General features: G+C 45.3%; 2 protein-coding genes across 7 annotated transcripts in view; one reads left to right on the forward strand and one right to left on the reverse strand.

Annotated features, from left to right (window-relative positions):
- The first annotated feature begins 4,420 nt into the window (after positions 1-4,420).
- On the forward strand, positions 4,421-104,106 carry LARP1B (La ribonucleoprotein 1B). 6 transcript variants are annotated; one of them, XM_077279126.1, is made up of 19 exons: positions 4,421-5,464; positions 9,202-9,254; positions 9,619-9,678; positions 9,855-9,990; positions 31,530-31,664; positions 48,721-48,828; positions 48,934-49,093; positions 49,172-49,316; positions 65,698-65,863; positions 67,741-67,907; positions 85,956-86,309; positions 87,293-87,419; positions 87,912-88,042; positions 91,242-91,348; positions 96,173-96,333; positions 99,037-99,181; positions 102,504-102,613; positions 102,846-102,973; positions 103,160-104,106. In XM_077279126.1, the coding sequence occupies exons 1-19, from the start codon at positions 5,200-5,202 to the stop codon at positions 103,331-103,333; spliced, it is 2,832 nt and encodes a 943-aa protein (XP_077135241.1). In that variant the 5' UTR covers positions 4,421-5,199; the 3' UTR covers positions 103,334-104,106. The 6 variants fall into 6 exon arrangements, 5 of the variants coding, with proteins under 5 accessions (XP_077135241.1, XP_077135242.1, XP_077135238.1 ...); XM_077279127.1 differs by having other exon boundaries at positions 9,855-9,951; positions 87,906-88,042; XM_077279123.1 differs by having other exon boundaries at positions 87,906-88,042; positions 103,160-104,105.
- Positions 104,107-141,023: 36,917 nt separating this feature from the next.
- Positions 141,024-144,179, reverse strand: part of PGRMC2 (progesterone receptor membrane component 2) — a 19,855-nt gene continuing 16,699 nt past the window's right edge. Inside the window, exons 2-3 of the mRNA XM_077279131.1 lie at positions 143,308-143,463; positions 141,024-142,376 (exon numbers count right to left, since the gene is read on the reverse strand). Of these exons, the coding sequence (XP_077135246.1) occupies positions 142,279-142,376; positions 143,308-143,463 (254 nt within the window). The 3' untranslated portion in view covers positions 141,024-142,278. The remainder of the gene's footprint in view (positions 142,377-143,307; positions 143,464-144,179) is intronic.

The following is a 144,179-nucleotide window of genomic DNA, read 5'->3' on the forward strand; positions in this document are numbered from 1 at the left end:
TTACCCTGGTTACCTGGGGACTTCGGCATCGCTCCAGCGTCGTGATTGCAACGTGTGACCGCAGTCTACGACGCTGGAGCGATGATATACGACGCTGCGACGTCACGAATCGTGCCGTCGCAGCGATGAAAATTTCAATGTGTGACGGTACCTTAACTCTGGTGCGACCAGATATAGTGAGCCCCTGCGGATATATTTCCAGGAAAGACTCTCTTGCATAGGATTTGGAGGAGTCTGTCCTGCCGTGCCCATGGCCTGTGTGCATCTGGACTACAGAGCAAGGAAAGGACTGCAGAAAGTGGATGTATCAGATGCCATCCCTACCAATGTGTTGCTAGGCACGGACCTGGACAGGATAGTATCCACCTATTTCCCTGCCTTGCAATTGAGTGTCACGGAGAAGGTGGAAGCCAGTGACCCACCAGAGAGCCTGTGTGATGCACAGATGTGCAGGAATCTACTTATGTGGCAGCTGTGACCCACAGTCAAGCTGCTGCTAAGACTAAACCCCAAGGATTAGAGGATGAGTCTCAGAAAGAACTGCCAGAACAGGAGGGCCCTAGTATAGCCCAGGAGTCTCTCCACATGGCAAACTTACTGAGGTCCCCGATGGCCGACTTAGCATCTGACCAGGGTCTGGCATTCCCACTAGGCCGGACATACAGACTGATAGTAAAGCTTTCTGGAAACTAACAGATGCCAGTCTGGAGAATCTGAGATGCCTTGCAGACCAATTGTCATGTCGGATGCTGTTCACACTAGGGCGTCCTACAGACAGCGGTAATTCCACATACGTCCACTATACGCTCAGTGGCGTCGGCTAGACTTTATCCAGCTTGCTCAGGGTTAATCTAGCTGGTAATTTGGTTGAAGGCTGGGTCACGCCCATGGCCTTTAAATAGTCGTGCTGGAGTTTGGGCTTCGCCGATTATAGCTTGTGCTTTGTGCCTAGTGATTCCGGTCTGGAGTGGTGGTCTTGTTGTAGGAATATCGTATCTGGTGGCGTATAATCCTTTGTCATATTCCTCCTTCCTATTTGTATTTGTTTTGCCCTGTGCACATTATAGTGTATTCCTGTGTGTCTGCGGCGTGGTGCGTTTTTCAGTTTTCCCTGTCTGTGCTTTCTGTGGGGATTGGTGTGTGGTCTCTTCACTGGGTGGCGGGTGGTGGTCTCAGCTTAGGGCTGAAACAGGAGACAGGGTCAGGCTTGGCGGCCCAGACATGCACACCTTTAGTGTAACTTCTGGGAAAGGGACAGACAGGGTTTCCCTAGCCTGAGGGATATCGCAGGGGCCCGGGTAACCAGCCTTAGTCTACCCAGTACTCCCGTGACACCAATCCCCTGATGGGTTTGACAAGGAGAGACTATACTGTGAGGCTTCTCTGTTGCCGGGAGCGGTGGGTGCATGAGCCCAAGTAAGATATTAGCATACATACGGTCACATGCCGACTAGAAGTGCACAATCTTGCTCAATGCAAGTATAATGAGCAAGGACGGACATGTCTAGTCGTAATGTGGCTGGAAGTTTGCAAATCGCATTCTCGCACTTACATGACCACCCGCTCTCGACTGTTCACGCCCTGTGAGGATAGTCACATAGAATGACAGCAGACTTGTACCCCAAGGCCGGACAACCCCTTTAACATTGCAAAGGATAGGAGAAGCTTTGTCATTTATTTATCGATTGTGAAAAACACTAATAAACTGATGATTAAAAACGGGCACAAGAACCATACACCGATGACCTGATACAATTTTTTTCATGTATGTGTTTAAATACGGATGTGTAAATGAGGTCTTATTCTCACAGGCAGGATTACAATGAAACGTAACTCCTGTCCATAGATAACACAGGATCCACCATCTATAGTCCACGTGACTGCTAGAGAGCATGCATGCTATTATGGCCTCGTTAAGACATCAGGTTTTTTTCCATGTACATAATAAACCAAGTTACGGGGGCGTTTATCTGATTTTCACTGATGAGAATAAAATAACGTTTCTCCGTCTTCTATCAGTCAGAGAAAAACGGACAATGCACAGATGGCATCCGAGTGGGACCCCAATTTTTAACAGACCCATAGACTTTCATTGCAGGGTTTGATCCGACACTCAAATCTATATTGGACCAAACTGTGATGACTGATGAAAATCACTGATGGAACTCTGTCTATTTCTTCTCCTACACGAATTTCTGCATCACCCCAGAGACTATGGAGGCAGTGTGCTTCGCGGCTACTAGTACACAGCACATTGTGCTGAATAAAATCATGGTGTACACATTTTCTTTTTCACTCACTCTATTTTACAGATGCAGATTGGGAGCTCACATCAGCTGGCACTCCGATCTATGCTGGGAAAGTCACACATCAGATGAGCCCTACAAAGAACAACAACTAAGCCGGTCTTAGATTCTTGGTGAATGTCGCTTTGTGGCTGCTTTAGGTCCCAGGATCATTAGATGAGATGGTGAAACACCACACTATATGTGATGTCATGCAGCAAAAGTCGCCGTATAAGGCCACGTGCACACGTTCAGTATTTGGTCAGTATTGTACATCAGTATCTGTGAGTCAAACCCAGGAGTGGGTGATAAATGCAGAAGTGGTGACGTGTTCCTATTATACTTCTCCTCTGACGGTTCCTCTCCTGGTTTTGGCTACAACTACTGAGCGTGTGAATGTGGCCTGGGGCTCTGTTCACATGTCTAGTTGTCATCTGTTGGTAACGGATCCAATAATAACAAGAAAACATACCGAATCCAATAGGAATGGAAATCAAAGATTCCTTTCTTTGAACGGATCCGTCCCTCAGTTTACGTACAGACACTTTGGTTTCCATTTGCAGTCACTTTTACTAGGAGTGTCTCGGATCCCCCTGATTGTTCCAGGCATGTGCAGGGCTAAGGCTGGCTACTGTAACGGATGGCAGAACCGGTGACCGGCCATTAGACATACACGATGCATCAGCACAAACAGAAAAACGTGAGGTACTTAGCGGCTTTTGATGAAAAAGTGCAAAACCCACCCAACCACGGCAAGGTGACCTTTTATTATGCAGGTATAGCTCACAATTGTAACCTTGTGTATGTACTACAAAAAATGAGAACTAGGACCACCACACCTTTAGTAATTATTTTTTTTCTAGGTTTTTTTTGCAGACCAGCCATTAGTCTGTTTCCCATACCCTTCAATGTCAAAAAACGAAACAGCACAAAACACACAGTTTTTTGTTTCTTTTGCCTGGATAAAAAGTACAAACTTCTGGCTAAGAAATGGAAAGGAAGAAAACGGCAGCCGGTATAGCACATTCCCCATACAAATGAACGGGTCCTGCGCCGGGACTTTCATCTTATTACCCCCAGAAGGATCTAAGACTGCGTGTCCACGCTCAGGATGAAGCCCCGCCCCCTTTCTGGGACGCGATCATGCCGGATGTGTACTGTACACATCTGGGATCATCGCACCCCTCGCCATAGGGCCCTGTGATATTACCTGCGGGGACGCTGCGTCGCCGCAGGTAGCACGGACATGCTGCGATCTGAAAAGACGCGCAGCATGTCCGGAGTCGCAGGGCCGCCGCGTGCGGGTTTCCACGCATAGTGGACACGGGATTTCACAAAATCCCCTCCACTATGCTGGAACATCTGGACGCTGCGTGTTTGACGCTGCAGCGTCAATCACGCAGCGTTTACTTACCGTGGACACTCACCCTAAGACTGGTAATAACCGCAGCCTCACCCCAGCATTAACCATACACTTCTTTTGTGGGGGTTAAATGTCCCGAATTCTGCTTCCATAGGCCACGTGCCCAGCATCAGGAATAGCGGCTTGGACGCAGCGTAGCTTTGCTGTGTTCTAATCACAAAAGCTGCGTATTCTATTACTGATCGCTGCGGATTTCACACATCTAATGAATGGTTATAGGCGAACTATGTCCCCCATAGCTAGAATATGGGGGGCGTACACTAGCGACATGCTGCAGCCCATAAACCCGCACCGCGGCATCTCTATAAATCCCATCCACCGTGCTTGTAATGTAAATCGCTGCTGTTCCTGATCGTGGGCACGCAGCCCATCTAACCAATAAACGCACCATCTACACATGATCAAAGTCGCTTTTGATCCCATTATGCCCGGTCATGGCTCCCACAGGTCACAGCTGTGGTGAGGCTGACACAGCACCGCCAGCACAACCACTGACATCTGACAGCTGGGTGCTGACATTACAGGGCTCACTGCGCAGGCGCACCTAGGGATAGGCGGGGCACAGCAGCGTGCCCAGTGTGGAAGTAAATAAACGCCGCCGTGAGCGCGCTGCGCGTTCCGGGACGCCTGCGCTTATTTAGACGCCCGAGTGGTCAGTTTGCGCGAGTTCTGCGGGGAGTGGGGATAGCGGGTTACTGGTGCTTGGGGTGTGGGGGGGCTGAGCGCTGGCTGTGTGCACGGTGTAGGGGGGCTGAGCGCTGGCTGTGTGCACGGTGTAGGGGGGCTGAGCGCTGGCTGTGTGCACGGTGTAGGGGGGCTGAGCGCTGGCTGTGTGCACGGTGTAGGGGGGCTGAGCGCTGGCTGTGTGCACGGTGTAGGGGGGCTGAGCGCTGGCTGTGTGCACGGTGTAGGGGGGCTGAGCGCTGGCTGTGTGCACGGTGTAGGGGGCTGAGCGCTGGCTGTGTGCACGGTGTAGGGGGGCTGAGCGCTGGCTGTGTGCACGGTGTAGGGGGGCTGAGCGCTGGCTGTGTGCACGGTGTAGGGGGGCTGAGCGCTGGCTGTGTGCACGGTGTAGGGGGGCTGAGCGCTGGCTGTGTGCACGGTGTAGGGGGGCTGAGCGCTGGCTGTGTGCACGGTGTAGGGGGGCTGAGCGCTGGCTGTGTGCACGGTGTAGGGAGCGGTGGGGTGACCGTGTGCAGGGGGCGGCTGCAGCTTTCCTGTTTACGGTCCTGTCAGCTGTGAGCCGCTCCGGGCCCCTGTTGCCCGCACCCTGTGCCCCTGTTGCCCGCACCCTGTGCCCCTGTTGCCCGCACCCTGTGCCCGTCCCCTCTGCTGGGTGCTGTACATGCAGAGTGCTGGGACAGTGCAGAAACTTTCTGTCCCACAAGTGGTCTCTGTCCCGGGCGCCTCCGCCCCTCTTGTCATCCCTGCATGTATATGGCACAGGCAGTGCTGTAGCCTAGTATCCACCCCATACTGTGAGCCCTGAGGATGGCATCCCGCATGTCTAGCTGTGCCCCCCACGAGGATGGAGCCAATGGCTGCCCTCACCCTGTATCACCAGCCTTAACACCAGTGGAACAGGGCTATAACGAGCGCGCCCTACAGAAATCCTCCCTGCAGCCCCCTGGGCGTCACAGAAGGGACCAGACCAAGCCCAGCGAGGCCGCAATGCCCAGCACCAATCCCTGGACCAAGAAAGCAAACCCTGCCTCTGCAAACAGCGCCCTTGTGCTCGGTGGGCACGATCAGGCGGGTAAGACGTGTTTGTAAATCTGGCTGACCATGACCACCTCCATGTAGGCCTAAATGATCAGAATGTGGCCATTTAAACTTAACTTTGGTCAAAACAGACAATGGTTTGATAATTTGTCTGATGTGTACGGGGGCAGTAGTAACAATAAGTGGTAAATGCAGCGATCACACAGTAGAGCCAGGCAGGAGATCAGCCGTCATCTGACGGCCACAATTCAGTCTCATACACCCTGACACCTGGATGGGCAGGTCCTTTTCTTGCAGCGACTTGACTGCACAAGTGTCGCTCACTTTAGTCTATGGGTGTTGCTGAAGTAATTGAGGTAACGATTGGTTAGTGTGGTGAGGCGGCTGGGCCTTAGGGAGGACCTGTTACCGCAGAAGTGGCAGTGTTGGCTTTGATTTTATTCTAACTGCAACCCAGAGTACCTAAACTGTCTCCTCCCCTTTAAGGCTATGTTCACACGTTGCTCTTTTGCTGCATTTCCTTTTTCTTGCAGGCAAAACCTGCTCTCTGCGTCTTCATTTCCCATTGTTTCCTATGGGTGAAAAAAACCCCAAAAAACATAACGCTGCAAATATGTAGGAAAAAAACGCTGAATAAGTTGACATGTAGCAGTTTTCTGAATAAGTCAGGGGCAAAAAAACCCAATGTGTGTGCATCAGATTTCCAAAATGTCATAAACTTTGCTGGTACTGTAAAGCATAGATTAAAATTTGCACAAAAAATTTAACGTGAACATAGTCTTAATCTGCCATTTGGTTCCCGAGATATGATCCTTTCTATTTAGGCCATACACGTTAGCACAACCTCTTATCTGTACAACTGATTCAACGTTGCCTGTCTTGCCACACTCCCTGCCTGGCCAGGAAAGGATCACTCCCAAGATTTTATAACCTAAGCTTGTGTAATTGTTCTGAATGTAGCGTAAGTGCGATAATGTGCTCTCTGATCGCCATCTTCCCCTTTCCAGTGCTGCTCCAGTTCTCTATGGACCCTTGTGGCTTCTATTCTAACTTGCTGGATCATACTGAGCGAGAAGTCACTTACAATGTTAAGACTTATTCACGGTCAATTTTTCTTACATGTGAAAGAAAAATGCTGGTGTGTTTTGTATGTGTGTTTGTTTCCACCTTCTCATAACTGTCCAGTGAACTTTTTTTGTTTTTTACTTAAAGATTTGCATTGCAGATAATCCTACACTGTGATTAAAAATCACACATATCCACAATTTTCTGCAGGAAATCAGACTTGTGAATGACCCCATTCACTATTAGGGTATGTGCACATGTCACGGATTTGGCTGCGGATCCGCAGCAGTTTTCCATGCGGTATACGGTACCATGTAAACCTATGGAAAACCAAATCCGCAGTGCACCTGCTGTGGAAAATTCCGCGCAGAAACGCAGTGGTTTACTTTCCGCAGCATGTCAATTCTTTGTGCGGAATACGCAGCATTTTTACACCCATTCCATAATAGGAATCCGCAGGTGTAAAAACGCAGGTGAAATGTGCACAAAATCTGCAGGGAATTCGTAGGTAAAATGCAGGGCATTTTACCTGCGGATTTTGCAGAATCCGTGCAGAAAAATCTGCAATGGAATCTGCAACGAGTGCACTTACCCTTATAGGTACAAGTGCGATCTGTAAAAGTCACTAATGCTCATGCACAAAAGACTTGGGCCACATTCACACGCTCAGTATTTTACATTTACCATATATTTGTAAGCTAAAACCACGAGTGGAACACTCAGAGGAAAAGTATAATAGAAACATGTCACCACTTCTGTATTCTTCACCCACTCCTCCTGGTTTTGGCTTACAAATACTGATGCAAAATACTGAATGTGAACATAGCCTTAGGGTATGTTTCCACGGTCAGGAAACGCTGCTTGTTTGACGCTGCGCAGAGCTGCAGCGTCAAACAAGCAGCGTCCAGATGTTCCAGCATAGTGGAGGGGATTTTATGAAATCCCGTCTCCACTATGCGTGGAAACCCGCACGCGGCGGCCCTGCGACTCCGGACATGCTGCGCGTCTTTTCAGATCGCAGCATGTCCGTACACCTTGCGGGGACGCAGCGTCCCCGCAAGGCATATCACAGGGCCCTATGGGAGAGAGCGATCATCCCGGATGTGAAGAGTTAACACATCCGGCATGATCGCGTCCCAGAAAGGGGGCGGGGCTTAGCGCCGAGCGGCTTCGCCGCTGCGGCGATACCGCCGGCCATCCTGACCGTGGAAACATACCCTTACATGTTTGCAACCTTTCTGCCACTCCATGGACCTACATTGTAAAATTGTTTTACGATTTGTACGTAAACCCCCAGTGTGATCTGATGTGACCTAGAAGATGGAACCCAAGGAAGACGGCGATTGGTAAGTATATTAACAGACCTACACAAGTGTAGCTAACAAATTATTGGTAGTTCTTCAAATTCAGTTGATCAAAATAAAATTGATGTGCTCAGCTAACTTATTTTGCCAAAGCATAAAAAAAAAAATGTTCCCCTCCTCTCTGCAATAGTGTGCCTACAAAGTTTCTTGTTTTGTGGACTTGTAATTGCCCTTTTCATCTGTGCTGCCTGGAAAAAAGGACATGTCTCCATGGGTTTTGCATGGATAGGTGGTCTGCTAAAAACACAGACATGTGAACAGCACCAAAGATGTTGTATCCATGGAAGTATGAAGGGGGTCTTTGGTGTATGGCTAGGATTTTACGTCTCGTGTGTCTCCTGATGGGTGACATTAAGGCCACGTGCACACGATGCGGATTTGCTGCGGATCCGCAGTGGATTTTTCCGCACAGAAACGCTGCAGATCTGCACTGTGATTTACAGTACAATGTAAATCAATGGTTAAAAAAAGGTTGTGCGGAAAAATCAGTGCGGAATTGCTGCGGATTTAAATGAAGTGCATGCCACTTTTGTGCTGATCTGCAGCTTTTCTGCACCCCTCCATGATAGAAATCCGCAGTGGCAAAAACTGCATAAAATACACATCAATTCTGCGGCAAATCCGCATAAAAACCGCAGCAAATTCGCAGCTGCGGATTCTGCCAGGAGATGCAGATTTTGTGCAGAAAATTCTACACCACATTTCCTACGTGTGCACATAGCCTAAAGCCCATTGAGTGAACTTTGAAAGTGAGTTATTTATAACTTTCATGTGGCGAAGGAGTGTAACTTTGTAATATTAAAATGTCCTAGCTTATGTAATGACTGTGAAAGGCAAGTCTCGTCCCATGTTCCTACTATATTTGCTGTAGTTGCCGGTGAGTCACGCATTACTTTGGAAGAGGCAACACTGTCTATTTCTAATACCATGTTGATGTTCTGTTATAAAGTACAGTATGGTGGCTCAGTGGCTAGCACTGTTGCTTTGCAGCGCTGGGGTTCTGGGTTCAAATCTTACAAGGGACAACATCTGCAAGGAGTTTGTTCTTCACACATTTGTGTGGTTTTCGTTCAGTTACTGATGTTGCCTCCCAAAGACCTACTGATAAAGAAATAGACACTGAACCCCAATGGGGACAGTGTATGTATAGCGCTCTGGAATTAATGGCACATTAATGTAGTGTGTACACTCTACCATCGTGGGCGATAAAGCATATATCTACTGTGCATAAGGCTATAGATTCAACATAAATCATATTCATATTTAATAGAGGTGCTTGCTCCATGTCAACAATTAGATGTATGTATGTATGTCACCACAAGTGGTTTTCATTTCTTTTCAGGTTTGCAGTGTTCAGCAAGAATTGTCCAGGCTCGAAAATCTGCTTCTCAAAAGGTAACTTTATTTATTTTTTTTATTTTTTTTGTATTATCGTAACTTATAGTGAAAAATGTTCTAAAACAGAAAATCCCTTCCCTTTTTAAGTTGAAAACAAAAATGTTGAATACATGACAGCAATCTCGGACCAAAAATGGTGAGGTATGAACTGTTTAAAAAAAAAAAAATAAAAATTAAAATAAACAAAATGCAGGACTTCTAGGCAAAGTTGTTTCTTTGTTTGTTTGTTTTTTTATATATATTAAATCTGCAAGGACCAAAAATATGTATATGTATATTTTTTTTGGCCACTTCATTTTCTTAAAATGATCTGTATGTATGTACCGTAACTTTTTTTTTTTTTTTTTTCCCCTTCACGAAGGCTAGTGATTTCAGTGATCTCGCAAATTGGCCAACTCCAAGAGAGACTGCCAGTCCTGTGGTAAGTAACTTATGACCTGTTTAGTTTCTAACATCTCTGGTATGCTTCTTAAGAATAGGATGCACGAAGACCTCTGTAACCAAGTTCCTTTTAAAAGAATTTTACTTTAAAGACAATTACCATATGTTCCTGACCAGACTTGTCTTTGCTTTTACTAATTTCATTTTATGCTTTAGTACCAACACTCCTCCTTCATCCCGCAAAACATATCGCCTAATCAGGTGAAAGGTGATCACATAGAGGGGACTGATGGCGATGAAAGCAAAGAGAACTGTGAGTTGGACGTTCAGTCTCCTGTAACAAAGAAAAAAGGTACTCTTCATAATTCAAATATATTCTCCATTATTTTGCCCCTCTTTAGTATAATTTATGGGAATCTCAGTAGGATTAAAGGGAGCCTGTCACCAGATTGTTCACATGAGGTAAGGCCAGTACTTGTAAGCCCTCATATACAGCATTATAAGATCTATATTATAACGCTGGGAGCGTCACTCTGTCCGAAGCCTTTATAGACTGCGCAAGCGCCTGCACAGTCTGGACCCCACAGAGTGACGCATCCGGGGATGAGAATTGTGGCCTAGGAGATCGCGGTATGCGTAAGCACTGAACACATACCGCGATCTCTGACAGAGAAGCAGGGACGTGCCAGGAGGGTGAGTACGCGGTATTCCCCTGTCCCCGTTCCACCGCCGGGCTCTGTCTTCCGCGCGCTTTGGCTGTGACGCTCAGGTCAGAGGGCGCGATGACGTGTTTAGCGTGCCCTCTGACTGAACATTCACAGCCAGAAGACAGAGCGGTGCACGGCGGTGGAACGGGGACAGGTGAATTTCACAAGTGCCGGAGGCCTGAGCCAGCTGCGACTCCGGCACCTGACCACCATTTTTTTTTTTTTTTTTTTTTTTTTTTTAATCGCAGCATCTTATACAGTAGGGCAATCAACCTTTATGGCGCAGCATACGGGGCATATGGATGGGAGTAGCATATGACAGAATGGGGGCGCACAAAACGGGATGGGGGCTGCGCATGACCGGATGGGGGCACAGGATGGGAGCAGTAGGCAAAACACGTGAGCACTGCTACGGTGGTGCACAGGTAGGTTCCCAAACCATATACATGTGATATATAAAGAACCTGGCACTCAACTTGAATTTAAGGAATTTATTCTGTAGTACGATCAAAACGTTTCGGCCTGGTGTGGCCTTCGTCAGTTACGTACAGTAGAATGACTGAGTGTCCACTCAGTAGATCCGATGGTTTCTATAATTTATCTGTAGTCTGCTTTTTGTAACGAGCAGAAAGCACGTCTGAGTGCTGATGGTGTGCGGGTCTTGACGCGGTGTCCACCGCTGTCGGAGTGATGCCCGGACAGGATGGGAGCAGCACATGACAGGATGGGGGCGCAGGATGAGAGCAGCACATGACAAGATGCAGGCGCACAAAACAGGATGGGGGCTGCGCATGACAGGATGGGGGTGCAGGATGGGCGCAGCACATGGCAGGATGGGAGCAGCACATGACAGGATGGGGGTGCAGGAAAAGAGCAGCACATGACAGGATGGGGGCGCACAAACCGGGATGGGGGGCTGCGCATGACAGGAAGGGGGTGCAGGATGGGAGCAGCACATACAGGATGGAGACCATATACCAATATAAATTCTCGCCACCCGGGCGTAGAAAGGGTTCAATAGCTAGTGCTGTATATATTCCTGCAAGACAAGATAAAGACCTCTTATCATACTTCCTAAGGGGCAGTCTAGTCTGTGTTGCTGGTCTTGATCCGGCTCCTCCCCTCTTGTGATTTCTATTATCCTGCACTGCTTCATGTGGATGACTCCGTCCTATATCATCCACGGTGTCCAGCAGTGTGTTCCTGTGCAGGCATATTACACTCTGCCATGTCGAGGGCAGAGCAAAGTACTGCAGCGCGCATGCACAGGAAAAGGCGAAAGAGCGCTGGCACATTCACTTCACTACTTTGCTCTGCCCTCGACACTGCAGAGAATAGTATGCCTGCACTGGAACATGATGCTGGACACTGTGTGGATGACACAGGAGGAGTCATCCACACGAAGCAGTGCAGGATGATGGCGATTGCAAGAGGGGAGAAGCCGGCTCCAGACAAGCAATACAGACCGGACTGCCCCGTAGGAGAGTATAATAAAAGGTACATCTGTGCAATTCTGACAGGTGTCTGTGGGGCAACTAGTATTTTCAGTACATGACAATATACAAAATCTGATACTTGATGAGTGGGAGCTTGTGGAGAAGCACTTGGAGAATATCTGCAGAACTGAGAGAAGTTCTCACTAGAGGGGGGGGGGGAAATATCTAAATGCTGGTCTGAGATACCGAAATTGGATAGTCAAGTAGCGGAAGTGGCAAAAGGCAACCTTGCCATTTGAAGACTCCTCACAATGAACAGACCTGATGGATCGTAAAATGGACAGCCTGCTGGAAAAAATCCGCGGTGCTGTTGAACACAAATGTTGTATCCACCTGCATAGCAAGATCGATGTTCTGGTGGCTAAACCAGCTGGGAAAACGCCTCAGAATTGGCACGTCAAGAGAAGAACCATACCTCCTTGTTAACAGAAAAAACACTGGTTTATTATCTGACTCTTTTGCTGAATCTGTAAGAACAGCGTCCAGATCTTCAGTCCTATCGAATTCAACTAGATGTGCACTATGGCTAAAACTATGGAGAGGAGACATAGCTTCAAAAATTAAGTGCTACTCTATTCTCTTCAAAGGGGAATATGTTGGGGCCAGCCCTAAATGACTTATTAGAAAAAAACAGATAAAAAGAAAACTGTCAGAACTCAATAAGCGGTCCTTTTGTCCCACACTGAATCTGCCCCCTTCTTATAAAGGGAAAGGAAAAACACGATGTTGGAGCTATCCCAAGGGAGGTAGAGGCAGGAACATCTTGCTCTCCCTGGGACAACGTCAGGAAAGGCAATGACGTCCGCGTGGTGGGGGACGGATCTCAAGGTTCCTTTCCCAGTGGCAACTGCTCACCCAGAATCAATGGGTTCTGCAGTCTGTCCAAGACAGGATAGAGATCAAATTCTCCGTCAAACCTCCACAGACCTTGAAAATAAGCTCCCTGTCTCGAATCAGTTTTAGGCTACGTTCACACGGTGCGGTTTTTGGTGCGGATCCGCAGCGGAGTTGCAGCTGCGGATCCGCATCCTTTTTCCATGTAGGTTACAGTACAATGTAACCCAATGGAAAACAAAACCCGCTGTGCCGACGATCCTTTTTTTCCCCAGGAAAATCCGCGCGGATTTGCCTGTGGAAAAAAAGTACCATGTCTATTCTTTCTGCGGATTCCGCTGCGGGTTTCCAGCAGCACCAATAGGAAACTGCAGTTGGAAACCCGCAGTGGAATCCGCAGTAGAAAAAGGATCAAAAACCGTAGTGAAAAGCACTGCGGTTTTCACTGCGGATTTTCCAAAAAAAGGACCTGAAAAATCCGCAGTGAAAACAGGATCGTGTGAACGTAGCCTTAATGTCAGGGGTCCAAAAACTACTGGCCACAGGTGTAGTATCCCCAGTACTAGAAACAGATTGCAGAAGGGGCATTAGTCCTGTGTGTTCCTTGTACAAAAGCAAAATGGGATGCACAGGATAATAAAAAACCAAAAATTAAAAACCACCATTCCATTAATAGGCAACGGGATGACTTTGTGATGGCAACCATAGATTTTTGGGACTCTTATCACATCCCAATTCATTCAGCACATCGGAAATGCCTAAAGTTTGCAGTGGCTCAATTACTTCAGAATTTGGTATCCGTGATCAGTGCTACTACAGAGAAACATCCAGCTCACAGGACTCTGAGATTGAAGCTGCAGGAGGGTGAGCTGGTTCTCCCTTTGTTCTCTAATTTCCCATAAGTAGACTTTTTTTATTTATTTTTTTTGCTACCTGTCAGAATAAAAAAGCAGGCAAACTTTTCACTAGACTCGAACGATACTTGCATAGCACTAGATGGTTTCTCTTACTGCTGGGTCTTCAAACTGGCATAGGCCTTCCTTCCAATTCCTCTCCTGGTAAGAACATTTGCAGAAAATCAGAAGGGGCAAAACAAAGACCACTCTAGTGGCACCTCGCTGGCTGAGAAGAAGCTGGTGCCCTGAACGGTCTAAAAATAGCCCCCTGGTTCTTAAATCGACCAGCAACCTTCTCCACCAAGGGACGATTTGTCACCCAGATCCTCAAGTCTTTGAAGCATGCAGCCTGGCTCCTGAGTCATTCATCCTAAGAGCTAGAGTTCTCTCTTATTGTTCAATCGTCTTTATTGAATTTTCTCTGACGCCCATGACTGCACCACGGAGAGAGGGGATCTGCCCTCCAAGGACAGGAAACCTACAGATAAAAAGGCGGTACCACTCTCCCGCATCAGTTGGTTTCCTGTCTTTGATGGGAGACCTACAGCTTACCGACAGAAGACGTCGTTGGATCCGGGGCCAATTATTCTGACTCAGGCAGCGGGGGTCCCCCTGCCTCAGCTGGTGTGGTGACCCGAAGCGCCACCGCTGGGGCTAGTGGGCCTCTAGGGTGTGCGGGGGAGGTGGCATGGAGTCGCGGCTACCTCCTCGGGTAAGATGCTGCAGCAGCGATAATCATCCAGGGGGGTCCCTCTGTGGCTGCAAGGCGAGCAATGCCCTCCCTTCGAAGCGCCGGTATGCAAGCTGCAAAAAGCCGGGGCCTCCGGTATGCAGCATCCCGCACGTGCTATGCACGGTGCCATTTTGGTTTGACTGCCCGGGATTTGGCCGCGAATCCCACTGTACAGGCCATTGCGCATGCGCCGGCAAGCGGAGCGCTATTGCACGGGCACAGGCCTGAATTGGCGGCGGAAATTACCACCACATAAAGGGAAAGGTGCACAGGTTAGGTGCTTCTGTGGGTAACTGCGGCGGCACCAAGCAGCAGCAACAGCTGCAGCAGAGGCACCATGAGCGACCTGGGGGCATCACCCTTACCATAATCGCCACCAGCATCAACGCAGCAGCAAAAGCAGCGACAGCAGAAAGGATGCCAAGATACTACCGGTAAAGAACGCCAAAGGTCCCAGCATAGCAAGGAGTCCGGCAAAAAGACAGATGCAGAGCATCCCCAACCGGTATTTATGGGTCCGTGAGGTGGTAAGTGATCTTTGTGAAAGTCAGTGATAGTAAGGGCATATTTGTCTCTCTTACTTTAGGGGAAGAAAAGCTTAGGCAAATCCAAGCATAGAATTTGTGCCCTTTGTAGAGAAGACCTTCCAACTACCTGGGAGAAAAGACTTTATATCATGTGTATACAGCAGACAGTATCCGAAGGGCTTCCCGGGTTCGCAGCCGACCTCAAAACCCTGATAAAAATTCAGGTGGAAGACACCTTTAGATCCCTTAAAAGCGGAGGAAGACTAGGCACAGGTCTCCGTCTCCTGGGTCTAATATTACAGACAGTGATAATGTGGACTCAGATACGTCTAACTCCTCTTCTTCATCATCCTCTTCTTCCTCTGGGGGGTCATAGTTGTTTTCCTTTAGAGGACACAGATGGCCTCATTAAGGCGGTTAGAAGCACTATGGGGTTGGTAGACCCTCACCCAAAAAGATTGGTACAGGACATTATGTTCGGGGGTCTTGAACAAAAAAGAGGAGAGCATTTCCCCTTAATGACACCATATCCGCACTAATCAAAAAAGAGTGGAAAAAAACTAAGAAAGGCGTTACTGACACCTAAAAGGAAATACCCTTTTGAGGATGAATCTTGCTCCTTTTGGGAAAAAGCCCCTAAACTTGATGTCGCCATAGCTAAGGCATCAAAGAAATTCGCCCTCCCATTTGAGGACATGGGGGTCTTGAAAGATCCTATGGACAAAAAGGCGGACACCTTTCTAAAAAGTTCCTGGGAAGCAACTGGGGAGGTCTAAAGCTGGCAGTCGCCCGCCGCGTGTACCTCCCGTTCATTAATTATATGGTTAGACCAGCTGGCAGGCCAACTAAAAGGGAAATCATCCCGGGACTCCATACTAAACACCTTGCCGGTAATGAGGGGGGCGGCCACATTTTTGGCAGATGCTTCTGCCGATTCAATTAGATTAGCTGCTAGATCAGCAGTTTTCTCTAACGTGGCTAGGCGCACCCTCTGGCTTAAGTGCTGGCCAGGGGACTTACAGACAAAATCAAAATTGTGTACCATTCCCTGTGAGGGGGAATTCCTGTTTGGTCCCGCCTTAGATGACATCCTAGAGAAGGCGGGGGATAAAAAAATCTTTTCCCTCCCTGGTTTTCCCCTCTTATAGAAGGCCCTTTCGGAGCAAGAGGTTTTTCTGTAGAACGCCGGGGAAAAACCAAGAAAAATGGGAGGATAAGAGAAACAAAAATAAAGGATTCTTGTTTAATAAAAGTCCCAGCGACAACAAACCTTCCCAATGAAGGTTTGCCCCAGGTGGGTGGAAGATTGTCACTATTTCTCTCGGCCTGGGAGAAAATTACCCGCAGTCCATGGATCCTGGGCATAACAAAATCAGGTCTGAAACTGACATTTCTCAAAACCCTTCGCCCCTCCTTTATGATAACATCACCAAGGTCTTCAGTGGAAGAGCAATTGGCATTGGAAAACGAGGTCATTGGACTAGTGGACAAGGGGGTTCTTCTGGAAGTTCCCCCACAAGAAAGAGGGCAAGTCTACTATTCCCCTCTGTTCCTGAGGAAAAAAAAACGGACGGGTCATACAGGACTATCCTAAACTTGAAAAACCTAAACAAATACCTAGAGGTACAAGCATTCAAGATGGAAACAATAAAGACATCTATAAAAATGCGGTTTCCTCGGTGTTTCATGGTAGTCCTGGACCTGAAGGATGCCTACTATCCTGTCCCTATCCACAGAGATCACCAGAGGTTTCTCAGGATAGCGGTTCACATCAGGGGGGTGTTGCACCACTTTCAGTTTTCAGCCCTACCCTTCGGGCTAGCCATAGTTCCAAGAATATTCACAAAGCTAATCGTGGAGGTAATGGCTCATCTGAGAGAACAGGACACCCTGATCATGCCATACCTAGATGACCTTTTGGTAATGGGCTCCTCTCCCCAACACTGCAGCAAACAGCTAGAAGCAATAATGCGTTCTCTAGAGAAGCTGGGCTGGCTGATAAACTTAAAGTCCAGGTTGTTGCCTTCCCAGGTCCAGGAATATCTAGGTCTCACTCTAGACTCTGTAAAGGAGGAATGCCACCTTCCCGGGGAAAAAATACAAAAAATGACAGGGCTGGTGTCCAAGATACAAGCTCTCCCCTCCATAACTCTCCGCCAGGCTATGTCCCTCTTGGGATCCATGACTTCATGCATCCCTGCAGTCCAATGGGCTCAGCTCCATTCGAGAGACCTTCAATGGCAAATTTTGTCAGAGGAAGTCTCTCTAAGGGGGCATTTAGAAGGTCGGTTCAGGTTATCTCCACGCACAACTCGGTCACTAATCTGGTGGACATCGCAAAAAAATCTATCCCAGGGAGTCCGGTGGGTAACTCCAATTTCAAAAATCATAACCACAGATGCAAGCCCTAGTGGGTGGGGGGCTCATCTGAACGACCTATTAGCCCAAGGCACCTGGTCACCGTCTCTAGCAATAGAATCTTCCAATATGAAAACTTCTAGCGGTCAAGTTCGCTCTGCTGGAATTCTTGGGGGCCCTTCACTCTCTCACCATGTCAGAGTTATGTCAGACAACAGGGTAGTAGTAGCGTACCTGAATCACCAAGGGGGTACTTGCTCTCAAAAACTGATGGAAGTAAGAGTCAATATTTCACATAGCCGAAAACAACCTTCTATCCCTGACAAGTCTGCATATAAAGGGGGTGGACAACTACAGAGCAGACTTCGTCTAAAGCAAGGGGAATGGGAGCTAAATCGGGCAATATTCACCCAGATTACAGAAAAATGGGGGGTACCCAACATAGACATCTTTGCAAACAGCCTAAACAAAAAAGTAAACTTTTTGCTCCATAACCCCACTGGGGAATCCAGTGGCGTTGGATGCGTTCCTGATTCCATGGCTACATCAGCTGGCTTACGCGTTTCCCTCATTTGCTCTGATTCCGGCAGTGCTGAGGAAGATTCGGGAGGACGGGGCTCATGTGATCTTAATAGCCCCTTTCTGGCCGAAGAGGCCTTGGTTCTCTTGGATGATGAGAATGTCGATATCCAACCCGTGGGTACTTCCAGACCTCCCAAACCTACTCTCCCAGGGCCCAGTTCATCATCCACAAGTTACGAGCTTACACTTGACAGCCTGGCATTTGAGAGGAAGCTACTAGAAAGCAGAGGTTTCTCTCCAGGGCTGGTATCTACTCTTTTACAAAGTAGGAAACTGATTACAACAAAGCATTATGGAAAGATATGGAAAAAATTTCATCATCGGGCGCTAAAATAGGGGAAGAGGTCCCTCTTAAATCCATATTAGAATTTCTACAAAACAGGTTGGAGATCGGTCTAGCCACGAGTACCCTGAAAGTCCATGTGGCAGCATTGGGAGCCCTATTTAACTATGGTTTGGCAGGGAATCGGTGGGTTTCCAGATTCATCAGGGCAGCAGGTAGATCGAGACCACTTCCAGTAAAAGTTACCCCTCAATGGGATTTAAATTTGGTCCTTAAAGGCCTGACTAAACCTCCCTTCGAGCCCTTAGATATCCCATTGAAATTCCTATCCCTCAAAACATCCCTGCTCGTCGCCCTCACGTCTGCACGTAGAGATGGCGACATACAGGCTCTATCTGCTAACCCTCCTTACACACAGTTCTTGGAGGATAGGGTTGTTCTCAAAATAGACCCAGCATATCTCCCGAAGGTAGCATCCCGGTTTCATAGAACTCAAGAGATATCTCTCCCCTCCTTCTGTCCCAACCCTAAAAACAAGGAGGAAGAATCCTTACACACTAGATGTCAGGAGATGCCTCATGCATTACATAGAAGCCACCAGAGAGAGTAGGGAGGATGTCTTTTTGTGTGTTTTCAGGGTCCCCGGAAGGGGAAAAAAGCCTCCAAAGCCACTTTGGCGAGAGAGGCTGATGGCATCCGTGATCCATCATATTCATTAAGTGGAATGTCCATCCCGGGAGATGTCAAGGCTCGCTCAACGAGAGCAGTAGCAACTTCTTGGGCAGAGAAGGCTGGAGCTTCAATTGACCAGATATGTAGAGCTGCTACCTGGTCATCACCATCTACATTCTATAGGCACTGTAGATTGGACCTTATCTCCTCTTCAGACCTTACCTTCGGTAAAAGGGTTCTGGAAGCGGTGGTCCCTCCCTGAATGTACAATCTATGCAAATCTCTCCGTGGTGTCGTCATGGGCGTCAGAGAAAAATATAGTTCTTACCGATAACTGTATTTGTCTGAGCCCATGACGGCACCCGTACATTCCCTCCCTTCACTTATGGGTGTGCACACTAACATAGTGCCATATGCTATTTATATGATTAAGGGTACTGTCTCACAGTGGCACTTTTGTCGCTACGACGGTACGATCCGTGACGTTCCAGCGATATCCATACGATATCGCTGTGTCTGACACGCAGCAGCAATCAGGGACCCTGATGAGAATCGTACGTCGTAGCAGATCGTTTGGAACTTTATTTCGTCGCTGGATCTCCCGCTGTCATCGCTGGATCCGTGTGTGACACCGATCCAGCGATGCGTTCGCTTGTAACCAGGGTAAACATCGGGTTACTAAGCGCAGGGCCGTGCTTAGTAACCCGATGTTTACCCTGGTTACCATTGTAAATGTAAAAAAAAACAAACCGTACATACTCACATTCCGGTGTCCGTCAGGTCCCTAGCCGTCTGCTTCTCGTACTGACTGACTGCCGTCCGGAAAGTAAAAGCAGAGCACAGCGGTGATGTCACCGCTGTGCTCTGCTTTCACTTTACGGCCGGCAGTCAGTCAGTGCGGGAAGCAGACGGCTAGGGACCTGACGGACACCGAAATGTGAGTGTGTACGTTTTTTTTTTTGTTTTTTTTTACATTTACGATGGTAACCAGGGTAAACATCGGGTTACTAAGCGCGGCGCTGCGCTTAGTAACCCGATGTTTACCCTGGTTACCCGGGGACTTCAGCATCGTTGGTCGCTGGAGAGCTGTCTGTGTGACAGCTCTCCAGCGACCACACAACAACTTACCAACGATCACGGCCAGGTCGTATCTCTGGTCGTGATCGTTGGTAAATCGTTTTGTGTAACGGTACCCTAAGTCACGCGGTATCTCAATTAAGTTAAGTAATGTTAAAACTAATACGCTATTCCATAGTCTCCCATCGTTCTCTAGTAAACAACTGATGCGGGAGAGTGGTACCGCCTTTTTATCTGTAGGTTTCCTGTCCTTGGTGTGCAGATCCCCTCCGTGGTGCCGCCATGGGCTCAGAGAAATACCGTTATCGGTAAGAACTATATTTTTCTCACATAAGACATTTTACAATGAACATAAGAATCCTGGCCATGCAGGGCCCCCAACAAGGCACTTAAGCCAAGATATTGTCAAGACTATTTCAAAACAATACGCGTAACAGATGATATACGCGAATCGCTTTTTTTTTTTTTTTTTCTTTTTAAAACCTTTCCTCTTTCCCCCTCTTTAAGTCTCTAAGTTTTTCCTTTTCTAACTTTTACTGATTGTTGGTTCTAATGAGGCATGTGACTGATCTGTCTTAGAACTAACACACTACATCCTATGTTAATTGTGTTTAGAAATACCTTGCATGACAATAACAAGAGCCAGGTATTAACTTGACAATTTCCGTTAGGGCCAAAACACAAGATTGACCCAATAACTGTATATTATGAATGATTTTACGAAGAGATAAATGAATGGAAGGGAGAGAAGAAAAAAAAAAGGGGGAGGATAGCTTGTGCAGCTGATGTCACCTATTAATATTCTTGATCAGGTAAATGATTGTAAGTTTGGTGAATGCCTGAATAGGATCCAGGGCCGCCAGACTTGGATACATTTGTTGTGGTCTCCGGATGCTTCTGCGGATAATTCCTCCATGTAGCATGTTTGACAGCTCTTACTGCCAAGGGTTCTCTTATAAAGTGGTAAATACACTTCAAAAAAGCTGGAAGACAGTAACAAATTCAATTTATAACAAAATGTGTAAATCCTTCATATCCTGGTGTGCCTCAACACTCCCCCAGATCCCTTACATCCAAACATGGCTCAGATCTTGACTTTTTGCAGAGCGGACTGCAGAAGGGTCTAAAGACTAGCACACCATCGCTGTGTTAAGGTTTGATAGCCTCTCATTTCTCTCATTTACAACCCCGAGTTTCCAATCTTCCCCCAACCTGGGACCTGAATGTGGTTCTCAAAGGTCTCACAAAACCCCCCCATTTGAGCCTATACATGTTATAGACTTGGATAAATTGTCCTGGAAGACAGCCTTCCTGGTGACAATCATGACAGCAATGAGTGGATGAACTGCAGGCCCTGTCAACCAGAGAATCCTACTTAAGATCTCTAGACCGATAATTAATTTTACCTTGGATCTCTCTATTGAATTCCATACTCTGAAGATGGTAAAGGACATTTCTTCATACATCCAAAGATCAAAATCCTGAAGGAAGGACCAAAACCTCTTCATACAACACTATGGACAAAACAAAAGGGAAAGGGCTTCAAAAGGCACAATTGTGAATTGGATCAAAATGGCAACATGTTGAGCTTCTGAAAACCAAAAACTAGTACCTCTGAAAAGTTTATGGCACACTCCACCAGAGCTGTATCCGTCTCATGGGCTTAAAGGGCAAGCGCCTCCATTGAGCAGATCTGGAGAACTGCCACCTGGTCCTCAGTCAATAGCTTTTCAAAACATTACAGGCTAATGCTGAGCTGGCCTTTAGAAGGTAAGTTCTCCTTGCCATTGTCCCTCCAAAAAAACCAAAACACTTTGGTATTTCTCCTGTGGAGCGTAACTAGAGAAAATAGAATTCTATTTCTAGGAACCCTCCACAACTGCATGGGTAATCCCATGCTTTTGTTGTATCATTTGTTTAGTGTAGATAAATTTTGATGCATTCATACCAGTGTAGTCCTTTTTTATAAAAAAAAACAAACAAACAAAAAAAGCACACTGGAGACAGGAAGTAGGGGGGGCTATATTTGACCCTTGTTTCCGGTCCCTATTGGGACAGGGGAATATCTCTTGTGGCGCTGTCGTGGAGGGTTCCTAGAAATCTAATTACCGTAAGTTGAATTCTATTTTCTTGTCTTGCAGGTTGGATTGGGGGGTCTATTTACAGCGTATTAGAATGCAGTATGAGATCTTGCAGGTACTGGCCTTGCCTCATATGGGGAAAAACTGGTGACTGGTTCCCTTTACCCCTCCTTGGCCATCTATATGAGCACTTAGGTCATATGAAGCTGAATAAAATATGAGATTGCGATTTCAAGATGTCTTATTCCAGAGAAATCCATGTGTTTTTTTTTTTTTCTTGTATCTAATTTGTTTAGGACTATGGGCAGGACACTGATCTGCATGACAATTTACCCCCAGAGCTCCAGAGCTTATAAGGCAGTTATCAGTGTGGCGACTGCTCTCCTGATCTCGCTACAGAGCTGGGTGTGACTATACCTGTCACATCTGCAGGTTCTTCCCAGTGCTTCAGCTTCTATCTCGCAGCCAGCCAGTGTTTCAATGCTGTTGCAATGCATCAGAACTGTGCGCTGCAGCTGCAAACGTGTTTGAGACCAAGGTCACATCTACTGTTGAGTTTGTTACTTTGGCAATACGTTATTTTATTTAAAAATAAATTAAAATGTATGGAGGCAGATTTTTCAGGATTTTCTATGACTGGCCCATAGTCTGGTAAAGCCTAGTGACCAGACTAACTCCTACCCAACATTGGATGAACTGCTATGTTAGCGCTATATAAAAATAAAGATTATTATTATATCCAGTGTGACCATGTCGGGGTCGTAACGACAATATACCCTCATTCACCAGTCATTCCAAATTAATATGTGTGCAGGGCATCTGGTACCGGATAAGAATGAGTCAGACAGGTAGCTGGTTCAAACTCAGTTAATGCCCGTGCGTCCACACATGTCCGCAGCGGTCACACCAACTGGCTTTATTCTAAAATACACAATACTATATTGAGTGTTAGGGGAAGGCGTGCATTAGGCGGGGTTTAAGCTAGCATTCAGTCTTTCTGATTTGTTCTGACGTCTCCCGGTGAATCCTCCTTTTCTTCTCATTCCTTAGGTTTCGATTTCAGAAGAAATGAAACTTAACCCTTCGGACACTAGACTAAAGTAAAAATAAACACTGGCGGCCATCTTTAAATACAGTTACATTTGCAAGCAAATAGGAAAAACTTATTGTTTTACAGTATAAGATATAAAAGTACAAAAAGTATATAAGAAAGTATATTTTCACCTTGACAATCCCCCCTAAACACTAAGTTTTTCCCTTAAATTAAGATCCTTTGAGACTGTCCATGTGATGGGAAAAAGGGGAGGTGGATTTCTTCAGACACCTCAGAAACTCTCCCCTAGCGAGAGGCCTCCAGGCAGCTGAACCCTTCACTAACCTCACATGGAGTTCTCCCACTGTCCCTAAACTAAATCTCTTAGCATCATCTGAGAATGGGGGGGTTTTGTCTACTCTCTTGACTGAGGAAGGTGCCAGTTGGAGTTGCTTTGGCAATAACTTTTTTATACAAGGGAATAACACAACAGAGAATTATCGATCCAATTATAAGGAGGGCAATCAGTACCAGACAAGCTTATTGAAGGAATCCCTTGATCCCACCTAACCAACTGGAGAAGAAAGATGTGTCTGCTCCAGCATACATGACACGTCGTCTTATTGTCCTAATTTGTTCAACTTCTTAAGGAACCTTCAGGAGATCTTTTGGATCTACATTTCGCCATTCAGGTCTGGCTGTCTATATTTCGTCTCGTAAGTCTTTGGTCATACCGTCAATGAATGTATTTACCAATACTCCAACATCAAGTGGGTTTATGGGACTGTACTCCATGTCTTCCCATTTCAGCTGTAACCGTCCAAAGTATAGCTCTACACTCTCTCCTTTGTCACATCTGTAGAAGATCTTAATTTGCGTCCTAGCACGTCACCTGTTTTTGTGCTCACTAACTACCTAGGCCTGCCTAGGTGCACTTATACGTCCATCATATGATCATTATTTGTCTGTAAAATGAGAAAGGTTGGTTCTCAGGGTCAGCCAATTGTTTTTGCATAGCTAGCTAGTCAGAGGGCCCCCAGGGATAATACTCCTGTATCTGTCTTACCCTACCTGATGTGGTTGGTTTTCTGGTGGTGGGGAGTGACATCACATGCTGGTCTACAGCTACTTCCCAAAAGGATTACTGTCAGCCTACTCCCAAAAGTTAATGTCCCCACTATCCACCAACCACAATCCTGTGTCAGCTTCTTTGTCACTACATGTGATCTTGTCTGGACAGGATTCAGTGTAATTCTCTTAGGTCGGGTTGCAGCACGGGTCATACAAGCGTTAGGGCCCAAATCCTCAACTATACCCTAAAGGCATCACAGCTATAATTGACAAATCTTTGTTCTCTGTAATATATGTAATTTATCCATTCAACATTTTTATTAATCTGCACCTGTGGGATTATAGAAGCAAAGCCAGCATAAGTCTGGTTCTGGGCTTTAAACTGGTCAGGAACCCCCTTGGCCCTCCAATGGCATCAATATATACTAGTGGATCTTCATAACTCATGTGGAGCTGATCAAGGCTTCTCCTCTTTCTGGTAGGTTCATCAGGTATCTTTGGATCCCAAGGTAAAATCTTGAACTGGGTGGCTAGTTTAACAAGGGTGCATTGGCCTATCCAGGCATTAGGCAACCTAGGACGGAGCTTACCATCTCCACATAACCAATAAATGTCATACATATATTGTGTATGTTTAATTAGCAAGTCAGTATCTAAAGAACTGTTCTCTTTGCAGAAACCTGTCTCGAAGATCCCTACTGGTGTACCTGTGGTGTCGTGGGAATTATAGCAGGTGTAATTGTCAGCTAATACGGTTACTTCTCCTGGGACCTTTAGTTTGGGTTTCTCATGAATTAGTGGGACGTAATCTGGGCAATCAGTGGACTTCAGACCTTTCAACAGATTCATGACACAGGCAGTGGTGTTGTCATCAGGAAAAAGCAATGCATGTGTGTAGAGATGTGTATTCGCAGCAGCACAAGCAATATATCCCACTGAGATATTTTGGACTCTTACATTGTATCTCACCCATTCTAACCATAGGTTTTTCCTTGGGGCTGTTTGTGTTTCTATGGAGAAAACCTCTTGCCAACTGAGACCTGGAATGGGGATCACTTCATTAACTACATTTTGCAAACGCTCACCTGGGCCTGTTTTAGGTGTACTAGTAACAGGGGCCTTGATTGGTCTGGAGCTAATATCCTGGAGCTGTATATGGCCTAAATTCCCATAGTATCCACTACTAAATACATAATTATAATGCCTTCCCAGTACAAATGTCTGCAGATCAGCAGATTGGGGGCTTTCAAGATTTAGGAGGAGGGGGTGACAACTTTTACCCCATTTACAGCCCCTAAGTGGTTGCGGAAAGGCTGTTAGATGCATTCTCTCACGAAGACTCCTACCCGTCCCATCCTTGGGGAGCATGGCTTCGCTAGGTTTATATCCCCAATCATCTCCTGTATTCCAGGCAGCATCTGTCCAATAATAGCAATTATTGTTGTCATTTCTGGTAACACATATAAAACTGAATGATCCCCTCTACCACCCGTCCGGTCTCGGGGCACTTGACTACATTGCAGAAATCAAATCGCCAGATATTCACCGGGGCTGTCAGGTTTACCCAGAGAATAGTGATACCAGAATTCTTATCTACAATAGGGGCCGAAGAGGTAGGGGCAAGGATGGCCCCCAGTCCCAAGGTCAAAAACAACAGCAACATTTCCCTTCAGTCACTACTGTGACTAAACACTGGTTCGGTCTCTTTTACAGTGTGAAGCGTGGATCCAGGTGCTCTTTCCTTCAAGTTTTACTGCAGTGGGGGTAACCAGGATCACCGTGTGGGGTCCTTTAAATCTTGTCTGGACACAATCTCTGCGCACAAACTTTTTCACATACACCAGGTCTCCTGGCACAAAGGGATGGTGTCCAGGAACCTTGTCTGGGTCTGGAAGAGAACTGAAGACAGTTAAATGCACTTTGGCAAGGTGTCCATGTAAGGCCTGCACATAGTTAGTCAAGTCCTGGTACTTGAGCTGCAACTGTTGTGGAAAGAAACATTCAAGACTGGGGCTCCTGCCAAACAGAATCTCATACGGTGACAGTCCTGTCTTCCTGTTTGGGGTATATCTTACTGAAAACAAAGCTAGAGGAAGGCATTCTGTCCATGGTTTACCAGTCTCTGTCATTGCCTTCTGGATTTTAAGCTTAAAAGTTCCATTTAGTCTCTCCCCTCTTCCACTGCCCTGTGGATGGTATGGACTATGCAATGCTTGACTTACCCCCAGTGCTGCCGTTACCTCTGACATGATCTCTCCAGTAAAATGGGAACCCTGATCGCTTTCAATGACTTCAGGAACTCCATACCTGCATATGATCTCAGCCATCAGTTTCTTCACCGTTGTCTTAGCCGTAGCTTTGGCAACTGGGTAGGCTTCTGGCCAACCTGAAACTAAATCAATGCAGACCAACACATACTCATACGTCCCTACCCTGGGTAACCGAATAATCAATCTGCAGTCTCTGGAATTGGTTAAAGGGGCCGGGGAGTGTGTTTGGATGGGGTTTTCACTGTCCTACTCTGATTATGTGTGGCACATATCATGCAGCTCTGTACCTGCCTTTCTGCGCAGGTGGAAAACCCTGGGGGCAATCCATTGTCTCTGTAGGGTGTCACACATGGCCGTCTTCGAGTGGTGCACATTCTCGTGCAGAACCTGTGCCATCATTGGGTACAGTACCTGTGGTAGGCAGACCTTTTCACCCCTCCCCCATAGTCCAGTGACGGTATCAGAGCAAGCCCCTATCTTTTGCCACCTATTTTTCTCCTCCTTACTTGCCTGTTCTTGTAACCGGGCTAAGATGTCTTTCAACACAAGTGGAGATGGTGGGGTGTCTAGGTGATGTACTTTAGAGGCTACAGGAGTGCTTGCTGCTTTCTTGGCAGCCTGGTCTGCCAGTGCGTTACCCTTTGTCTGTCCATCAGTGCCTTTGGTATGTGCCTTTACCTTTATGATGCCTGCTTGGGTGGGAAGCTGTAGTACATTCATAAGTTGCTGGACTGCCTCAGCATGTTTAATGGGGTGGCCATTTGCTGTCAGGAAAGCCCTGGCTCTCCAGATAGGCCCATAATCGTGTGCAATGCCAAAAGCATACCTGGAATCAGTGTAGATATTTACAGTCTTACCTTCTGCTAGTTTGCACGCTTCTATGAGCACCTTGAGCTCTGCTTCTTGTGCAGACATATGAGCTGGCATTGACTCTGCCTTGATTACCTCATGTTCTGAGACCACAGCATATCTGGTACAGAAGCGTCCTTGGTCATCTTGGTGACGGGATCCATCTACAAAAAGCTCAAAATCAGCATTAGAATATGCACACTAGAGACCAGCCGTTTCCTGAGACATCAATTCCGGACAATCATGTGGTTTGGAAACCTGATCTTGTTCCTCTGGATCCATTCTAGAAAGAAAGAGTGTCCTTTTTCATGTCACCTACTCCTCCCCCCTTTGGATCCATAGGAACTAGGAGAAGAGTAGCGGGGTTCAGGACAGTGCACCTTTTCAAAGTCACATTAGTAGGCATGAGAATAGCACACTAAAGTTGCAGCTGTCCAGCCATGGACATGTGGCTAGATTGTACCTGATTAAGGATACTATATACATCGTGTGGGGTATGGACCATCAGTGGGTAATCCAAAACAATCTCTGAAGATTTGTGTAGCAACAGCTGGACAGACAACACAGCCCAAACACAGGAGGAACTTCCTCTTGCCACCGTATCCAGGCGGCCGCTGTAATAAGCGACAGGTCTCTGTTTGTCTCCATAAGCTGAGTCAGCACACCTGTAGCATGTCCTGCATAGGTGAGCTCTGTCTGCAAAGCAGTCTGCAATACTGTACGGCAGTGCTCGAGTGTCTTGTAATCATATACGGGGCCTGCAGTGTGTAACACTATATCACAGGGCAAATTCCCTCTTTGGGTGGACATAGCATCTCCTGGATGCAAGGGGCCATAAGTGGCAAGGTAGGCCTGACACTCTTGGGCTATGGCTGGGCCCCCCCCCTGTTGGCTATCTGTTGGGCCAAACCACCTCTGTGACAGGGTAGAATTAGCTGGGTTCACTATAGCTCCTACCTGGTGGGTAATTATGTCCCCATACCCTACTGAGAAAAGTACCTGGGATTCCTGAGGTGTGATGTAGTAACGTGAATGACAGGGAAACCAAACTTCAGATTCCTGGAAAGTCTGGCCTTGTAAGTGTGAAGGTTTCACGGGAAGAGGAGATGTAAGGGCCTTTCCGGGCTGGGGGGTCTGCCATTTACACCGATTAAAACAAGCTCTTGGTCTGAAAATTGACATAACGAGGCTTGGGATGGAGTAAGATTCCTATACAGGGTTAAAGGCGTATTGGAATGTGAGGCTGGACTTGCGTGTACGATGGGAGGGGGCAAAGGCTGAACTCTGTTACATGACCACTGATAACATAGCTGTGTCCTCGCAGCTGCAGTGGTGGGGGGCCAGATAGCGAGTAAGAAGCGCTGCTGATTTAACCCCTTTCCTTTCCTGCTGGGCTAAATTCTTTTGAAAACTCTTTACTATTTTCAATGCATCATCCGGAGTGGAAATCTCAATATCGGGTCTACTACAAAAAGGTATGAATGGGCTTTTTGTTACAGTGAAAATCCCAGATCTTTAAACACTACCATAAGACGCCCATAGAACTTCTCGGCAGTCCAGGATATATTGGTGCCTTGACTTTAAGGGGCACAGGGCTTACAGTTGGGAGTAGAGGCTTAATTTCCTGAGAAAAGACCATATCATCTAACAGGGAGCCCCCCCCCCCCTGTTTATCTTCAATTTGATATATATATATCAACCACTCAACTTGATGCAGGTAAATCTTTTACCAATCTTTCAATTACTTACAAGTTTTCCTCTTAAGACTAGGCACAGGTCTATTTCACTTTCAAATTTCCAGATTATAATATTTCTTTGTACTTCAAAACAATATTGTCGCTTTAAGCAAAACCCAAATCTACCAGCGCGTGATCTACACCAAGTAAACACAGAGAGACTCGAGCGCAGCTACGCGCGTGCGCCCCCTCCTCACCAGACACAGGAGATAAGGAAATCACAGCATTCCTCAGCGCACAAGGGAGAATACAAAAGCCCAGCTCTTTCCTCTGGCTCACAGCACCGATAAGGAAGAAAGAGGAGAAATGACAAACCAGTCGTGCAGCGATCCGCTCCCCCCTCCCCTCTCCTACACAGCACTGATATAAGCTCCGTTTCTTCTACACAGTCACAAATTGCAGCAGTTTTCAGACTTAATTTCTACAAAACTTTCCTATGATCCTCCGTGGTCTGGGCGGAGCCCCAAGGACGGCCCGTACGCACACACGCGGCAGGTTTCCACCCAGGTTGGATTCTGCACAACACAAACAGGACACACCCATGCTTCCAGAGACCTCGTCCCGCCGCCATTATAGGGCGGTGGCTGGGACTGCATTTTCATCACCAGTGGCACGGCGGCCATTTTACAATCTGTGGGATCACAGTTCAAAGGCATTTTATAACCAAACACGGGTTCTGCATTCTCTGATCCTCCCTCTCCATCAACCTATTTTCATCCTTCATTCTTCAAGCCTCTCGCAACTCGCAGATAAGCTTCTTGACTGCCTCTTGCCCTCCCGTGACTCTACTATCGTCTTGACTTCCACAGCATCCTCATCTAACTTGTGGGGCACGGACTTCTTCTGCTTTAAGAGACGCAGCATCTTTTCACAGAATACTATGGTCTTCTGCAGTAGACCACTGGCAGCAATGTCAACACTGGTGTTCTACAGTACGGAGCCTCACGTTCGACGTACTAGGAAAAGAGCCTCACGGTCAATGTTTCCTGTCTCTAACCTGAACACAGTGATTACAGACTATCCTGCCACGATATTCCAAACCGTTGGGAGGCAGCCTCCTAATGAGACCCCTCCACAAAAATATAGGTGGTCCCCTCTCGGAACGTCTTAGTTACCTATCAGCACAGGTGGTCCCCTCTCGGAACGTCTTAGTTACCTGTCAGCACAATATCACAGAGGCTGCGTCTCCTATCCCTTTCTCTAAGCTGCCCCACAATCTACAACTGGCTCAATTTATCACTCCACTTCACTACTAGACAATAGTCACGGGTAGGGTGGTTGAATGGAGTACAATGACCGGTGGAGGAGGTGTGGTGTACATGAGGATGCGCAGGATGCGACGTCTCTCAGTTGCTGGTTCAGAGCGTGGCACAGGATCGCGTTCGATCTCACCACTCGACCGGTCACTCCCCAGACCCAAGGAGACCACAGACAAACCAATAACGGCTGAGACACTAGCAAGTGTGACACATACAGTGTATATGATCGCCACTTACCGTGTTCGGAGGGTGATCAGTCCTCGAGGTCAGCCACTACGGGTATCATCCACAGACATCCAGGCATGGGTCCAGGGGGTCTCGGATCGCTGGCCACGCCCCACGTTGGTCGCGCCAAATTGTCGGGGTCGTAACGACAATATACCCTCATTCACCAGTCATTCCAAATTAATATGTGTGCAGGGCATCTGGTACCGGATAAGAATGAGTCAGACAGGTAGCTGGTTCAAACTCAGTTAATGCCCGTGCGTCCACACATGTCCGCAGCGGTCACACCAACTGGCTTTATTCTAAAATACACAATACTATATTGAGTGTTAGGGGAAGGCGTGCATTAGGCAGGGTTTAAGCTAGCATTTAGTCTTTCTGATTTGTTCTGACGTCTCCCGGTGAATCCTCCTTTTCTTCTCATTCCTTAGGTTTCGATTTCAGAAGAAATGAAACTTAACCCTTCGGACACTAGACTAAAGTAAAAATAAACACTGGCGGCCATCTTTAAATACAGTTACATTTGCAAGCAGATAGGAAAAACTTATTGTTTTACAGTATAAGATATAAAAGTACAAAAAGTATATAAGAAAGTATATTTTCACCTTGACAACCAGATCTGTCAAAACACCTCCAATTGGAAAGCAGCGTTCCTATGTACAGTTAGAGGTGGATGGGGCTGTGCGGTAACCTATTTATTCACCAGAGCTGTGCAATCAGGACGGCTGCACTAACAGGACCCTCTAATACTTGCATATTAGTAGTGCCAGAATAGTATGTCACTGACACTTTATGGTAAAATAAAGTGGGTAACTTCTTTTTAAGCTCTACACTATATTTAGTAACAAATGGCAGAGATGGAAGATCTGATCAGTAATTACTACATATTTTATTTAGCGGAGCTTTATTAATTCTGCAGTACCTGATCAATAGAGGTTACCATCTATCGATGACCTATGATTATGTGCTAAAGTGATTGCTTGAGACTGAGGATCCATCAGTAAAATGAGTATAGGACTTTCTTTATAGTTGCATTATTTGGACATGTTTGTGCATTGATATGTCTTGTTGGAACATACAAATACATCAGTGCATATAAACCTTGTCCAAAATCGCTCCAGTCGTTGCAAATATTTCTCATGTTTAGTGATAACATATAATCTAGATCTAATTGTTTTAACTTTCTTCCACTTTATCTTCAGTTGCGAAACAAAGATGGGTTCCTTTGTGCTTGGGGGACAAGAAAGCGGATATTGTGAAAACACGAAACGATCACTTGGTGTCACAGGTTCAACCTGAATCGAGCAAAAAACCAAAGCGAGGACATTATTCTCACGGTGAGCAAAGTATTCTTCCTTAAATGTTGGAGAGTCCAAGCTGCAGCTAGACTTCATGTATTGGGGAAGGCTGAAATCTGCTTTTGGCAAGCTGCAGCTGTATGCTCTTGTAATCAAAATAGAAAACTAAAAAAAAATATTAATTTGAGAAGATTTGTAATATCCCAGGGTTTAAGTTCTTTGCTTAACTGAGCATTCATGTGTTTTCAGTAGGAAGAGAGGAGGCCACTGGCGGCAGCTTATCTCCTCAGAATTTCAGACTGATCGTATTTCAGACTGATCGTTTTTCAAACAAACTACTTGATTCTTTTTTTTTTTTTTTTTTTTAAAGTGTAAACTATTCAGGCAGGAGTCGGGTCTCCCATATACATCAGTTGGTCAGTATTGCTGACATTACCAACATTCAGCCATTCCCTCTGGTATTAACCCTAAATGAAATGGACCATATTTCTAGACTGTATGTCTGATTTGACGAAAGCAAAACTTTAATACTTGGATACATTCTCCCCAACCCCACTGCATTTTTCTGTTGCGTTAAATGGTTATTCCCATCTCCTAAATCCTATCTTGATATGTAGTAGGTGTAATATTAGCAAATACCCACAAGTAGAAATGTAGTATAGCTTTCCTGATTTGCTGTCTTTCCTCATGTGCAGGCATTGCAGTATGTTTGGTTACGACCACTGATATGGGTTGGCTAGTGGTCATAATTAGTGATGAGTGAACTTGCTCGGGTAACATATTATCCAAGCGCTACAAGATACTGTTAACATGTTTGGGTCCCTGTGGCTGCAACTCTTGCGCCTGTTGGACAGCTACAACACGTGGGGATTGCCCAACAGGCAATCCTCGTCTAACAATACACATGCTGTTGCAGCCCTACCTGTGGTTTGCACTTCAAGGCCTGAATGTGATCGGACACTTGCAGTTGTGGTAATTTCCCTCACCCCCTTTTATATTTTTTATTTTCTCCTTCGCCTCATTGGGGGACACAGACCGTGGTGTATGCTGCTGCCACTAGGAGGCTGACACGAAGTGATACAAAGAAAGTGCTCTCCTCTCCTGCAGTATACACCCTCCTGCTGGCTCTCAGCTAACCAGTTCTTGCTTAGTGTCCGTAGGAGGCACACAGATGGGTCTGCTATTCAGACCCAAAGCTCTTTAATTTACTTTTCAACTTTTTTTTTCTCTTTACCTTTTTTTGATTTTTAATCTTTCCACGCACAAATGGGGCGACGGATCCTTTCAAGGTTCCGATCTCCCCGCACCATCAACAGATGAGCACATGGAATGTCGCCTCCACGTATCCTCTTCTGCAGCCAGGCCTAATGCCGCACAACTGGCCCTGTCCAGGATGCACAGAGGCACCCTCTTTTTGGCGTTCGAGCAGCCCCCACTGTACCACCACTGTTAGGCTATGTGCACACGTCCGGAATTGCCGTGGAAATTTCCGCAACTGTGCCGCGGGTAAAGCGCATGCAGAATTGGCATGCGTTTTCCCGCTAAACACTAACGTTTTGCAAGCGTAATAAGCTTGCAGAATGCTAGCGTTTTCCAAGCGATCTGTAGCATCGCTTGGAAAACTGATTGACAGGTTGGTCACACTTGTCAAACAGTGTTTGACAAGTGTGACCAACTTTTTACTATTGATGCTGCCTATGCAGCATCAATAGTAAAAAGATCTAATGTTTAAAAAGAATTAAAAAAAAATAAAAAAATAAATCGTGATATTCTCACCTTCCGGCGTCCCCGGCAATCTTCCCGCTCCTCGCGATGCTCCCGTTCCCAATAATGCCTAGCGGCAATGACCTCAGATGACGTAGCGATCTCGCGAGACCCACGTCGTCACAGGTCATTGCCGCAAAGCATCGCAAGGAGCTGGAATGCTGCGAGGGATGCCGGAAGGTTACAATATCACGATTTATTTTAATTTTTTTTTTTTTTAACAATTATATGGTTCCCTGGGCCTGGAGGTTAGACTCCTCTCCTCCACCCTGGGTACCAACCGCACATGATCCGCTTACTTCCCGCATGGTGGGCATAGCCACATGTGGAAAGTAAACGGATCAATGCATTCCTATGTGTGCGGAATTCCGCACAAGGAATAAACATGCTTCTTTTTTTTCCGGAATGCGATTCCGCCGAAAAAAAAAACCGTGAAAAATCCTGAATGTGTGCACATAGCCTTAAAGCGGGTGGCACAAGGAGGTGGACGGTTCCTCTCCACCTCCCTAACAAAGGGATAGTGGATTGAGGTTTACCTCCTTTTATCCCTGCACCGTCCACGCTGCAATACCTGACCTGCAGCAGAACAGTAGAGTGTGTGCGCTTTCCTCAGCGCTGAAATCCAGTCATCTGCGGCGGCTCCATGCTGGGATGCGCACCGATGGTGAGTGGATCCAGTCAGCAGTGGGCCTCTGCAGTGGGATATTCGTATGCTGTCGGGCAGCTTTAGCCATGGCTTCACTGTGGCCCACCTCCCTGAGGTAACGCTACAGCCGGCTGCAAAAATTTAGCCCCCGGTTTAGGCCACATCCTGGAAGCTGTGCCTGCACTATGGCGCGCTAAGGCGGCTCCGCCCACTTTTCTGACACTTCTCGCCTGGCACGGGAGCGCTCCCTTTTCTTGGCTACTCCAATGCCCTTCACTTCTACCCACTGGCTGCAGAAAATTTTAGGCCCCGGCTTGGGGCGTATTCATGGAAGTAACAAGGCTCCGCCCACATCACATTTGTGGCTCCGCCCCCCCGAATTGGCACCTTTCGCTCTCTGCGAGACTTTACACCTCCAACTCCCAGTGGCCACCTTGGTCCACCCGGCTCCCACAGGGGCGGACCAAGACCTAGACCTCAAACTTCTATCAAGCTTGACAAGGTCCTCCTTCTTTGGATGGAGTTCCTCCGCTCAGCCATTACTTCAACGGGAAAAGGTGGAGTTTCTGGCATCCATTGACATTCGGCATGCTTACCTTCACATTCCTATTTTTTTCCTCTTCAAAAATCCCTTCTCTTTTTTTCTATTTGCGAACAGCATTTTTAAGTCACGACTATGCCCTTCGGCCTTGCTACCGCACCCAGAGTGTTCACAAGGGTCATGTTCCTCTTGCACCCTATAGGGCAGGACGACCACGCCTATCTGGTCGACTTTATAGTCGCTCTTCCAGGACTGCGCTGAGTCGTCTATTTCACTTGCGATACCCTCTCTCACCTGGGCTGGCAGCTAACTTTAGATTAGTTTTCCTCATTTCCAGCCCTGCAGATATCCTTTTTTGAGGATGATCCTGGACACTTCCAGAAGGTTGGTAATTCTCCCCTGAGACAAGGCCGTGGCCCTTCAACAGGGAGCTCGCGCACTTGATCACTCATCCCCCCTCATTCCATTTGATTTGCTAGGAGGGTTCTGCGGGAAAAATGGTGACTGCATTGGAAGCCGTTTCCTTCGCTCCACTCGATTTCTGCAGATCAAGCAGGCTTTCAGAGGGTAGTCTGAGCTCTTCCTCCTGACCCCCCCCCCCCCATCCAGGGGAGATCCTTTCTGCCAGTTCAATGGTTGTTAGTGACTACCGATGCCAGTCTTCTTCTCCCGATTATTGTTCTGGGGATCCGAACGGTACGGCTAGTCCTACAGCAGTTCCACTGCCTTATGGCTGGTCACCCCATCTGAATTCAATCGGATACTGCCACGGCTGTGCCACACGTCAATCATCTAGCAGGTACCCACGGTCTGGTGCCATGGCCGAGGTACCTCACATTGTCTGTCTGATGGGCTGAGATCTAGCATTCAGTGATCTCGGCAGTACACATCCAAGGAGTAGAACTCTGGGCAGCAGTCTTTTTCAGCCGTCAGGGTCCCGCCTCAAGTGAGTGGGAACTTCACCCGGAAGTTTTCCATTAGATCTGCCTTTGTTGGAGCACTCCAGATGTAGATCGGATGGCGTCCAGACTGAACACCAATGTACTAAAGTTCATGGTTCGGCCTCGAGATCCAAAAGCCATCGCAGTGCAAGCTCTGGTTCTTCCGTGGTACCAGTTTCCATAACCCCTCTTCCATTACTTCCGAGAGCCTTTCGGAAGCAGGAAGGGTCCCAGTGATTCTGGGAGTTCCGCACTGACCACGTCAGGTTTTTTGTTTGAGGAGCTAGTACTTTTTCATCTCATTGTAAGAAAACTGCAAGTAGGGACTTTCTCGCAGGAAGTTTTGACATGTGGTACTTCCCTATCGCATACCGTTAGACCTTTGGGTCCTTAATGGTCCTGGGAGTCGTACAGTAGGAAATAATGAAAAAATGAGGGTGCACTATTATCAAATAATGTAAGTAGTAGGGTGCAAAACCTGGTCTAGGATAAAATACTACAAAAGGGGAAAAGAGAAACAGACTAGATGAGGGTATGCACACCCTCATAATAAAGTATCAAAAAAACCTTTTTCACCTAAAGCACAGAAATGCTAAAACCGTTTAAAATACAACCCAATAACAGTTTCCCCCCCCCTCAAGCAGTGTAGATAAATCTATACATGCAGCCCAAAACGCATGAATCGTGCACAATTGTACTAAAACCTGCCCATGACACATATGTAATGTGCCATAGTTTGAATAAATTAAACCATATCAGTCATTAATACAACAGAATAATAATCAGCAGTACAAATAAATACAAGCAATAATATAAAGAACTGTGTATCCAGTACTACCGATCAAACGCAAAGGAAAGGGCAGAGACAGGACTTTCCAAGATATAGAGCCTGCTGATTAAAACGGGGTCCTATATCAGGACGAACTATAAAGGCTTAAGTAGCCATGGGAACCCAAATAGTTACCACCAGGTCATCATGTAACCTAATAACCAGCTCTTGCTCAGGCACAAAGGGCCATAATTCAGTCGTAGTGGATGTGAAGTCCTGAACAGGAGGGAAAAGAGGGGTGGAGGATTGCGGCACAGGCAGTACAGTAGACTCCTTTTGTTCCGGACAGACTTTACTATCAGGAAAGGTAGCCCTTTTTTCTCTCGTCATCCTGACGAGTCTTCGGAGCTAGCCGCTCTGTTTTTTCAGACTTTTTTTTTTTTCCTTATTACCATCAAGGCAAGGTTGTCCTCAGGCCATCCCTGTCCCTTGTTACCAAGGTGGTATCGTATTCCCACTGTTACGAGGACATTGTTCTGCCCTCATCTCCTTCGGCACCAGTCCACAAAACTGAATGAGTTCCCCATACTCTGGACGAAGTGAGTGCTCTGAGAAGGTACGTATCGAGGATGGCGTCCTTCCGAAGGTTGGACACTTTATTTGGGCTTCCTGACAGTAAGAGGAAGGCTTGCTGACGGTTACAGGAAGGGTTTAGCCGTTTCATCGGCCAGGTTAGCCTGGTGGATTCGTTTCACCATCCAGGAGTCCTTCTGTGTTAATGTCAGATTATGTCCAACCCTGTCTATCGTGGTTTCTTGGGTTCTAGGCACCAAGCATCGGCAAAGCACGCCTGCAAGCTTGTGGTTCGTCCAGTCTGCATGCATTCTTGAAGCACTATAATTCCCAGACTTCCGCAGATGTGAGTCTGGACAGGCGGACTCTGCAGGCCGCGGTGGCGCACTTGTAAGTAGCGGTTACACAGGGCCTGATCTGATGTTGTCCCCACCCAGGGACTGCTTTGGGACATCCCACGGTCTGTGTCCCCAAATGAGGCGAAGGAGAAATAGGGTTTTTTGTGTACTCACTTTAAAATCATTTTCTCCGAGCCATTCATTGGGGGACACAGCTCCCACCCTGTTATTAGCTTGTGCTTGTTTTATGATTTGACATGTTATACTCTCATATGTTGTTGCTGATCTCCTACTGCTATTGCACTGAACTGATTCTTTGAGAGCCAGCAGGAGGGTATATACTGCAGAAGAGGAGCTATCTTTCTTTGTATCACTTAGTGTCAGCCTCCTAGTGGCAGCATACACCCATGGTCTGTCCCCCAATGAATGGCTCGGAGAAAAGGATTTTACGGTCAGCACGCAAAAATCCCATATTTTTTATTTATTGTTTTTGTAATTGCTGTTGTATTTATTTCACTCAGTGGTGCAGGTAAGGGCAGCCAGTCCTGGTGCAACTCTTATCCTGTTGCGAGCTCTACTTATTCCTTTGGCTGACATCCCTGAGCCAAAGTGCTGCTAATATAAGTGTGGCGTGTGTGGGAACTTGGTAATGAGATTGAGGCGCTTAGCAGTAAAGTACCCCTGTATAAACTGCGTCAATAATATTTAAGAGATGAGTAGAAAAAACAGCTCACCTGTTAGGCATGTGTTGTGGGGAAGCACAGATACAATGTAGTCATGATGTGAGGCAAATGGAACAAAGGAAAAAAGTTCCAGCTTCCAAAAATTCCAAATTTATTGTGAATAAAAAGCAAGATCCAGTAAAATAAAAATCACATAATTGTGAGTAACAGGCAACGCGTTTCGAACAGTAAATTGTTCTTTCTCAAAGCTACTCAGCATAGGTAACAGCACAATTATATCAGCCCCCCAAAAATGAGAATTCATAACCAGTCACATGATACATATAATGACTCAGTTTAAAAACACAAAGAAAAAATTACATAAAAAATATACAGCAAAGGAAAACAGCCGACACAGATTGCAAGCATATATAACCGTTAAACTTCAGTAATGAAACATAATCTTTTTGCTCATTTAGGCCTGTAGGATGACAGGTATTCAATCATTTAGACCTGCAGGAGACCAACACAATCTGTTCCAAAACACAGGTTCTTCAGAATCCGTGCATGGGGTGGTCTTTTCACTCAATTTTCTCTTACTGATACCTGACGTCTTGATCCTTCCTAGACACTTTAATTTTCACCCAATATGACCTTGAACTCAATATGGGGGAGTGGTGGGAGAAGCTAGGGGGTGTTGTGGGAGTTTAATTCTTACCAAACGCTATGTAGTCTCCACTGGAAAACTAAACTGATAGAACTCCAAATGTGCTTTGGAGTGCAGAGCAGCGGCATCATCTACTCTAGGTCCGTATTTGCCATTATTTATCTGCGGTTTCTATATTCTTGGCATATTGCTCTTCGAGGTTTCTTTCAGCACATAACTGATTTTAATGTTCTTTAGATTGTTGGTTGGTTTGTTTGTTTTTTGATACTTGCCTTATGTGGTCTTTACACTTCAATATGTGCCTACATAACCTATATACTGTATCTATATTTATGTAAGGCCTCTTTCACACTTCGTTTTTTGGCATCCGGCGCAATCCGTCGTTTTGGCAAAAAAAACGGATCATGCAAATGTGCCCGCAGAATCCATTTTTTTGCCATACACTTTCATTGACGACGGATTGTGACGAATGGGCACACGTCGCATCTGTCGTGCAACGGATGCGTCGTGATTTTGAGGCCCGTCATGACGAAAAAATGTTCACGGGAACGTTTTTTCATCCGTTGAATCCGCCATTTCCGACCGCACATGCGCTGCCAGAACTCCTCCCCCTCCTCCCCGGAGCTCATAATGGGCAGCGGATGCGTCTGAAAACTGCATCCGCTGCCCACGTTGTGCACAACGTCCGTGGGTATGTCGGGCCGACAGTTTGTGACGGCCCCGTACCAACGGAAATGTGAAAGAGGCCTAATACGTATTGTGAACTTCCTCCTTATCTTTGCTTGGCCCATTTATACATCTTTTTTTCCAAATATATGCTGCTCCTCTGTTCTATATTGTGTTAGTCTTATTTTTGTCTTGTGTATTTGTTTTTCTCCTTCGCCTCATTGGGGGACACAGACCGTGGTGTATGCTGCTGCTTCCACCAGGAGGCTGACACTAAGTGATACAAAGAAAGTTCTCTCCTCCCCTGCAGTATACACCCTCCTGCTGGCTCTCAGAGAACCAGGTCTTGCTTAGTGTCTGTAGGAGGCACACGGGTCTGTTTCAGACCCCAACGTTTTTATTATTTTTTACTTTTCTGTACATTTTTATTTTTTAATGAAGGGGGCGACGGATCCTTTCAAGGTTTCGATCTCCCCCCGAACCATCAACAGGCGAGTATACCTCCCCGTACCCTCTCCTGCGACGTGGGATGCCATGCCTGAGCTCAGTTCAGGGGCGAAGGTTCCTTCAGTCCCGATCTCCCCACACCAGCAACAGGCGACCACATGGAGTGTCGCCTCCATGTATCCTCTCCTGGAGCCAGGCCTAATGCCGGACAACTGGCCCTGTCCACCTGGTTTTACCCTCGGCTGTACAGAGGCCCCTCTCTATGGCGTCCGAGCAGCCCCCACTGTCCCACCACTGTGAAAGCGGATGGCACAAGGAGGCGGACGGTTCCTCTCCACCTCCCTAACAAACGGATGATGGATTGAGGCTTATCCCTGCACCGTCCACGCTGCACAGAACAGCGCTGAAACCCACATCCGCGGCGGCTCCATGCCGGGACGCGCACCGATGGTGAGTGGATCCATCTTCAGAGGGATATCCACATGCTGACAGGCAGCCTCAGCCACTTTCCTGTGGCCCACCTCTCTGAGGTAACGCTCTGGCCGGCTGCAAAAATTTAGCCCCTGGCTTCGGCCGATGTGTAGGCCGCATCCCGGAAGTCTCGCCTGAAACGCCCTGCTGGTGTCGCCCGCCTGCTACAGAAATTTAGGCCCCGGCTTGGGCCTATTCAACATCGTGTCCGTGGCTCCGCCCCCTGAGTTGGCGCTTCTCGCTCTCTGCGAGATTTTATCAACTCTGCAACTCACGGTGACCATCTTGGTCCACCCGGCCGGCTCACACTGGGGCAACGATTTTTAGCATTAAAGGGGCACATCCACTCTACATCACAATGACCGGTATTCCCTGGTCTTAAAGGTGCATGACCAGTATTCCCTGGTCTTAAAGGCACTCGGCCAGTATTCCCTGGTCTTAAAGGCGTATGACAAGTATTCCTTGGTCTCAAAGGCGCATGTCCATTATTCTCTGGTCTTAAAGGCGCATGCCCAGTATTCTCTGGTCTTAAAGGCGCATGCCCAGTATTCTCTGGTCTTAAAGGCGCATGCCCAGTATTCTCTGGTCTTAAAGGCGCATGCCCAGTATTCTCTGGTCTTAAAGGCGCATGTCCAGTATTGTCTGGTCTTAAAGGTGCATGTCCAGTATTCTCTAGTCTTAAAGGCGCATGTCCAGTATTGTCTGGTCTTAACCCCTTCACCCCCAAGGGTGGTTTGCACGTTAATGACCGGGCCAACTTTTACAATTCTGACCACTGTCCCTTTATGAGGTTATAACTCTGGAACGCTTCAACGGATCTTGGTGATTCTGACACTGTTTTCTCGTGACATATTGTACTTCATGATAGTGGTAAAATTTCTTTGATATTACCTGCGTTTATTTGCAAAAAAAATGGAAATTTGGCGAAAATTTTGAAAATTTAGCAATTTTCCAACTTTGAATTTTTATGCCCTTAAATCACAGAGATATGTCACACAAAATACTTAATAAGTAACATTTCCCACATGTCTACTTTACATCAGCACAATTTTGGAACCAAAATTTTTTTTTTGTTAGGGAGTTATAAGGGTTAAAAGTTGACCAGCAATTTCTCATTTTTACAACACCATTTTTTTTTAGGGACCACATCTCATTTGAAGTCATTTTGAGGGGTCTATATGATAGAAAATACTCAAGTGTGACACCATTCTAAAAACTGCACCCCTCAAGGTGCTCAAAACCATATTCAAGAAGTTTATTAACCCTTCTGGTGCTTCACAGGAATTTTTGGAATGTTTAAATAAAAATGAACATTTAACTTTTTTTCACAAAAAATTTACTTCAGCTCCAATTTGTTTTATTTTACCAAGGGTAACAGGAGAAAATGGACCCCAAAAGTTGTTGTACAATTTGTCCTGAGTACGCCGATACCCCATATGTGGGGGTAAACCACTGTTTGGGCGCATGACAGAGCTGGGAAGCGAAGGAGCGCCATTTGACTTTTCAATGCAAAATTGACTGGAATTGAGATGGGACGTCATGTTGCGTTTGGAGAGCCCCTGATGTGCGTAAACATTGAAACCCCCCACAATTGACACCATTTTGGAAAGTAGACCCCCTAAGGAACTTATCTAGATGTGTGGTGAGTGCTTTGACCCACCAAGGGCTTCACAGAAGTTTATAATGCAGAGCCGTAAAAATAAAACAAACATTTTTTCCCACAAAAATTATTTTTCAGCCCCCAGTTTTGTATTTTCCCGAGGGTAACAGGAGAAATTGGACCCCAAAAGTTGTTGTCCAATTTGTCCTGAGTGCGCTGATACCCCATATGTGGGGGGAACCACCGTTTGGATGCATGGGAGGGCTCGGAAGGGAAGGAGCGCCATTTGGAATGCAGACTTAGATGGAATGGTCTGCAGGCGTCACATTGCATTTGCAGAGCCCCTAATGTACCTAAACAGTAGAAGCCCCGCACAAGTGACCCCATTTTGGAAACTAGACCCCCCAAGGAACTTATCTAGATGTGTTGTAAGAACTTTGAACCCCCAAGTGTTTCACTACAGTTTATAACGCAGAGCCGTGAAAATAAAAAAACTTTTTTTTTCCCACAAAACTTATTTTTTGGTCCCCAGTTTTGTATTTTCCCAGGGGTAACAGGAGAAATTGGACCCAAAAGGTTGTTGTCCTATTTGTCCTGAGTACGCTGATACCCCATATGTTGGGGTAAACCCCTGTTTGGGCACACGGGAGAGCTCGGAAGGGAAGGAGCACTGTTTTACTTTTTCAACGCAGAATTGGCTGGAATTGAGATCGGATGTCATGTCGCGTTTGGAGAGCCCCTGATGTGCCGAAACAGTGGAAACCCCCAATTATAACTGAAAACCCTAATCCAAACACACCCCTAACCCTAATCCCAACAGTAACCCTAACCACACCTCTAACCCTGACACACCCCCTAACCCTAATCCCAACCCTATTCCCAACCGTAAATGTAATCTAAACCCTAACCGTAACTTTAGCCCCAACCCTAACTGTAGCCTTAACCCTAGCCCCAACCCTAGCCCTAACCCTAATGGGAAAATGGAAATAAATACATTTTTTTTATTTTTCCCTAACTAAGGGGGTGATGAAGGGGGGTTTGATTTACTTTTATAGCGAGTTTTTTAGCGGATTTTTATGATTGGCAGCCGTCACACACTGAAAGACGCTTTTTATTGCAAAAAAATATTTTTTGCGTTACCACATTTTGAGAGCTATAAATTTTCCATATTTTGGTCCACAGAGTCATGTGAGGTCTTGTTTTTTGCGGGACGAGTTGACGTTTTTATTGGTAACTTTTTGGGCACGTCACATTTTTTGATCGCTTTTTATTCCGATTTTTGTGAGGCAGAATGACCAAAAACCAGCTATTCATGAATTTCTTTTAGGAGAGGCGTTTATACTGTTCCGCGTTTGGTAAAATTGATATAGCAGTTTTATTCTTCGGGTCAGTACGATTACAGCGATACCTCATTTATATTATTTTTTTATGTTTTGGCGCTTTTATACGATAAAAACTATTTTATGGAAAAAATAATTATTTTTGCATCGCTTTATTCTCAGGACTGTAACTTTTTTATTTTTTTGCTGATCATGCTGTATTGCGGCTCGTTATTTGCGGGACAAGATGATGCTTTCAGCGGTACCATGGTTATTTATATCTGTCTTTTTGATCGCGTGTTATTCCACTTTTTGTTCGGCGGTATGATAATAAAGCGTTGTTTTTTGCCTCGTTTTTTTTTTTTTTCTTACGGTGTTTACTGAAGGGGTTAACTAGTGGGACAGTTTTATAGGTCGGGTCGTTACGGACGCGGCGATACTAAATATGTGTACTTTTATTGTTTTGTTTTTTTTATTTAGATAAAGAAATGTATTTATGGGAATAATATATATATTTTTTTTTTCATTATTTTGGAATATTTTTTTTATATTTTTTTAGACATTTGGAAAAAAATTTTTTTACTTTTTTACTTTGCCCCAGGGGGGGACAATACAGATCGGTGATCTGCCAGTTTGCATAGCACTCTGACAGATCACCGATCTGAGAGAAGTGCAGGCTGCTTCACAGTGCCTGCCCTGAGCAGGCTTCTGTGAAGCCACCTCCCTCCCTGCAGGACCCGGATCCGTGGCCATCTTGGATCCGGGTCTGGAGCAGGCAGGGAGGGAGGTAAGACCCTCGCAGCAACGCGATCACATCGTGTTGCTGCGGGGGGCTCAGGGAAGCCCGCAGGGAGCCCCCTCCCTGCGCGATGCTTCCCTGCACCGCCGGCACATCGCGATCATGTTTGATCGCGGTGTGCCGGGGGTTAATGTGCCGGGGGCGGTCCGTGACCTCTCCTGGCACATAGTGCCGGATGTCAGCTGCGATAGGCAGCTGACACCCGGCCGCGATCGGCCGTTCTCCCCCCGTGAGCGCCGCCGATCGCGCTGGACGTACTATCCCGTCGGTGGTCATACGGGCCCACCCCACCTCGACGGGATAGTACGTCCGATGTCGGGAAGGGGTTAAAGGCGCATGTCCAGTATTCTGTTCTTAAAGGCGCATGTCCAGTATTCTCTGTTCTTAAAGGCGCATGTCCAGTATTCTCTGTTCTTAAAGGCGCATGTCCAGTATTCCCTGGTCTTAAAGGCGAATGACCAGTGTTCCCTGATCTTAAAAGCTCATGACCAGTATTCCCTGGTCTTAAAGGCACTCGGCCAGTATTCCCTGGTCTTAAAGGCGTATGACAAGTATTCCTTGGTCTCAAAGGCGCATGTCCATTATTCTCTGGTCTTAAAGGCGCATGTCCAGTATTCTCTGGTCTTAAAGGCGCATGCCCAGTATTCTCTGGTCTTAAAGGCGCATGCCCAGTATTCTCTGGTCTTAAAGGCGCATGCCCAGTATTCTCTGGTCTTAAAGGCGCATGCCCAGTATTCTCTGGTCTTAAAGGCGCATGCCCAGTATTCTCTGGTCTTAAAGGCGCATGCCCAGTATTCTCTGGTCTTAAAGGCGCATGCCCAGTATTCTCTGGTCTTAAAGGCGCATATCCAGTATTCTCTGGTCTTAAAGGCGCATGTCCAGTGTTCCCTGATCTTAAAAGCTCATGACCAGTATTCCCTGGTCTTAAGGGCGCATGATCAATCCGAGGAGCCCTCCGCCGCCAACCCCAGCTTATCCTCTAGTTCCCCTCAGTGGACTTAGTCACTGACCGCAATCCATGGTTCTCTGACCAAGAGATTAAATCCCCTCGGGTACCCTCTGTGGCCCGGAGTGCTTGCAGGACTGATATACATGGTCCCTATCCTACATGGGAGCCGTCGGCTAGCAGGGGCCGCAAGTATTCTAGAAACGTACAGGCGTCTTGAAACATACAGGCATCTAGAAAACGGAAGTTTTCGTTTCCTGCTCCCTCACCAATGATTTGATAACAACAAGGCTCTGATTATATGATTGGATATTGCCTGAACTTGCCAGAGCTTCAGAGACGAGTAACCAATCTCGGTACATTGACGAAGACTCTGGTTCTGCACTAGACTACGCAGTGTCCCTCATAAGGAGTTCACTAGACAGAAGCCTCTACGTGGGATGCCATGCCTGGCCTGATTTTTAAGGGCGACGGGTCCTTTTAAAGGGCCCCGATCTCCCCACACCATCAACAGACGAGCACATGGAATGTCGCCTCCATGTTTCCTCTTCTGCATCCAGGCCTAACGCCAGACAACCTGTCCTGTCCTCCGGAAACCTGAACTCTGTGGATATACAGAGGCACCCTTTTTTGGCGTACGAGCACCCCCCTCTGCATCACCACTATTTAGCGGATGATGCAAGAAGGCGGACAATTCCTCTCCACTTCCCTGTTAAGAGGATGATGGATCGAGGGTTCCTAAGTTTTATTTCTGCACTGTCAAAAGAGAGCGGCGATGGCAAGAGACTATGACCTGCTGGATGCAGCCGCACATTCCGCCATGGGGTAGATTAACCGGGTCGAATCTCCTGTGGTATACCTACCAGTATCCCTACCTGATAGGTCATCAATTAAAAATACCACGGACTGTCAGATAGCAAATCTGGTTCGTCCCGTCTTGCGCCTTCGAGTTCAGCTCTCGATCTTCCCTAGCCGCCGCATGGATTGCTAGAGCAATGGTCTCCTGGCTGGAGACCTTATCTACCTTACACCAGTAACAACTGGCCAATCAAATCTTTTGAGCGGGAGACTGACAAAGGATTGTTTAAGGATTGTCCAGCACAGTCTAGACTGACCCTGGACCTCAAACTAACAACCTTTGACATGGTCCTCCTTCTTCGGATGGAGTTCCTCAGCTCAGTCCTTACTTCAACAGAACAAGGTGCAGTTTTTTTTTTTTTTTTTCGGCATCCATCGACACTCGGGATGCTTACCCTCTTTAAAAAATTCCTTCGCCTTTCCATCCGTGAACAGCATTTTCAAGTCACAACCTTGTCCTTCGGCCTTGCTTCCGCACCCAGTGTTCGCACAGGTCATGGCGGATGTCATGTTTTCTCTTGCACCCTAGAGGCGTGCTCGTCCTGCCCTGTTTGGTCGACTGTCTAGCCGCCCTTCCAGGACTACGCTGAGTCATCTATATCACTTGCGATACCCTCTCACCTGGACTGGCAGCTACACTTAAACAAATTCTCCTCATTTCCAGCCCAGCAGATATCCTTTTTGAGGATAATCCTGCACACTTCTAGAAGGCTGGTAATTCTCCCTCGAGACAAGGTCATGGCCCTTCAACAGGGATCTTGCGCAAGGAGAGTTCTGAGGGCTTGATTACTCTCCCCCTCATTTCATTCGATTTGCTAGGAGAGTTCTGAGGAAAAATGGTGACGACAATGGAAGCGGGTTCCTTCGCTCCGCTCTTTTTCAGCAAGTCAAAAAGACTTTCAGGCAATAGTCTCTGAGCTCCTTCTTCATCCAGGGCCTTTCTCCTGGTTCAATGGTTATTAGTAACTACCAATGCCAGTCTTCCTCTCCCTATCATTGCTCTGGAGATCCGAACGGTAGTCCTACAGCAGGTCCACTGCCTTCTGGCGGGTCACCCTATCCGAATTCAATTGGATAATGCCACGGCAGTGCCATACATCAATCATCTAGCAGGTACCCATGGCCAGGCGCCATGACTGAGATACCTCACATTCTATGATGGGCCGAGATCGATCATTCAGTGATCTCGGCAGTATATATCCCAGGAGTAGAACTCTGGACGGCAAACAAATTCAGCCATCAGGGTTCCGCCTCAAGTCAGTGGGAACTTCCCCCCGAGGTCCTCCATCAGATCTGCCTTCACTGGAGCTCTCCACTTGTAGGTCGGATGATGTCCAGACCGAATGCCAATGTACTCGTGTTCGTGGTTCGGCCTCGAGATCCAAGAGCCATCGCACTCCATGCTCTGGTTCTGCCGTGGTACCAGTTTCCATAACTCTCCTTCCACTACTTCTGAAAGCCTTTCGGAAGCAGAAAGGGGCCCCAGCGATCCTCCGAGATTCGCATTGACTACGTCAGTTTTTTTTTTTTTGTTTGCGGAGCTAGTATCATCCCGCCTTATCGCAGCAAAACTGCAATTAGGGACTTTCTCACAGGAAGTTTTCACACGTAGTTCTTCCCTATCGCATACCGTTAGGTCATTGGGACCTTAATGATCCTAGGAGTCTTACAGTAGACTTCTTTTCATCCGAGCAGACTTTACGATCAGGGAAAGTCGCCCTTTTTTTCTCTGCGATATCCTCACTATGACGAGTCTTTGGAGCTAGCTGTTCTGCTCTTTCAGGTTTTTTTCCCTTATTACCTTCAAGGCAAGGTTGTCCTCAGGCCATCCCCTTCACTTCTTACCAAGGTGGTAATGTATTACCACTGTTATGAGGGCATAGATCTTCCCTCATCTTTCGGCACCAGTCCACAAAATGGAACGAGTTCCCCATATTCTGGACGAAGTGAGTGCTCTGAGTAGGTACGTCTCGAGGACGGCGTCCTTCTGACCGTTGGACTCTTTATTTGGGCTTCCTGACGGTAGAGGAAGGCTTCCTGATGTTTTCAGGAAGGGTTTAGCCATTTCATCGGCCATGCTAACATGGTGAATCCGTTTCACCATCCAGGAGTCCTTCCATGCTAGATGTCAGCCTATCTCCCTGTCTGTCGAGGGTTCTAGGCACCAGGCGTCGGCAAGGCACGCCTGCAAGCTTGCGGATTCGTCCAGTCCGCATGCATTGTTGAAGCACTATAATTCCCACACTTCCACAGATGTGAGTCTGGGCAGGCGGACTCTGAAGGCCGCAGTGGCGCACTTGTAAGTAGCGGTTACACGGCCTGATCTGATGTTGTCCCCACCCAGGGACTGCTTTGGGACGTCCCATGGTCTGTGTCCCCCAATGAGGCGAAGGAGAAATAGGGATTTTTGTGTACTCACCGTAAAATCCTTTTCTCCGAGCCATTCATTGGGGGACACCGCTCCCTCCCTATTATTAGTTGTACTTGTTTTTATCATTTGATGTTATACTCTCATATATAATGTGACATGCTATACGCTTATATGTTGTTATTGATCTCCTACTGCTTTTGCACCGAACTGGTTAGCTGGGAGCCAGCAGGAGGGTGTATACTGCAGGGGAGGAGCTAACTTTCTTTGTATTACTTAGTGTCAGCCTCCTGGTGGCAGCAGCATACACCCATGGTCTGTGTCCCCCAATGAATGGCTCGGAGAAAAGGATTTTACGGTGAGTACACAAAAATCCCTATTTTTTTTGTTTTTTTTTATCAAATGTGTAACTTTATTGCTCTTTACAATTATGGATGCACCTATTTTGGTTGACATGTTTGTATTGTCCTTATGGACACAGTCATGCCTCCTTGACCTACTTTAGTAGAACTATTTTGGAATTCTATTTTGCTTAATATTTACAAGTAGGGACAAAACATTAAATTTCTAATTTTTGAGTACCAATTTAATGAAGGAGCACATCTTGTCCATAATATAACATGACTTAATATGAGATTACTCTTTTAATATGTTGTCGCTCGTATTGTATGATATATAGATGGTGCTTCTTTTTTACACTTCGATTTCTGTTTTATACAGGTTGTCAGCGAGAGCGAGAATGTGACCAGGTTTATGTCCTGAGCACCAGAAGGGAATCTAGCAGTATTAGGGATGGCTTTAGGGGCCGAGGAAGAGGACAAGAAAGGGGTAATGCGCAGTGCCTTTACCATGGGTTAGTACATCCATGGTTATGTACATTACACACGAACATCAAACATAAAATGATCTTCCTTTTAATTTTTTTCCATCAAGGTCACCATAGCATGCGTCACTTCAGCACCGGTTCTGTGCCTTTTGAGGTTCCGCTTTCTGAAAATATTACCAGCATGGTGTACTGTTATGATGACGGACTGGGGATGCAAGTATTTCAAGTTCGTGAACAGTTGCTGAAGGAATATCTTAAACGTCAAATGTAATTAACATTTTTAGAGTAAAGCATTGATAGATAAGGATTGGATTGAAATTTTAATCTCCATGCCTTACTTTTCAGTGAATACTACTTCAGTTCGGAGAACCTGGAGAAAGACTTCTATCTCAGAAGGAAGATGGATTCACAAGGATTTTTACCGCTTTCTCTGGTTGCAGGTTTTTATAGAGTGCAGACTTTGACTACAGATATCACTCTTATTTGTGAGGTATTGTCTTCGTCATTCATGAACACACAACCATTATTAATGTTCAATGTATGGTAAATGACGGTCATGTCAGTTTTTTGCCTTAGGCCGGAGTCACACTACCGTATAAAAAAAAAAAAAAAAAAAAAAAAAATGCGTTGTGTGCCATTCTCTGTCCTCTGATGTAATTGCACATCAGAAGACAGAGAAATGGGGGATCAGGGACCCTGTCATACTTGCCGGTGTCCCTGGGTCCTCCTGCATCCTCTCCTGACCGCCGGCTTCTTCGTCCGGTATGAAAATGGCGTTCGCATGTGCAGTGCGCCCGCCGTGATCGGCCGGCAGAGGAAGATTCTTCCTCTTGTTTCATTTTGGTCACTGATAGGATCTATCAGTGACCAAAATAAAAGGAGAGGGGGGGTTATTAATTTTTTTTTTTTTTTTTTTTTTTATCACCCCCTTAGTTAGGAAAAAATAATAAAATAAAGTATGTATTTCCATTTTCCAGTTAGGGTTACAGTTGGGCTAAAGTTAGGGTTAGGGTTGGGGCTAATGTTAGGGTTAGAGTTTGGGATTAGGGTTAAGGTTTGGGATTAGCGTTAAGGGTTAGTGGTGTATTGGGATTAGGGTTTGGATTAGGATTAGGAATGTGTTGGTTTTAGGGTTTTGATTAGGGTTATCGTTAGGGGTGTTTTGGGGTTAGGGTTGTGATTAGGATTATGGATCGGGTTGGGATTAGGGGTGTGTTGGGGTTAGGGTTGGAGTTAGAATTTTGTGCTCAAAAAGTCAAGTGGTGCTCCCTCCCTTCTGAGCTCTGCCGTGCGCCCAGTGGTTTACCCCCACATATGGGGCATCAGCATACTCGGGACAAACTGAATAACAACTTTTGGGGTCCAGTTTCTCCTCTTACCCTTGCGAAAAAAAAAAAAAAATTGGGTGCTAAAAATCATTTTTTGTGGAAAAAAAAAATGATTTTTTTTATTTTCACGGCTCTGTCAACTTCTGTGAAGCACTTGGGCGTTCAAAATGCTCACCACAAATCTAGATAAGTTCCTTGGGGGTTTAGTTTCCAATATGGGGTCACTTGTGGGGGGTTTCTACTGTTTAGGTACATCAGGGGCTCTGAAAATGCAACATGACACCCGCAGACCATTCCATCAGTCTGCATTTTAAAACGTCACTACTTCCCTTCCGAGCCCCGATGTGTGCCCAAACAGTGGTCCCCCCATACATTGGGTATTAGTGTACTCAGGACAAATTAAACAACAACTTTTAGGGTCCAATTGCTCCTGTTACCCTTGGGAAAATAAAAAATTGGGGGCTAAAAAAAATCATTTTTGTGGAAAACAAAATATATTTATTTTCACGACTCTGCATTATAAACTTCTGTGAAGCACTTGGGGGTTTAAAGTGCTCACCACACATCTAGATAGGTTCCTTAATGGGTCTAGTTTCCAAAATGGGGTCTCTACTGTTTAAGCACATCAGGGCTCTTCAAGCGCGACATGGCGTCCGATCTCAATTCCAGCCAATTCTGCATTGAAAAAGTCAAACGGGCTCCTTCTCTTCAAGCCCTGCCGTGCGCCCAAACAATGGTTTACCCAAACATATGGGGTATCGGCATATTCAGGAGAAATTGCTCAACAAATGTTGTGGTTCATTTTCTCTTTTTACACTTGTGAAAATAAAAAAAATTGGTTCTGAAGTAAAAGATTTGCAAAAAAAAGTTAAATGTTCATTTTTTTCCTTCCACATTGTTTTAGTTCCTGTGAAGCATGTAAAGGGTTAATAAACTTCTTGAACGTGGTTTTCCCCTGAGGGGTGTAGTTTTTTGGGTATTTTCTGTCATGTACACCCCTCAAAGTGACTTTAAATGTGAAATGGTCCCTTAAAAAAAAGTTTTGTAAATTTTGTTGTAAAAATGAGGAATCGCCGGTTAACTTTTAACCCTTATAACTTCCTAACAAAAAAATGTTTTTCCAAAATTGTGCTGATGTAAAGTAGACATGTGGGAAATGTTATTTATTAACTATTTTGTGACATATCTCTCTGATTTAAGGGCATAAAAATTCAAAGTTTGAAAATTGGAAAATTTTTAAAATTTTCACCATATTTCCGTTTTTTTTCATAATCGCAAGTAATATCGAAGAAATGTTACCACTAGCATGAAGTACAATATGTCACAAAAAAACAATCTCCGAATCAGCAGGATCCATTAAAGCGTTCCAGAGTTATAACCTCAAAGTGACAGTGATCAGAATTGTAAAAATTGGCTGTCACTAAGGGGTTAAACAAAAAAACAAACCCAAAACCTTTGAGACGATACAACTGCAGTTCATATATTTTGATCAATGCGCATTACAAAACGGATGCTAAGGTGTGTTTTTTTGTTTTTTTTAAATTTTTTTTTTCCCACCTCAACAGCATTTTAAAACCGTGATTGGGAGAAAGATAATGGCACTCATCCAAGCTGGAAAATTTCCGGTGTTTGGGGATAGCCAAGACCCTGGAGAATGCAATCTGGGCCGTTTTTTCTGTGATAATGTAAAAAAAGATATATTGTGCTTTTTAATTTAAAAAAAAAGGAAAAAAAGTATATATTTGGTATCTCCGCATCCGGAATGACCCAACCTATAACGGTCTCACTGGTTAACCCCTTCAGTGAATGCTGTAAAAAAAAAAAAAAGTAGTTTCTTTTTGGCCTCATCATACGCCGGACAAAGTGCAATAAAACACGATCAAAAAGACTAATGTAAGTAAAAATGGCGTCTCTGAAACAGTCAAGGCCTGCATAAAACAAGCCATCATAAGGCTTCATCAGCCAAAAAATAGTTAATCTTACCGGTAGTTCGGTTTCTAGGAACCTTCCACGACAGTCACCTTGGAGGATGTCTCCCCACCCTAATGGGGGACAGGAACACAGAGGTTAAATAACCCTCCCCTTCCTGCTAACGCCAGTGTTTTTTCTGGCCATAGTAGCGTGAATAGTTACCACTAAAGTGCAGGAATCATTCAGAGAAATATCAGATAGGGAGGGAAATTAGTGCTGTCGTAGAAGATTCCTAGAAACCGAATTACCGGTAAGATTAATTCTATTTTCTCTAGTCACCTTCCACGACAGTCACCTGACAGGTATGGTACATTAATTTCTTTAGGGAGGGACCACAGCATGTGGAACACGTCTGCCGAAGGTCAGATCCCTGTCGAAATTCAGCCTGTAATGTCTGGTGAAGGTATGAACAGAAGACCATGTGGCGGCTCTGCATATCTGTTCTGATGAGGTGTTTCTTCTTGCTGCCCATGACGTGGATACCGACCGGGTAGATTGGGCCTTCAGAGAGACTGGCGGAGGGAGATCTTTAGCTGAATATGCAAGGCAGATGGTTTGTTTTATCCAGCTTGCAATCGTGCTTTTAAGCCGCCTTCTTCCCTTTATTTTGTCCTGAGAATTGGATAAAAAGATTCTGGTCGACCCTCCAAGATTTGGACTGCTCCAGGTAATGGAGAACTACCCTGCGGACATCCAGGGTATGGAAGTTTTCTTCCTTCTCGTTGGAAGGGTTTGGACAAAATGAGGGCAAAACCACATCCTGACACCTATGAAAATCTGAAACGACCTTGGGCGTAAAGGCAGGGTCTAGACGTAGGATTATGCTCTCAGAATTTATGGATAGAAATGGTTCTTGAATTGACAAGGCCTGCATTTCTCCTACGCGCCTAGCTGTGGTAATAGCGACTAGGAACACCGTTTTAAGTGTTAGGGTTTTAAGGGGTAGAGAAGACAAGGGCTCAAAGGGTGGTTGAGTCAAACTATTGAGTACTAAATTTAGATCCCAAGGAGGGATCCGACTAGGGAGACTAGGACGTAGTCTACTAGCTGAAGTTATAAATTGGTTGACCCAGCGGTGGCCAGCTAGATCTTAGTCAAAAAAAGCAACTGAGGGCCGATACCTGAACTTTCAGAGTACTCGGGGAAAGTCCAAGATCTAAACCCTTCTGGAGGAAGTCCAGGATTTGAGAGATGTTGGGGTGGAAGGGATTTGGGACACTGGGAAGACACCAGGATGAGAATTTCTTCCATACTTTGCTATAGATGGCGTTAGTCACCGGTTTCCTACTCTTTTGGAGAGTTTGGATAACCCTATCTGAGAGACCTCTGGCTCTTAGAATGTTGGTTTCAGTAGCCAGGCAGCTAGATTCAATTTTTTGAGATCCAGATAAAGGAGGGGACCTTGGAAGAGGAGATCGGATCTTTGAGGAAGAAGAATGGGACCTTCCTTGGTCATTCCCCTCAAGGTGCTGTACCAGCTCCGTCCTGGCCACAATGGGGCGATCAGGATTGTTGTGACTCTGTCTGACCGGATTTTCTGCAGTGTCTTTGATAATATCGGAATTGGCGGAAAGGCATAAGCCAAGTTGAAGGTCCATGAATGAATGAGGGCATCCATTCCCAGAGCACCCTGCACAGGGCTGAGGGAGAAATATGTTTCTGACTTTGCGTTTTGGGAATTCGCAAACAAGTCTACCTCCGGGGTTCCCCATCTCGAGGTTAAGGATAGGAAAACCTCCTGATTCAGTCACCATTCTCCAGGATGCACGTCTTTCCTGCTGAGGAAGTCCGCTTTGGTGTTGTCTGAACCCTTCAGATGAACCGTGAAGATTGAAAGGAGGTGTTTCTCCGCCCAGAGAAATATCCGAGCTGCCACTAGTTTCAGACTGGTATACTTTGTGCCCCCCTGGTGACTAAGATAAGCCACAGTCGTCACGTTGTCGGAGTAGACACGAATATGATGGCCTTGGATTAGAGGTGAGGCAGCTAGCAGCGCTTCCTCCACTGCTTTTAGTTCCCTCAGATTGGAGGATCTGGAACTTATGTCTGTGGGCCATAGGCCCTGAAAATATGTTTGATCCACCACGGCACCCCAACCTCTTCGGCTGGCATCTGTGTGGAGCACTTTCAGAGGGAGCTGATCCCAGCTTACCCCTCGCCGAAGGTTCCGGCCTTTTAGCCACCACGACAGGGCTGTTTTCACATGTCCGTCCGGGAAGAGGGATTCTCCTGGACAGTGTTTTGATACCTCCGAGAATGTAGGAGAACGAGAGTCTGGAGGGTCCGAGTGTGTGCCTGTGCCCAGGATACTGCTTGAATGCACAAAGTTAGGGATCCTGGAATGGACATGGATTCCCTCAGAGATGGGGATCTTTGTTGCTTGAATCTTGAGATTCTTTGGCAAAGGTCGTGCTGACGGTCTTCGGGAAGGAAGGATATCCTTTCCTCTGAATCCAGGAGAATCCCCAGGAATTTCTTCCTCGTGGAAGGCTGTAGGTCCGACTTTAGGAGATTCGGGATTCAGCCCAGGGAATATCCAGAGTTTTTAATACGTCCTGATTCAGCTGCGACGTTGAAGGACCATGATAAGAAGATCATCTAGGTAAGGGACCAGGCAGATTCCCTGATTACGAAGGAAGATGACTGTTTCCCCCATGATTTTTGAGAATACTCTCGGGGCCGAGGATACTCCGAAGGGAAGGACGTTGAATTGGTAGTGAGAGATCTTGCGGTTGTGGGAGATTGCGAACCTGAGGAACTTCCTGTGATCCGGATGGATTGGAACGTGATAATAGGCGTCCCTCAGGTCTATCGTTCCCATCACCCAGTCTTGTCCAATTAGCGGGATTGCGGTTTTGACTGACTCCATCTTGAACCTCCGATTCTTGATGACCTGGTTCAAGGGTTTCAGATTTATGATCAGCCTGCATTTCCTGGAGGGTTTCCTTATGAGGAAAAGGCGAGAGTAATGCCCTCTGCCTAAATCCTGCTGGGGTACATGGGAGATCACTTTTTCTCTCTCAGAAGTTTCTGGATTTGAAGGAGAAAGGTGTCGAAGGTCTAGGGCTTGTTCCGGGGTAATTCTCAGGCAATGGGGGGGGCTCTCGAATTCCAATTTTAGTCCGAATTGTATCGTGTGAAGGATCCACTGGTTCGTGGATATGGACCGCCATTGGGTGAGAAACCGTGAGAGCCGGCCCCTGACAGAAGAGTCATTGTTTGGCCTGAATCTGTTGCTGATGAGGCACGAGGATATTCCTTCCTCTACCCCCTTTTGGGTAGCGCCAACAACCAGTTTTTCCTTTTCCCCTGAAATCCTTCTGAGAGGACTGGTCCCGGGGGGAACGAAAAAACCGTTTTATTGTAACTTTATGTTCAGGAAGTGATTTCTCCCTATCAGAAGCCTTATCCAGGATATCATCCAGTATTGCCCCGAACACATGGTGTCCCTGAAAGGGGATGGCGCAAAGTTTTGTCTTAGAGGTAATATCGCCTCCCCAAGATTTCAGCCAGAGAGCTCTCCTGGCTGAATTTGAGAGGACTAGGGACCGTGCGGCCACACGAACAGACTCTCCCGAAGCATCCGCTAAGAATCCCAAAGCCTTTTGTAGAAGGGGAAGGGAATCCAGGATTTCCTCTCTGGAAGTACCCTGGGAGAGATGATCCTTTAATTTGCGAAGCCAGAGAACCAGAGCCCTGGCGACACAAGTAGAAGCAATATTTGCTTTAAGAAGATTCGTAGAGGACTCCCAGGATTTCTTTGTGACTCTCAATCTTTCGATCCATTGGATCTTTTAATTGAGAAGTCCTCAAAAGGAGGGACGTTTTTTTGGTGACCTTAGAGACCTGAACGTCCACTTTGGGAACCTCCCAAATAGAATTATCACCCTCCAAGGGAAACCGGTTTTTAAAATCTGAAGGGACACTAAGGCCTTTATCTGGGGAAGCCCACTCTTGGAGAATGAGATTTTGAACATTCTCGTGTATAGGGAACCCTTCTTTAGGCTTGGGCCTTAGACCCCCAAACATTACGTCCTGTAAGGAATGTTTTTCCTCTACTTCCTCAACCCCCCATGGTGCTCCTTACTATGGAGACTAGCTCATCCATATCTTCAGAAGAAAAGTAGTATTTTTTTTTCCCATCATTTTTCCCACTCAGAAGAATGGACCTCACCAGAGTCAGAATCAATATTAACTGGGGCCATCTTCCTCTGTTTAGGGGGGGGGGAGGATGCGATACTTGAGGTTGGGAGAAGGCCGCCATGGAGGATTGTATCTCCTGTTTAATCAGGCTTTTTATGCTGTCCAGGAGAGAGGGCTGTTCAGCACGTATTATGTCATCTGTACAGGGTTAACATAGGGTCTTCTTATAGGCGGAGGGTAAACGGGAGCCACAAACACCACACTTGCAGCTAGGTTTATTCTTAGGGGCAGACACCTTTTCTCCCTAAAAGAGAGAGAGAGCGAGAGAGGTATACTAAGTAACCCTTCAAACATGTCTGAACAGTAAGGGGACCAGCCCAGCTACTCACGGCAGGAGGGTGAACGCTGGGATCTGCAGATGCAGCAGAGGGTTTGTTGCCGTCCATGGTCAGCTGTATACAGACAGGGGGACAGCGCTTACCTGGAGGCCCAGACCAGGATATATAGGTACCGTGGTCTCCCATTGATATCATGTGCTCTTCCCCCTTCGGTCCATTGCAGAGCCCCGGGCCGCGAACCGGAAGTACAATGACGTCACATCTGGCCGCGCGAACCCGGAACTCCACACAGACGCTGGAGAGGGAGTAAGCCGGGGAGCTCGGCGAGGACCCCGGCAGCACTTCACTGCCCCGCTTTGCCCCAGACAGAGGCGCGGGAAGGAGGGCCTGAATCCACCACCAGGATGGAGACGGAGCGCAGCACATGGAGGAGGAGAGGATCACCGCCCGACCTCGGCTGCCCGGCGGTAAGAGATTTCAGGATTCCAGGTGCTCCGTTCACCGGCCACGACAGCATTGGAAGGACCTGTTCATGCCCCACTGGGGGACAGGAAAAACGCTGGAGTTAGCAGGAAGGGGAGGGTTATTTAACCTCTGTGTTCCTGTCCCCCCATTAGGGCGGGGAGACATCCTCCAAGGTGACTAGAGAAAATAAGTTATAGCTGTCAGAATAAAGCGATGCAAAAATAATTTTTGCTATAATTTGTGTAAAAGCAGCAAAACGTTAAAATGTAAATGTGGTATCACTAATCGTACTGACCGGATAAATAAAGCTGCCTTATCAATTTTACCACATAGAACGATATAAAAAGAAAACCCAAAACCATTCCTGAATTGCTTTTTTTTTTTTTTTCTTTTATTCTCCATTCTGCCTCCCAAAAATCTGAATAGAATGCAATTAAAAAATGTAATGTGCCCAAAAAAGGTATCTATAAGAACATCAACTCATTCAGCAAAAAAGCTGTTGCATGACTGTTGGCTGACATATGGAAAAACTATAGCTGTCTAAATGTGGCAATGCAAAAACTAGTTATTGCAATAGAAAGCATCTTTTAGTGTGTGACAGCTGCCAAACATGAACTCTATATAAATCTGGTAGCTCTGTAATCGCACCAACCAAAAGAACAAAGCTGCCTAAGGACAATGAACTGCGTTGGAAAAAAAAAATGCTTCACATCGGCTTGCATTTATCCTGCACACTACATTAAGCGTTGACACCAGGGTTTCTATGTAAAGCTCTAAAATGCATGATTCAGACCAAACCCCCAGGGAAGACCCCCCTCCCCGATCTCTTTGAGGCAGATGGAGGCACTGTTGACGCCATAAGACCTGTGATCTTGCATGGCAGTGTCCATCTTTTTAGGAGAGCATAAAAGCGCGGCCGACCAGTTTTGTGCACTTCTGAAATGGACACTGGACAGAGGCTAGACTGAGTCCAGAGTACCTCTGCTGCCTCATTAGTAAATGGATCCCTCGGGGGGGGGTGATTCATCTGTCACTTCACTCGGATATTTAGATGAAAACCTCAAAGTGCGTGCCTGGCGTAGAGCGCCGGATAAATGTGATCCAAATTATGTAAAATGTTCCCAATAAAAGCTTCACTTTGGTCTGTTATTTGTCAAAGGAAGTATAGGGTGCTTCCAGGTTATTGGTAGCACAAAGGCTCTGTAAAAGCAAAATGGCTCCTCACTCCTCAAAAGAAATACTGCGCTCAAACATCCAAATTGCCCCCTCACTTCTGAGCCCCAGTGTGTCTAAACCACATTTATCGTCCACATGTTTGGCATTTCTGTAGTAGAGTGCCTGCGTAATTTACGGGTGATTGTCTACAGAAGCATGATCTGGTCACTACAATGACAGTTTGCAATTTTCACTCAGCAACATCCACTGCTGCCTGTTTCTGGAAAACTCATAGTCAAAATCGTCACTACATCTGTAGATAAGTTCCTAAAGGGTTATAATTTCCAAAATGGGGTCATTTGAGAGGGGATTCTGCTTTTATCACACTTAGGGGTTCAGTATATGGAGTCGGCAAACTAGTCTATGAAAATCTGCACCCCAGGATGTAAATGGCGGTGTCCAGAGTCTTGCTGTGTGGCGAAGCAGTACTGTACAGCCATATATAGGTATTTTTGCATTAATCAGAAAATGTGGTACAAATTTTGGTGCCAAATAGTTACCCATATCCTAGTATGAAAATCTAACATTTGGTGCTAACACAGAATCTTGGTGGTAAAAATTAGAAATGTTTTTCTTCACTGACCAATGGTATAGAATTCTGTGACACACCTGTGGTGTCAATATGATCACTGCAGTCCTAGATGAATTCAATGAGAGGCGTAGTTTGTAAAATGGGATCAGTAATGGGGGGGGGGGAGGGTAATGCTGTTCCGGCACTTCAGGGACTATGCCAATGTGACATGGCACCCTCAAACCATTACAGCAAAATCTGCACTGTAATATGGCACTCCTTCCCTTCTGAGCTGTACACTGTGCCTCAAAAGTAGTTTTCAACCTCGTGTGAGGTATCTGTGTACTTGGGAGAAAATTTTCTCCAGTTACCCTTGTACCCTTGTGAAAATGCAAGATTTGGGGCTAAAAACTTTCACATTAAAAAAAAAAATATATATATGTTTTTCCATTACGTCCCTCAGGACAGCACAATGGAGGATGTCCTTCCTTTGACCTATAGCGGGACAGGATCATAGAGAGGTTAAAAGGACCCTCCCACCTCCACCCTCCAGTGTTTTTCCTGTCCCTACAGGGGACGGTTGTATGAGAGGTTGCTCCTAGAGCGAAGATAGCCTGTGGATTCTCTCACCCCTGTCAAGTGGACCGTGGCCGACTCCTCTTTGAGAGGTTCCTCAGCCAACAGTCAGCCTGTGCAATGGGCTCAGGGGGATCGTGCGGCTGGTCCAATCCTTCCCCCTGTCAAGTAGCCCAGGGTGGAAACTCCCCGGTGGGGAGTCCCTCAGCCCCAGAGACCAGTCGAGCGGACGGGCTCCTGGGTAGAGCCGCTTCCTCCCGGTGGGGGGCTCTCGGCTCGGACGCCAACCGGCAAAACACCTCTATGTCCGAAGGTCGTGTGGTGGAGAAGGCCGTGGCGCTTACAGTGATGGAGCGCCGGCACATAGGTTTGGCGTGCGTTCCACGATGGAACACGGAAGGGGGCACAGGAGAAGAGTAATGGGGACGCCGCTTCCTTCCACGGTAGGCTTTCGGCGTTACCAGCTCCCCCTGTCTTCTAGCAGGTATGGAGCCAGCACAGGTGAGTGCATGGCTTAAATGTTGCATTGATGGCCTGGGCCTCTGGGCTGACTCTAGTCTCATGCCTTTGTGTCAAAGCTGTACCTGGAACCCATTTGCAGCTAGGCCTTGGACCTCTAGGCTATGGTAGGGCCATATGTCCAGGCTACATCTCATGACTGGACTTCAGTTAGTTGCAGGTTTTGTCTGCACAGAGCCTTATGATTGGGCTTCAGAGTGATTTTTTTTTTTTTTTTTTTTTGGAAGCATGCTTTCCATTTTTTGGTTCAATAAACAAGTGTTTCACTTTTCTTTGCAACTTAACTACTCCGTCCGTAGGAGGACACAAGGTGTTAATTCACCACATTGTCTCCCTGAAGACTGCCCTCAAGCTGCGGCTCATTAATTAGCTCCTTCGGGTGGAGTCAGTCTGACAAATGAGAGGTACTGTTCAGAGTGGAGATTTATCTGGACCTCTGATAGATTGCTCTTTTGCTTAAAAGTGTAGGCCTGGTCTCTTGTTTAGCACCTTCAAGCATGGCCTAGTCTTTCTGTGCATCATATCAAGTGCCTCCGTGCATAATACTGCTTTTATGCATCATATGGAGGGTCTCTGTGCATGATACTGAATCATAGTACATCTATGCAACATATTGAGTGCCTCTGGGTTATCATACGGCATCATATTGCTTTATAGTTCCTATATGCATCATAGCGCTTCATAGTTACTTCGTGTATCATATTGCATCATATTGCTTCATGGTTCCTTTATGCATCAGAGTGCTTCATATTGCCTTTCTGCATCATATATTGCATCTCTGTTCCTATATGCATCATAGTGCTCATATTGCCTTTGTGTATCATATTGCTTCATGGTTCCTATATGCATCATAACGCTTCATATTGCCTCTGTGCATTAGATTACAGCATATTGCTTCATGGTTCCTATACACATAGCGCTTCATAACGCCTTTGTGCATTATATTACAGCATATTGCTTCATGGTTCCTATACGCATTATAGTGCTTCATATTGCCTCTGTGCATTATATTACAGCATATTGCTTCATGGTTCCTATACGCATCATAGCGCTTCATATTGCCTCTGTGCATTAGATTACAGCATATTGCTTCATGGTTCCTATACGCATCATAGCCCTTCATATTGCCTCTGTGCATTAGATTACAGCATATTGCTTCATGGTTCCTATACGCATCATAGCGCTTCATATTGCCTTTGTGCATTATATTACAGCATATTGCTTCATGGTTCCTATACGCATCATAGCGCTTCATATTGCCTTTGTGCATTATATTACAGCATATTGCTTCATGGTTCCTATACGCATCATAGCACTGCATATTGCCTTTGTGCATTATATTACAGCATATTGCTTCATGGTTCCTATACGCATCATAGAGCTTCATATTACCTTTGAGCATTATATTACAGCATATTGCTTCATGGTTCCTATACGCATCATAGCTCTTCATATTGCCTTTGTGCATTAGGTTACAGCATATTTCTTCATGGTTCCTATACGCATCATAGCGCTTCATATTGCCTTTGTGCATTAGATTACAGCATATTGCTTCATGGTTACTATACTCATCATAGCTCTTCATATTACCTTTGTGCATTATATTACAGTATATTGCTTCATGGTTCCTATACGCATCATAGCGCTTCATATTGCCTTTGTGCATTAGATTACAGCATATTGCTTCATGTTTCCTATACGCATCATAGCGCTTCATAGTGACTTTGTGTATTATATTACAGCATATTGCTTCATTGTTCCTATATGCACCATAGTGCTTCATATTGCCTTTGTGCATTATATTACAGCATATTACTTCTTTGTTCCTATATGCACCATTGTGCTTTATAGTTACTTCATGCATCATATTGCTTCATAGTTCCTATATGCATTATAGTGCTTCATTGTTCCTATATGCACCATAGCGCTTCATAGTTACTTCATGCATCATACTGCTTCATTATTCCTATATGCATCGTATTGCTTCATTGTTCGTGTATGCATCATAGTGCTTCAGATTGCCTTTGTGCATCATATTTCTTCATAGTTGCTATATGCATTATAGCGCTTCATAGTGACTTTGCATCATATTGCATCGTATTGAATCAGATTACTTAATAGTGCCTTTGGACATCATATTGCATTATATTGCTTCATAGTTCCTATATGCATCATTTTGCATCATAAGGTTTCGGTGCCCTGTGCCTCAGGGGGTATCATTAGTGTGTCAGGCTTGGTGCTTTTTTCGCCTCTGGCGGTGAACCACTGGGTTAGACCTTCTGCCTTGTGCCTTGTGTGGCTGCACATTGTATCATCGGCCTACCACTTCACATTTTGTCTTGGGCTGCATCTGGATATGGAGTCCTTGTGTTTTTGGACCCAGATCCAGCTTCTGTTACTTCATTCTTTACAACAGGGCTTAGTCAAGCAAACAGATATGCTTGAATTGTCTTAGTAGAATTTGCATTTCTTCTGTTTGGAACAGATCTGTCAGGTAGATTCTACCTTGAGTGCTAAAGGCAAGTCTATTACATAATTAGCTTTAAAAGATGACATATGTCATTTTGGTACATCCTATAATCCTATAAAAGGACATACTACTGTCCTGGGAATGGGAAAAATCCCACGAGTTGAAAGGAAGGATTCCTTCCTCCTTGGAATGATTTGCCCTAAAATATTAGGACCATCTACAATTTGCATAGTTTTGGGCACTCCCTCAAAACACATTTGTTCAGAGCGGCCTATCACGTTCCCTAATCAGTCATTTTGTGTGTGTGTAGCCCATTCACTATCTCCATCTATCCCCCACCCCCTAAAGATGGCTGTGCCATCATTGTTATACAACATTAATACAGTACACACTTGTACATTGTATCTTCCCCGCCTCATTGTAGATTGAACTCTCACGAGCAGGGTCGTTTTATTTTGCTTTAATTATTATATGGTGGTTACTTATGACTGTTGCGTTTGAAACTGTCAAGCTGTAAAGCTCTGCGGAATATGTTGACTTTATATAAAGTTTATTGTTGTTGTTATTATTGATCCTTCCCAAACTCTACATTCGGCATTCAGACAGATTCTTGTCCCATAAGTCTGTTGCGCTTTGTTTACCAGGGACATCAGCACTGCCTTCTGTACCTTGTGGTGAAGTAGAAGTACTGTCGTGTGGCAGAGGATCTCATACTCGCGGCTCTTACAGCAGTCACGGCTCCTAAGATAAATGAAACTGGATCCAGGGCTCTTACTGTTAAGACCCCATAGTCTCACTGCCTTACAGTAGATAATCTCCCTCCGTAATGGGGAAGAAACCTACCTTTTCTCTAGCCATGGAATATGGTTACTCCCACAATGGCAGTCTGGGTGTATAAAGATCCCTGAGAAGATTGCCTCTTGGGATATGTATGTGCGTATATGCGTATATGGACAAATAGTCGACATACTTATAATGTCTGGACTAATGACTCGTATAAATGCAGTTTCGAATAATTTCAAGTGTCGGAAGATTTTTAATAGCACCACCACCTTCATCGATTCAGAGTCCAGACTCCCTTTGTCTAACATCAAGGAAAACAGGAGTGATGATCCACGTTTCTCTTTCAGCGCTTCTAATAGAAGCCCAGCATTGGTAATGGCAGGAGATATTACCTGCCGGATGGTGTATCCCTTAGTTTCAATAATATCCAACCCTTACTTGGGATTAGCCATCTAAGGATTTTAGAATAGACGTGATCTCCTGGATGAGTAATGTGTGTACATCCCAATGCTCTGCCACTATCCATGTACTAACTGTTATTGGTTTGATCTTTCCGCAGTCCAGGGCCTCTGTCCTGCAGGTCTCCTTCTAGTACGGTAAGTTGGTCGGTAACCAAGACTTAACCTGAGCCCAGAAGGACCGATGAAGGAACAGTCCTGGGTTATAAGCACATGCAGCTTATTATTGGTTGGTACAGTCCTCATTGTGTGGTGGCTGTGACTTTCACTATATTTTGCTGGGCATTAAGGTTTTCTAACCCTATTCTGGGGCTGCGATGTCTATAAGTATCTATCACAATAAATAACTTGCTGTGGTTCATTATTGGTATTGGAGTACAATGGGTGAACTTCCCTCTCTGTTTCTGATGCTTATTTCGTTTACCACATTCATACTGAAATTGGCCATTATAGATGTATACCAGGCACTCACTACGGTGATTTTCTTTGCGGATCTCTTTAGATATCTATGGTTTTCTGATCTTTCATATCATTTATACATCTAGTCTGGTTTTAGCCTGGGACTTTGATTCCTGGGCTTCTGTACCCACCCTGGGAGAGTTTCTTTGGTATTCTCCATTGTGCTGTCCTGAGGGACGTAATGGAAAAAGGGAATTAGACCTACCGGTAATTCGGTTTCCAGGTAGTCCCTCAGGACAGCACCCTTAGTTCCCTCCCTTATGTTTCTCTTTTTAGGCTTGTACGGGATTAATCTACCGGCAGATCGTTCGTCCTTTGAGTCACCATGGCTCAAAATTAAGATGAAGCCGTTAAATGGATTATAACACATGTGTTTGTAAGGGCATGTTTAGACCATTTATTTCCATCCTTCTGTGGTACTTTGAAAAAACACTGGAGGGTGGAGGTGGGAGGGTCCTTTTAACCTCTCTATGATCCTGTCCCGCTATAGGTCAAAGGAAGGACATCCTCCATTGTGCTGTCCTGAGGGACTACCTGGAAACCGAATTACCGGTAGGTCTAATTCCCTTTTTCCTTCCAAGGCAAAAAGTTAAACTTCTGTGATGCATCTGGGAGTTCAAGGTGCTTGCCACACATCTAGTGAAGTTCCTTTTGGGATCTAGTTTCCAAAATAAGGTGGTATAGTCAGACACAGCCATTACACAGTACATAGTAGGGGCACATTTATAATATTCTCTGCCCGGGAACATACAAGTATTTTTACGGACCATAAGACACACCTAGGTTTTTAAGGAGGAAAAAATGTGGTCATGACGCACTGTTATGGGGAACGGAAAGGGTGGATCTGCTGCTGACGCTGTTATAGGGGTAATGTCCTACAATTCTGTACTAATATCCCCCTTCTGGGTGGGGGTGAGGTGTATATATCATGCTGCACACATTAACAAAAAAAACTACTTGCCTTCTCTTCCTCGCAGCATGGTTTCCTGTGCTGATGTCACAGCTGTTTTCAGCTTGTAGCAGCTCTTAACGCCACTGTTATGCGCCCACACACCGAGGTCAGCTGCTGGAATAGTCAATCTTCCCCATGCCCGGGACTTTGGGAGTGGAGAGCAGTGAATATTCATTCTATTTAATAGCGGGCACATATGATCGCCCAGCAGCTACAGGAGCCAGTGGCTGCAGCGGACACCTGTGCTCTCTATTAAAGATGAATGAATGTTCACTGTTCCACATGCCTGTAGTCCTCCCACCTCTCAGCGCTGGCTTCAGTGCATAGAGGTGGGAGGGACTATTGGCATGAGGAGCAGTGAACATTCATTTTCTTTAACAGCAGGCACAGGTGCTGGCTGCCGGCTCCTGTCTCCTATGACCTGCTGCTCTCCCCTAACCACCCTCTCCCAATCTACAGCCACACTATAAGGTACATCCGGACTATAAGGACCAAAATGTTGGAGGAAAAAAGTCTTATAGTCTGAAAAATACTATGTATATTATAACTTTACACTTGAAAGACTGCTTGGGCCCATGGCTTATTTCCTGAAATCGCAGACCTGCATAAGAGATAAATTGTAATCTGAATATCTTTTACAAACCACTTTCTGACGAAGCTTGGCTCTTATTCATTTCTTTCAGGCATTGAAGAACAGTACAAAAGTGGAGGTACGAAACCAAAGAATAAGGTGTAAAGTGGATCCAGAAAAGTGGCCAATTCCTGCTACGCCACCTAAACAAACTGATTTTTCTAGACTGGTCAACTGTTCTGAATTTATACCTGTACAGTTGCAGGCACATCACTCTGGTATGCATTAGTGGTTAAAGTTATGGAAGAAAAACACTATTATAAATTAGGATGTCTTCAACATTGATCCTGGAGGCTATAGGAAGAACAGTGATTTCTTATTGTACCCTACGATGTCCTAAACAATACACTGGACAGGGCTGCAGGCTTCATGCTTCTCTTGAGCCTTTACATTGACTTGTATTGTAAAGTCTAGAGTGTTTTCAGAGCTGCATAAGGCTACTTTCACACTAGCGTTTTTTGTATTCCGTCGCAATCCGTCGTTTTGGGTAAAAAACGAATCCTGCAAATGTGCCCACAGGATGCGTTTTTTGCCCATAGACTTGTATTGGCGACGGATCGTGACATATGACCATACGTTGCGTCCGTCATGCACTGGATGCGTCGGTATTTGGCGGACCGTCGGCACGAAAAAACATTCATGCGCGGCCAGAACTCTGCCCCCTCCTCCCCGGCACTTTACAATGGGCAGCGGATGCGTTGAAAAACTGCATCCGCTGTCCACGTTGTGCCAAAATTTCACAACGTGCGTTGGTACGGCGCGCCTTCATTTAGCGACGGACCCGTACCGACGCAAGTGTGAAAGAGGCCTAAGCCTGAAGAATTCATGGGTCACTGCATTAACCCTTTTTGTCTTTGTTCATTTGTTCAGGGTCTTGAGTAGATATTAATGTTCTTCAGGCTTCCAAAGTATTTTCTTTATTTAAAAAACGAAAAGTTTGTTCTTTCTAAGCGAGAGAGAATGTGACCATATCCTTAGTTAAGAAGCACCTGGAACAGATGGCAGTTTTTTTTTTTTTTTTTCTGTGCACAATTAAAAATTGTGTCCAAAAGATGCTTTTTAATTGAAAAAGAGGCATATGGGAGCAGAAATGCTACAGTACATGTATTGCACATTATTTTAAATAGGTTGTCCAGGAATTTAGGATAGCTATTCAATATCGGATTGTTTGGGGTCTGTTCCCGGGCACCCCTCCATTCAGCAATTTTCACTTTGGGATCTACATTTTGTACAAAGTCAGACGTACAGCACTGTACACTGTAGTACCTTTTTTGTTAAAGGGAACCTGTCACCCCCAAAATTGATGATGAGCTAAGCCCACCAGCATCAGGGGCTTATCTACTGCATTCTGTAATGCTGTAGATAAGCCCCCGATGTGTCCTAAAAGATGAGAAAAAAAGGTTAGACTATACTCACCCAGGGGCGGTCCCGATCCGGTTCGATAGGAGGCACCGGACCGCGACGCCCATCTTCATCAGATGACGTCCTCTTCTTGTCTTCACGCTGCGGCTCCGGTGCAGGCGTATTTTGTCTGCCCTGTTCAGGGCAGAGCAAATTACTGCAGTGCACAGGCGCCGGGCCTCTCTGCCCTTTCCCGATGCCTGCACACTGCAGTACTTTGCTCTGCCCTCAACAGGGCAGACAAAATACGCCTGCACCGGAGCCGCAGCGTGAAGACAAGAGGACGTCATCGTAAGATGGGAGGCCCCGGAATGGACCGCGACGCCCATCGGATCGGACCGCCCGCCCAGGTGAATATAATCTAACCTTTTTTTCTCATCTTTTAGGATACATCGGGGGCTTATCTACAGCATTCCAGAATGCTGTAGATAAGCCCCTGATGCTGGTGGGCTCAATTAGCTCAGCTCCCATTTTGGGGGTGACAGGTTCCCTTTAAGCGCAGCTTATGCCACTTAGTTGAATAGAAGCTGAGATGCACACTGGTAGTGGTGGTGGATGTTGGACCCCACAAATCTAATATGTAAATTGATGGTCTGGCCTAGGCATAGGACATTAAGTAATGGACAGTCTTTAACTCCTCTATCTATATTTGCTAGATTATAAAAAGTTATTGCATGTGTTTAATTTCTAACAGGATCTGCTTCTAGTTCTCAAACAAAAGATAGCCCTTTATTTCAGAACAAAGAGCCAAGCAATTTACAAACTATGCCAAAAGGCTTGTCTGCAAGTTTACCAGAATTGGATTCTGAGCCATGGATTGAGGTGAAGAGAAGACAACGAACGTCTCCGCTAAAACCAAAGGTATGCTGCAAAGTAAATCCTGTTTGGGTGACATCATTGGGGTAAAACCTGGAAATACATATTGTGCTCTAAATATATTAAGGCTATGTTCACACGTTCAGGATTTCCATCCTTTTTTTTTCCTGACTGAAACTGCAGGTCTCTGCAGAAAACGCAGGTGCGTTTTTGGTGCGTTTTTGGTGCGTTTTTTAGTGCGTTTTTTAGTGCGTTTTTTGATGCAGTTTTGTCTGCAGATTGTCTGTGTTTGACAGAAATAAAGTTTACTGCAGTGGGGGGGGGGGAAAAAAAAAAATGATGTCATTTCCTTGTCCAACCCTTTTCTTCTTCCATCCCCCATTTTGGAACTTAACACACCAAAATGAGTGGACGTGTTTGTAATGACAGCGCTCTGCAGAGTGCTGAGAGTAGGCCAGATGACAGCCCGCGGATCCAGCTCCGCACACCACACCGGATTGCGATCCTGGGGTTGATTCTTCTAATCTTGAATCGTCATAAACGTCAGGTAAGCAGATGTCTGTTTGTTTTATATATTGGGTTATGGGTACATGTCCACGTTCTGGAAACGCTGTGTGTTTGGCGCTGCGTGGGGCCGCAGCGCCAAACATGCAGCGTCCAGATGTAACAGCATAGTGGAGGGGATTTCATGAAATCACGTGTCCACTGTGTCTCATGCGTCAGCCCTGCGACTCTGGACATGCTGCGCGTCTTTTATGATCACAGCATGTCCGTGTTCCTTGCTGAGAAGCTGCGGCTCCGCAAGGAATAAAACAGGGCCCTATGCGTGGGGTGCGATGATGCCGGATTTGTACAATGAACACATCTGGCATCATTGCGTCCCAGAAGGGGGTGGGCCTTCCTGAATGTGGACACGTACCCTTACATAATCCACATTGTTTTCCAGGCATGTTTGATATATTTTTCATTGTTGTGTTTACAAAATATATTTTTATTTTTTTATTTTAGAGGCTGCGGCGGCAGAGAAGACGTGCGCATAAACGAATGTGGGTGCACCCGCTTGTAGCAGACCGAACGGAGAAGGGGCACTTTTATGTGCTGTACAATGATTTGAGGAGGTAAGTAGAAATATATTGAATGACTAATTTACATTTTTTTGCTAGCAATACTTTTGAAGTAACCCTTTTTTGTGTTTCTTTTTAATTTTTCAGATATCCTGAAAAATGTATCTCTTTTTGTCGGCTACCAATTACGGCCTTCGACAGACTGCTTACCATCCTGGCACCCCATTTAAAACGGCAAGACACGGTGATGAGGAAGTCCATCTCTGCTGAGGAAAGGCTGCTCATCACCTTGCGGTAAGTAACAATTTTTCAGGGGGGAATGTAGTTAGGTCTCTATTCTACACGTCTCTGTGTCCAGTATGTGTGATTAAACCCACCCAGTCCTCCTGTTGGACGGGGGGCACACATACACACACACACGTGAGATACGGCCGAGTGTTGCATGGTAATCCCCGGCCCTGCCGCCTGCACTCTGGAGCGGAGTGTGCACCCACATACCAATACATGGAGCCGCACGCTCCACAACGGAGTGCATGCAGCAGGTCCGGGGATTACCATGCAACACTCGGTCATATCTCGCATGCGTGTGTGCACAAGTCCCATCAGGCTTTCTATTTAAATTTTTTACACCCTTTGTGTTGTGCTGGGTGTTAATGCCATCATTATTGAATGGTGCTGGATGCATATTATAGCGGCTTTAACTTGTGACATGTTGTAATTACCTTTTTGTGTGACATTTCTAATTTTCTTTTTTGTTTCTTTGCAGATTTTTGGCCACAGGAGAGAGCTATACATCCCTGCACCTCCAATTTAGGGTTGGTAAATCTACCATCTCTAACATTGTGAGGTGCACATGTACCGTGATCTGGCAGAAGTTGCAGCCTATAGTGATGCCTTCCCCAACCGAGGAGACTTGGCTGCAGGTTGCAGCAGGCTTTCAGTCTGTGGCCAATTTCCCAAACTGCATAGGTGCAGTCGATGGTAAACATGTAAGGGTTCAGCAGCCCCCACGATCAGGATCACGCTTCTTTAATTATAAGAAGTATTTTTCAGTGGTCCTGATGGCGGTGGCTGATGCCCATTACAAATTTGTTGCCATTGATGTTGGTGCCTATGGTAGTACTGGGGATTCTCGGGTGTTGCGAACGTCACAGATTGGGATGCAAATTCTTCGAGATGGCGGCACGCTCCCAGCCCCAAGACCTTTGCCGGGTTCCACACATCCAGTGCCCTTTGTGATGGTATCGGATGAGGCGTTTCCCTTAACGACAACCCTGCTGCGCCCATACCCACGAAGGGGACTGGATGCCCGACGGAGGATTTTTAATTATCGGCTGAGTCGTGCACGCAGATATGTGGAATGCACCTTTGGGATCATGACTAGTCAGTGGAGGATCTTTCACACTGCCATTCAGTTGGACACAGACACCGTTGATGCTGTGATAAAGGCTTGCTGTGTACTCCACAACTATGCTCGTGAGTACAACACTGACGTAGATGTGGAGTACCAGCAGGCAGTGTTTAATCCAGTGGTCAACGGGGGTCTGGGCAGGCCGTCCAACTCGGGTGTGCGTGTGAGAGAATCCTTCACTGACTACTTCATGAGTCCAGAAGGTGCCGTGCACTGGCAATACTCCTGTGCTGGTGTTGAGCAGCCTGACCAGCAGAGAAGGATGCATTTACACTGACCCTCCACAAAAAAGTTGCCGACATCGCTGCAGTTTTGAAAACATCCCGCAAAATGATAAACGACATCAATCAACACAACATGTATTAAAAAAAAATATTTTTTTCATGTTACCCGAAAAATTTTAAAAAAATTGGTTGTAATATAAATAAAAAATCTATTTTGGTTTAATTTGGTTTGTTTTTTTATGTCAAAAATATGGTTGTTTTTTTCAGAAATTAACAGCAGAATGAGGTATACAATTGTTAACACATCAAACCATAAACCACTAATCGATAGCCCATAAACACAGGACAGTGGCCTTGTTCCCATTGTCTAAAAAGAGAATTTTTTGTGTGAAATAACATTTATTTTAGAAAACAAAAATTATTGTTAATTTGTACAAAACATTTTTCAATTTGAAAAAAAAAATAATTTAACAGCCCCTTTCAAATACAACAGTCAATTTGAGCTACAAACAAAAGCACAACTTTGTGCAACTGAAAACTTTTGCCCACGTTCAATTAAGAAATGTATATTCTTGAGAATAGAGGTAATTTGTTCCCTCATTTAGATTCGGTGCTCCCCCCAGATGCTGCAAACTGCCTCTATCTCCTTGGCTGTGGGCCAAATACTGGGGTCTTGTAGTTGTTTCAGGTGTTCGGTGTCGGGGCCTGAAAAGTCCCAATACCCCCATCAGTACTTCATTATAGGGAGAAATCGGAGCAGGGTCCTCCAGAGCAGTGAGGGACATCTGCACCATAGACATGAAAAGAGATTGTCTATCCGGTGGCAGGGAGCGTGTTTTTCTGGCTACTGTTTGGGCAAAGGAGTCACAATGGTCATCGGTACTTGTTTTTTTTAATAAATCTAATGTGTCCGACGCAATTTGGACCGTTTGGTCATCTTGGTTCTTCTTGGTTTTTTTTTTTTTCTTCTCTGCTGCCACCGGATAGACAGCTCTCTTCTCCACTCTCACAGCTTCTGCGGAATCAGATGCTTCAGCAGCTGCTGAAGTAGATGTTGACGCAGCAGCTGCTGAAGTGGATGCTGATTCAGCAGAAGCTGTGGGAGTGGATGGAGAGATGGTCCCTCCCACTCCCGAGGAACTGCCTGCTTCATCTGTGTCGCTGTCCTCCAAATCAGCTACCGACATGTTTCCTTCCGTCCTGTTGGTTTAAAAATAAATACAATAGTGTCATCTCATAATCTATAGCACGACCAAGTAATGTTACACAAATGCTTGTAATATGTCAAAGTAACCACTAATAAATGAACATTTCAGTGCCACGTATAAGTGCCACGTATCACGTATTTAAGTGCCACGTATTTAAGTACCACGTATAAGTGCCACGTATTTAAGTGCCACGTGCCACGTATTTAAGTACCACGTATAAGTGCCACGTATTTAAGTGCCACGTATAAGTGCCACGTATTTAAGTGCCACGTGCCACGTATTTAAGTGCCACGTGCCACGTATAAGTGCCACGTGCCACGTATTTAAGTGCCACGTATTTAAGTGCCACGTATTTAAGTGCCACGTATAAGTGCCATGTGCCACGTATCACGTATAAGTGACACGTATCACGTATAAGTGACACGTATCACGTATTTAAGTGCCACGTATCACGTACAAGTGCCACGTGCCACGTATTTAAGTGCCACGTATCCCGTATTTAAGTGCCACGTCTTTCATTTGCACGTATTTTTCCTATTGTAAGGTGGCATTAATCCCGGTTAATAATGGAGAGGCGTTAATAAGACGCCTATCCATTATTAATCCTATTAAAGGGTTAAATGGCGGAAAAAATTGGCGTGGGCTCCCGCGCAATTTTCTCCGCCAGAATGGTAAAGCCAGTGACTGAGGGCAGATATTAATAGCCAGAAGAGGGTCCATGGTTATTGGCCCCCCCTGGCTACAAACATCTGCCCCCAGCCACCCCAGAAAAGGCACATCTGGAAGATGCGCCTATTCTGGCACTTGGCCACTCTCTTCCCACTCCCGTGTAGCGGTGGGATATGGGGTAATGAGGGGTTAATGCCACCTTGCTATTGTAAGGTGGCATTAAGCCCGGTTAATAATGGAGAGGCGTCAATAAGACGCCTATCCATTATTAATCCAATGAAAGGGTTAAAAAAAAAAACACAAACACTAGAAAAAAAATATTTTAATGAAATAAAGACACCCACTTTTTGACCATATTTTATTGTACGCTCAATCCGTCCTGAAGACCCTCGACCTGAAAAAGACGCAAAATAAAAAAACAAATTCATACTCCCTGGCCCTGTCCGCAGAAATCCATCGAGGGTCCCACGAAGATCTTCCATGGAGAACAGACACATCCAGAGATATGTCTGCTCTCCACGGCTGCAGCAACACACTGACAGGAGCCATAGTTCCTGTCGGTGTGTCACTGCGCATGCGCGAGCGAGTTAACCGGCGGTCATTGACCCCGGCTCTCTCGCTTAACGGCAGTGCTGCGTGGGAAAGTTCAACGCAGCTGTACTGCCGTTAACCGAGACGCCGGAGCCATTGAGCTCCGGGACAGTACGCGATACACTGCTAGGAGCTTCGCTCCTGGCAGTGTATCGCCGGAGAGCAGCCGATCGGCGTGGGACACTCGTTTTATGGATTCTGCGGACAGGGAGTATGGATTTGATTTTTTATTTTGTGATTTTTTCCTGGAGGATCGAGGGCTTCGCCTACAAGTGTGCTGTTGGTGAGTATATACTCTGTGTTATGTGTTGTATGTACTGTACTGTGTGTCATGTTTGTGTATTGTGTGTTTGTGTTTGGTGTGAACTTTAGTATTGTGCTAAGTCGCCGGACACAGGGACAACTCTCCCATCCTAAATACCGGATGGGAGTAGTAGTCCGATACGGCGACTTAGCACAATAGAGGCATATCGTCGCATGGGGACGGACACACAGACTTACCAAATCAATCAGACGCCCGACATCGATCCCCATGCGACGGTATGCCTCCATGATGACAGTCTCTTCGTGACACAGTCGGGACCACACACGCCGCCCACGGACTTCCGCCCACGCACTTCCGCCCGCTCCCCCGCACTTCCTGCAGCAGCGGTTCTGCACATCAAACCGCAGTAAAACACGCAGATATATTTTTGATCTGCGTGTTTTACTGCGATTTTGACCTCACAATGGAGGTCTATGGGTGCAGAACCGCTGCGGTTCAGGAAGAAGAATTGACATGCTCCTTCTTTTTTCCGGGAGCTATTCAGCACGGCTTTTTTTTTAAATTTCCGGACCATGTGCACAGTGTGTCCTGTTTTCCATAGGGTACAGTGTACTGTACCCTGCATGGAAAACAGCTGCGGAACCGCAGCGACAAAACCGCCGCGGTTCCGCGGTAAAAAACGCACTGTGTGAACATGGCCTTAAACTACATGTATGGAACAGTGAACTCCAAATGCTATCTAGAGGCATTTACTTGCCATGTTATTGGTAAAAAGTACAAACCAGTAAAAGATCATGGTAAATTTTGTTAACCTGTTTAGTGAGAGATTGCAACCTCGAAGTCTGAGCTTCTTTAGTTAACGGAATAGGCTGAAATTTAGGTTGTCAAAGCAAACTTGCCTATTTGCAGATTCCTAAAATGACCTTGTATAGTAAATCCTAAGGATGGAGTTCATTTATGGTTCATTTAAGAATACAAAGTAGGTGTACACTTGTCATTCATGGATCAGGATTTTTACAGTGATAACCCATCGTACAGCTAGGTCATCAATATCTGATAGTTGGAGTGCTGTGTAAGACCCTCCCCAATCAGCTGTTACCAGCCCCAGCAGTGGCCATGAGTAAACCATGTACAGAGCCGTAACAGTGTGGCTCCAAAAACTTTAGTGGCTGCTTCCAGGATCTGCATGTTGTCTCAGATATCCCCTTTTAATTGTGCCTGCATATTTTTTTTTACACTGGCATTACTTTTCTTAACCCGTTAACGACTGCCAAAACACCTTTTTAACGGCGGCAGTTAAGGGTACCTCAGTGCCGCCTTTTAATAGCGCTGAAAAATAAGGGTATAGTGGAAAATCTCGGGTCTCTGGAAAATCTCAGGTCTCTGCTACTGGGGTAGCCGAGTCCCCAGAGATCATGATTTGGGTCTTTTACCATCCCCAGTTTTGTTATCGCTGTTATTCACCGAATAATGGCGATCGCAAAAAAAGTCTGATTTCCCATTCATTTCTCTCTCCTCTATGATCTAGCATACCAGAGGAGGGAGAAATTAGGTCAGAGCCCCCCCTGGTACCTCCAGCTCTGTTCCCTGGCCCTCAGCGTCTTCTTCCTGGAAGAAAATGGCGGGCGCATGCTCAGTGCGCCCGCTGAGATCTGCCAGCCGGTACCCGGCAACAATAGTTTTTTGTTTTTTTTTCCCTCCTATTGGTTCATTTTGATCACTATGATATACCCTATCAGTGATCAAAATAAAATAAATAGTAAATCAAACCCCCCCTTTGTCACCCCCTTAGTTTAAAGTAGTAAAATATATACAGTACAGACCAAAAGTTTGGACACACCGTCTCATTTAAAGTTTTTTCTGTATTTTCATGACTATGAAAATTGTTAATTCACACTGAAGGCATCAAAACTTTGAATTAACACATGTGGAATTATATACTTAACAAAAAAGTGTGAAGAACCTAGAATATAAAACATATTTTCAGTTGTTTCAAAGTAGCCACCTTTTGATTTGATGACTGCTTTGCACACTCTTGGTATTTTCTTGATGAGCTTCAAGAGGTAGTCACCGGAAATGGTCTTCCAACAATCTTGAAGGAGTTCCCAGAGATGCTTAGCACTTGTTGGCCCTTTTGCCTTCACTCTGCGGTCCAGCTCACCCCAAACCATCTCGATTGGGTTCAGGTCCGGTGACTGGAGGCCAGGTCACCTGGCGTAGCACCCCATCACTCTTCTTCTTGGTCAAGTAGCCCTTACACAGCCTGGAGGTGTGTTTGGGGTCATTGTCCTGTTGAAAAATAAATGATGGTCCAACTAAACGCAAACCGGATGGAATAGCATGGCACTGCAAGATGCTGTGGTAGCCATGCTGGTTCAGTATGCCTTCAATTTTGAATAAATCCCCAACAGTGTCGCCAGCAAAGCACACCCACACCATCACTCCTCCTACTCCTCCATGCTTCACGGTGGGAACCAGGCATGTAGAGTCCATCTGTTCACCTTTTCTGCGTCGCACAAAGACACGGTGGTCGGAACCAAAGATCTCAAATTTGGACTCCTCAGACCAAAGCACAGATTTCCACTGGTCTAATGTCCATTCCTTGTGTTCTTTAGCCCAAACAAGTCTCTTCTGCTTGTTGCCTGTCCTTAGCAGTGGTTTCCTAGCAGCTATTTTACCATGAAGGCCTGCTGCACAAAGTCTCCTCTTAACAGTTGTTGTAGAGATGTGTCTGCTGCTAGAACTCTGTGTGGCATTGACCTGGTCTCTAATCTGAGCTGCTGTTAACCTGAGGTTTTTGAGGCTGGTGACTCGGATAAACTTATCCTCAGAAGCAGAGGTGACTCTTGGTCTTTCTTTCCTGGGGCGGTCCTCATGTGAGCCAGTTTCTTTGTAGCGCTTGATGGTTTTTGCCACTGCACTTTGGGACACTTTCAAAGTTTTCCCAATTTTTCGGACTGAGTGACCTTCATTTTTTAAAGTAATGATGGCCACTCGTTTTTCTTTACTTAGCTGCTTTTTTCTTGCCATAATACAAATTATAGCAGTCTATTCAGTAGGACTATCAGCTGTGTATCCACCAGACTTCTGCACAACACAACTGATGGTCCCAACACCATTTATAAGGCAAGAAATCCCACTTATTAAACCTGACAGGGCACACCTGTGAATTGAAAACCATTCCCGGTGACTACCTCTTGAAGCTCATCAAGAGAATGCCAAGAGTGTGCAAAGCAGTCATCAAAGCAAAAGGTGGCTAATTTGAAGAACCTAGAATATAAGACATATTTTCAGTTGTTTCACACTTTAAGTATATAATTCCACATGTGTTAATTCATAGTTTTGATGCCTTCAGTGTGAATTTACAATTTTCATAGTCATGAAAATACAGAAAAATCTTTAAATGAGGTGTGTCCAAACTTTTGGTCTGTAGTGTGTGTGTATGTATGTATGTATGTATGTATATATTGTGTTGTTTCCCATTCTTTGCAGTTGGGGTTGGAATTGGGGAGGTTTTCATTGCTTTGGTACATCAGGGGGTCTCCAAATGCCGCATGGCGCCCGTCATTGATTCCAGGCAATTTTGTATTCAAAAAGTCACTGTGCTCCCTCCCTTCTGAGCCCTGCCATGCGCTCAAACAGTGACTTTTCCCATCATACTCCCCCATATCGGCCTACTCTGGAGAAAATGCCCAACAAATTTTGTGGTCCATTTTCTCCCGTTACCCTTGTGAAAATAAAAGTTTGGGTCTAAAGTAAATTTTTTGTGAAAAAGTAAAATGTTAGTTTTTTTCTTGAAACATTGATTTAGTTCTCATGAAGCACCTGAAGGGTTAATAAACTTCTTGAATGTGGTTTTGAGCACCTTGAGCAGTGCTACTTTTGGGTATTTTCTGATATATTGACCCCCCCATAAAAACTCGCTTCAAATATGAGGTGGTCCCTTAAAAAAAATAAATTAAATAAATAAAAAAAATTTGTAAGGGTATGGTCCCACGGTCAGGATAGGCTCAATATTTGCTCGGTATTTGATGCAGGTGAAATCTGCATCTGAGGTCACCGGCAGGTCACCTGCGTCTTTGATGCATTTTTCATTGCATGCATTTTGTCACTTGAAATAAAGCTAATTGAAAGTTGGCTTCTGGGAAGGAAAGAAAAAAAGTGATTTCCTGTTTGCAGATATATTAGGGTATGTTCCCACTGTCAATCGCTGCAGGTTGGACGCTGCATACATCCGCAGCGTCCAACCCACTGCGGCCAGATGTTACAGCATAGTGGATGGGATTTCAAAAAATCCCATACCCACTATGCATGCACTGATGCCCGGGTCTCACCCGCAGAGATGGTCATGCGGCTTGTCTTTCCAGAATGCAGCATGTCCATTTATTTAGTGGAGACTCTCAGTCTCCGCAGCGTAAATTACCCATAGACTTTCATTAGACGCGGTAAAACTGCATCATCTTCCTAATCACAGCTGCATTCCTGCGCATTACTACACATGTCAACTAATTTACATAGTGGTGAATCTTGTGACACAGCCGGAAGTACATGACACCGGAAGTGGAGGAAAGCACAGAGAGGTCCCCTCCTTTTTAATAAATAATAATTTATAAAAAATGGCGTGGGGGTCCCCCCTATATATGTTAACCAGCCAGAGTAAAACCGACTACTGGGGCTGGTATTTCAGGCTGGTAAGGATCCAATATCCATGAACCTTATCAGCCTGATAATACCAGGCTGCAGCAGTCTGCTTACCTTGGATGGCTGGCAAAAATAGTGGGATCCCCTCTAAAAAAAAAAAAAAAAAAAAAAAAACAGCGTGGGGTCCCCCTATTTTTGTTAACTAGCCAAGGAAAAAGCAGACAGCTGTGGCCTGGTATTCTCAGTCTGGTGAGGGCCTTGGATTTTGGCCCTCACCAGCCTAAAAATAGCAGCCTGCAGCCACCCCACAATTGGCACATTCAAAGATGTGGCACTTTATCCAACTCTTCCCACTTGCCCTGTAGGGGTAGCAAGTAGCAAGTGGGGTTGATGTCACCTTTTTATTGTCCTGTGTCATCAAGCCCACAGCTTGGTAATAGAGAAGCATCTATAAGGCACCTATCCATTACTAATCCTATAGTTACATGGTAAAAAGACACAGCCAGAATAAAGTCATTTAATTGAAATAATGAGACTCCTTTAATATTCTTAATTAAACCATACTTACTGCATCGCCCATTCCACCGAAGCCCTCGATCTCTTGTAAAAGAAATAAAAAAGCAACAGTATACCATACCTGTCTGCCGAGAAGATGCTCCATAGTGTCCCATGACGAGTCCAGCTCTGCTACATCTGGATGTCAGGCTGAACGGTGGCATTATGCCACCATCCAGCCTGACATCCAGACACAGCGGAGTTTATAGATGACCACCAGAGTAGTGTCTCCGGCGGTCACCTGCACTACAGTTCTCACGATCAGCTGACCTTGAGAACTTGGCAAGTGACCGGAGATAACCCCGGCGGTCACGTGCACTGCAGTTCTTGCTGTCAGCTGAGCTCATCACGAGAACTGCTGTGGATGCAAAGTTTTGGCTGTGGCACAAGGTAAGACATTATTTAAATTAGTTCATATGCATAGTAAGCGGCATTCCCAGACTTAATACACATGTGACTATAAAGATAATGCGGTTTTACCGCATCAAATGATGGTGAATGGGAAATTTACGCTGCGGAGACTGAGTCTCCGCATCGTAAATAGACATCCTGTGGACTGGAAAGATGCGCCGCATGTCAGTTTACGCAGGGATGCCGGAGGCATCTCTGAACGCATAGTGGAGATAGGATTTCTTGAAATGCCATCCCTATGCTGTAACATCTGGCTGCTACGGGTTGGATGCTGCGGATGTGCAGCATTTACTGACCGTGGAAACCTACCCTAAATTACTCTGTCGCCTCATTGGGGGACACAGGACCATGGGTGTTATGCTGCTGTCCACTAGGAGGCGACACTATGCATAATCTGAAAAAGATTAACTGTGGCTCCTCCTGTGCAGTATACACCCCTGGACGGCATCAGCCTTCTCCAGTTTTTGCTTAGTGTCGCAAAGGAGGCACACCTAAAGATTTTTACTACGTTTTACTCCGTTTCCCGTTTTCCGACGGGATTACAGATGAAGAAAAGAGGGTCTCCTGTGAGACCCCCGGCATGGCTCCTTCCTCGGCCCCCTATTATGGGGTGCCCAGTTGAAGTTGAGATGGCTATTCCCCATGCTGCTCCTTCCCCAACCTCTCGGGTGTTGGTTCGAAGTCGAGACCCCCCTCCTTCCCCAATTCCTTTTGGTTTCTGGGTTGAGGTCGAGGCGAGGATAAAGGCCCCTGAAGGTGTGTGACAAAGCACCCTCCCTATCCCCCTCTGGGGGTATTAGGTTGAGACACCTCAGGTAAGGCCTGTACAGGCAGCATCCTACAGCTCCCAGCAATGGGCCAGCACACTGCGCCTGCATCCAGGGACCCCAGCCCAGCTGCGGGCTCCTGTTGGGGCCGGGGGGAGTGCAGGCAGGCATGGCACATACAGACACAGGGTTCCCTGCGTCCCTGTCTCTGCGGCAGCACCAGCTCTATACTGCCTCAGGGGGACCCCAGCCGGGCTCCCCCTTCCGCTTATAGCCCCACCGCCATCCTGCCTTCAAATCCGGAGGGGTCCGGTTCAGATCCGACCCCCTCCCGGACTTTCGCGCCGGCCTGGAGCCCTTCTGGGCCTCAGGCATCTAATTTAGGCCCCGGCTTCGGCCTAGCTGAAGCAGCAGCCTCCTCTCCGCCCCCCGGCCCGCCCCCCGGATGACAAATATGACACTCTACAGTGTCATACAAGGGGCGGATCGAGACAGAAAGGGCGGGTTTTTTATAGCCTTGCCGCCTTTTTCCAGCTCTCCGCCCCCTTCTCCTCCTCTCTCTTCTGTCTCTGCAGCCATTTTCGGCTGCAGATTAACCCTGCATCTCCCGGTCCTTCAGGACCAGGCAGCCAGTCTCCGGGGGGCACAGGACTGTGGATTTTCGGCGCTGGACCTAGGGGTACACTGGTGGGGTAAGATCACAGCTGGGTTATCTTTACTCAGCTGTGAATCCATATTACCTATAAGGCTCCCCTGTAGGTTCTCTACCCCTGTAAGGTCCATCTGCTGGCAGCACTTCTGCACTCTGTGCACTATGCCGGGCTCAAGGTCTAAGAGAACCAGGCAGAACTGCTATTATGCATTCTGCACAGCCTGCGGGACCGCTCTCCCCAGTAGTAGCACGTACCCGCATTGTCAGAACTGTATACAAACTACTGTGTCACAGCCTCAAGAAGCCCCTGCCAATGCCTCGGTGTCTAATGCCACGCCGGAATGGGCTACTCAGTTTTCGCAATCTATGACGCAGTCTATAGATAACCTAACTTCCACATTGCTTCAGGCTCTGCAGGGTCATGCCCCGGCTATGACCGTTACCCAACAACGGGAGAGCTTGACTCAGGAACAAGATGACCCTGGCACATCCACGTCTAGGTCAGGACGCAAGCGGATCCATAGATCAAGTCCATCTGCGTCATCCCATAGCACACGGTCATCCCCCTCTAGGGAGAGACACCGTTGCTCCAGGTCATCTAGACCGTCCCATTCCAGGGACAGACAATGCAGATCTCCGCAATCCCCAACCAGAGAAGGCCTCCTCCCCAGCTCACCTAGCAGGGGACGCCTCAGTGATACACAGGATTCGGAAGGCATCTGCGACTCTGACTCAGACAGAGAAACTGAGGGGTCCCTGATCCCAATCCCTCCTAGCAATACAGCGCTAGTTGAGGACATAATATCGTCCATCCATCGGGTGCTGGACATTTCTGATCCGCCACCAGAGGCCCCAGAACATCAGATTTCCTTTGAAGGACCTCTGAAGCCGCCTAAGGTTTTTTCTAACCACCCAGAGTTTAAGGCGATCCTTAAAAAACAGCTCTCACAGCCTGAGAAAAAATTCGCTAATCGCAAATATCTGGAGGCGAGGTACCCCTTCCCACAGAAGGACACCAAGGAATGGACAGATCCACCTGAAGTGGATCCCCCAGTCTCCAGGCTAGCAGCACAGACCCTCCTTTCACTGCCAGATAGCTCAACCCTAAGGGACGCAGCAGACCGGCAGGTAGAACGCATGGCTCGTTCAATTTTCGAGGCAGCAGGGGCATCCCTGGCTCCCGCGTTCGCCTCAGTTTGGGCTGCCAAGGCCATCCTGGCCTGGGCAAAGAATTTACAAGCCTTCCAAGCATCCGCTCCTGAACTGTCGGACCAAGCGGTTCAAATTGCTGTTGTAGCAGATTACATGCTCCATGCAGCTCTGGATTCAGCAAGGGGAGTCGAGGGGATAGCATCAAACGCCATCACGATTCGGCGTATCCTCTGGCTGCGGGAATGGAAAGCGGACGCAGCCTCAAAGAAGTCCCTCACGCACCTCCCCTACCTCAGTGGGAGACTTTTCGGTGAACAGTTGGACACTATGATATCCAACGCCACAGGGGGTAAGAGTACTTCTCTTCCCCAACTGAAACCTAAACGCACTTACAAGAAGCGTAACCAAACTCGATTCCGATCCTTTCGGAATTCCTCCGGCTGGTCCGTCTCGCGTCCAGTACAAAATCGTAACCGTTCCCCACGCAGGGACAACTCACGATCGACGCAAAGGTCGGACAAGACCTGGCAGTCAAAAGCAGGCCAGTCTAAGCCCAGAGGAGGAAAATCTCAGACCTTCTCCTCCTCATGACTCACGGACTCCGGAAGACACCACACCAGTAGGCGGCCGACTTTTGCTCTTTCATCAAGTCTGGCTGCCTATTACAGAAGACAAGTGGGTCACGGAACTAGTGTCTTCCGGATACAAAATAGACTTCACCTCCAACCCACCGGACCGGTTCTTCCTCTCTGTCCCCCCAAAACCGCCAGCCAAGGCTCGAGCCTATCACCAAGCGGTCTCCTCGCTTTGTCAATCAGGAGTCATAGTACCGGTACCCACGACCGACCGCTTCCGAGGGTTCTACTCCAATCTGTTCGTAGTTCCCAAGAAAGGAGGCAGTGTACGGCCCATACTAGACCTAAAACAGCTCAACAACTATGTACGGGTCCGTCATTTCCGCATGGAGTCCCTTCGGTCCATCATTGCGTCCATGGAGAAGGGAGAATATCTCGCCTCCATAGACATACAAGACGCATACCTGCATATACCCATTGCACCTGCCCATCAGAGGTTTCTCAGGTTCGCAATAGGCCAGGACCACTACCAATTCGTGGCTCTCCCCTTTGGACTCGCCACGGCTCCCAGAGTGTTCACCAAGGTCATGGCAGCCACCATGGATGTCCTGCACTCCAGAGGCATAGTAGTCGTTCCATACCTGGACGATCTACTCATCAAGGCTCCCACCTTCAAGGACTGCGAGCTCAGCGTCTCAATCACAACCGATACTCTCAGTCGCATGGGCTGGTTAATCAACCTACAAAAGTCATCACCAACCCCGAGTCAGTCCCTGACCTTCCTGGGAATGTTATTCAACACCTCCAGGGGTCTAGTGCTCCTTCCCAAGGACAAGGCACTGGCTCTCCGACTAGCAGTTCGCACCCTCCTCCGCAAACCCCCTCGATCTCTCCGGTTTGCCATGAGAGTTCTCGGCAAGATGGCAGCGGCAATAGAAGCTGTCCCATTTGCCCAGTTTCACCTCAGACCTCTCCAACTAGCCATTCTCAAGTCCTGGGACAGGAATCCCTTTTCTCTCGACAGGGAGTTCCAGCTAACGTCGTCAACCAGGAGGTCCCTGCACTGGTGGCTCAAGCCAACCTCGCTAGCAAAGGGGAAATCCTTTCTCTCTCAGGTCAATGGAAGGTCCTGACCACCGACGCGAGCCTGACGGGTTGGGGTGCGGTGCACCTACACCACAGGGCACAGGGCAAGTGGTCCCCAGCGGAAGCGACCATGCCCATCAACATCCTGGAAATTCGTGCCATCCTACTGGCATTGAGGGCCTTCCATCACTTACTGGCAGCCTCTCACATCAGGATACAGTCGGACAATGCCACGGCTGTGGCATATGTGAATCATCAAGGGGGGACCCGCAGTACCCTGGCGATGCGGGAAGTGTCACATATCCTCCGCTGGGCGGAGGACACAGGGTCGGTTCTTTCGGCGGTCCACATTCCGGGTGTGGAGAACTGGGAAGCAGACTTCCTCAGCCGACAAGGAATAGACTCGGGAGAGTGGTCTCTCCATCCCGAAATTTTTCAACAGATCTGTCTCCGCTGGGGGACCCCGGATGTGGACCTAATGGCATCCCATTTCAATGCCAAGGTCTCCAACTTCATTGCCAGAACACACGATCCGCGGTCGCTCGGAGCAGACGCTCTGGTTCAGGACTGGACCCAGTTCCAGCTTCTGTACATTTTTCCACCTCTCCCCCTGATATCCAGAGTGGTGAGGAAGATCAAACAAGAGGGAGTTCCAACCATCCTCATTGCACCAGACTGGCCCAGACGCACATGGTACGCCGACATCGTACAACTCACAGCAGACGCTCCTTGGCGTCTCCCCGACCGCCACGATCTTCTATCACAAGGGCCGTTCTACCACCAGAACTCAGGGGCTCTCAATTTGACGGCGTGGCCCTTGAGACCTGGGTTCTAACCCAGGCAGGGCTCTCGGCAGATGTCATTGGAACCATGATCAGAGCACGTACCTGGAAAGCTTTCTTTACCTGGTGCGAATCTCGTGGCCAGATCCCACTCCCTTATTCCATACCCAAAGTACTTGGTTTTCTCCAATCGGGTCTGGAGGCCAGGCTGTCCTTGGGCTCGCTTAAGAGCCAGGTGTCAGCCCTCTCAGTGCTTTTCCAAAGGCGCATTGCTACCAAGCCGCAAGTAAGGACTTTCCTTCAGGGGGTTTCCCGATTGGTTCCCCCCTACAGACGACCACTAGAAACGTGGGACCTCAACCTGGTCCTGACAGCATTGCAGGAACCACCCTTCAAACCTCTTAAGGAGGTCCCGCTCCGCCTTCTTTCCCAGAAGGTGGTTTTCCTGGTGGCAATCACCTCGCTACGCAGGGTGTCTGAACTGACAGCACTCTCCTGCAGACGGCCTTTCCTGGCATTTCACCAGGACAAGGTAGTTCTTCGTACGGTCCCATCCTTCCTCCCAAAGGTTGTGTCCGACTTCCACCTCAATGAGGAAATTTCACTACCATCCCTTTGTCCGGTTCCGGTTCATAGAGTGGAGAAGGCTCTGCATACGCTTGACCTTGTCAGGGCTTTGCGTATATACGTGTCTAGGACTGCGTCCTTCCGGAGGTCTGATTCCCTTTTCCTCCTTCCGGAAGGCGGCCACAAGGGTATGCCAGCTTCCAAAGCTACTCTTGCCAGGTGGATCAAATCCACCATACAAGAGGCGTATCGCCTTAAGAATTCTCCTCTTCCAGCCGGTATTACGGCACACTCTACACGGGCGGTAGGGGCCTCCTGGGCCATTCGGCACCAGGCTTCGGCACAACAAGTGTGTAAGGCGGCCACTTGGACTAGCTTACACACGTTTACTAAACACTACAGGGTTCATACCCAGTCCTCAGCGGACGCGAGCCTGGGTAGACGTGTCCTGCAGGCGGCGGTGCCCTAAGTGTACGGGCCTGTCTGCACAATATTCGTCCATTGCTTCCCACCCAGGGACTGCTTTAGGACGTCCCATGGTCCTGTGTCCCCCAATGAGGCGACAGAGTAAAGGAGATTTTTGTGTACTCACCGTAAAATCTCTTTCTCTTAGCCTCTAATTGGGGGACACAGCTCCCACCCTGTTGCCCTTTCCGGGCTGTTGTAACTGTTGAGTTCTCATATTGTTTCTTGAGCTCGTACATAGTTGCCTTCTTACAGGCATAATTATGTTATTCATGTTATGTTCCTCCTACTGCTTTTGCACAAAACTGGAGAAGGCTGATGCCGTCCAGGGGTGTATACTGCACAGGAGGAGCCACAGTTAATCTTTTTCAGATTATGCATAGTGTCGCCTCCTAGTGGACAGCAGCATAACACCCATGGTCCTGTGTCCCCCAATTAGAGGCTAAGAGAAAGAGATTTTACGGTGAGTACACAAAAATCTCCTTTTTGTTTGGCAAAATGAGAAATCGCTGGTCAACTTTTAAGCATTCTAACCTAACAAAAATAAGTTTCCAAAAATGTGCTAATCTAAACTTGCCATATGGGAAATGTTATTTATTAACTATCTTGTGTGACACCACTCTGATTTAAGGGTACAAAAATTAAAAGTTTGAAAATTGCAAAATTTTCAAAAGTTTTGTCAAATATCCGTTTTTTTTCATAAATAAACGCAAGTCATATCATATAAATTTTACCACTAACATGAAGTACAATGTGTCATGAAAAAATGTTCTCAGAATCACTGGGACCCTTTGAAGCGTTCCAGGTTTATAATCTCCTAAAGTGACAGTGGTCAGAATTTTAAAAATTGGCTTGGTCATTAAGGGGTTAATAGTTGAATAATTGCACACTGCTGTGTTCTTTAGGTTTTTACGCTTTTTTTCTTATTACAGTAATTTATAAATTTTTCTTGTGAAGCAATGTTCAGTAGTAGACATTTTTAGTCGGGTTTTCTACTGTTGTATGCAGGTGGAATGTTCTCAAGGACCAACCAAACCTCAAGCTACTGAAGTTGATCAAGTGGAACTTGACTTTGTGTTTGACGAAGACATGGAGCCTCCACAGGGTCGCAAGAACAACTTCACAGATTGGTCTGATGACTCTGACTTTGAAATTGGTGACCAAGACGTTAATAAAATCCTCATTGTAACACAGACCCCTCCTTGTGTCAAAAAACACCCTGGAGGAGATCGCACTGGAAATCATTTGTCTCGAGCCAAGATAACCTCTGAACTAGCCAAGGTTATAAATGATGGTCTATATTACTATGAACAGGATTTATGGACGATAGATGATGGACAAAGTGATAATCTAATAAAAAAGGTATTGAACAGGATTGTTTATCGTAAGGAACAAAGCATGTGAAAGCTGAACCACTCAATAACCGTGTATCTCCCAGTACATGAATTATACAGTCTCTGCAATTATAATGTGGCAGCAGTGATGTGATTTACATGGGACTTCTCCCCTGAATTTCCCTTGCTAGAACAACTTTTTGCCCAGTTGCTAAACAGTAGCTGAATGGATTCCCCAAGAAGACGTACACTTAAGTAAATCACAACACTGCTGCCATTATACCCTATGAATGCAGGGTTACACGTGTGTCTGAGTGTTTATATCCTCCTGCAGGCCATGCACATTAGATCACTGTCAGCTAAACATCGTTAGACTGACTGTCTCTCCCATACTTAAGAGTATGGCCAAGCAAGTGCTTTTGTGTTCTGAGCCATTGACAGATATGTCTAATAGGGGCTTATCTCTAGGAGACTATATGATCAAAAGTATACAATTGGACATAACCAAACTATCGGTTGTCATGGGCCCCCATAAACTGTCGGCCTAACTTGTGGTGGGTTCACTAACACTAGACTAATGTGTGGTTATATGGGGGCCTTAACACTATGTAGCAGCACTGCAAAAGTCATATACAGGAATCTTTACTATTCCTACATGTGTAAAATGTGAGGTACGATGCATACATATATTGGTTTGATCAGTACACTGGCTCATTTGACAACGAGGCTAACTCATGGGCCCCTAACGACTCGCTGTTCTTTGTGCCTACGCCTCGTATGAACTAGGGAATGGTAGGATCCAGCTATACTTTGGATCAATGGTTCGGCCTTATATGTGGCCACATCCTCCAATGCACACTACAGAATTTGGCCAGGACTACCTATAATAGTCAATACACAGCTGCAGGTATGCTGTGGCTGTAATGCAAACGAATATATGCAAACCCTACAAAATGCAACATCTTATTGCAACTTGTACATCTAATTTTCTTGTAATTTTTCAAAATTCAGCAGGAAATGGAGCATTTCAGGAAACTTAATTTCATCAGTAAAGAAGAATTTAAAAGTCTTGCTCCAGAAATCCAGATGGATCCAGATGTTTTTCATTCTCCACTGAATATACCTATTTTCCCAGAAGGTAATAGCCTTGGTTATTTTTAATCTGTATATTTGTTTTTCAAAATGTGTTCTTCTCTGGAAGTAAGCTATACAGAAACAGACTGCGCTTGCTCTGCCTTGGTCCTATGATGGTGGTCACATGTCCATACATGACTGTTGCCATACATTAATAATGTATCCTCATCAGAAGGCCAAGCCAGACTTTCAGTCTATTAAGAAAAAACAAACACTATAGGTGGTTATTGGTTGAAAGCAGAGATCTTGAGAAAATGAAAATCAATACATAAACTGTTGAAAAGCGCCTTTTTGATGAAGCTTGATGTAAAGTTTTGGCATTCTGCACCAAAGCAGAATACCATTCTGCACCTTAATGTTGTTCAGGCTTAACACTAATAATAGTTAACCAGTGGCAACAGTTTTTGCTTTCTTTACAATTCGTATCTTTTGAAGAGTTTATGGATATCTGGCATATGTAATTTGATCAAATAGCAGTGTACTTTTCTAGCTACAGCTGGTCTAGAATCCCCAGGGTCCCTCCCTGCTACAAGACCGAAGACCCCACGTACACCACATCTTCAAGATCCCACTAAAACTCCAAGGTTTTATCCTGTTGTGAAAGATGTTAAATCTATTGATGACCAGGTAAAACAGCCAAAAGCATTTGTGTAGTTTTTGTTTTTTTTGGTTCTCCCACCCCATTATACTACTGTTCCATGAAACGCATGAACTTTTCATGTACCATACTTCTATTACAGCACACTTCTATGGTAGACTTTGACTTGTAAAGCTTGTGTTGCCTATATGAATGTAGCAGTCAGAATTGTGATTAATTTTTTTATTTTTTTTTATTTTTTTTTACGTATGCTAGCTCGCCAGACATATGCTAGCAAAGTAATTCGGTTCAGCAAAGATCAGTTGGGTTGAATACCTCATGAACCTTCATTGTGTGGTGCTGTGATGTGGATTAGTCTTCTGACTTCCGGTCACTTGCAGGATGACTTTACCTCCTTTCAAATCACTCCTTGCAACTCTGATCTATCTACTTGCCCAGTTCAATCTTCCCTGTTCCTCTGTAAATCCCCACATGCAATTGCGGATGAGTCTATGCACTAAATTTTGTTGCAGTGCCCCCCCAAAAAAATCTCCCATTCCAGTCTGCTTATTTGAATGTTGTGTGCAGAATCTCCAGTGTAGTTCCAATAGAAGAGGCTTCAGCCTATCTCTTCCACTAGCTGTTCAAGAGCTGACTGGGAGAAACCTATTAAAAGCTGTAGCCAGGGAAATGGCATGAAGGTGCATAATATGGCATACACTGAAACCAGTGAATAAGAACTGCTGCCCTCTAAAGCTATCATTGCTGTTTGGTTGGATCAATTAAAATGTTTAAGACTCAGCCCTATTTCAAAAGCATCTTGTAAAATGTATTCTTCATTTGATGAACCATTTCAGAAGGGAAGGCAAAATTTAAAAGCCAGATAACCTATTGCAAATCATGTAAAACCAATGTATAGCGCATACATGAGTGCTAGGTTTCGGCTTTAAAGGGATTCCTATCAGCACAAAATGACTGTTCAAAAGCAAGCAGAGGCACTCTATGCATCCCTGGTGTGGCCAACCTGTTCGGTGCACCTTCCAACCTACCGTATATACTCAGAGTCGGACAGGAGCACTTTGGGCCCACCAGAGAAAATCATTCTTGGGGCCCACTATGTAGCTACATTCAAATAAATACAAGACCACCAATTGTGCTGTAAAACACGCTAATATCAGGGTATAATATAAGGTAGTACACGTCTTAATTATATAGCAGGGTTGGGGTAGCCCCCTCAAAGAAAATAAAGTAGCCCCCTCATAGGGTACAATGTATCCCCCTCGCAGACCCCTATAGAATATAATGTAGCCCCCCATAGAATATAATGCAACCAGCCTCAGAGTATAATGCAGCCCCCATAGGGTATAATGTAGCCCCCTTAGAGTATAGTGCAACCCCCTCATAAGGTATAATGCAGCCCCTTTATGGAATATAATGTAGCCCCCTCATAGGGTATCACGCTGCCCCCTCTCATAGGGTATCATGCAGCTCACCCTCATAGGGCATCATGCAGCTCGCTCACCCTCATAGGGCATCATGCAGCTCACTCCCCCCATAGGGCATCATGCAGCCCACACCCCCTCCTTGCCCCATAGGGCATCATGCAGCTCACACCCCCTCCTTGCCCCATAGGGCATCATGCAGCTCACCCTTCCCATAGGGCATCATGCAGCTCACCCTTCCCATAGGGCATCATGCAGCTCACCCTTCCCTTCCCATAGGGCATCATGCAGCTCACACCCCCTCCTTGCCCCATAGGGCATCGTCCAGCTCACACCCCCATACAACCAGCCAGGACTCAATAATAAAAAAACACACATCACAATACTCACCCCTCCTCCTCGCTCCCACGCTGACTGCAGCAGCGGCTCTGCTCCGATGTCAGGAGCTGCGCTGCTGTCGGCCTCACACGCGCACCTGCTGTGATGAAGTGACGTCATCGCGCACCTGCTGTGTCAGCGGCGAGGGGAATCATGGGAGAGGGAGCGTCATCTGACGCTCTCTCCCCATTAACGAGCGCTGGGGGGTGGCATTGGCGCCGGGACCCCTGGCTTACAGCCCCATAGCGGCAATATGCGGCAAACACTGCCAGCTATTATAGTGAAATGAATTCACTCCTCTCCATGCCCATGGGGGCGTGGGGAAGCGTGAATATTCATTTCACTTTATCAGCGGGGACAGGCTTGGGCTTCCGGTCACCAGCTGCTTCTCCGCTGGTACTGGGGGCCCCATAGCAGCTGCGTGGTGTGCGCTATTAGCGGCACCCCACTTGCTGGGGGCCCCTGGAGCAGCGGGGGCCCCAGGCACTGCTGGCACTGTATGCCAGCAGGTGTCAGGGCCTGGGCCCACCGGAGAATCCTCCGGTTCTCCGGTGGGCCAGTCCGACCCTGTATATGCTCGTGTATAAGCAGAGTTTTTCAGAGCATTTGTTATGCTGATAAAGCCCCTCTTTGGCTTATACTAGAATGAGGGTCACACTAGATGGAGGCGGAGCAGCGGGTCACAGTAGGCAGGAGCCAGCTGCTAAAGAGAAATGAATATTCACTGCGCTGGCAGTGGATATTTCTTTAATGGGCACAGTAGTCGCAGCAGCCAGGCAATCATGTGTGCCCACTACTTAAGGGAATATTCACTGCCCTACACTCCCATTGGCTTGGAGGGCAGTGAATATTCATTCTCTTTAGTAGCGGGCACACGTGATAACCTGACAGCTGCAGTAAGCCGATGGCTGCGACTACTGTACCGCTAAAGATCAACGAATACTCGCTGCTTTCCACTCCTATAACTCCCGCATGGAGAACAGTGAGTATTCTGGCAGCTGTCCTCTGCTTGTAGGCAGCGCATAATGTCACTGCCATGCTCTGCTTACAAGCATAAATCAGCTGCCATTGGAAGAGGACACTGCAAGGGAGTCCAGGGAAGGAAAGCAGGATGGAGATAGATAGATAGATAGATAGATATATATGTGGGCAATGTATACCAGGCTTATACTTGAGAAAAAAGTTTTCCCAATTTTTGTGGTAAAATTAGATGCCTCCTCTTATATCAGTATTATACCGTACTTGTTTTGTCACCTCTACTTTGAAAACTCTGGCTTTGCAGGGGTCACTGGAAGGTGGAGGAAAATGGGTGGAAAGGTGCTCTGAACTGCTCAGCCACATGAAAAGTGCAACAGTGATTTTGGGTGACTCCTTAAGGTAGATCGGCCATGTGATTTGCTGCTTTGCTTCTTTTTTTTTTTTCCTGTAGACTCCAAGAAAAAGGAAGACTCGTTATAGTTCAAATCCACCTCTTGAATCTCATGTTGGTTGGGTAATGGATTCTAGAGAACACAAACAAACAACCTCATCTGTCAGGTAAATTGTTACTTGATTCATTAGATTTTATATGTATTTTTCTTTAGTATATTTTAGATTTTTTGACAGAATATCTGTCACCTTTTTCAGAACATTCAGTCAGGTGGTGGCTACTGCTGGAGAAGTATAGTTCCATGATGTCCTTTCAGATGAATAGCTATTCTTATAATACATGGATTTCTCATTGTACTTTAGTGGCTCTGTCTCTGTCCAGAACAAGGCTATGCCCATCTATCATGTCTGTTTATGCTAATGTGACATACAGAAAAAGCCCATTTAAATTTTGCCATTCAAAAATGAGTACATTGGTAAACTTCCATTTTATGCATTTCTTTGACAAATTTGTCATGGGACACTTTTACTTTCTACATTGATATGGGGATTAATTTGCAGCAAAACATCAATGTGACGCACAGTTCTTTCCCAGAGCTATAAAATTATTACGGTCTCCACTTAGAAGTTAAAAACTGAGCTACAATTTAAACCTACAAGCCAAATGTGACTCTATAAAAGAGTATGCATTGAAAGACTTGGTAAAGTTTCTGAGGCATGGTTTCACAACTGTGGAACATTGATTCAGAATTACAATCTGGAGGAGTACTTTCATGAATACATCAGCAGAACCACAGTCAGTACATTAATACATCATCAGAACACTTTTGAGTATTTGAGAAGGGTTTGGAGAGTTGCTGCTCCAAAAAGTGTCAACACATCCAAACTTACACTGAGTTTTTGTAGCAGAAACTGTTCCAAATCCTCCTCATAATCTCAAAACTAAGTTTTCAGGATTTTTCACTTAACATGAAGCATGTTCTAGATTGCTACATGAACCAGGACCATGGTCGGTACATGAATGCAGTGCCAGAGCAACTGTGATTACAGGAATAAAAAGCCGGGAAGAGTACAGTAATCAATTTCAGTTTTGGGTCCGCTCCATCTACAATGGCTTCCAAAACGTATTGCCCCCTCTTTGGCTTTTTACCTATTCCGTTACTTATTTACACGTAGGTTGTAATGTAGTTTTGTATTCCAGTTTGTGTGTGTGTGAGATGCATTAGCACTAAATAGTCTAAGTTGGAGTCAAGTGAGAAAAATATAGGCATAGATATATGGAATCAAATGGCTAAAATTTGGCATATGCTATGAAGCCCCTAAAATTTTCTGGTGCAAGCAATTACCTTCATAAATCATATGCTTATTGAAAGGAAGTCACCCTGTGTGTAATATCAGTGTCACATGGTCTGTGGCCTTTCAGAAAAGGTGTGTGTGTATATACGGACAGGCTGAAACACCATTAACAAAGAGGCACCACTAACCAAACACCATGAAGATCAGGGACAAAAAATTATTAAAAAAATGAAAAAATCCAAATCTCTGATCCTCCAGAGGACCATCAAGTCCATTATCCATTGTAAAGAACACGGTACCACAACAAACCTGCCAAGAGAGGACAGCCCACCAAAACTCTCAGCCTGAGCAAGTAGGGCATTACAAGAGAAGTAGCACAGAGACCAAAGATAACCCTGAAGGAGCTGCAGAGTTTCCAAACACAGACTGGAGTATCTGTCCATATGACCACAAGAAGCCGTACTCTCCATAGAGGTAGCCTTTTATAGAAGAAGGCGCAGAAAACCTTTTCACACAAATTTGTAAGGCTCATTTTGATTTTGCCAAAAAAACAAGTAGGAGACTCCCAAAATCTATGGAGGAAGGTGTAGTCGCCAGACAAGACCAAAATTGTACCGTCAGGAGAGACGTCCTGGAAAGTACAATCAGGAGGTCATCCTTCATATCCTTGATAGGGACAGGAACACATAAGAGGTTAAAAGGATCCCTTCATTACATCCATCAAAGATCCATACCTAAGAAGAATCCTAGATGACTGCATAATCTTAAGGCTAGATCCAGCCTTCTTATCAAACGTGGTAACCACCTTCCACATGATCAGAGTCTTGACCATTTTTTATAGTTTTGGCAGAAGGAGGTCAAGAGCTTGCATTTCATTCTTTAGATGTCAGGATAGTCCTCCAATACCTGGAAACCATGAAGGAATGGCAAATGGATCACAATCTTTTCTTACAATTTGCGGGGAAAAAGATGTCAAAAGCAATGTTGGCAGGATGGGGTTAGGTCAGTGATCAGCCTAACCTATTCAGCAAAAGGAAGATCTCCGGACAGCATCAGAGCCCATTCTACTAGAACAGTAGCCACATCATGGGCAGATTGACCAGGGGCCTCGGTGGGCCAGATCTGCAGAGCTGCAACATGGACAAATTTTAACCTTTTGCAGACATTATAAACTGGACATTTTATCAGGCCAAAAGATGGCCTTCAGAAGGGTCCTCCAAGTAGTAGTCCCAACCTGAATATATCCTCTGGTATTCTCCTGATTGGTGTTTGTCATGAGGGACGTCCCTGAAAGTTGGCATTAGTCCTGCAGCTTCAGTGTTCCATGAGTCCATCATGACCACACCCATTAAGTTTCCTCCCTCTAAAATTCCTGTCTGTGAAGGTAATGTATGTAGAAGGAAACTGAATAATATAGTTGCATCCATCCCAATGTGGTACTCGGAAAAATACTTGCAGTTGGTGGAGGGAGGGGCATTTTAACCTTGTGTGTGTGCCTGTCCCGATCAAGGATATGAATGACTACCTCCTGATGGTGCTGTCATGATGGACTCTTGGACAACCTATTACGGGTAGGACTAATGCCTGATTTATGGCCACCAAGTTATAAGCTATGTCTGGCACCAAACCAATACAACTCATCACCCCAAGAACCCCATCCCCACTGTGAAACATGCTGCTGGCAGTATCATGTTGTGGGGATGTTTTATGCAGCAGGGATAGGGAAGATTGTCCGAAATGAGGGGAAGATGGATGTTGCGAAATACAAGGATATTCTTGAGCAAAACCTGTTTCAGTCAGTCAGTGATTTGAGACTGTGACGGAGGTTCACCTTCCAACAAGAAACTGACCCAAAGCATAATGCTAAAGCAACACTTGAGTAGTTTCAGGGGAAACATGTAAATGTTTTGGTGTGCCCTGGTCAAAACCCAGACTTTAATCCAATCCAACTGAGACTGTGTAGTCAGGCTTGATTTGATGTTTACCAGAGGAAACCATCTAAATTGAAGGAGCTGGAGCAGTTTTACCTTGAGGAATGGTCAAAAATCCCAGTGGCAAAATGTGGAAAGCTCAGACTTATCCAAAGTGACTTACAGCTGCAATTTCCACACAAGGAGGCTCTACAAAGTTCTGACGTTAGGGTGGTGAATAGTGATCAGCGAGTATACTCGTTGCTCAGGTTTTCCTGAGCACATTCGGGTGGTCTCCGAGTATTTTAGTGCTCGGAGATTTAGTTTTTGTCGAGGGAGCTGCATGATTTACGGGTGCTAGCCAGCCTGAGTATATGTGGGGGTTGCCTGTTAGGGAATTCCCACATGTATACAGGCTGTCCAGCAGCTATAAATCATGCAGCTGAGGCGACAAACTAAATCTCTGAGCACTCAGAAATACTCAGAGATCACCCAAGCGTGCTAGGGGAAAACCTGAGCAACGAGTATACTCTCTCATCACTAGTAGTGAATGGTTATGTGCACTGAAGTTTTCAGTTATTTTGTCCTATTTGTTAGGTTGTAGGAGGCATGTTCTTTACATGAACTGATGCAAACCCTCAAACAAATGAAATTTCAGGGCAAGGTGGCAAAACCTGCAGCTACCAGTATGTCCTTAACTGCAACAACTCCCAATATCTCCCTAGCATTGATAACAATAGTCACTGTGGACCATACAGGAACCATAGCTGCTGATTGGAATTGTTCCATGATGAGATTTCAAACCTAGTGGTCACCTCTGCAGACTTTTCTCTGTTCAGAAGCACTTTCATACACACTGCCCTTAACAGGGGTGGAGAACATTTTTTTTATTTATTTTTTTGCCAAGGACCATTTGGATATTTATACCATCCTTCGGAGCTGTAGAAATCGCACACTCGCTTTGCTCACAAAGTACGTTCTGACGCTGGTGTTAGAACGTAATTTTTTCATTGCACACGACTCTGCGTTCAGTAGTGCTCGCAGAACAAGGAACTTAAAGGACCGGTGGCTGTCAAAACAAAGCTGGCAGTCGAAGCACTGCAGTCCCTGAGGATCTAACTGGGGGCCGGATGAATGGTAATCTCTGGCTTTAAATGACCATTATGCTGCTGCACGTTGGGGTAGGGGCTGACAAGTTCTCCACAGCACTGCCCCTGCATTGGCACCAAAGTGTTCAACACATCTGAAAGAAACACTTGTTTTACAATAATTATTTGCTGTAGAACAGAAGTTCAAGGTGCAAATCCTGTCCATCTCCTCTAGTGATGGCACTTATTTATGGCTCACAGAACGGGCCCTGAACTTGGCTACATTTGTGAGGAGGTAAAATTTTGTTTTAATGTGGTCAGTTATTGCTCTCATTTCATTGTGTGCATGTGTGTGCATAGAGATGGGGAGTTGGTGTATGTATTATTTAAATCCACTGTACAGTTCCAGAGATGTGGGCAATTTTTACTAAATGCTAGTGTGAGGCTGCATTATTACCTCGTGAGCAACACAAGACATGACCCTTTGTAAAGACCATCAGAGATGGCACGAAATAGAAAAAAACATGGCCACCTTCCTTCAATCTGCCATATGGTTCCAGAAAAATGTTATACTTTAAAGGGGACTGTGGAAATGAGATGAGCAAAAACTGGATTCTATTGACCTGGTGAGACTTCATCTTTAAGATGTCAGGTTCTGTACTGGGAAGAGGATTTACTGGTGTCTAATTTCTTTCTAGCAGTTCCAACGCTTCACCCTCAGATGCGACCGTGCTTGTAAGCGGCTTTGGGAGCACGTCCCATGCTCTACCCAAGTTCCAGCACCCTTCTCATGAACTCTTAAAAGAGAATGGGTTTACGCAGCAAGTATACCATAAGTACTGGCGGAGATGCCTGAATGGTAAGCACTGACTAGTATTTGACTAAGTGACTGATAAACTGAGGTCTCCTCTCTAATAGATATTCATCCAGATCATTGCTTTATATATTTTTTCTTTTGTGAAAAATTTATTTGGGTAAGCAAATTTTACTAATGAGTGTAAATTGTCTTGCTAAGCAGAAGATATGCTCTTGTTCACTCTAGTATAGGTTGTGTAATCTTTAGAGGGGTCATCGGGACTATTTTTTTTTTTTTTTTCTTCTAGGCAGGTCTTTGCCAGCTCACAGTGGCTTCTCTTCCTCTCTGTTCTGTTGATGGGGCGTGACTACTGGTGTTATGCTGACTGACAGCAGGCAGTCTATGAACAGGACGCTGGCAGTCACGCTCCCTTGGCAAAGCAGCCCAGAAGAGGAAGCGCTGTGGCAGTGACAGAGTCGGTGACTGACAGAATAGGCAGGTAATTGTCGAATGCCGATCAGTTCTGGGCCCCATGAGAAAATAAAATGATCCCGGCTAACCCTTTTAAATGTTTTACCTTTTAAAGGGAACCTGCCACCACCCCCCCCCAGTCGTTTCAAACTAAAAGAGCCACCATGTGCAGCAGTAATGCTGCATTCTGACAAGGTGCCTCTTTTAGTTCTGGGTGCTGTAACTCGGACAAATTATAAAACTGATTATTTCTGCAAATACCTGGTCCTCAGTCATAGAGGCCGGCGTTTCCCCCCTGCTTCAGACAGCACACAGCTGTCACTCACATCTTCTTGGCGCCGCCTCCTCCTCCTCACCGCTGTTTTCAAAAGTAGCCGGCGCCTGTGCTCTTATCCCCTGCCTGGTGCAGGCGCAGTGAGCGCTGCCAGTCTTTCCTCATATGCAGTCTAGCTGACTGCGCCTGTGCGGCCGCCCTGCCTGTGATTCCCAGCCCCGCAATGTGAATAAATCATAAGTCACTGCGGGGCTGGGAATCACAAGCAGGGCGGCCGTGCAGGCACCGAGACTGCATATGAGGAAAGACGGGCAGCGCTCACTGCGCCTGCACCAGGCAGGGGATAAGAGCGCAGGCGCCGGCTACTTTTGAAAACAGCGGTGAGGAGGAGGCAGCGCCAAGAAGATGTGAGTGACAGCTGTCTGCTGTCTGAAGCAGGGGGGAAAGGCCTGCCTACTTGACTGAGGACCAGGTATTTCGGACAATTTATAAAACTGATTATTTCTCTAGTTACAGCACCCAGAGCTAAAAAAGCCACCTTGTCAGAATGCAGCATTACTGCTGCACAAGGTGGCTCTTTTAGTTTGAAACGACTGGGGGGGGGGTGTGACCGGTTCCCTTTAATCCTGAATAGATATATTAAATTACAACAAGCCATCTTCCAATTGGAGAATATTCCTAATAGAAGGCTCAATGTGATGTTGCTGTATTGCACTTTGTGTTTTTCCCCCTCCTATTGCTTGAAGTATTGGGAAGTGCAGTAAAGGTACCTTCACATTAAGCGACGCTGCAGCGATAGCGACAACGATGCCGATCGCTGCAGCGTCGCTGTTTGATCGCTGGAGAGCTGTCACACAGACCGCTCTCCAGCGACCAACGATGCCGAGGTCCCCGGGTAACCAGGGTAAACATCGGGTTGCTAAGCGCAGGGCCGCGCTTAGTAACCCGATGTTTACCCTGGTTACCAGCGTAAAATGTAAAAAAACCAAACAGTACATACTTACATTCGCGTCCCCCGGCGTCCGCTTCCTGCACTGACTGAGCACCGGCCCTAACAGCAGAGCGGTGACGTCACCGCTGTGCTGTACTTTCACTTTCACTTTACGGCGCTCAGTCAGTGTGGGAAGCGGACGCCGGGGGACGTGAAGGTGAGTATGTACTGTTTGTTTTTTTTACATTTTACACTGGTAACCAGGGTAAACATCGGGTTACTAAGCGCGGCCCTGCGCTTAGTAACCCGATGTTTACCCTGGTTACCAGTGTAAAACATCGCTGGTATCGTTGCTTTTGGTGTCAAAACAGGACGATACACGCCGGTCTGACGACCAAATAAAGTTCTGAACTTTGTTCAACGACCAGCGATATCACAGCAGGATCCTGATCGCTGCTGCCTGTCAAACTAAACGATATCGCTAGCCAGGACGCTGCAACGTCACGGATCGCTAGCGATATCGTTTAGTGTGACGGTACCTTAAGTGTTTTGGTGCACAGAATCGCTAAGGACACATCAGGTCAGTAATTGGCTGATGTCTTGTTCTTGCTGAGTGAATAGTTATGCAATATCCCTGACTGCAGCTTTATCAGTTCAGCACTCTGTCACCCTCTAGTGGACAATAGAAGGTATATACACTTCCTGCATTTTCTAATGCTTTATGCTCTGCACTGACTTATCAGTTGACAGAGCATACAAAACTGTGCCATTAGCCTTCATCAGCTCTACACAAACTGGTAATGATGAGGTATTTGTACAGAAGCCATAAGCTGTGCTGCACACATATAAAAGATTATTGTTCCGATAAGATTAACAGACCAATATACATAAATATTGTGCATCTCCAAGGAGAAATTATAAAGCTAAATTTGCACTGTGAAAAATGTTTAATTTGCCTAGTCTTTGGGCAGTTATGCTACAAATAAGCCTTCTTGCTCAACTGTTATTTGTTGAAGACAAATTATGCATCAGATTCCAAATAGTCATGTCCTTATCCAGGTCTAAAAGCTTATCTGCCTTTGCTTATCAGAAAGAAAAAGATTGGGAATTGGTCAGTCCCCGGAGATGAATACGCTATTCCGTTTTTGGTCTTTCTTTCTCCGAGATCACTTCAACAAAAAAATGTATGAGGAATTTAGACATCTTGCTGTGGAAGAAGCCAGAGAAAACTATAGGTAGGCAGAACGATCCTTTACTCTCAACAGGACCACCACTCTAAAACTTGGTCCTGTGATCACATGTTTGTTTGTAACTTGCGGTCCTTCCATAAGTAAGACCTTACACCTAAAGTTTATATACTAGGATGTCACTGCAAGTGTAACACCCAATGTGTTGTGTACATTTGATATTCATTTCCTAACATACAAACCTAACTAAAGCCCTAATATGGCTGGAGAACAACCTTTGTTGTGAAATGTATGTCCGACTATAGAGGTTTCTGAATGGATGAACTGCTAACTTTAATCTGGTGACTGGCAATATAGATTGAAGGTGTTGACTAATATTTATAAAACTCCTCAGACCCAGGGTGGAATAAATGCTCAACTTCCAGATCCACATAGCCTGTTCCCTGCCAATCTTCTTACCTCCTCACTTGACTGCTGCAGGTAGTCAGTGGCCACTGGTCAGCTATATCCTTGACATTCCATCTGGTTTCTTCGGACTTGGACAGCACCTGAGGGCTATAGCTGATAGTGGCCACTGATTGGCTTCAGATGTTAGTGTGTTCAAGAGCACTGGTGGTTCAGAACAGATCTTTATATTATTTATTTGTATAGCACCATTGATTCCATGGCGCTGTACATGAGAAGGGGTTACATACAAATTACAGATATCACTTACAGTAAGTAAACTAACAATTACAGACTGATACAGAGGGGCGAGGACCCTGCCCTTGAGGGCTTACATTCTGCAGGATTATGGGGAAGGAGACAGTAGGTTGGGGGTTGCAGGAGCTCCGGTGTTGGTGAGGCGGTAGCTTCGGTAGTGGTGAGGAGGCAGCAGGGTCAGTGCAGGCTGTAGGCTTGTTTAAAGAGGTGGGTTTTCAGGTTTCGTCTGAAGGATCCGAATGTGGTTGATGGTCGGATGTGTTGGGGCAAAGAGTTCCAGAGGATGGGAGATATTCTGGAGAAGTCTTGGAGGCGATTGGATGAGGAGCGGATAAGTGTGGAGGAGAGAAGGAGGTCTTTGGAGGACCAGAGATTATGGAGATACCGCACCAGGCCTGATTTTTAGTATAAAGATTAATAATCAACGACTCTTCTAATAGTCAATGTGCTCACCAATCGTACACAGAACAAATTGAGAGATCAGTAAAATATTTTTAAATTGTGTATTCATTAAAAATTGATGGTTTTCATCACTTTTTGCCCCTCTTTTAGGGACCGGAAATTCAGTAGTTCTCATTTACATAGACTTAGAAGAAAGGCTGCTTCCACTCTTTTGTCGCGATGTGACCTGAGCAGCTTGGCTGTCTTCATCTGGTGTTACCAGTTACACCCCTCTGGTCTTGCCCCTCAATATTGTCCTTCTCGTCAACTTCCAGACTCCCATCAGACTTCCTCTTTTCCCCAGCTGTAATATGTGATTGCAGCTCTCAATACTGGGAAGCTATTGCTCTCCCCATCATGCTGGTGTTGTCCTGAGCGCTATGTTATGTAATCACCTGACTGCAGCATTATGAAGTCAGGCACCATGTACAGGGTCAGGGACTGCAGCAGTGAAATGGGGATGCATATGGAAACCTTTATTACTGGGGTTGAGAATTCCGACAGGGAGGGCAGAGGGGATGGACCCAAAACACGAGTTGTTGCTGGCTGACAAGACAAGTCTACAAAAATCTGAAAACTGCAACATGCAACAGAAAACTTCACATGAACCCTAAAGAGGATGCAGGCAAGCTACTTTAGGTTATTTTTGTTTTTAATTTACTAGACAAACCCTTTAAATCCCCATCCCATTAATTTCAGTGTCAAATTAAATTGTATTTGTTTTTGCAAACAACATTTTAATTAACCTGGAATTCCTGAATTTTCCTACAACAGCATTCTGCTTGTTCGTTGCACAAATTAAGCCATGTCCCAACACCTTTTTTTCATTTTATTTTTATGGTTATTGGGTAAATAAAGGGGTAATATTTCTCTTTGCAGAGAGTGACATGTCAAGGTGAGGAGACTTTTAAACCTTGCAATGCTCCTCTGGAAAATATGCAAAGAGGGCTACAACTCTATAGCACCACCTGCTGGAAATGGCAATCCTAAAAGTCAATATCAACCCTCCAATGAGCCTTGTGACATGACTTGGGATAAAAGCTAAACCATAATTTCAATTTGCAGACATTGTGTTGCTGGGTACTGCCCTTCGTCGTTGTAAAGTGAGATCTGTTTTGGCTGGGTGAGAGGCATCTGACGGGGATCCAAGGGGTAACATTTCTCCTTGCAGAGTGACATGTCAAGGTGGGGAGACTTTTAAGCCTTGCTTGTTGAAGGGTCTATATTGACTTTTGGGAATGCTGCTTCCAATTAGGTGTCGGACCCTGCAGCATGCAGTGCACTTGGAGGGGGCAGGCAACACTACAGCCATGGCCCACTGGTTCTTGGGTTCAATCTACTAATTTGTATACAGATATGACTGCCATGATTGATCATTTCTAATTGCCCTGGTGACTTTGAGCCTAAAGGTACCTTCACACTGAACAACTTAACAACGATATCACTAGCGATCCGTGACGTTGCAGCGTCCTGGATAGCGATATCGTTGTGTTTGACACGCAGCAGCGATCAGGATCCTGCTGTGACATCGTTGGTCGGAGCTAGAAGGCCAGCACCTTATTTTGTCGCTGGATCTCCGCAGACATCGCTGAATCGGCGTCACACACACCAATCCAGCGATGTCTTCACTGGTAACCAGGGTAAACATCAGGTTACTAAGCGCAGGGCCGCGCTTAGTAACCCGATGTTTACCATGGTTACCAGTGTAAATGTAAAAAAAACAAACACTACATACTCACCTTCTGATGTCTGTCGTGTCCCCCGGCGTCCGCTTCCCTGCACTGTGTCAGCACCGGCTGGCCGTAAAGCAGAGCACAGCAGTGACGTCACCGCTCTGCTTTACGGCTGGCGCTTACAGTGCAGGGAAGCAGAACGCCGGGGGACGCGACAGACATCAGAATGTAAGTATGTAGTGTTTGGTTTTTTTTACATTTACACTGGTAACCAGGGTAAACATCGGGTTACTAAGCGCGGCCCTGCGCTTAGTAACCCGATGTTTACCCTGGTTACCCGGGGACCTCGGCATCGTTGGTCGCTGGAGAGCTGTCTGTGTGACAGCAATCCAGCGACCACACAGCGACGCTGCAGCTATCGGCATCGTTGTCTAGATCGCTGCAGCGTCGCTAAATGTGATGGTACCTTAAAGTGCTAGCATTTACCCACAACTTTTCTGAAAATAGATTGTGTTGAGCCCGTGATACAAATATCCTAAATCTTCTGCATACAGGTACGGTCTGGAATGCCTGTTCAGGTTTTATAGCTACGGACTGGAAAAGAAATTCAGACCAGATATATTCAAAGATTTTCAAGATGAGACTCTGAAAGACTATGAAACGGGTAATCTAAAATTTTATGTTGATCGATCTACTATGGGTTTGAGATTTCATCTTATGATGAACAAATCGTGTTTTAAATATATTAAAATCCAAACTTGATATATCCAGAAAATCTAAAGTGATGAACCATATTCTGGATTAATGGCCCATTGCTAAGGCATACCTTTTTATTCTGTAAGGCTTGTCCTGCACGTCTTGCATTAGTGACTCATAGTTGTCCTTCTTTTAATCAGGTCAGCTGTATGGGTTAGAGAAATTTTGGGCTTTCCTCAAATATGCTCAAGTTAAGAATATGTCTGTGAACCCAACGTTGCAGAACCATCTGAGCAAGTTCAAGAGACTGGAAGACTTCAGAATTGATGTTAGTGACTGAAAACCTTCTTATTGTGGGTGTATCCATTAGATGTTCAGCTGATAGACTTGATACCATAAAAATGTTGTGTCCAGAATTGACAATTACTGCTGCCCAGACAACTATTGTGTTTCAGATCTAGACGAACGGGTTTATCATGAATCTGCTTTCATTTGATTCTTCTATGTTTTACAGCCGCCAATCACTGAAGAATCTGGACTACACAGGCGTCCATCAAATTCTGGACATGAAGAGACAAGCCATCGCAGACAACGTGTAGGGCCTTCCAGAACAGGTGCTGTCACAAAGCACTCAGCTGCTGTGCATTCTCAGGGTCCTACAGATTACCGCCACAAAGCAAATGTTTAACAGCTGGGGCGAGGTCGTCAATCAAGAGAACAAATCTAGAAAAATAAACTTTGCACACTGTCCGATTTTAGAAGAAAAAAAAAAATCCAAGAATATTTTAGCTAGAGGTGCTTCAAACTTATGGGAGCTTGGTTGGCATGATTGGGGCAAGCAATGACATTTTAAGTGTGGTGTGATTGGTTTGCTGGCTGAGTGTTTTATACATGAGAAGGTACAATGGTTTCTGTGATTTGCGTTCTTTGTGCACACACAAGTCGCAGGATGCCTTCTGTTTCTAACAAGTGCTTAGGAATCTTTTAAAGAAGCCATACTAGTGCTGTCCTCACCATTTGGAGATATCCATATTGCATTACTTCACGTTCTGTACAGAAATGTTATGCATTATATGACCTCAAGCCATAACTTTTCATTTCTATCCTGTCATTACATTTGAAATCCAGGTGCTATGTTATAGGAACAAAATGCTGTATAAACTATTTCTATAGAATAAATGACTGTGGCAATACATTGGGAAGATGATGCGGATTTCAGCATAGTTTAAATAATGTAAATTACAGTATGGTCACATGAAAGCAATTAATGACCATGACAATGTTTTCTAAGTGAATTATTTCATGTGCAGTATATTTGATATTTTCAGTAATTAAAAATGGTGTAATTCGAGGGCTTTTTGTATGCAGACTGTACATGTGGTTCTTTTTGACTGGGATATTCCTTTGCTTTTTAAATAAATATCTTCTGATTTTACAACTTTAACTTTGTTTTATTTCTTTTTTTTTTTTTTTTTTTTATATAATACATCCTGCTCATGTGTGGCTTTTTTTATTATTGGTATACTCACTTCTCTATAAAGGGGACTTGGAGCTCTGTCATTCTAACCCTGTAAAGCCTAGTTCTCAGATTCTAGTGTTTTTTTGTTTTTTTTTTAAGTGGTTTGAATGAATACAGAGTTCTAACTTCCCGTGTGTGTTTTTTTTGTTTTTGTTTTGGTTTACTCATTTTCCTATGAAAGGAACTTGATGGAAGTTGGCTATACAGTACACCCAATAATGAAATCTTTTGCAGTAAGCTAAGCTCCAACTAGAGGTTTGTGTCATCGCTTTTATCAGTTTTATCAAGCCTATGTCTGGAATATGGAGTTGTGGACTAGAAAAACTGCTCAAAGCCTAGACTGGTACAACTAAGTAATGAATTCTCAGACTGTCGGGTCTCCTTTTTGGTAGAGCATTGAACAGCAAGGTGGATTGTTGCTGAGGGGAAAAAATAAATAAATCTTTAAATCTTCAGCTTAGCGAGTGTGAACGAGTTGAGTGTGACCTGAGCGTAAGTGTGACTTGTGATTCAGTGACGTTGGATTCAGAGTTTCCAAGGGAGGAATTGCTGAATTGCTGTCTGTATTATATTAATACTTTGTATTTATTTTTATTTAACGTTTCTGTGTGGTGCAATCCCCATTAGGAAATGTGCTCCACTATTGTTAATGCCATCCAGTGCACATCTTGCCACATGTATGCAATCCTTGATCAGCCGGTTGAGGGTGCATACTGCTGTGCGAGATGTGAGCACGTTGAGCATTTGGAAGCCCAGATTCTGAATCTAAATGTGCAACTGGCAACACTGAGATCCATAGACAATATGGAGAAGAGTCTTCTGCTCACTGAGCAGACGCTCAGTGGGATAGATGGGGGGATGGGTGGATGGAGCTGCAGGACAGTGAAGTAGGTAGCTGGGTGACATTCAGAAAGCGGGGTAGAGGGAAGAGTGCCAGGGAGGCTAGTCCTGATCTGGCACACCCCAATAAGTTTGCTAAGTTGGCAGATGAGGAGGGTGCCAGTACAGGGGTAGCACTGCTGCAGCCAGGCATGTCCTCTGAAAGCCGGAGGAGTGACTGCTACAGTAAGGAGGGAAATAGGAGAGCAGGGCAGGCCAGACAGGTGCTGGTAGTGGGGGACTTAATAATTATTAGGGGAACAGATAGGGCAATCTGTCACAAAGACAGGGATCGTCGAACGGTGTGCTGCCTACCTGGCGCTCGAGTCCGACACATCGCTGATCGGGTGGACAGATTACTGGGAGGGGCTGGTGAGGACCCAGTGGTCATGGTGCATATTGGCACATATGACAAAGTTAGAGGTAGGTGGAAGGTCCTTAAGGATGATTTCACGGAATTGGGCTGCAAGCTGAAATCAAGGACCTCCAACGTGGTATTTTCCGAAATACTGCCTGTACCATGTGCCACGCCAGAGAGGCAACGGGAGATTAGGGAGGTTAATAAGTGGCTCAAGAATTGGTGTAGGAAGGAGGGGTTTGGGTTCCTGCAGAACTGGGCCGACTTCTCAGTGGGCTACAGGCTCTACGCTAGGGACGGGCTGCACCTCAATAGGGAAGGTGCAGCTGTGCTGGGGGAGAAAATGGCTAGAAGGTTGGAGGAGTCTTGAATACCCTCCCCCCCCCCAATCCCTAGTTTAAATTTATAGGAGGGGAAGGTAGGGCAGATAGAGATCTGGGCACAAATAAGGAAGTGGGGGGTGGGGTTAGAACAGTTAATAATCTAAGAAAGAATAGAGGTACAGAGAGGAACATCAAGTGCATGTATACTAATGCCAGAAGCCTCGCCAACAAAATGGACGAATTAGAATTAACTTTGTTGGAGCATAATTATGACATGGTGGGGATATCTGAGGCATGGCTGGATGAGAGCCATGACTGGGCTGTTAACTTGCAGGGCTATAGCCTTTTCAGAAATGACCGTACAGATAAGCAAGGGGGAGGGATGTGTCTGTATGTAAAATCGTCCTTAAAACCCATCCGGCGTGATAATATAGGTGAATTTAATGAAAATGTAGAGTCCCTGTGGGTGGGAGATAAGGGGAGGGGGAAAAATAATAAATTACTGATAGGGGTTTGTTATAAATCTCCAAAAATAATGGAAGCAACGGAGAATATCCTCGTAAAGCAAATAGATGAAGCTGCGACTCAAGGAGAAGTCCTTATTAGGGGGGGATTTCAACTACCCTGCAATAGATTGGGGAACAGAAACCTGCAGTTCCAGCAAAGGTAATCGGTTTTTGACAACTATGAGAGACAATTACCTTTCACAACTGGTTCAGGACCCAACAAGAAGGGGGGCACTGCTAGACCTAATATTAACCAACAGGCCAGACCGCATATCAAATATAAGGGTTGGGGTCACTTGGGGAATAGTGATCACAAAATAATAAGTTTTTGTGTATCCTTTAATGAGATGGGTAGTAGAGGGGTGACAAGGACACTAAACTTCAGGAAGGAAAATTTCCAACGGATGAGAGAGGATCTTGGTGCAATTAACTGGGACGATATCCTGAGACATAAAAGTACACAAAGAAAATGGGAGACATTTATTAGCCTCCTGGATAGGACCTGTGCACAGTATATACCGTATGGGAATAAACATACTAGAAATAGGAGGAAACCAATATGGCTAAATAGAGCTGTAAGGGGCGCAATAAGTGACAAAAAGAAAGCATTTAGAGAATTAAAGGAAGTAGGTAGTGATGAGGCATTAAATAAATACAAAAAATTAAAAAAATTCTGTAAAAAGCAAATCAAGGCAGCAAAAATTGAGACAGAGAGACTCATTGCCAGAGGGAGTAAAAATAACCCCAAAATATTCTTGAACTACGTAAATAGTAAGAAACTAAAAAATGATAGTGTTGGCCCCCTTAAAAATAGTCTGGGGGAAATGGTGGATGAGGATGAGGAAAAAGCCAATATGCTAAATGACTTTTTTTCATCAGTATTTACACAAGAAAATCCCATGGCAGACAATATGATCAGTGATAACAAAAATTCCCCATTAAGTGTCACCTGCTTAACCCAGCAGGAAGTACGGCGGCGTCTAAAAATCACTAAGATTGACAAATCTCCGGGCCCGGATGGGATACACCCCTGAGTACTGCAGGAATTAAGTACAGTCATTGATAGACCATTATTTTTAATCTTTAAAGACTCCATAGTAACAGGGTCTGTACCACAGGACTGGCGTATAGCAAATGTGGTGCCAATATTCAAAAATGGGACAAAAACTGAACTCGGAAATTATAGGCCAGTAAGCCTTACCTCTACTGTGGGTAAAATCCTGGAGGGCATTCTAAGGGATGCTATACTGGAGTATCTGAAGAGGAATAACCTCATGACCCAGTATCAGCACGGTTTACTAGGGACCGTTCATGTCAGACTAATTTGATCAGCTTCTATGAAGAGGTAAGTTCCGGACTGGACCAAGGGAACCAAGTAGATGTAGTGTATATGGACTTTTCAAAAGCTTTTGATACGGTGCCACACAAAAGGTTGATACATAAAATGAGAATAATGGGGATAGGGGAAAATATGTGTAAGTGGGTTGAGAGCTGGCTCAGGAATAGGAAATAAAGGGTGGTTATTAATGGAGCACACTCGGACTGGGTCGCGGTTAGCAGTGGGGTACCACAGGGGTCAGTATTGGGCCCTCTTCTTTTTAACATTTATTAATGACCTTGTAGGGGGCATTCAGAGTAGAATTTCAATATTTGCAGATGACACTAAACTCTGCAGGGTAATCAATACAGAGGAGGACAATTTTATATTACAGGATGATTTAGGTAAACTAGAAGCTCGGGCTGATAAATGGCAAATGAGCTTTAATGGGGATAAATGTAAGGTCATGCACTTGGGTAGAAGTAATAAGATGTATAACTATGTGCTTAAGGCCGGAGACACACTGGTGCAAGATACGGCCGAGTCTCGCTGGTTAAAAGCAAGCTGTGGCGCCGGCACTCTGGAGCAGAGCGTGAGGCTCCATGTATTGCTATGCAGCTGCACGCTCCGCTCCGGAGTGCCGGTGCCACAGCTTGCTTTTAACCAGCGAGACTCGGCCGTATCTCGCACCAGTGTGTCTCCGGCCTAATTCTAAAACTCTGGGCAAAACCGTCAATGAAAAAGACCTGGGTGTATGGGTGGATGACAAACTCATATTCAGTGGCCAGTGTCAGGCAGCTGCTACAAAGGCAAATAAAATAATGGGATGTATTAAAAGAGGCATAGATGCTCAAGAGGAGAACATAATTTTACCTCTATACAAGTCACTAGTTCGACCACACTTAGAATACTGTGCACAGTTCTGGTCTCCGGTATATAAGAAAGACATAGCTGAACTAGAGCGGGTGCAGAGAAGAGCGACCAAGGTTATTAGAGGACTTGGGGGTCTGCAATACCAAGATAGGTTATTACACTTGGGGCTATTTAGTTTGGAAAAACGAAGACTAAGGGGTGATCTTATGTTAATGTATAAATATATGAGGGGACAGTACAAAGACCTTTCTGATGATCTTTTTAATCATAGACCGGTGACAGGGACAAGGGGGCATCCTCTACGTCTGGAGGAAAGAAGGTTTAAGCATAATAACAGACGCGGATTCTTTACTGTAGGAGCAGTGAGACTATGGAACTCTCTGCCGTATGATGTTGTAATGAGTGATTCATTACTTAAATTTAAGAGGGGACTGGATGCCTTTCTTGAAAAGTATAACGTTACAGGGTATATACACTAGATTCCTTGATAAGGCGTTGATCCAGGGAACTAGTCTGACTGCCGTATGTGGAGTCGGGAAGGAATTTTTTTCCCCAATGTAGAGCTTACTCTTTGCCACGTGGGTTTTTTTGCCTTCCTCTGGATCAACATGTTAGGGCATGTTAGGTTAGGCTATGGGTTGAACTAGATGGACTTAAAGTCTTCCTTCAACCTTAATAACTATTACTATTACTAATGAATTGTGGTCAAAGGTAGACCTTTCTTTTGAAAGCTGTAGAATATAGCAGACCTCAAGTATCTGAGCAAAGCCAGCTGTTTATTTCACATTCTTCCTGGAGCTTTTACAGATGCATTTTATCTCACGGTCTTAAATGAATAAATGCAAAAATACAAAGTATTTCTTCACATTTTATACTCCTGCTTTATCTTGCATATGATAAGGAAATGCATTTCTGTGCTTTAACAGTATTTGTAAAAAAGACTAAAGTATAGTGTTTGGTTTGCTATTAAATGTGTAGAAACATGTGAGAGTGTGTGTGTGTATATGTGTGTGTGTGTATATATGTATATATATATGTATGTGTATATATTATAAATATATATAATTTTCTATGCAACTGCTTTTTTTCTTCTTTTTTTTTTTTTTTTTTTTTTTAAATGAGCACAAACCAGTTTTAGCTCCGGATTTATTTTTCAGAATACCATCCTGAATTTGACAAGCCATGAAGTTTTTCACCAGTGTTTAAAGTTGTGGAAATTCTGTATTGCGTAGCTTGTGGTGATGTCCTACAACATGCAGTTATGATATTGGATGTCTGAATACTGACCCATACCCTTTTATTTATAGCAGCTAGCACAAGACTAAAAGCACAAAACATGTGATGCAGTGCTGACTTCTCTATTTCTTTATTTTCACACTTTTTTAATATTTTTTACTTTTCTAAGTTTAACTTTTACCCACATGCAAACATCTGCTTCCAAACCATAAATAGGTTATGGGTGGCAGTTGCCGGAAGTACTTCCTTGTGGAGCCGGTCATTTACTTGTAATGGCCGGGTCTTTTTACTGCACATCTTCCTCCTATTGATTTGTATAGAAGGCTGATATGCAGTACCCTGCCACTACATGTAGACAGCCAGCTCTGCAAGTGAGTACTTCCAGCTGGTGACCACCTTCACCGATAACAGCTGATTGGTGGGAGTTCAGGACCCCAACCTAAGGATAGGCCATCAATGTAAAAGTAGTGAACAACATCTTTAAAACCTTTGTCTACAATGTAATGTGACAGATCAACTTTCTCAAACAGCTTGAACCATTGGACTGGGAAGCCTAAAACCGCACCAAGGCTGGGTGCCCACGATCTGGATGTGGCAGCGCTTTTGACACAGTGCATGTTTGCTGCATCCAAAGCGCTGCCCTCTATTGAACGCAGGTGAATCCGCATGTTAATTGAACCGTGCGGATTTACCGCATTCAGTAGATTCGATTGGTCTCCACAAGATAAATTGACATGCTGCGGTCTGGAAAGACACGCCATATGTCAGTCTCCATGGGCATCTGTGGACATGGAATTTCTTAAATCCCATCCACTATGCTGTAACATTTGGCCGCTGCAGAAGTACGGAACGTCAAACCCGCAGAAACTCTGGATTGTGGCACATACCCGAAGTTGACAGACAAAAATTTGCACCAAAATTTTGGTGTCTCATCTGAAATAGTCCTTTTTTAATTTGCACTTTAGACACAGTGGGGCAGCTTACAATGTGCTGGGTGGCATCTAGTGTTTTAACAGGGTTTTTGTTACAAGAAACTACCATGGGGAAAATTTGCATTTGCACGGAAAATCTGCAACAGTTATTGTAAAATGATTTGAATTTTGTAGTACATTTTTAGCCTTAACTTATAGCTTCAAGCTTGACCTATGACTTTGCCTTTACCATGTGCAGACGATTCTCTCGGACCAAATTATCTGTAAGGCTTCATTGAAAGGTGTGGGGGTTTTGTTTTTTGTTTTTTTTAACCTTTTGCCAGCACCCCCTTATTTTAAACACGTGTAATATAATCTGTATAATTCTTGCAATGGATCACCTGTAGTGATGAGCGAGTATACTTGTTGCTCAGGTTTTCCCGAGCACGCTCGGGTGATCTACGAGTATTTGTTAGTGTTTGGAGATTACGTTTTCATCGCCTCAGCTGAATGATTTACAGCTATTAGCCAGGCTGAGTACATGTGGGGGTTGCTAGGGAATCCTCACATGTAATCAAGCTGGCTAGTAGCTGTAAATCATTCAGCTGCGGTGATGAAAACTTAATCTCCGAACACTAACAAATACTCGGAGATCACCCGTGCATGCTCAGGAAAACCTGAGCAACGAGTATACTCGCTCATCACTAATCACCTGGTCCAGATGAAGTAGTCACTTTTGATTCTTTAATCTGATTGGGTTTTCATTGTAGTTCTGAATGCTCAGCCTTTTTAGGAGTCAATTTGTATTCAGTCTACAAACTCTCTGCCCACCTACTTAATTGAAAAGTTCTCTTCACTCTTTCCTGCAGGGCTGTGGAGTCTGTATAAAATAAACACTCCTAAAATATATAATTGTGTTCAGCCGTACAATGCAGGATGTGCTGTAAATGTTTTCATAACAATTTGGGAAAGTTCCGAAATGTCATAAATATCTTCTGTTACTGATCTAAGAATCTCTGCTTTTAGTTGAGATGAATCTGTGCTTCACTTTATGCACATGCTCAGTAGTGAGCAGTGCTGCTTTCCTTACCTACTATAGAAACGACATGCTCAGTAGCAGCCACAGTTTTCATAGTACTAAAGTATGACGAGTCCTGCCTTCTATCAAAATCTTCTGAATTTAATAAATGTTCCTAACTCCCATCTGCTGCAGGAACAAAATTCAGATCTTCAGAAAGGTGTTGACTGTCAATTTACAGTGCGGGGGGTGGGAAGGAGATGGAACTCTATTGGTGAAGCACAGGTATGTGGAACCACCCTTTTGTCACTGTAGTGACCTTAGATTGGGTGGGTGTTTTCCAGTAATGGATCCATCGGTGTGATTGATAAACAGACACTAAAAATTGTAACCAGATTTAACGGGATACTGTTATGTCATTTTTGCCTACCACGGTGGCTCAGTGATAAGCACTGCAGCCTTGCAGCGCTGGGGTCCAGGATTCAATTCCCTCCAAGGACAACATCTTCCTGGAGTTCGTATGTTCTCCCTGTGTTTGCATGGGTTTCCTCCGGGTACTCAGGTTTCCACCCACATTCCAAAGACATCCTGATAAGGATTCCATATTGACACTCTCCCCATTGGGGCTCACAATGTGTGTAAAGCGCTGTGGAATTAATGGTGCTATATAAGTGAGTAAAATACCCTACAAACAAATATCCTAAAAGAGCTGCACAAGCCCTGTTTCAGGATACTAACTTTTATTCATGTATGTTGCCCCATTGTGTTGCTGTAAGCCCCTGAAACTGTCACATGCTGGCAAGTCAAGCCTATATTAATATGCCAAATTAATATTCACCCCTTTGCATCAGCGTCACTGACTGTGTACAGTCAGTGCCATATTACTTGCTCGAGGATCGCATCACAATCCTCAGACTGGGCATTGGCTCTCCTGAACTTGGCATAACCGCATGTATGCCTATGTAGCTGTCACACTCGGGTCAGGAGAGCAGACAGCCAGTTCAAGGATTGTGATGCAATCTGCGGGCATACGGCTGTCTGAATCACTGACGTCGGCACGGGAGGGTGGGTGGGATAATGTGCGGGGGAGAGGTAAATATTAGTTTGGTAATAACATATGCTTGACTTTCCAGAGCATGACAATACATTTTTAGGGGTTTACAGCAATACAATAGGGCAATGTCTATAAATAAAGGCTACATATCCTGAAAGGGCTGCTCAAGCCCTATTTCAGAATGTGATTAAAAGGTCATATTGCCCTATTCTGCCAGATTACCTTTTTAAATGTGACATGATTTTGTGCACAGCAAAGATCTGCAGCATCATTTGATTTTCATACACATTTTCACAAAACATGAGTCTAGTGTTTGAAAACTATATGTTTGTGTTGTAAAGTCCTGCAAATCGGGAAAATTCTGGACCTCTTCAATCCACTTATGATCAAAAGCAGAAGCTCATCAGTCCCTCTACCAGTCTCGTTTACAAGCTCCTAATTATGATGTTCCTTGGCTGTGCCATAGTTGTGGCCTCAGTGGTCAAATGCTGTACAACTCAACTGTTGTATGTATCCACATTACATTTGTATACATGTAAACTAAAGCGCTGACTCACTAAGGCTGGTATTTTGAATGCCAGTCTTAATGAATTTGCTGCATCTTATTCCTGCACATCCCTCATTAAGAGGCATGCACCAATTAATGAAATCTGCGCATGGTACCAGTTTCATGCACCTCACTAGAAAATTTACTATAGTCATTCCTCCATAGCCACTTTTTATTCGGTCTCCCATGACAGCACCACGAGCGAGGGGATCCGCCCTTCAGGGACAGGAAACCTACAGATACAAAAGGGCGGCGCCTCTCCCATGCATCAGTTGGTTTCCTGTCCCTGATGGGTACCCCTTTTCTACTTGACATACCTGTGATGATTCAATGGATCCCAGGCATGGCCTGTCGGTTCAGGTAGATGGAGGGCCCTACCTCAGCCGGTGCGGGTTCCCTGGAAGCAACATGGTGGGTCCAGGGTGGATTGCAAGGCAGTGTGCGGGTAGATGGAGTGGTGTCCAGAGGATTACAGACTTCAGAGGGCCAGCGCTGGAAGACGGTAAGTATGCCCCTTTAGGTGCCATGCGGTCCCTGGCGTGCTGCTGGGACTGTGGTGTGTTGCCGGTGGCATCCAGGGGCTCAGCTGGTGACGTGTCCTGGGCAGGCAGTCGGCGTCTCGGTGATACAGCTGGGGTTGCCATGGTGATGCGTTGTGGGCGGAGTCTGGGGATGCGTCCATGCTGCTAGCTGGCTCAGATGGATAATGGTGCTGTGGTCATGTGTGCGGCAGAGCCGTTGGGGCTGAGGTCTGGGGCACCGGGGTCCAGGGCGATGACCGGTGACTCGGTTGGTAGCCTGCAGGAGACTGGAGACACTGGAGAAATCATGTCGTGCTGGGGGCGTGACAGTTCTGGGGGAGAAGGGGCGCCCAGGCCAGGATCTGCTGACCCAGATGTCCGGGGGGAGGTGTGCATAAAAGTGGATACTGCACAGGACCAGTGCTTCTGAGCCATTGTCACAATGGAAGTAAGTGAGCAGCACGGTCAGGTGAGAATGGCAGCTAGAGCAGCGGGCCTCTCTCGAACACAGCTCTGACAGCGTTATGGCTAAAGTCCTGACTGGGGATATTCAGGCCAGATCCAGACTTTGTTTCATTCCATGTGAAGGGGAGTACCTCTTTGGACCAGTCATGCATGAGCTTCAAGAGAAGGCAGGGGACGATTAAAAGGAATTCCCCAGCTTGTCGACCCCTTCCTACCGGCGTCACTTCAGTAGAAGAAGGCTCTCTCATAGGAAGCCTTCCAGGGACAGAGCCAAGTGGGATCAGAGGAAGAGAAGAGGTACGGCGTTCATGTTTGGAGGCTCATCACAAGAGGGTAAGAAACTGCCCCAATGACTGGCGGCCCCCATAGGGTGTAGACTGTCGGCCTACGATCCAGCCTGGTCACTGATTACCAATAGTGACTGGGTGCATAGCCTGATATAATCAGGGCTGAGATTGGAATTTTCTTCTATCCCACAGGACAAATTCATGGTAACTCCCTTCCCAGTTGTCCCCCTCAGAACATGCCGGCCTAGAGGCTGATGTCCTGGAGCTATGCCATAGGGAGGTCCTGGTGGAGGTTCAGGGGCCAGAGAGGGGGTAGAGGATTCTACCCCACTCACCCTCTATGATTCGGAAACCGGATGGCTCCTTCAGGACTATCATTAATTTTAGAGCTCCAAATGGGTTCTTGGTAGTGCGCCCCTTCGAGATGGAATTGATTGGTTCGACAATAAAACAAATTTTTGAAAACTTTTATGGCGGTGTTGGATCTAAAAGATGTGTACTACCACGTGCCTATTCACGCAGATCACCAGCAGAGTAGGAAGGTAATTATAACCAGGATCTACACCAGGACCTGGAGGAAATTTCTAGCTACCTCAGAATTTAGAGCCGGGGAGGGGGTGCCAATAGGTCAAATTCTGGAGTTCCTTCAAAAAGGTGTGGAGATGGGTCTTTCCATAAGTACCCTTAAGGTGCAAGTGTCAGCCTTGGGGGCCGTATTTAGCTGTGATATTGTGGGTAATTACTGGGTGGCCAGATTTATTAAAGCATCGAGCAGATCTAGGCCCATTCATAAAGAAAGGATTATGCCTTGGGACTTGATCTGGTTCTAACTGCTATGACTGAGTTCCCGTTTGAGCCCATTATCTCAGCTTTGGTGAAAGTGCTCTCCTTTATGGTAGCCTTCACGGTCGCTTTAACATCAGCGCAGAGGGTGAGAGATATCCAGGCTCTTTCCAGACTCCCTCCATATATGCAGTTCCTGTATGACAGGGTGGTGCTTAGGCCAGATCCAGCTTACTTGCCCAAGGTAGCCTCCAGATTCCACAGGTCGCAGGAGATAGTTCTCCCTTCTTTCCTCCCCAATCCTACTAACCAGAAAGAAACTCCCTACTTTAGACGTTAGGAGGTGCCTGCTAGAGTATCCATCGGTCACTAATCCTTGGAAGAAGGATAATGCCTTGTTTGTGGCCTAACGAGTACTTTTAGTGATGAGCGAGCATGCTCGGGTGGTCTGAGTATTTGTTACTGCTCGGAGATTTCGTTTTTGATGATGCAGCTGCATGATTTACGGCTGCTAGCCAACCTGAGTGCATGTGGGGGTTGCCTGGTTGCTAGGGAATCCCAACATGTATTCAAGCTGTCTAGCAGCCATAAATCATGCAGCTGCGTTGACAAAAACTAAATCTCCGAGCACTAACAAATACTCTGAGACAACCAGAGCAACGAGTGTACTCACTCATCACTAAGTACTTTAGCTAGGTGGATTAGGGAGGCTATTTCTTTAGCATATACATCGAGTGGCAGGCTAGCACCAGTGGGGCTAAGGGCGCATTCCACTCGAGCCATGGCAACCTCATGGGCGGAGAGATCTGAGGTCTCAATCAACCAGATATGTAAGGCAGCTACATGGTATTCTCCTTCCACCTTTTATAATCATTATAGATTGGATATGGATTCCTCCTCAGAACTCACCTTTGGTATAAGGGTGCTGCAGGCTGTGGTCCATCCCTAAGGAAATTCTTACCTCTCTGTAATTCTCGTGGTGCTGTCATTGGAGACCGAATAAAGAATTAGTTATTTACCGGTAACAGTATTTTTCGAGTCCATGACAGCACTCTTAGATTCCCTCTCTTCACGTGTGGGTGTGCACTTCTTGCTCTTATAAGTTTTCACGTGTGTGAAATTGTTCGGTGTTAGAATATTGTATATATTTCTGTCATTAACCATGAAGGTCCTCTCGAGCTCTGTAATCTGTAACTGATGTGTGGGAGAGGTGCCACCCTTTTGTATTTGTAGGTTTCCTGTCCCTGAAGGGTGGATCCCCTCTCTCGTGGTGCTGTCATGGACTCCGAAAAATACCATTATTGGTAAGAAACTAAGACTGGAGGATGTTACCCCTTTCCTAATAGAAACAGGAAATATTGAAGAGATTAAATAAACCCTCCCACATCCTCTCAGTGTTCTTTCCTGTCCCTACTAGGAATGAAGAGTTTGTCCATGGTGTGCTGTGCCAGCAACAGTCACCGGGGGGAATAGAGAACAAGCCAGGCAGCAGGGGACCGAGCAGGCTTATGTCTCCTCCCTAAGCGCTGCTCCTGTCTCTGTTCAGGACTCGGGACCCCCCTCCAGTCCTCACCTTCGGGCAAGGTCTGGGGTGATTCGTCAGCTGGAGGCCTCTCAGAGCTCTCCATCCTCCTCTCTCCGGCGTTGCTTTATCCAGGCAGCGTGTTGCACTGGAGCACGTGCATGAGAACTTCCAGGATCTGAGGCCAGCGGCAGGAAGTGATGTCACACGCCGGTTTCAGTACACTGGATGCAGGGATTCTTGCATTTCATGCTGGAACGCATTGAGGATTACAGCACAGATAGGTGTCGGGCTGCCCCCCACACCTCTACATTGAGGGGGAGGAGGTCCTATAATGAGAGAACAGGTGCTGAGGTCCGGTCGCCTACAGTGCCTTGCGAAAGTATTCGGCCCCCTGAAACTTTTCAACCTTTTCCCACATATCATGCTTCAAACATAAAGATATGTAAAGAGTGCATTGAAAAGGTCATCAGGGAAGAGCAACCTTCCTTAATGGAAGAAATTAAAGGCTTAATCCACCAGGAGATAAAAACCTTCCTGGCCGCCCTTTCCCAGTCCACACCCTCTCCTAGTGTACATCCAGAAGCTAAAAAGAGAAAGCTTAATCCGGAGGAGAAGGTGAATGATGACTCTCAGAATGAAACGTCAATCCCAGACGAACCTCTGGAAGAAGTTGAATTAACCCTGGACCCAGCGATCTCCCAACAGGAGAGATATTCTTTTTCCTCAGGGAATAAAGAGGAACTCCTTATTGCAGTAAAGAGGACCATGGAGGTTGAGAATGAGAAAACTGCCCAGACTGTGCAGTCAGAAATGTTTGGGGGTCTCCATTCTAGGAAGAAACAGGTGTTTCCCATTCATAAAAACATTCGGGACCTGGTGCTAGAGAAGTGGGAATCCCCAGAAAAGAGGCTGACCACTCCAGCAGAGATTGTAGGGAGATGTACCAAGTCAGCGGTCCCTCTTGCGTGTCTGGGTCGGAACTGTCGGGACTGTCACCAATACTCCAGGGGGAAGAGGTTCCTGACTGCCACAGTTCTGAACACCTGACTGGTGGGCACGGGTCTGACATAATTTGCGGTGTGAGCAGATAGACGTCACACTTGGCGGGGAACGAGCTTGTGTGTGGTGAGACGGTTGACTCCCTCTCGATGGACCCACGCCAGCGAGCTGTGCCTGTATTCCCGGCTAGCGATACTGCCGACACATACTACCCTCAGCCCACAGAGACATCCGCACCGGGTAGTGACCTGGATAGAGTGCGTACCTTGGCTCCACTCAACACCACGGAGGCACCACTTAATCCCATCCTTGCGGTGCCTGCTAAGGACCTGCCTGTGTCCGCTGGACTGTGCTTCTACTGCAGCCTTGTCTACTGAACTTTCTGCTTCCACTGTGCCACCAAACTTCATCTCTACCCCACCGTGTGCCCAGATCAGGAGATCACGTGCCAAAGGACCTGGAGGATTCATCATCGCAAGGAGACAGTAGTTTGCCCTTCTACGACACCAGATCGGAGACATCTTGTGCCGTCTGCAGCGCCGCCGAGGGATCTTCCAGCCACCTTCCTCCACCGCACAGAGACTGATAAGTTAACCTGTTATTATCTTCTGCATTTCACTTTCCCCATCCACAAGTTCACATCCCTTACCCCCCTGCTTCTATATCACTGATATAGAGAATCTGCTAACCCTTGCTCTGCCTCCTGTGTGTCACTGCATCCTACGCACCTGCTAGTATCCTACGCACCTGCTAGTATCCTACACTTGGTGTAGTCGGCAGGATGCTGTCTAATAGCATGCAGGCGGCAGACCAAGCAATTTGGGGTGGCCCCAAGACTAGCCTTTCCCTGGGGGCCATGCTGAGCAATTTGCCCAAATACATGGGGAGCAACACTATGCCTTAGAGGCATGATGAGAATGCACCCCTTGACCCCTGCGCTGGAGGCTGAGGTGGCCATTATGGCCAGGGATTCGGTAATGTTACGGACCCCACGAGACCGGGATACCTTTAACAAGGTGTTGCAGATCTTGGAGGAGACTCACGGAGACCCCACAGACATAGGGGAACTGAGAGCACGTCTTTTTAGTAGAATGTAGAGGCAGGGGGAGACCGTAACCCAATATATGAAATCATTGCAAGAGCTACACACTGCAATTATCAGAAAAGACGGCAAGGGAGTAGGACCCACAGACATAATGCTACAAGACCTCCTAGTGACTGGTTTGCGAGACGTGCTGACATAACAAGCCCTGAGAGAACGTGTATGGGTGAACCCCCAAATAACTTTCCCTGAAGTAGGGAGTGAGGCACGCATGCGTGAACAGGAGCAGGAGCAGAACAGTCCCGGTGGGGAAGGTCCAGACAATGGGCGTGTCCGTAAATACCATTGCTGAACCCCAATGGATGGAAGAACTGAGGAGAGAACTTCTGAGTGTGAAAGTAGAAGTGGCTGACATAAAGAAGAAAATGGAGGCTACCAGTAATTCGTCAGAGAGCAGGGAAGGCCAAGAGCCCCACCGTGACGCCAGAATGCTTCGCTGGCCGAGGCTCATCACTTGTTACAACTGCTGAGAGAGCGGACACATTGCACGGGAGTGCACTCACCGAGGAAGAGTGGAGTCTCGCCACCCATTAAACTAGAGGGCTCTGAGCTGGGGGGACTCCGCCCGGAGCCAGAACAGGTGAGGAAGAGTAGTGGAAGTCCCGCAAGTTTAGTGTCAACATGCCCCCTGATATGTGCAGAAATGGACGGACGTGCAGTGCGATGCCTGGTGGACACAGGCTCGCAAGTGACAACGATGCCAGAGGCTTACTACCGGCAACACTTTCTCTGAGCAAACCAGCCTGATTGGGGCTCTGAGATATAGTTGATGGCTGCCAACCAACTACCCATCCCGGTCACAGGGGTGGTATCGATGCAAGTGTTTGTCTGTGGGAAAGACCTGGGATGGAAAGGCGTGGTGCTGACACAGGGAGAAGTGATTTATGGACCCGCTGTCACCTTGGGAATGAATGTGCTGAAGGAGTTTGGAAGCCTTCTCCTCAGAGACCCCGCTAACGAGACTCTAAAACAGTGAGGCCCACATACACCACAGAGAAGAATTTTTCAACAACTAGCACGAGTAGCACAAGTACAGGAGTCTAACTGTGAGGGAGGAGTGTTAGGAAAAGTAATTGTCCCGGCCTCCACCAAAATTGTTCTTTCACCAGGACAAACAGTACTGTCTCTGCCTGTTCGCGCTTGTGTCCCCTTGGAGAGGGTTGAGGTCCAAATCAAACCAGCCTCTTCTGAACAACTACCCAAGGGCTCCTAGTTTTGCATACATTAGCCATTGTACGGGAAGGGACTGTTCTGGTGCGGTGCATTATCTTAGGAGATCAGGACATTACTCTTGTTCCCAGAAATGTGGTGGCCCGAATAATGAACCTACCTGAGGAAATAATTCCCCCTAAACAGTACAACCAGAGGTACAACCTGGAGACCCCTGGACTGTGTCAGTAAACTCCATCTCCGTGCCAGAACCTCATTACATCAAGGAGAGCCGACCCATACTGGAACAAATGTGGGATGAGCTGGCCAAACTCAAACCCACTCAGGTGCAACAGGTAGAAGGTCTGCTGGGAAGGTATAAAGAAGTTTTCGCCCTCCATGAGGATGATTTTGCTTGCACCACGGCCATTACGCATGAAATACTAACTGGGAGCACCGCGCCCATAAGAGAGCGTTACCGGCAAATTCCCCCACAGTTATACCAGGAGGTGAACAGCATGTTGAATCAGATGTTGCAGGCCACCGTGATTAGGGAGAGCCAGAGTCCATGAGCTGCTCCAATTGTGTTAGTACAGAAGAAAGATGGCACCTTGCATTTTTGTGTGGATTACCGAAAACTCAATGCCTGTACTGTGAGGGACTCGTACCTATTATCCCGGATTGAGGAGTCCCTGTCTGCTCTGTGGAAAGCTAGGTTCTTCTCCACACTGGACCTCATCAGCGGCTACTGGCAAGTCCTCAGATCGAGCAAGGACTGCCTTCATTCTTCCCATGGGCATATACGAGTTCAATCGTATGCCGTTCGGCTTAGCCAACGATCCCAAAGCAACGTCTCATGGAGAGGTGCCTAGGGGATTTGAACTTTGAATCAACGCTCATCTACATGGATGACATTATAGTCTTTGCGGCTTCATTCGAGGAACATCTGCAACACCTAGAACAAATGTTGGTCCGCCTTCAGAGACATGGACTTAAAGTAAAGCCCCAGAAGTGCCATTTGTTCCGCACGCAAATTGAATACTTGGGCCATGCCGTTTCTGCCGAAGGGTTAGAACCCTCCAGAGAGAAGGTCGCCGTGATTCAAGACTGGCCCACTCCAAAAACTGTGAAGGATGTGCGGGCATTCCTGGGACTGACCGGTTGTTACATGCGGTTTGTGAAGAACTTCGCTCGACGAGCAAGGCCCTTACAGGAGCTGTTGAAAAAGATACCCTCCGGTGCCAAGAAGATCTCCTGGAAGGAGTCCCAAGAAGAGGCCTTTCAAGATCTCAAAAAGGCACTCACCGAAGCTCCTAACCTGGCTTACACGGATTTCTCGCAACCGTTCATTCTCCACACTGACAGGAGTCTGCTGGGACTTCGGGCTGTGTTATCACAGATGCAGGACGGAAGAGAGAGGGTGATCGCTTATGCAAGTCTGTCCCTTCACAATTTCAAAAGCAATCGGGACAATTACAGTTCTTTCAAGTTGGAGCTGCTGGAGTTGGGGTGGGCTCTGATGGAGAGATTTGCGGAATATTTGTCTGGCTCCGAAGTGTTGGTGCATACTGATAACAACCCGCTTGGGCACCTGGAGAATGCAAGACTGGGGGCCCTGGAACAGCAATGGGTAGCCAGAATGGTGTATAAGGTTGCCTACAAAAGGGGGGCAGAAAATACCCACGCCGACGCCCTGTCCAGGAGAAAGAGTAGCAGACTTGAGCGGGACAGAGACAAAGAGCTTGAAGATGATGAGGTCCCTAGATTTCTGAGGTCCACCAGGACGGTGGTGGCAACACAGGGACAGATACATTTCTCAGTTCAAGACTACATACTGGGACGAACTCGAGATGAGTGGGTTCAGCTCCAACAGGAAGATAGTGAACTGGCTTTGCTAAGACAGTGCGTGATTTCCCAGAGACTTCCTAGCTCGATGGAAAGAGGTACTTTGTCCCCAGAGGTGTTGCGGATCCTACGACAATAGGAACAACTATGGATGAAGAACGGCTTACTATACTGGAAAACGCAACTGCGGACTGAGCCGAATGTGACCTGGCAAGTCCTCGTTCCATCATTATCATCATCATTATCATCATTATCTGAAATTGCTGTCGCTGCACATGAGCAAGGAGCTCACTTTGGTTCAGAGAAAACCTTCCAATGGCTACAACGGTTCATCTTCCACCCCTAGTTAAAGACGAAAGTGGACGAAGCCTGTAGAAAGTGCCGGACATGTGAACTGGCTAAGCCGCCAGAGCAGAAAGCTTCCATTCAGTCCATTGTAACAACCGCTCCTCTGGAACTCTTGACAATAGACTATCTAACCATTGGTCCAGCCCATCAGGGCTATGAACATTGCTTGGTAATGGTGGAACACTTCACAAAATTTGCGGTGATGACTCCGACCCAGGATCAGACTGCAGAGTCCGCAATATGTAAGAACTTCATCCAACCCTATGGGTGTCCGAAGAAAATTCACTTCGATCAGGGAGCTTGTTTCTTGGGAAGAGTAATGGATGAACTGCACTGCCTGTAGTGGATTGACAAGTCCCGAACCACACTGTACCATCCTCAAGGTAATGGGCCTGTGAACGATTTAACTGTACACTGATTCAGATGCTACGAACTCTAGAGAAAGATTGGAAGGCCCTGTGGCCAGAGTATGTTTCTCAACTGGTGTGGGTTTATAATAATCGAGTAACCACGGGATATACACCTTACTCCCTTCTGTTCGGCTGAGAAGGAAAAGGAATCACCGAGTTGGCATTGGACCCAGAAGAGGACTACCAACAGATGGACTGTGTGGTATCATGATGAAGGAGCCTTGTTGCTCCGAAACGTGTTGAATAAAGCCACTCATTGAATTACCTATTTTTTGACTTTCTATCTGTTAAGCGGCTCAGAGAAGAATCTACCCTTTCATCCCATTTTTTTTACTTTGGTTGGTCATGAAGAGACCGGTGGATCTGCAGCAGCTTACATTACTATTAGCCTGTATAAGGGCTCGATCTGTTGAGTAAATTTGAATAGAATTTATCTCCTTATACCCAGATAAGACCCAATTGCGCTTTTATTTTCTTCCAGTTTTTTACTAGTCCCAGAAAGGGGAAGAAACAGTGGACACTATTCAAACCTGTTCCTGATAAAAAAAACAAACGGGTCTCATCGGGTTATAATCGATTTGAAACCTCTGATCTGATACATAACATACAGTAGATTCAAGATGGAATCCGTCAGGTCAACGGTACCTCTAATTGGGCAAGATTTCGTCATAGCGACAGTAGACCTAGACAGTAGACCTACAGGATGCCTGGCTTCTGAGTTCTCAATCCTGAAGACCAGAGGATTGTCAGAAAGGGTCATTATGACACTACAGGAAAGCAGTGACAAATTCCATATACCAGAAGATATGGAAGACCTTCTATCATGATATGTACTTTTGCCCTGTCCTGTATTTGAATAATATGCCATTTGATGTATGTAACTGTTCTCTGGTTTCTATTAGCTGTAATTTATGTATTTTCTTGAGCTGGGAGTTCACCTGTAACAATATGTCTCCTTCCCCCAATACTTGCAGCCCTAAGCTATAATGTAATTAAGCTTTGTCAACACCACTAGTGAAGAATAGCCATTCTTCCTCACAGCAGGTGGCTAGTCAAATGTACATACTAGATAGACTAAGCGGAGCCGACCAGTCTAGAATCTTCTGGTGGACCCAACCATTGAATAGAAGGTGTGACCCCTACCCCCCTTCATGGGCGGATCCCAGGAGCTCAGACAATCCATTATTATTTTTGAGATCAGATGTGAGTTGATCCTTAAAGGAGAAGGAGTGGGGATTCTTAGCTGAGGCAAGACCCCACGTCCATCTGTGACTGCGGAAGCGAACGGGGCGAGACTTGAGCTGAGGACATATCTCGTCGTTCGTGAGATTGTTTTGGGATCCCTTGGACTCGTGTGGACTATTGCTTTGGCACAAGGATTATCGGGAGGTGCCCCCGAATCTGTTCTGTTGGATTCGTGGAAGGACTATTGTTTCGTTTATCGGGTGCAGGATTACTGGAAAGCACCTCCAGATCTATTTCTTTACTTGGACTTATTGTGGACTTCTCGTGGACTTGAAGGACATTATAGATATTTGATGTTGTATGCTCCCTGCTTTAATAAATCTCGTTGGATCGTCCCTCGGCCTGTTGTCCCTTCCTGCTCTGCCGTACACCCCGTCACACCTTCATCTCATAGAGTGCACCCAAAAAACCTGACCCACATCAACCAAACATGGCACAGTTCCTGTATTTCCTGCAAGAGGGACTAGAGAAGGGTCTCAGACCTAGCTCTCTCAAAGTCCAGGTGGTGGCTCCAAGTTCTTACTTCGACCAGACGTTAGTCGACTACCAATTGGTTCAAAGATTTATTTTATTTTGACCTCAAAGGGCTGCACACTACCACCCTTTTTGCCCTTGTCATATATACACATAGACAAACTCTCCTGGAAGACAGCCTTCCTTGTAGCAATAACTACAGCCAAGAGAGTGGGCGAATTACAGGCTCTCTCAATCAATGAGCCCTACACAAGAATCTTACAGGACCGACTTTCTTCCTAAAGTAGTCTCAGAGTTCCACAGGTCCCAGGAGATAATTCTTCCCTCCTATCAAGACCCAGGAAATAAGGAGGAAGAAGAGTTCCACACGCTGGACGTTCAGATAACGGTGCTCCACTATCTTCAGGAGACGGAGAAAACTAGGAAGGACCAAAACCTGTTTGTTTACCTTTGAGGACAGAATAAGGGGAAGAAGACTTCCAGACCCACGATCGCCAACTGGATCATGAAAGCAATCTCTGAGATGTATCACATCCAGGGCCTTCCACCGCCAGAGAAATTTACAGGTCACTGTACTAGAGCGACACCTGTCTCCTGGGCCGAGAAAGCCAGTGCTTCCATCGAGCAGATATGCAGAGCTGCTACCTGGTCTTCGGTCCATACATTTTCCAAGCATTACAGGCTAGACCTGATGTCTGTCGAAGACTTGGCCTTCGGGAGAAAAGTCCTCCAGGCTATAGTTACTCCCTAACATTACTCTTGGGTACTGCTCCAGTGTGCTGTCATGGGGGGTTCCTAGAGCAAATAGAATTAGACTTACCGGTAATTAATTGACGCCTCCTGACGAAGCCAAGGCAGTGAAACGCACGTCGAGGCTCTCTGTACTCTGTCTGCACGCCTGTACCCTGCCGCTGTGATGTCTCAAGGTATTAGTATGTAGTTAGATTATCTCATGGGCTTTACCTTGTGTTACACGCTATAGTACTGCAACTCAGTACCCTGGGTTTTCAGTGCTCATGTTTTCAGCTAGTCCGGTTACCTGTTACTTTTTATGTGATTTTTCATTGATTATCTGCTGATATTATTCATGGCGTCTATGGGTCAGGTATTATGGGCTGTGCAGCAGTGACATTTTCTGTGCTGTCTTTCAGCACATTTTTTTGTTACATCTTATGCGCTGTTCTTTTTAGCTGTTTTTTCGCTTGCTCACTGATTGTCCTTTTTGTATGACGTACTTATATATTTATATTTAGTATTTTCAATAAATTTATACTTTCATTAACCCCCGTCTGGTATGGATCTTATGTATATCTTCACTACTGATGTTTTTTTATTTGTTCAGTTACTTTAGTTATCCATTACTGTACTGAGTTGTTTTTCGGTCTTTTTTCGGTTTATATGTGTTGGCTGACGGGGGTTTGCCCTTTGGTAGCTCTCAGGGTTTCTTTTAGGTTTATTAATTCAGTTTCTAGTAACCCACCACGACAGCACAGGTAAATCCCTTCCTTTGCTTAATTTTCATTTTCTTAGATAAAGAGAATAAAATATAATTTTAAGTATTCTTACTCCTGTGGTCCTTTATAATAACACTGAGGGGAGGATTTGGGAGGGGTTATTTAACCTCTTTGGTATTTCCTGTCCCTATTAGGAAAGGGGTAACATCCTCAGGTGTGCTGTCGTGGTGGGTTACTAGAAACAAAATTACCGGTAAGTCTAATTCTATTTTTTTCTTTTTATTATTATTATTTTTTTTTTTAGAAATTGGGCAAGTGTTATCATGCCTTATCCTAACTTGGATCTACCCACTTAAACAGAAGTTGTAAATTTTATTTGAGTCTTTTCAAAGTGGTGTTTGTTATTGGATGTAAGAAAATGGATGGTAAAGACACAGTGCCTTGTCAAAGTATTCACCCCCTTGGCATTTTTTGTTTTGCTGCCTCACAACCTGAAATTTAACTTTTTTGGAGGGTTTGCCTCAGTTCATGTAAAGAACATGCCTACAACTGTGAACATTATTCTGTCCTATTTGTTGTTTGCCTCACAATGAAAAAGAAAGAGAAACAGAAGTTCAGTGTGCTTAACTATTGATCCCCCTAAAGTCAGTACTTTTGTAGAACCTCCTTTTGTGGCAATTACAACTGTAAGTCTCTTTGGATAAGTCTCTTTGAGCTTCCCACATCTTGCCACTGGGATTTTTGCCCATTTATTAAGGCAAAACTGCTCCAGCTCCTTCAATTTAGATGGTTTCTGCTGTTGAACAGCAATGTTCAAGCCTGACCACAGGTTCTCAATTGGATTAAGGCCTGGCCTTTGACTAAGCCACTCCAAAACATTTACACATTTCCCCTTAAACCACTTGAGTATTGCTTTAGCAATATGATTTGGGTCATTGTCTTGCTGGAAGGTGAACCTCCATCCCAGGCTCAAATTAGTGATAGAGTGAAACAGGTTTTGCTCAGAAATATCCCTGTATTTCGTACCATCCATCTTCCCCTTGACTTAGACCATTTTCCCTGTCCATGCTGATGAAAAATATCACCATAGCATGATGCTGCCACCACCAGATTTCACTGTGAGGATGGTTTTCTTGGGGGGTGGGGGGTGGAAATGAGTTGTTGTTGGTTTAGCGCCACACATCGCGTTTAGATTGGAGGCCAAAAAGTTCACTTTTGGTCTCATCTGATCACAACACCTCCCTCCATACATTTGGGGAGTCTCCCACGTGTCTTTTGGCAAGCTCAAAACGAGCCTTACAATTTTTGTGTGTAAATAAAGGCTTTATTCTGCCTATTCTTCCATAAAGGTCAGCTTTATGGCATGTATGTCTTATTGTGATAATTTGGACAGATACTCCAGTCATTGCAGCTCCATCAGGGTTACCTTTGGTCTCTATGCTGCCTCTCTGATTAATGCCCTCCTTGCACTGGCTGAGTATTTTGGTGGGCGGCCCTCCTTTGGCAGCTCTTGTGGTACCATGATCTTTTCCATTTGATGATGATGGATTTGATCGTGCTCATAGGGATCATAATATATTGGGATATATGTATATATTTTTTTTTTATATCCCAACTTGTACTTCTCAACATTTCAGCAACCTTGTCCCAGACTTGTTTAGAGATCTCCTTGGTCTACATGGGTTTTGGTTAGTGGTGCCTCTTGCTTGCTTAAAGTTGTTGCAGGTGGACTTCCTTTCACTAAGCATGTGACTTACAATAGTGTTCAAAATAATAGTGTTCAAAGATATGAGTTAATCGCAAAGTCTTCATACTAGTTTTTATTTCCATGCATTGGGGACATTGCACACTGTTCCTAATTCAAAACATGAAGAGAAATATATATGTATATAATTTTTAACTACTTTACAGAAAATAAAACATGCACAGTTCTAAAAAATAAAAGACTGTTCTAAAAAATAGCAGTGTCTGCATTTGTCTTTACAAACTCACAATACGTACTTTTTTTTGTGGATTTAGCATTTCTGTGAATCACTAACCTAATACTTAGTTGTATACCGACAGTTTTTTAGAACTGCTTCACATCTATGTTGCATAGAGTCAACCAACTTCTGTCCCCTGTCAACTGTTATTCCAGCCCAGGATGCTGCGACTACATCCCACAATTTTTTGCCATTTCTTGGCTTTGCCTCAGAAATGGAATTTTTGATGTCACCCTTCAAGTGTCCTATCGGATTAAGGTCTGGGGATTGGGCTGGCCACTCTATAACCTCAATTTTGCTTGTTTACTAGTTTGTTTAGGGTTGTCTTGTTGAAACACCCATTTCAAGAGTATATCCTCTTCAGCACAAGGTAACATGACCTGTTCAAGTATTTTAATATATGCAAACTGGTCAACGATACCTGGTATGAGGTAAATAGGTCTGGCACCATAGTAAGAGAAATATGCCCATATCATGATGCTTGCACCACCATGCTTCACTGTCTTCAGAGTGTACTGTGGCTTGAATGCAGAGTCTGGGTGTCACCTGATGAATTATTTGTGGCCTAGGGATCCAAAAAGAACAATTTTACTTTCATCATTCCACAAAATATTTGTCCATTTCTCTTTAGGCCAGTTGATATGTTCTTTGGTAAATTGTATCCGCTTCAGGACATGTCTTTGTCTTTTTTTTTTAACAGTGGGACTTCGTGGGGACTTCTTGCTAAGAGAGTAGCTTCACACAGGCGTCTTATAACTGTCACAGTTTCACTGGTAACTGGAGACCGTCTCGGTCTATTCTTCCATCATCCATTCGAATGGTAGTCTTTCATTTTCTTCCACATCTCTTTGATTTGGCTTTCCTTTTTAAAGCATTGGATATCATTTTAGCTGAAAAGCCTATCATTGTCTGCACTTCTTTGTAAGTTTTACCCTCTCCATTCAACTTTTTAATCAAAGTACAATGTTTTTTTGAACAATGCCTTGAACGACCCATATTTCTCAGGCTTTCAAGGGGAAATGCATGTACAACATGTCCTGGCTTCACCCTGAAATAAGGGCCACTGATTCACGTCTGTTTCTTCACAGAAAGATTGACCTCACTAATGGCAGGCATAGTATTAATTAAGGAATGTGCCTCTGACTGCGGAGCCCCTATGGGAAGCTAGAAGGAAATTCTGTGCAGTGCCCAATTCCCCCCTCCCACTACTCCCCAGGTGATGTGGTAATTGGGACGCCCAACTGACCAACAGGAAGAAAGAGGAAGGGGTGTCCGGCCACACCCTTAGGGGTTAAATTCAGGTGCCTGGGGTCAGTGCCTTCCTCTTTCTCCCCGGCTGACCCTTGGAAGCTGTTGTCCCACCCTCCCTCCCTTATAGACTCATTGATGTTCTGCCCTGCTATTGTTAAAAGTACAAAAAAAAAATTCCTGTCGTTATTAAGTCACAGCGGAAGTGGAGAGAGGGGCAAAAGTTCGTAACCGCTCATCGGCTTGCTCGCCTAGCGGTCACAGACAGGGCCTTTAGCGATGAGCCCGTTGCGAAATGTAATTGCCTCTCTCTGCTTATCAAATTAATAAACTGTGACCGACCTGTTCAACCCATACAGGCCTGTTGGTGTTTTCGTTACGGGATTGGTGGGACGGGGGAAGGCACTGTTTACGACGCACAGGTCTTCGCAGTCTAGAACACCACACTATTATTTTGAACACCCCACCTTTCAATTAATTATTCTAATACACAGACTGAAAAACATGCAGATCACGAATGCGGAGTCTGTTGGTTTTCTTAGAATCTACTGCACCAAATGGTAAATGGTTTGACATGTGGTAATATAATTTATACCAAAAACTGATTAATATGGTTAGTGCTATTATTTTGAACACTTCTGTATGAAGTTAGTTGCTTCCACCAGAAATTTGAGGGGCATTGTCGCAAAAGATGTGAATACATATGCACATGCCAATTTTTAGTTACTTGAGCCCGTAAGTTTTATTTATGCCTGTATTTTTCCCACTTCACCAACTTAGATTATTAGACATCTCCTGAGTATCCCCCATTCCCTGGATTTTTTTTTTTTACAGATGAGACTCATCTATAGAAATCAGTGAGTTGTGTCCCCCCCCTTCCCCCGCTGCTAACCTACCTATGCCTGATATCGCCATTTCCATGTGTGATTCTACCATTACTCCCCAGCAAAATGCTTGTTATGTTGGGGTCCTCTTTGACTCCGATCTTTCCTTAACTCCCCACATCCAATCACTCACTCGCTCATGTCAACTACATTTCAAAAACATCCCTAAAATTCAACCTTTTCTTACCTTTGACTTGGAAAAAATTCTTACTATTGCTCTTATTCATTCTCGTGTGGACTATTGCAGCTCTCTACTAATCTTTCTCCTTCTTACTAAACTCTCCACTCTCCAATCCCTCCTGAATACAGCAGCTAGGACCATATTCCTTTCCAACTGCTACACCGATGCCTCTACCTTGTGCCAGTCATTGCACTGGTTGCCCTTCTGCTACAGAGTTCAATATAAACCCACAAAGCGCGCCATGGTTCAGCACTAAGAATGAACGAACGTGCTCGGATAACGTGTTATCCGAACATGCTTATGTGCTAACCAAGTTACTTCGGCGTGCTCGAATAATATGTTCGAGTTCTCGCGGCAGCATGTCTCGTGGCTGTTCAACAGCTGCAACACATGCAGGGATTGCCTGTTTGTTTGACAATCGCATTGCCTAACAGCTGTGAGACATGCAGCCACGGAGACTCAAGCATATTATTTAAGCACGCCGAAGTCTCTTGGTTAGCACCCAAGCATGCTCGGATAATACCTTATCTGAGTCTGTTCGCTCATCAATATTCAGCACCACCTTACATTTCAGTCTACCCCCCCCACCTGTGCCCTCCATTCTGCTAATGACATAAAACTAACATCCTCAATAATCCGAACCGCCTACTCCCATCTCCAAGTCTTTTCTCATGCTGCACCAACTCTTTGGAATGCACTATCCATTAAAATTTGATTAATTCCCAATCCCCGCAGTTTTAAGCGCGGCCTAAAAACACATTTCTTTAGACTGGCCTATCTCCTCACCTCACTTAACTATCCCCATACAAAAGGTTCTTCAAAATCGTGAATTTTGTAGCATCTGTTCATACACCCTCCGTGCACTTAATTAGCCCTCTGTGGCTGTACTGTGTAGATACTGGCTGGTGATCGATTCATGCAGCATTTTGTGAATACCCTATTACAGTGATGGCGAATCTTTTAGAGACTGAGTGCCAACACAGCACTTTAACCTGAATACTGAGGTTTTATTTTAGAAAAACTAACTCATACACTAGAATCTTTTTTTTGTCTTAAAAGAAAAACATAACAGAAATTTCAATGATAGGTAAACGTTTGTATTTGGAATGCTTGTCTGAAAATTCATAGGTACTCTTAGGAAGCACTGTGTTATGGGTGCTTCCGATACACTCCAAAAAACACTGAGTCATGGGTATTCTCCAGAAGGCACTGTATACGGACTCCTTAGCTTCAGCACAAGTCACTCTGGTGGTCTTTGGCTAGACAGGGAATAATAATATCTAATAATATTTAATTCTCTCTCCACTTGATTACTAAGGCCTGTAACGGCATCAACAGAAGCACATCTGATGATGTTCTGTTCTTCAGATGACCAAGGAATAGGTGTGATTACTTCCTGTCTTTCTAGAGACCACTAAAGCAGCTTGTGCTAGACCCTGGGTGGGGAACCTTTTTTCTGCCATGGCCCGGTACTAAATGATCAACTTGAACCCCCACATCAATACAGAAACATCACCAGAACCAACAGCAGTATTGAAATACATCAGTAGACCCCTTATCAGTACAGAAATATATCAAAAGAACCACTAGCAGTACAGGAATACATCACCAAGACCACCAACAGTACATGGTACATCAATTGTGTCTGCACACGGCGACTAATGAATACAGAAAATCCAATATTGCTGTAAATGTTAAAATATAACACCAAAAATAATAATAAGGCCACAAAGTAAAATAAATGCTTTATTTTAATAATATTAAAAACGTATAAATAAAAAACAGTGAGCACAAACAACAACACCTGGACTGAACAAAAAAAAACAGTGTATGTATATGACTCAAGGCAGTAACAAGGGTGATAACAAACACTCTATATGAGAGTATGAGCAGGGGCAAAACATGCCTAATGTAGAAAAATTGAACAACAGTAATCCCAGAAGGGGTATATACCATACAGTTAGGGCCATATATATTCGGACAGAGACAACATTTTTCTAATTTTGGTTATAGACATTACCACAATGAATTTTAAACAGAACAATTCAGATGCAGTTGAAGTTCAGACTTTCAGCTTTCATTTGAGGGTATCCACATTAAAATTGGATGAAGGGTTTAGGAGTTTCAGCTCCTTAACATGTGCCACCCTGTTTTTAATTGGACAGATTCAATAATTTTAAATAAAATGTTCATTTCTAGTACTTGGTTTAAAACCCTTTGTTGGCAATGACTGCCTGAAGTCTTGAACTCATGGACATCACCAGACGCTGTTTCCTCCTTTTTGATGCTCTGCCAGGCCTTCACTGCGGTGGTTTTCAGTTGCTGTTTGTTTGTGGGCCTTTCTGTCTGAAGTTTAGTCTTTAACAAGTAAAATGCATGCTCAATTGGGTTGAGATCAGGTGACTGACTTGGCCATTCAAGAATATTGCACTTCTTTGCTTTAATAAACTCCTGGGTTGCTTTGGCTTTATGTTTTGGGTCATTGTCCATCTGTAGTATGAAACGACGACCAATCAGTTTTGCGGCATTTGGCTGGATCTGAGCACACAGTATGGCTCTGAATACCTCAGAATTCATTCGGCTGCTTCTGTCCTGTGTCACATCATCAATAAACACTAGTGACCCAGTGCCACTGGCAGCCATGCATGCCCAAGCCATCACACTGCCTCCGCCGTGTTTTACAGATGATGTGGTATGCTTTGGATCATGAGCTGTACCACGCCTTCGCCATACTTTTCTCTTTCCATCATTCTGGTAGAGGTTGATCTTGGTTTCATCTGTCAAAAGAATGTTCTCCCAGAACTGTGTTGGCTTTTTTAGATGTTTTTTTAGCAAAATCCAGTCTAGCCTTTTTATTCTTGATGCTTACGAGTGGCTTGCACCGTGCAGTGAACCCTCTGTATTTACTTTCATGCAGTCTTCTCTTTACGGTAGATTTGGATATTGATATGCCTACCTCCTGGAGAGTGTTGTTCGCTTGGTTGGCTGTTGTGAAGGGGTTTCTCTTAACCATGGAGATTATTCTGCGATCATCCACCACTGTTGTCTTCCGTGGGCGCCCAGGTCTTTTTGCATTGATGAGTTCACCAGTGCTTTCTTTCTTTCTCAGGATGTACCAAACTGTAGATTTTGCCACTCCTAATATTGTAGCAATTTCTCGGATGGTTTTTTTCTGTTTTCGCAGCTTAAGGATGGCTTGTTTCACCTGCATGGAGAGCTCCTTTGACCGCATGTTTACTTCACAGCAAAACCTTCCAAATGCAAGCACCACACCTCAAATCAACTCCAGGCCTTTTATCTGCTTAACTGAGAATGACATAATGAAGGGATTGCCCACACGTGTCCATGAAAAAGTCTTGGAGTCAATTGTCCAATTTCTTTTGGTCCCTTTAAAAACAGGGTGGCACATGTTAAGGAGCTGAAACTCCTAAACCCTTCATCCAATTTTAATGTGGATACCCTCAAATGAAAGCTGAAAGTCTGAACTTCAACTGCATCTGAATTGTTTTGTTTAAAATTCATTGTGGTAATGTCTGTAACCAAAATTAGAAAAATGTTGTCTCTGTCCAAATATATATGGACCTAACTGTATGTGCAACATGTAATTATGACCCAAATGTTCAACAAGTGATTGGCATAAACCCCATACTTAACAGAGTCACATACCTTACCTAATTGGCAATAGCAGTCCAGGCACCTACCACACCCGACGCACGTTTCGCATGAAATTCTTCGTCCAGGAGTAGGGGGAAGCATTTCATGCGAAACGTGCGTTGGGTGCCTTGACTGCTATTGCCAATTAGGTAAGGATTGTGACTTTGTTAAGTATGGGGTTTATGCCAGTCACTTTTGTTGAACATTTAGGTCATAATTATATGTTGCACATATGGTATATACCCTTTTTGGGATTACTGTTGTTCAATTTAATCTACATTAGGCATGTTTTGCCCCTGCTCATACTCTCATATATAGAGTGTTTATCACCCTTGTTACTGCCACGAGTCATATACACACACTGGTGTCCCACCTATTGTTGTTTGTTTGTGCTGCTCACTGGTTTTTATTTATACATATTTTTAACCCCTTAGTGACGGAGCCAAATTTTTGAAATCTGACCAGTGTCAATTTATGTGGTAATAACTCTGGAATACTTCAACAAATCCCAGTGATTTTGAGATTGTTTTTTCGTGACACATTATACTTTATGATAATGGTAAATTTAGGTAGATATGTTTTGTGTTTATTTATAAAAAATATCAGAAATTTGAGAAAAATGTTAAAAAATTAGCAACTTTCAAACTTTGAATGATTATCCCATTAATCCACATAGTCATACCACAGCAAAACATTAATAAATAACATTTCCCACATGCCGGCTTTACATCAGCACCGTTTGTAAAGTGTTCTTTTATTTTGTTAGCATTTTAGGAGGTTTAAAAATGTAGCAGTAATTTTTCATTTTTTCAAGGAAATTTACAAAATGTATGCTTTTAGGGACTTATCCATGTTTAAAGTGCCTTTAGTGGACCCATATATTGGGAAACCCCGAAAAGTGATACCATTTTAAAAACAGCACCCCTGACATATTGAAAACTGCTTTCAGGTAGTTTATTATCCCTTCAGGTGCTTTACAGGAATTAATGCAAAGTGGTATGACAGAAATGAAAATGTGCATTTTTACCACCTAAATGCCTCTAACTTCTGAACATGTTACAGCAGCCGACAGACTCTTAGACCGCTATTTAGTCGTGAATTGCCATCGCAAGCATCAGGATCACAAAATCATAATTGGAGGGCACCAATTGGGATAAAGAGGAAGCCCCCACACTCTGTTAACCATTTATAATAATGTAGTCACTATTGACAGCAGCATCTAAGGGGTTAAACAGATTTGGACGGTGCAAACACTAATTGTGGCTAATGCAGCAAGTTGTCAGCTATCGTGTACAGCCGACAGCTGCTGGATTATCACCTGTATGGGGATGCCATTTTCTTATATCTCAGGTCAGTTAAAAGACATATTGGCTGTCATTAAGGGGTTAATATTAAAATAAAGCATTTATTTTACTTTGTGGCTTTATTATTTTTTGGTGTTCTATATATTGGATTCTTAGCATTATAGGTATACTTGTAAATGTTAAAAGCATAAGGTACTTAGTGTTTTTTTTCAATCAAATAAAGTACCGTACATTAATTTAATAAAGGTGTGTGGGTCCTTTTTTCTGCAGAACATATCAGGTTGTGTGCACGCCCCCTCATTCTCCCTGCCTCCGAAGCTCAGCATCCTTAAAGTACATAAAGTACATGCCCACAATCCGGAGTTGCTGCGAGTTTGGCGCTGGGTACTTATGCAGCATCAAACCTGCAGCAGCCAGATGGTCCACAGACGCCTGTGGATCACCTGCGGAGACCGACATGCAGAGCATCTTTCCAGACCGCAGCATGTCAATTTCTCTTGCGGAGATGCTAGTCTCCTACGGAGATGCTAGTCTCCTACGGAGATGCTAGTCTCCTACATCAATAGAATATATTGAACGCGGTAAAGCTACATGGTTCAGTGAACACATGCGGATTTCCTTGCGTTCAATAGAAGGCAGTACTTTGGACGCAGTGAACATGCAGTGTGTCCAAAGCGCTGCTAGTTTTGGATCGTGGGCACCCGGCCTTATCCACCAATCTTTCCAACACAAAGTATTAATTGTAAGCTACGCCTGGTTTCCTTTTCACCCCCATTCACATGAGGTAAGGCTACTTTCACAATAGCGTCGGTACGGGGCCGTCGCGCTGCGTCAGCCCGACGTACCAACGCATACATAGTTACATAGTTATTAAGGTTGAAGGAAGACTTTAAGTCCATCTAGTTCAACCCATAGCCTAGCATGCCCTAACATGTTGATCCAGGGGAAGGCAAAAAAACCCCATGTGGTAAGAGTAAGTTCCACCATGGGGAAATAAATTCCTTCCCGACCCCACATACGGCAATCAGACTAGTTCCCTGGATCAACGCCTTATCAAGGAATCTAATATATATACCCTGTAATATTATACTTTTCCAGAAAGGTATCCAGTCCCCTCTTAAATTGAAGCAATGAGTCACTCATTACAACATCATACGGCAGAGAGTTCCATAGTCTCAGTGCTCTTACAGTAAATAATCCGCGTCTGTTATTATGCTTAAACCTTTTTTCCTCCAGACGTAGAGGATGCCCCCTTGTCCCTGTCACCGGTCTATGATTAAAAAGATCAGCAGAAAGGTCTTTGTACTGTCCCCTCATATATTTATACATTAACATAAGATCACCCCTTAGTCTTCGTTTTTCCAAACTAAATAGCCCCAAGTGTAATAACCTATCTTGGTATGGCAGACCCCCCCAGTCCTCTAATAACCTTGGTTGCTCTTCTCTGCACCCGCTCCAGTTCAGCTATGTCTTTCTTATACACCGGAGACCAGAACTGTGCACAGTATTCTAAGTGTGGTCGCACTAGTGACTTGTATAGAGGTAAAATGATGTTCTCCTCATGAGCATCTATGCCTCTTTTAATGCATCCCATTATTTTATTTGCCTTTGTAGCAGCTGCCTGACACTGGCCACTGAATATGAGTTTGTCATCCACCCATACACCCAGGTCTTTTTCATTGACGGTTTTGCCCAGAGTTTTAGAATTAAGCACATAGTTATACATCTTATTACTTCTACCCAAGTGCATGACCTTACATTTATCCCCATTAAAGCTCATTTGCCATTTATCAGCCCAAGCTTCTAGTTTACATAAATCAGCCTGTAATATAAAATTGTCCTCCCCTGTATTGATTACCCTGCAGAGTTTAGTGTCATCTGCAAATATTGAAATTCTACTCTGAATGCCCCCTACAAGGTCATTAATAAATATGTTAAAAAGAAGAGGGCCCAATACTGACCCCTGTGGTACCCCACTACTAACCGTGACCCAGTCCGAGTGTGCTCCATTAATAACCACCCTTTGTTTCCTATCCCTGAGCCAACTCTCAACCCACTTGCACATATTTTCCCCTATCCCCATTATTCTCATTTTATGTATCAACCTTTTGTGTGGCACCGTATCAAAAGCTTTTGAAAAGTCCACATACACTACATCTACTGGGTTCCCTTGGTCCAGACCGGAACTTACCTCTTCATAGAAGCTGATCAAATTAGTCTGACATGATCGGTCCCTAGTAAACCCGTGCTGATACTGGGTCATGAGGTTATTCCTCTTCAGATACTCCAGTATAGCATCCCTTAGAATGCCCTCCAGGATTTTACCCACAGTAGAGGTTAAACTTACTGGCCTCTTTAAAGATTAAAAATAATGGTCTATCAATGAATGTACTTAATTCCTGCAGTACTCGGGGGTGTATCCCATCCGGGCCCGGAGATTTGTCAATTTTTGTGATTTTTAGACGCCGCCGTACTTCCTGCTGGGTTAAGCAGGTAACATTAAATTGGGAATTATTATCACTAGTCATATTGGCTGCCATGGGATTTTCTTTTGTAAATACTGATGAAAAAAAGTCATTTAGCATATTGGCTTTTTCCTCATCCTCATCCACCATTTCACCCAGACTATTTTTAAGGGGGCCAACACTATCATTTTTTAGTTTCTTACTATTTATGTAGTTAAAGAATATTTTGGGGTTATTTTTGCTCTCTCTAGCAATGAGTCTCTCTGTCTCAATCTTTGCTGCCTTGATTTGCTTTTTACATAATTTAATTTATTTAATGCCTCCTCACTACCTACTTCCTTTAGTTCTCTAAATGCTTTCTTTTTGTCACTTATTGCGCCCCTTACAGCTTTATTTAGCCATATTGGTTTCCTCCTATTTCTAGTATGTTTATTGCCATACGGTATATACTGTGCACAGGTCCTATCCAGGATGCTAATAAATGTCTGTGCAAGCGCCGCACAACGGGGGCAGCGGATGCTGTTTTTCCACGCATCCGCTGCCCCATTGTGAGGTGCGGGGAGGTGGGGGCGGAGTTCCGGCCGCGCATGCGCGGTCGGAAATGGCGGACCGTCGGCACAAAAAAAGTTACATATAACGTTTTTTGCGGCCGGCGGTCCGCCACAACCCGACGCAACCGTCGCATGACGGTTGCGACGTGTGTCAATACGTCGCAATGCGTCGCTAATGTTAGTCTATGGGGAAAAAACGCATCCTGCAGACGACTTTGCAGGATGCGTTTTTTCGCCAAAACGACGCATTGCGGCATATGCAAAAAAACGCTAGTGTGAAAGCAGCCTTAATTTGGCACATGGAAAGGCAGGACACAGTACTAAGGGAACCATCCACAATAAAAGGTCACGTTGAAGTGGTTGGATGGCTTTTGTGCTCTTTGATTAAAAAAAAAAAAAAAAGTACCTTAAGTTTTTAACGTTTACAGCAATAAGAGAGTTCATGTGTTCATTAATCAGTGTGCTGACGCATCGTGTATGTAAGTGGTTTGCTAAGTGGCCAATATACTGTTTGTGCACCTGTACCATCATTTTATATTAAACTAGATGGGGGCCCATGCTATCGCATCGGGAGGGCGGTAATGTCACGATGGGGCAGGCTTTGCAGTGTTGAGAATCTCTCCCCCCATGTGCTCACCCACCTATCCACTCTCTGTCCCCATGTGCTGACTTCTCCCGTCTGTGCTCTCTTCTTTGACCTGTCTACCCCATGTGCTATCCCCCCTGTCTCTCCTTCCTGTGCTGTGTTCTCCCCTCAAAGACAATACTGACATTACAGCAGGAGATCGCAGAGGATACATTTTATGAGGTAAAATATTGTTTAAAAAGAGCCAGTGAAATATTTTACCTCACAAAATGAATCCACTGTGATCCCCTGCTGTGATGTCAGTATTATCTTTTGCTTCCTCCCCTGCCCAGGAGATGTGGCATGCTCCGTACACGGTCAGACACAGTCAATTTTTAAAAAGAACTTTCGTTCGTGGGAAAACCCCTTTAATGTGACCGGCTTCCTCTGCCTGTAGACACGTCGCGCATCTGCCGCTGGGATCAGCCGAATGATTTACTGCACCTGCACGTAATCCGTGCAGTAAATCAGATCGCCACCATCTTTGTGCAGACAGATAGCAGCGGTCACATTAAAACTGCACATGCGCTCCTCCTGTACAAAGATGGCAGAAGTCAGTGAATCATTCTGCTGATCCCGGTGGCGGCATGTTTGCGACAGTGTTCCGCTGGTGGTACCGCACAAGAGGCTGCACAAGTGTGTGAGAGTGTGAACGTGTGAGTGTGCGAGTATGTGTGGTGCGACGGTGTTCCGCTGGTGATACCACGCAATAGGTTGGTACCAGCAGCAGTTTCCATAGAGACACCCATCACTTGGGTGTCCCAATATGGCGGTTGGTGAACTTCCTCCGCTTGGAATTCTGGGATACTGTGACATCTGGACAGAACAGGAAATGAAAACATTACAAGGCAATTCTATAAATAGATGTTTTTTAACTGATATTCTGCTGGTCGAAAAGGGCTTTGAAGTACTTCCAACAAAGTTTTTATCTCCTTAACATATTGAAGCCAGCACATTAAATAGCACTGTGTACTTAAAATTGCTAATTTTGCCTTTCTACCCAGCCAATTGTTCCCTTTTCTATTAGATTGATGACCTCACTTCATTAAAAACTGGCTAGCTCAAACCATGTAAGCTCCATGCAGAAGCAGGAAGTCAGTTTTCCCTGTATGACTCATGAGTCCCTGCAAAAAGTCATGGGTGGGGGGGTGAGCAGCTGGGTCAGGAGTTGAAGAGGGGAATGACATATGCAGGGACAAGAAACTTCCTCTTTCTACATTGAGCAGAGAAAAAAGAATAATTAGCTGGGTAGAAAAGCAAAACAAGCAACTGTAGGTACCCAGTGCTATATAATACGATTGCAATATATTAAGAGGATAAAAACTTTGATGGAAGCAGTGCTTCTTTAAAGATCTGAGTGAACCTGACAAGGGTAAAAATGTGATGGTCATATAAAACAAGTCTAAGGACAGGATAAAAGAGAACTGGTTAACTGGCCCAATGTACATGGATGCCTAAAGCTTATGCCCATGGAAAATGTAGCAGCTTCTCTAGTCCTATCCCACTAAACATCTACTGTACAATACTGCCCTCTGTGATAGGTGTAAAAACAAAAATGCCGATCATTGCATTTGGTTGCATAGTTACAGAATGGTGAGCGTGCTCATGCTTACCCATGTCCACAAGGGCTTTAGAACAGCATCTATCACATCATATGGACTGCTGCTAGGTACATGTGTCATCCCATCAAGGAAAATAGAAAAAAATTGGGTGTCCGGCTCAACAGGACTGGATTTTCCTTTTCTTTTTACTGTTCAAACACGTCAACCATGTAAATTTTTCTTTTGTATGCACCATATTTTCTTTTGAAAAATAAAAAGGAAAATCCAGTCCTGTTGAGCCGGACTCCAATTTTATTTATTTTTTTTCCTTGATGTGAGGCCAGGGCGAGGCCGGTGTCTGAGCCCCAGGTGGATGAGCAGAGCAACTGGGTGAGCTGGAATTAAGTTTCTATACATGTGTCGTCACCGCACTAAGGGAGCAGGATCCCGCAATTCATTTGGAGGCTTACTTTTACATCTAACACCTACCTGAACATTGTTACAGACCTTGTATGCCCTCAATGACAATGATTCCCTAAGGCAACAAGACAATTTAGTGTATTCTGCTGCTGAAAACATGGTACCTTCAGAAATCTTGTGTACTTCATGCCTTGGAGTAACAGAATTGGGATGTTCGGATATAGCAGATACTTCTTGGATCCTATTGGACACATTTTCTATTAATACTTTTCGCTCTTAATATTCATTGATCTCAATGTCTCATATTGCAATCAAGCCCTACTCCCAAAGCTTTACTTCCTACTGTGAACCATAGAGATACAGACATTTGGTTTATTGTACATGCTTTATTAAAATGGTACCCATTATTTACAGTTTCCTCAGAAAACAACTCGCATCTCTCACAACACCCACACACTCTCCCAAGCACACCGACTACTCCACAAACATGTAGACTCAAGTGTTTTTTTCTGAGCAAAATAAAGCAGTGCTGGGGCAGGAGGGGCTGCACGTGGCCATACAATGCTATCTTTAGAACACATTATATGGCAGTAATACTGAAGACTCCTTGTTTCCATTCTATTTATAGAGAATGACAGTTTTCCAGTCAATACAGAACATCAACTTCAGTATCAAAGCTGCTTGCAATGACTGAACTAATACATGGGCTTTTTTTTTTTTATTCCCTTAAAGCGATTCAAGTCTTTACAAGAAGTAAGGCACATAGAGAACAGCGGGGCTGCTGAAGATGGCTGCACGGCATTTTATCAATGGATCAGAGGCCTCTGCAGCAGCAACGCTGTTCAGATTGATTTCATCACGAGTGCAGATGAACACTATCCTACAAGATGCTGAAAAGGCTGCCTTTAATACAAGTGGATTTGGAAACCCCCCCCTCCTACATATCACCAGGCCAACACCTAAAATGCAGTCCTGGATGTTTTAGACCGTGGAAAGAAGAAAAAAGAAAAAGAAAACCTGATTGATCTTTGTGAGATTCACCTGAAGTTTTCCCAGAACAAAAAAAAAAAATATATATATATATGAGATGCTAATACCTGGCATTGCTAGTGAAAATGTACATACAAAATTACTGTGGACTTCACATCGAAACATTGGTATAAGTAGTGCAGACTGACAAATGTCCAGAAGAAGAAAGGGAAGGGGGCTGAAGAATAAAGGAGGTCGACATTTCTACTTATCACACAGGAACCAGGACACCACAAAGTGTACGCTTCTTCCCAGGCCAGAGCTATCTGTACCCGCCAGCACTATGGCATAGGAATGCCCAGCTAGATTTACAAGGAATTATGGACTAGTGTTGATAAAACAAGTAGAGCTATATGTAACGCTTCCCACAAAGCTGGGATCCTGGACCAGGGTTCATTACACAGCTACTGCCTCGAGGCCGGGAGGGTGGAGGACATAGTTGGCAGTAAGGATCAAAGAATGAGCATTATTAAAATCTTCTTTGAAGGGTCATCTTTGTACAAAATTGGGACACTAGTGTTGAGCATGTTGTCCACGTTTGATTTTTGGGGAGTTACAGATTGCAGTTTTTGAAAGGCCCCAGACTTTGGTTGTGAAAGTTCATTCCTGCTTTGAGTGGTCTCGTACATCTTCTTCATCTGTATACTCAGACGGCTCTTCTCCTGGCTTTAACAACCGCCCGACATATTCATACTTTTCTGTTAAAAAGAAAGTCCTCATTAGGAAAAGAACTCACAGGTACATCATGGAAAGCTAGAAAGGTTTTCTTCTGGCTCATTAGTGGCAGGAACCTGACACGCTCCACTGAACAGAACTAACACACGGATTTCACTAAGCTTCCGGGGAAGGACTATGTCAGGCTAATCATTTCATGTTACATAGTTACATAGGTTGAAAAACTGACCTAGGTCCATCAAGTTCAACCTTTCTCCACTAATTACACATTTTATCACTAAATTAACGATAATCCACAATGCTATGTGTACTGAGGAAATCATCCAGCCCTTTTATAAAAGATGTTATAGTATTTGCCAATACTAGGTCTTGTGGCAGGGCATTATACAGTCTGACTGCTCTAACTGTAAAGAACCTACTTTGCTGAAGGAATCACCTTTATTCATGTTGTATTTCCACCATTCACACAAACTAAGACTTTACAAAATAGCCACTGCGGACAATATATGAACACGTCCTGGACATATACCAGTGAATCTTTCTCCAGATATCACCTTTTCTAAGCTACTGCTTTAGTAGGATTCACAAGCCTAGAAACAGAATAGACCATCTTTGATGGAAAGGCAGCAACATGGAATATATTAATCAGCAAGCAGTCAGTTTTGTACCGTTTACTCCTGTGGAGCACTATGAAATTGTATCAGAGGATTGTTCTAGCCACAAGGATTTGTTAGTATCTGATACCCATCATGCAACACTACCTCTAGAACAGACAATGGGGGAGCAGCATACCATGGCAGTGGAAAAGTGTAATTTGTAAGACCAAGTATATTAAAAGTTTTCATATCCTATGCAGTAAACGAGTATTCCAAAATTCAATCAGATTTTGAAGAACCTCTTTCAGAAACCGTCTGCCTACCCAATGCACGGCATACATTTCCAGCTATACTGTACCTTTAAACTGCATCTCCCACTCTCGAACACTTTCCATTTGTACAGCTTTGAGGTCTGACAAGTCGTCGTATTCATCTCTTAGTGCCTCTTTATCAAGACAAAAAGTTGCAAGTCCCCTGGAGGCATCTCTACCGGCAAATATCCCGTATGGCCCATCTGTAAAATAAGAAAAGAAAAACCTTCTTGTAAATGAAGTAGAGAAGCCAAGCAGAACATTGCAACAAGACCGCCATGAGGTGCACACAACCCCCATCTCTGTGCACAAGCTCAACATACAGAAGACACAAAATTACAGTGCTCCATAACATGACACAGAGTAGACACAAACTGAGCATATCCTCTTCAGAATACCTAGTAGGCACCAGCTCCATCCTTGTCTGCCTGAAAGACACTGAACCATATGAGCACTTGTGTGTCACCAGGTTTAAAATGCACCAAAAGCATGACACATACCAAGCGGCAAATACACCGGCTGAAATAAGTCGGCCATCACTGCCATCTGACAGGGAATTTGGCAAGTGTTACACCTCGTATTGGGCACAGAAGAGAGGCTTCCCCCTCACAGCAATGTAAAAAAAACCCAGAAGCTTTCACCCTGCACATCTGCAGAGGTGTTAGAGGGGTTAACTCATCAGGTTAATTGGGTAAATTTGCAAAGTGCTTGAAAAACAAGGAACATTGCAATTTACCTGTTATTAGAAATCCTCTCCATTCAAAGGAAAGGAGGAAATGGTACGTTTATTATTTACTGCTTACTTCCAAGATAACATGGTAGTACATTGGGGACGTGTCAATGTATTGAGTGCATTCACTTCCAGTCAATTTCCATGTGGCTTCAAAGCTCGATTTCTATGTGCAGGCCCATTGTATTA

The sequence above is a fragment of the Ranitomeya variabilis genome, chromosome 1 (genome assembly GCF_051348905.1).
Source record: "Ranitomeya variabilis isolate aRanVar5 chromosome 1, aRanVar5.hap1, whole genome shotgun sequence".
In the NCBI taxonomy this organism is placed as follows: domain Eukaryota; kingdom Metazoa; phylum Chordata; class Amphibia; order Anura; family Dendrobatidae; genus Ranitomeya; species Ranitomeya variabilis.

Excerpts from the sequence above, each read along its gene's own strand:
- LARP1B (XM_077279123.1), top strand. The coding sequence starts at position 5,200 with ATGGCATCCCGCATGTCTAGCTGTGCCCCCCACGAGGATGGAGCCAAT. Across the intron at positions 5,465-9,201 it reads CGGTGGGCACGATCAGGCGG|GTTTGCAGTGTTCAGCAAGA; the intron begins GTAAGACGTGTT and ends ATTTCTTTTCAG. Across the intron at positions 48,829-48,933 it reads AGGAAGAGGACAAGAAAGGG|GTCACCATAGCATGCGTCAC; the intron begins GTAATGCGCAGT and ends TTTTCCATCAAG.